The sequence below is a fragment of the Nicotiana tabacum genome, chromosome 15 (genome assembly GCF_000715075.1).
Source record: "Nicotiana tabacum cultivar K326 chromosome 15, ASM71507v2, whole genome shotgun sequence".
Classification (NCBI taxonomy): Eukaryota; Viridiplantae; Streptophyta; class Magnoliopsida; order Solanales; family Solanaceae; genus Nicotiana; species Nicotiana tabacum.
The window spans coordinates 47,857,954-48,002,132 of NC_134094.1; the positions used below are offsets into that span (position 1 = coordinate 47,857,954).

Consider the following 144,179-nt stretch of genomic DNA (forward strand, 5'->3'; position numbering starts at 1 on the left):
GACCACTTATGCGGCCGTAGAGTGGACTGCAGAATCGCCCAAAGAAATTCTTCATGCCAAATATGCGATGGAAAATGCGGGTCACGAAATGGATATGCGATCGCAGAATGCACTGCAAAGCGACCTTAAAAATTCAACCATTTTTTTCTACTCAGCTCTGCGACGGGCATGCGGCCCGCGGAGTGGTTCTGTGATTGTAAAATTGACCGCAGAATCGCCTTCTTCTGCCAAAATTTCCATTAATTCCTACTCGGTCTCCCAAGTAGCCTCCTCGACTGGCTGATTCTCTACTGAACCTTCATTGATGATATATTCTTCGATCTTAACTTTTAAACTTGTCGATCCAAAATGGCGACCGGCTCCACATCATAAGGTAAATCCCCATCCAACCGCACTGTGCTGAAGTCCAAAATACGTGATGAATCCCCAAAATACTTCCGGAGCATAGATACATGAAATACTGGTTGAACTCCTGATAGACTAGGTGACAAGGCAAGTTTGTAGGTCACCCCTCCCACTCTCTCAAGCACCTCAAAAGGACAAATATACCTAGGTATCAACTTGAGCTTCCTTCCAAACCCCATCACACTATTCATGGGCAAAACTCTGAGTAGAACCTTCTCACCCACCATATATGCAATATCACGAGCCTTCTTGTCAACATAACTCTTATGCCTAGACAGCGATGTACGAAGCCTTTTGTGGATTAACTTCACCTTCTTCAAAGCATCACAGACAAAATCAATATCCAACAACCTAGCCTTCCTAGGATCAAACCAACTAATCGGAGAATGACATCGCCCCCCCATATAAGGCCTCATAAGGAGTCATATGGATACTCTACTGGTAGTTATTGTTGTAGGCGAACTACGCTAGTGGTAGAAACAGATCCCATGATCTCCCGAAATCAATGACACATGCACGCAACATATCCTCCAAAATTTAAAGAGTGCGCTCGGACTGCCTGTCCATCCGAGGATAAAATGTTTTGCTCAACTTGACCTATGTGCCCAACTCACGCTGCACTGCTCTCCAAATATATATTGTAAATTGCGTGCCTCGATCCGAGATAATGGATGTTGACGATCAATTTTGACCCTCCCATTAAAATTAAATGATTTATGTTTAATAATTTGTAATAGATGTAGTATAATATTTTTCAATCATTAATACCTATTTTTATTAAATTATAATAGGAAATAGTAATTAACAATGTTGAATTAATAATTTTTCATTAAGAATTATAAATTATATAATTCCTACTATTTTGGAACAATTAAATTGGTCTTTATATTTTAATAAACAAGTTTTGAAATTAATTTAACAAATTAACCTTTGATATTTAATCATAAAACTTTATTACTTTTATTAATCCGAAATTAGTTTCATAATTTGATAAATGAAGTGTTTAAATAATTAGTCACAGTAATTTATAATATATTTGATGATTATATATTATCACATTTGATTAGAATTAATTAAGTCTAATTAACTTAATCTTTAAAGGGGTAAAAAACATAAAAAGGCAATTGCAATTAATTAACTAAACCCAATATGGGTATGAATTAAATTTTATTTCAACTAATTTAGCCCAAATTACTGTCCCAATATAGCCTGACCTGGTCCGAAACCAACCTCCTTTATCCAAGATGGGGATCCACGCAATTCTCTCTAAACCAATCAAAGCGCGCCATGCCACCTGTCTTCCTCTTTCACAGAGGAACACAAACAGATCCGGACCATTGATTCAACTCATCAACGGCCCATATTTAATCTCTATTTTCCTCTTTTCCTTAATTTTGCTGAGACCTCATCTCCGCCGTTGGATTATAGGGATCCAACGACCGTCTCTTTTTGTAATAAAAATATTTCATTAAATACTTATTCCTTGAATCAAACGATCCAACGATCGAGATTCCATCTCCCACTTTTAACCAAGAGACGATCCCTAAACCCTAATCACTTTCCACCAAACGGCCACCCTAATTTCCCTTTCTTGTCTCCTTTATCTCATTCCCATCACCCCTATCAGTCCTAAAAACTGGCACAAATTTGTGCAAGATCACAAATCCGACCTCAAATCATCATTTTTGTCCCTACTGAACCGTGAATCCCACCTGAACTTTCCCCTTTCGTTACCCTAATTTGAATCTCTAACCCAGAAGCCCTAGACCTAAAGGTGAAGCCTGGGAATTCATATATCCTTCCTTTGTTTCGTCGAATTAGAGCATGCCTGGTTATTATCTTCAGCTTCAGCTTCATTATTCATTGTCCAGAGGTCAAACGCAGCGACCTCTAGACATTAAGGCATGACTGATGGACCAAAAGCTTTAATTGTCGACCTCCTCGTGCTCAGGTAAAACTTATACTATTTTCCCCCCTTTACCCTCTGATTTCACTTGCTTAGTATCGTCATCCATCCTATCGTCACTCTTCACTATCCGTTCGAACTCAATTGAAACCCTAAGTTGCTTGGATGCCACTATAAATAGGGTATTCAAGACACCAATACACTTAACATCACCAGCAAACACATTGAAAGAATTAAAAAGTTTAAGTTTTTCTTCTAATTATTAAGTTCCAGTAGCTTCTCACTAATTTATCTTTTCATCTTTTCATTTTTGCTCGAGTTCCATTTCTGTACATAATTCGTATTTGGTTTGGACTCTAAATTGCTAAGAATCAACTCTTTCTTGGTTTGCTGCTCTGTAGAAGGTCAGTGTATAATGACATTGTCTCTATCTTTTAATTGTAAAATTTTATGATGTTTTCCTGTTAATCACCTTTTTTTTACGATATACATCAGTTGTACATGACTATACTTGTTATATTATTTTTGTTGTATGCCATTTTCATAGTCGAGTTGGTAATTTCCTGATAAATTATGATGTTCGGATACTGCTATCTAAACCATGTTGTTAATGATATTCTATCTCCCAAAACTTAGCCAAATAAAATGTTTTAATGATGTTGATACTCTTCTGAGCAAATCATGTTGAACCTTTTATGATTGGTTGAACTAAGCCTTATGTTAATCCTATGTATGCTCTACCTCTATCAGTTAAATGATAGCTATACTATCATGTTTCGCTAACCTAATTGAGCTATGCTCTTAACCCTCTCCTAATGTCCTGTTTGCTGCACTGAGCAATATTGATCCTTACATTTGTAATATTATGCCACCGGATTTTGATTCAATAAAAATGATTATCATCACAGTTCATGACATTCATTTAATTATTTTGCTTTGATGACCTTAATTGAATATTTTTCTTGTTGAAACTATGTTTGTTATGTGCACTTAAGAGTTCATGCAAGTCTATTATTATAGTTTGAACTCATATGATTAACATATCAATGCAGTCATCACATCATCTGCTCACTTGATCTGTGATTATTTTATGACCATGAAACTCTATAGAAACCATATTGTATGTTGGCTGACTGAATCTTATTTACCTACATGCACGTGCTTATGTTCATCATACTTCTGCTAGTCTAGTAATGCCCATGAACCTTTACCTGCTCTTTAGTTGAGAAAGTTTCATGCTGAATTTACTATGTCCTTTGCTGAAATCTTCTCTTGATAGTTTGAATCATGTCTGCCTTAATAATTTAGCAACTTGAGTGAACAATGTTGAACATAGGATCTAAAATGGGATGTTTACTAGTGTAACCTGGTCACTCACATGTTTAAGTAAATTCACCAAGACATGTTTGTCTTCTCTCACCCACTGAGAATGAATATCCCCATCCACTGTCTCATATTTGATTGATATCCTTGTCTATAAGAATTTACTCAAGAATCTGAAATTGTTTGGAAACATGACAAACTACGACTAGATATCATGCTAGTAGGTTTGAACTAGACTAAAAATGACCTTCCCACTTACATTATTATCTCTGCTGGTTGTTGTTATCTTTGGGAAGCCTGAACAAGGCTGTCAGTACAGGTGTTTGGTGAAGTAAGGTCTCGTCCATGTATATGCTTACCTTACACTGTTCTAGAGATTACTGAAATTTTAGTTGAAGTGCTATAAACCTAGTTAAGGATCCTAAAATGTTGAACCCTCAGTAGAACTAATAAAACTAATACATATGTCTTTCCCTATCAATTACCAATTCATTTACCACTAACTCTCTTTATTTTTATATATGAGTGATAACCTTCCTAAGTGTCTTGATGCATGCTATAATCAACCTTAAGGTCATTGATATTACTGGACCATATAAGTCTACTTGCAGTAACTTGCCTTTTTATTTAGGGTTCTGATAAAAGATCCTAAAGTCAATATTGTGATTAGTTCTGAACTTTGCAAATGCTTGCAATCTAGTGATGATATTCTCTATAGTTTTTGTTGATGTTCTGTGTTCCTGAATCTTTGTGTCCACTGATGCTTCCATGTTAACTACTAAGTTGACACCTCATTTATGTCTAAACATTTGAGAAAGAGTAAGCGTGGGCGGTTAAGGGTATTTGGGTGTGAAACCTGGTATGTGGTTAAGATACCCTTCCCTGACACAAGCACTACTCGGGGTCTATGAGACCGTTATGAACTCTAAAGTACCAAGGGTCCAAAGGGGGATTTTATCCATGAATAAGGTTTTAATCTAAGCCTTTGTTCATTGACTCTTTTTAATCCTCATAGGATTAACACAAATGAGATTGGATTTAATATATTCTGTAGCTTTATTATCACTCGTGATTTATTATTGTTATGCATTATATTGATTTCCAAAAATTATCTTCTTATTTCATTCGTGTGCATATTTGAACTAGGACTTCTGAGTTCTTTAAACTTAAGCCCAAGCTCCAGCCTTGGTTGCTTTTCCTGGAGTCTGCTACTCGTGTGAAAATCTTCAGGGCCTGACTATCCATTTGCACAATATTAAGAGTCCAGCCCTTTCCTCCCTCTCACATTTTTAAATGGTAAATATTATCTTTTTCAGTTATTCTTTGTATATATTTTGAAGCTAACATTGCTATTGAATATTGTTTGATGTTTTGATTGTTTAGGAGACGTAGGCCAACCAAGTCTTACAGGTAAAAAAGACGACATAGGATTATAGACTTGCCTTTTTTTTCATTACTCTAATACATTTGAGCTTTAATAATTTAAACTAATCTTTCAATGAATAAATCGTTTACTTATGTTTTTCCACTAACAATTTCAGTTATTGCAGGTTCAAAACGATAACCAATTATGTTTTGGAATATCATCATACGGGTCACGTAAAACACAACCATTGCTCTAAAAAATAATAAAAGCAACCACGCACAACCATTCTTACAAATAAGCTTGAAACATATGGCATTTCAACAAGATGAGGTATAATTGTTTTCAATTAAAGCATATTTTAGTAATCTCTTATTCATTAAGTCTCACGAACGAATGTCATTCTTTTCAAAAGAAATACATAACCTTTTTCAATACAATGCGTTTTCAAAGAAGACTTAGATGTTTTTATAAATCTTACTTTGTAACTTTAGCCATTAATTAACTAGAATAAAGGTATTTCTTTCCTCGAACCTAGCCAAAGTTTAAGGAGCGACCTCAGGTAGATTTAAAGGGATGCCTAACACCTTCCCTTTAGAATAACTAGAACCCGAACCCAAATCTCACCGGTTAGCAGACCATTAGGATAATAATCTTACAAAAATATAAGTATCCTAATATATCTTAAATATTAGGTGGGAACTCTCTTTTATCAATATCAGAAGAACCACTAGTTATACTTTGTTTAGACGTGTGCAAAATAAGGTGCAATAACATGACGACGCTGATGGGGATCTTTACACTTAGGTTATAACCTTAGCAGATTTAGGCTAGACCCGAAATTTGGGGATGTTTGTTTATATTATTCTTTTACTGTGCTTAATTTTGAAAAATATGTGTTTACTTGTCTTACTTGTTTGTATTTCTATGACCTGTCAAACATGTACTTACTTGCCTATTGTTGCTATCACCATTATTTGTTACTGCTTTATACACTATCATTATATTTTTCCTATTGAGTCTTGGCCATACACAATCACACACAAATGACACGCGAGGGTTGCCTTTTACACCCCTCCCAACTTTCTTTTAAAATTTTCTACTTTCAGAGAACGGATTTGTCAAGTCAACTGACATAATATCTCGCAGTTATTCAGTCCAACATTAAAATTAGGAAACACTCTACTCTAGCAAACGTAGGTCATGCTGCATAAACTTTAGATAAGTTGATCCTTAGTATTGACTCACGATTATGAAAGCTACAGTAATGTCAACGATTCATGTACCCAACGACATGTCTTTTGTAAAACGATGAACCAATTCAGATAAGACGCTAAAGATCCGAAGCAAACACTTACCAAAAGTTTTCACCTCTTTAGATAGAAATCAACCGCAATGTCCCGGAGATTAACATGGTCATGGGTGCACCACACAAGCTGAAGCAGTAGTAGAGAAACATTCGATGGGAGCACATGGACGAGATTAGAACACACCTGGGAAAACTAACCACCTTGATGAACATCCGAGCTGACAAAGTCCTTACTAGACTGCTAATACATTTTTCGGACCCATCTATGGTTGTTTTCAAGTTTGTCGATTAGGAGTTGGTACCAACACTGGAGGAGATCACTAGCTTCACGGAGTTATCATTTGCCGGACAAAAACCAATACTGCCAGTTGCCATGCCTGATCACAGGTTCCTCCATGCATTGGGTCTGACAAACAATAAGAATCTAAGAAACATCAAAGATCGATGGGTGAGTATGGACCAACTATTCGACAGGTTCGGACACCGAGAGAGCTATGAGTGGCATCTTAAAAAATTCCAATGTGATCAAGCAGCATGGGAGAGCCTCCACCCTCTAACCTTTTCTCTAGCAATATTGGGATTGCTAGTTTTCCCGCAAAGAAAAGGGCGAATCAACGTGAACTTGCTGCCCCTAGTCTTGGCAAACTTTCGAGGGAATCTGCAAGTAACCCTCATTCATATGATATTGGCAGAGACATTTCGAGCACTGTCAGCATGCTCTAGAGGATATTATTTTTTCAAAGGCTGTAACTTACTACTCCAGATGTGGGCCACAAAATATTTCTTTTAGATGGAGACAACCGTCGAATATTTTGTTGGCCCCAGTAACATGATCAAGAGCCATAACAAAAGGATGAGACACTGGTTACACCGCATGGGCAAGAGGAGTGGCAAGAGATACTGACCCGTCTGAGCGGATAGTTCGTGAATTGGAAATATTCATGGTTAAGTGGCAGGGCAATCTTGAGAAGCCAGAGAAAGTACTTCATCGAGTTAGTGGGACTTGAAGAAATTTAGCTGTACTTACCTCTGAGGATTCTAAGGCAATTTTTTCTAATTCAATACGTGCCCCGCTGGTTAAGGAAAACTTTTTATGAAGATGATTACAACCGACAAATTCCAATCCCGAGGGTGAGGAGGCTCCATTATGAATGGAACGACATGATCATGATTCCAATAGGGCAAAATCTCTGGTGCACACCTGAGTATTTCGTGTGTATCAAGAGAAGGATTAGTTGGCCAGACCTAGCAGAGAGGTATTGACCAGACTGGAGGATTAAGCAAGTAATTGAATACATATGGATTGAGTAAAAAAATAGAGCCAGAGGTGGATCCTGAGGAGGAACCAGAGTACAACAATGACGAGGAGGAAGAGGAAGTTGAAGAAGACCCTGAAGAGGAATCTGAAGAAGAAATCTTGGGAAGTGACTCCGGGGACAATTATTAAGTTGCTGGGTTATTTCCCTTTATCTTGTACCCTTTTTTTCATTTCCCTAAGGGCAAACCTATGAACCCATGTAATCTTTGTTAACTTTGAAAATAATGTTGTAACCACGACTCCCGTCTTACTGTAATCCAAAGCCTATCAATAAAAACTAAAGGTTGCTCCGGATCAAAATGTGTCAGAATCTGATTGTTCATCAAACATTCGCGACATTGGTTTACCTCTGGCAAAGAGAGGTTTGTCGTATCTTAGGAGACACGCTTATCTAAATACTTGAATTAATTGCTCTATGTGCTTATATTTGTGCAATCTCTGAAACTAACTTCTACTTTTCCTTATTTTCTCGCTTTATTATTTAATTTTATTCCTAAAATCAGAGGTTTGTTTGTGTTGATACGTAAAACTGGCTAAGCCACCGTACAATCTGAGATCCAAGGGAAAGATGTCTGCAATCGAAGACCCGACCAAAAATGCTCTAGTGGTAGCCGACAACCCAGGGCAATCGGGGAAAAGGATGATACTTGCAATGATGATACTCGCAATTATTTTATCCTCCCTTTATAATCATATCGCTTTATTACTCAAATTAATAAAAAAATTAGTGTCATAATTTGATAAATGAGGTGTTTAAATAATTACTCACAATAATTTATAATATATTTGATGATTATATTTTATTATATTCAATTAGAATTAATTAAGTCTAATTAACTTAATCTTTAAAGGGGTTAAAAACTAAAAAGGCTATAATTGTAATTAATTAACTAAATTCAATGTGGCTATGAATTACATTTTATTTCAGCTAATTTAGCCTAAAATACAAGACCAGTATCAGTCCGGAACCAACCCCCTCTATCCAAGATGAATATTCATGCCAATCTCTCTAAGCCAATCAAAGCATGCCACATCACCCGTCTTCCTCGCTCACAGAGAAAACACAAATAGATTCGGACCGTTGATTGAACTCATCAACGGTCCGTGGTTAATCTCTATTTTTCTCTTTTCCTTAATTTTGCTGAGACCTCATCTCGGTCGTTGATTATAGGGATCCAACGACCGTCTCTTTTTATAATAAAAATATTTCATTAAATTCTTATGCCTTGAATTATCAGGGTCATTGCTCAAACGACCCAACGACCCAGATTCCATCTCCCACTTTTAATTCAGAGACCACCCCTGAACCCTAATCATCCTTTCTGTCCCTGCTTAACCACAAATCCTACATAAACTTTCCCTTTCATTACCCTAATTTGAATCTCTAACCCAGAAGACTTAGACATAGAGGTGAAACCTGGAATTTCATCTGTCCTTCCTTTGTTTCTTCGAATCGGAGCATGCATTGTTATTATCCCCCTTCATCATCATTATTCGTTGTCTAGAGGTCAAACGCAATGACCTCTGGACATTAGGGCTTGAACAATAGACCAAAAGCTTCAACGATCAACCTCCTAGTACTCAGGTAAAACTTATACTGTTTTCCCCTCTTTTCCCTCTGATTTCACTTTCTTACTATCGTCATCCATTTTATTATCACTCTCCACTATCTGTTCAAACTCAATCGAAACCCTAAGTGGCTTGAATGCAACTATAAATAGGGCATACAATATTTCTACCTAACAAACAGTAAGAGCCATAAAGGTTTACCCATAACTCGAGGTTTTGTGTTGCCGAGGTAGGCTAATGTGTTTGAGGCTAATGTATGGACTTTTTGGGTGATGCAATGCATTGGGAAGTTGGAAGAAGAAGTTTTGCTGAACATGTCATTTATGCGGTCCATTATGCGATCGCAGAATCACTTCGCAGACCGCAGATCGGCCGCATAATGCAACAGAACCAGAGCCAAATTTTGAAGGATATTTTGCGGTCAGTTATGCGGCCGCAGAATCATTTCGCGGGTTGCACATTTATCACATATCTAGCATGAGAAATTTTGGAAGAAAAATTCTGCGATACATTATGCGACCACATAACTGTTTTATGGGCTGCAGAAAGCCCGCAGACTTGTGCAGGCCAGCCTAGTTTTTGGGACCCTTTCTCCGGTCCATTTTGTGGGCCGCAGACCTGATCTGCGGTGCATTCTATGACCGCAGAGTTGAGTTCGGAGGTCCATTTTTTATTTTTATAAACCGACCCATTTTGATTAAATGCTATTGGGGCTCGTTTAGATGGCAAAAATATGGCGTTTAGAGAGAGGGAAAGGGAGCTAGAGAGAGAAGGAAGGGCACTAACATCTCCATACATCAAATCCTTGCTCAAGCCTTGAAATTCAATAAGGAAAACTCACAACGTCTTCATCTAAGAGGTAAGATTCTACTCCCTAGCCCTCAATTTCGGGATTAGGACTGAAAGTAGGTAATGAGAAGTGTGATTCTTGGGTGTGGGAGTTGTCCCTTTTGCTTGCATATACCAGCAAAGGTTGTGGGGAGGTTGTTGAACTCAAATGGGTGAACATTGGATTGTGGGATGAAGGAAGTCCACCATAAAAGAACCTTGAAATCATATTGCACACCTAGTGTTTAATAAAATGTCTAAAAGGGTTGAACTCTTAAAACCACTTCCTGATTATGGTTCAGCTTTGTCATATATCTAATATATTGAAGTCTCTAGGATTTCTGGAACCTCGTAGTAAATTAAGGAAAGATCAAGCAAGGTATGTTGACTAAACTTCTCTCATAGAATCGAATTCCATGATGTTCTTGTAAGTTTCAAGCGTGACTTGTCCAAGTCCCTACTCCTCTTATTTCGAGTTATTCCTAAGACACTCAGTTATTCCAGATAAGCATTGTGTCGAGAAATATGTGCTCAAAATGTGTTTCAATTACTCCTATCGTATTATGCTCTCCTTCAGAAATGTATTCAAGTATGGTTTATGCATCGTAATGCTATGACTTCAATCCATGTTTCAAATGCAAGATTTATTATGCCTTATTCTTGGAAGGAAAACTCAGTGTGTTTAAGACTTCTATTGCTCATATACATGTTTAAAGTATTGATTACAAATGCCCTTATTATTGATAATCTATGAGATATAAAATATGGCCATCGTGCCAAAAATAGAAATTACACTTGTGGCTAATAGTGCAAATAAAATGAAAAGAATGTGGGAGAGATTATGAAATTAGCTGTAAGTTCTTTATATAATAAATGATTTGGGAGTATCATTAGTCGCCGAGGAAGGGTAGGTTGAAACAACCTAACCCTGAAACTACACGTGCCGGTGTAGGTGTGATTGAGAGGTAAATACCCATATTAATGTGATGAAATTATTTCCCTTGATTGGGATGAGATTGTTGCTAACCTTGGATTGGATGTCGACTCACACGACACATATGGGGAGACAACCTAGCCGATCGGGTCGAGATCGGATGCCATGCTGCGTACATTGTGGTATTGTAGTTGGATGTCTTGTGGTGAGACGGCTTAACCGATCGGGCTGAGATCGAACTCTGTGCTAAATAGCACAATGATATTGTGATTGGATGTCTTTGGGTGAGACGGCTTAGCCGATCGAGCCGTGATCGGACTACATGCAAAAAAAAATACTGTGCCATATCGGTGCTAAAGATCTCCCGACTTAAAAATAATGATATTTACTTGGAAAATTATATTTCTCTTAACTTGATGCTTTAATATTATTTGAGGCCCTCTTTGATTGAATGTTTCTTTCTCCTGGTATTGTTTCTTGATTCATTGAAAGGGTATTTAGTCTTACATAGTAGTACTCTTCCATATGTACTAACGTCCTTTTTTGCCGGGGGCGCTGCATCTTTAATGGATGTAGGTGGTTCCACAACATGCGGCATCCATCAGCGATAGCGGTACACCCTCTTCTCAGCTGACTTGGTGAGCCCGATTTCATATCGGGATCTTGAACCTTTTGCTCCTTATGTACAGGGTTTTGAGATATAGCCGGAGCTTTGTTAACGACACCATCATATTACTCTTTTGTATCCATTAGAGGCTCCGTAGACATAGTGTGGGTTTGTATCTTGGATTGCATAAATCAACTTGAAACACTTGTTCCACTTCTAAAGCTACGAATGTGTAAAATATTTTGGGAAATCATGAATGAAGTTCTAATGGTAATGAAATTGGTGTTGTTCATGTAATCTTCTCATTGTCTAATTAATGGAATACGTCTTCACTTTACTCGTGGGTAAGGCCGAGTAGAAAGTATCAAGTAGGCTTGCATGACCAGGATATCTCGATTGAGCGCCGGCATGCTCCCCGAAGTCAGGGCATGACACAGACACCAATATTCTTAGCATCACCAGGAATCACATTGAAAGAATTGAAAAGTTCAAGTTTTTCTTCTAGGTATTAAGCTCCAGTAGCTTCTCCCTAATTTCTCTTTTCCTCTATTCATTTCTGCTATAGTTTAATTTATGTATGTGGTTCTTTTTGGTTTGGACTCCTAAATAACTAACAATCGACTTTTGCATGGTTTGCTGTTATACAGAAGGTTAGTGTTTACTGACCCTCTCTCTATCTCTTAATTGTGAAATTTAGTGATGTTTTACTGTTAATCACCTTTTGTTTATGATATACATCAGTTTACATGACTATATTTGTTATATTTTGTTTGTTGTATTCAATTTCCACTGTCGAGTTGATAATTTTTTGATAAATTATGATTTTCGGATACTTCTATTTGTTCTATGTTGTTAATAATTTTTTATCTTTAATGATTTTTGGTCTCCCAAATGTTAGCCAATTAAAATGTTTTCATGATATTGATACTTTTCTGAACAAATCATGTTGAACCTTTTATGATTGGTTGAACTAAGCCTTATGTTAATACTATGTATGGTTTATCTCTGTTAGTTAAATGATAGCTATACTACCATGTTTAGCTAACCTAATTGAGCTATGCTCTTAAACTTCTCATAATATCCTGTTTGATGCACTGTGCTATATTGATCCTTACATTTGTGATATTATGCCGCCCAATTTTGATTCAATAAAAATGATCCTCATCACAATTCATGACATACATTTAATCTGTTTGCTTTGCTGACCTTAATTGAATATTTTTGTTATAGAAACTATGTATGTTATATATACTTAAGAGTTCATGCAAGTCTATCATTATAGTTTGAACTTATGTGATTAACCTATCAGCACAGTCATCACATTATCTGCTCGCTTGATCTGTCATTATTTTATGACCATGAAACTCAGTAGAAACCTAAATGTATATTGGTTGAGTGACATTTTTTCAACCTCCATGCATGTTCTCCTAGTCCAATAATGCCCATGAACCTTTACCTGTTATTTAGTTGAGAAAGTTTCATGCTGAAATTACTATGTCCTTTGCTAAAAACTTCTCTTGATAGTTTGAATCCTATCTGCATTAATAATTTAGCAACTTGAGTGAACAATGCTGAACATATGATCTAAAATGGGAAGTTTACTGGTATAACCTGGTCACTCACATGTTTAAGTAAATTCCCTAAGACCTGTTTGTCTTGTTCTCACCTAGTAAGAATGAACATCCCTACCCACAGTCTTATATCTGGTTGATATCCTTGGCTATAAAAATTTAATCAAAAATTTGTGTTTTTTGGAAACTTGACAAACTACAAGTAGATATCATGCTACTAGGTTTGAACTAGACTAAAGCTGACCTTCCTACTTACATTGATATCTCTGCCGGTTGTTATTCTCTTTGGGAAGCCTAAACAAGGCCATCACTACGTATGTTTAGTAAAGTAAGGTCTCAGCCATGTATATCCTTACCTTGGACTGTACTGGAGACTACTGAAATGTCTGTTGAAGTGCTACGAACCTAGTTAAGGATCCTAAAATTTTGAACCCTCAGTAAAACTAATGAAACTGGTGCATATGTCTTTCCCTGTCACTTACTAATGGTTAGACCACTTAACCAGGCACTTCTGAACCTAAATTGGTTTACTGATAGTATGCCACTAAGTCTCCTTGTTTTTATATCTGTGTGATAACCTTCTTAAGTGTCCTGTTGCATGCTATAATCAACCATAAGGTCATTGATATTACTGGAACCTATAAGTCTACTTCCAGTAACTTGCTTTTATATTTAGGGATCTGATAAAAGCTCCTAAAGTCAATGTTGTGATTAGTTCTGAACTCTTCATATCCTTTCACTCTGATGGTAATATTCTCTATAATTTTTGTTGAAATTCTGTCTATCTGATCCTTTGTGTCTACTGTTGCTTTTATGTTAACTACTAAGTTGACACTTCATTTGTGTTTAAAACATTGAGGAAGAGTAAGCGTGGATGGCTAAGGGTATTTAGGTGTGAAACCTTGTTAGTGGTCAAGATACCCTTCCCTGACACAAGCACTGCTCGGGATCCATGAAATCTTTGTAAAGTCTGAAGTGTCAGGGGTCCAAAGGGGGATTTGTTCTTGTTATACCTTATATTGATTTCAACTAATTATCTTCTCATTTCTTTCGTGTGCATGTTTGAACTGGACCTGATGAGTTCCTTAAACTCGGGCCCATGCTCTAGCCTAGGTTGCTTTTCCCACTCGTTGGAGTCTGTTGCTCGTGTGAAAATCTGCTGGGCCTGACTATCCATTGGTCCAATATCAAGAGTCCAGCCCTTTTATCACTCTCACATTTTAAATAATAAATATTATATGTTTCAGTAATTCTGTGTATATGTTTTGAAGCTAGCTTTGCTATTGATTATTGTTTGATGTTTTGATTGTTTAGGAGACGTTGGCAAACCAAGGATTATATGTTAAAAAGATCAAATAGGATTATAGACTCGCCTTTTTTCATTACTCTGATACATTGAGCTCTAATAATTTAAACTAATCTTTCACTGAATAAATCATTTACTTATGTTTTTCCACTAATTATTTCAATTATTGCAAGCTGTTTGGCAGATTCAAAACGAAAATCAATTCTCTTTTGGAAAATCATCAAACGGGTCATGTAAAACACTAACATTGCTTTCAAAAATAATAAAAGCAGCCACACATAGCTGTTCTTACAAATAAGCTTGAAACATATGGCGTTTCAACAAAATTAGGTATAATCGTTTTCAATTAAAGCATATTTTAGTAATCTCTTATTCTTTAAATCTCACAAACGAATGTCATTCTTTTCAAAAGAAATACACAACCCTTTTCAAGTTAATGAGTTTTCAAACAAGCCTTAGATATTTTTATAAATCTTACTTAGTAACTTTAGTCATTAATTAACTAGGATATAGACATTTCTTTCCCCAAACCTAGCCTAAGTTTAAGGAGCTAGCTTAGGTAGATTTTAAGGGATGCCTAACATCTTTCCCTTGGAATAACTAGAACCCATACCCAAATCTCACCGGTTAGTAGACCATTAGGATAATAATCTTAAAAACACATATATACCTTAAATATTAGGTGGTGACTCTCTTTTATCAACATTAGAAGAATCACTAGTTATATATTTTTTTATCTGTGCAAACAATGATGCAACAATGGACACGGGCATACCATTAAGGCGAACAATCTCCCGAAGATAAATCCGAGCAAGCTACACTGAAGAGTAGGTAGTCCTGGGTGGAGTAAAGTGTACAGACTTAGTCAGTCTGTCCATAATGACCCACACTGCATCGAATCTTCTCAAGGTCCGTGCAACACCGACTACTAAATCCATGGTGATACACCTCCTACTTCAGCTCCGGAATATCAAGCCTCTAAAGCAAATCACCAGGTCTCTGATGCTAATACTTCACCTGCTGACAGTTCAAACACCGAAAAACATACTCAACAATATCCTTCTTCATCATCCGCCACCAATAATGCTGCCTTAAATCATGGTACTTCTTCGCGTCCCTCGGATGAATGGAATATCGCGAACTATGGGCCTCTTCCAAAATCAACTCTCGCAACCCATCCACATTTGGAACACCAATCCAACCCTGTAGCCTTAACACTCCATCATCTCCAATGGTCACCTCCTTAGCATCACCGTGTTGCATTATGTCCGTTAGGACAAGCAAGTGGGGATCATCATACAAACGCGCCTTGATGCACTCAAACAAGGATGACCGTGACACAACGAGCGAGTACCCTCCTAGGCTCCGAAATATCCAACCTCACAAAAACCAAAGCCTAAACATCCAATGCGAACGGTCTCTCCCTAACTGGAAAATAAGCAAAACTCTTCATGCTCTCAGCCTTCTTACTCAAAAGCATCGGCCAACACATTGGGCTTCATTGGGAGAAAAGAATGGTGATATCATAGTCATTTAGTAGCTCAAACCACCTCCATTGCCTTATGTTCATATCCTTTTGCTTGGATAAGTGTTGGACACTCCTGTGATCCGTGAACAACTCACACGACACGCCATAAAGATAATGCCTCCAAATCTTGAGTGCGTGAACAATGGTTGCTAACTCCAAATCGTGCACTGGGTCGTTCTTCTCATGGGGATTCAACTGACGTGAATCATAAATAATAACTCTACCCTCCTGCATCAACACACATCTAATGCCAATCCATGAAGCATCATAACAGACTGTATAAGAACCCAATCCCGAAGGTAAAACTAGAACTGGAGGTGAAAGTTCTCCTCACACTCATCAAACCACCTCAATGGGGCACCCTTCCACGTCAATCTAGTCAAAGGGGCTGTTGCAGATGATAACCCCTCCACAAAACGGTAATAATACTCAACCAACCCAATGAAACTCTGGATGTCAGTAGTAGTAGATGGTCTGGGCCAACTCTGAACTACCTCAATCTTCTTCAGATCAACCATAATCCCTTCACTAGATACCACATGGCCTAAGAATGCCCCCAAGTCTAACAAAAATTCTCACTTGGAGAATTTAGCATATAACTTCTTTTCCCTCAATGTCTGGAGCACGATCCTCAGATGCTACTCATGATCATCTCAGCTATGAGAATACATCAATATATCATCAATGAAGACTGTGACGAAGGAATCAAGATAGGGCTGATATACGCTGTTTATCAAGTGCATAAAAGTTGTTGGGTTATCCCAATAGACATTACCTAAAACTCAAAGTGACCATAGCGGGTCCTAAAAATCATCTTCAGAATATCTGAAGCTCGGATCTTCAACTGATGGTACCCCAATCTCAAATCAATTTTTAAGAATACCCTACCACCCTGAAGTGGATCAAACAAATCATCAATACGAGACAGTGGGTACTTATTCTTGATAGTAACCTTGTTCAACTGCCTATAGTCAATGCACATCCTCATAGAACCATCCTTCTTCTTCACAATAGTACCGGTGCACCCAGGATGACACATATGCCATATGAAACCCTTATCAAGTAACTCCTCTAACTATTCCTTTAACTCCTTCAACTCGACCGGTGCCATGTGATATGGTGGAATAGAGATGGGCTGAGTGCCCGGCACCAAATCAATACATAAATCAATATCCTTGTCGAGTGGTATGCCCAGCAGGTCTGTAGGAAACATATATGGGAACTCCCTCACTATTGAGACTGACTCAACAGTAGGAGTATCAGCAGTAACATCCCTCACGAAGGCTAAATATGCAAAACACCCCTTCTTAACCATCTATTGAGCCTTCAAATTGGAAATTACTCTACTGGGAGTGTGACTAAGGGAACCTCTCCATTCCAACCTAGGCAACCCCAGCTTTGCCAATGTCATGGCTTTAGCATGATAATCAAGAATATCATGGTACGGAGATAGCCAATCCATATCCAAAATTACCTCAAAATAAACCATACTGAGCTATAAAAGATTGACTCTAGTCTCATAACCCCCAATGGTAACCACACACGACCTATATACACGATCCCCATAATTGAATCACCCACCGGTGTGGACACATGAACAAACATATCTAATGAATCATGAGGCATATCCAAATAACGAGAAAAATAGGGTGACACATAAGATTAAGTGGAACCAGGGTCAAATAACACTGAAGCATCCTTGTGCAGACTGAAATAATACCTCTGGTCACAGCGTCGGAAGAAACTAGTCTTAGCCTGGTGGGAAATGCATAGCGACAGGCTTGACCTCTGTCCGACTGACCTCCCCTTCTTGGGCAACCTTTGAATGACTGAGCCCTACCCCTAGCTAGTTGTGCGGGTGGTGTAGCAACTGGTGATGATATCATAGGCTGCAAGCTTTATTGTGGAACCCTACTGAGAAGTGTCTGCTCCCTAGAAACAACCCATATGATGAAGCTGGTGACCTTGATAACCCAAATAACTATATATGGAACCTTGAGTAGATGGATCATGATAAGAACTCTATGCCGGTAGGGCATTAAATGATGACTGACCTGGGCGAGCACTGTATGAACTATGGCTAACTGATGAACCACGAGGAATTTGACAAGCTTCCTGAGTGAGCCTAAAACGACGACCTCTATTGTGATAAGACTGACCTCCAAATGAGGAACCACTAAAACCACCGGAACCACAAGTACTCTTGGCCTCCCGCTCCTCACGCTCTAGCAATCTCAACTAGCTAGTCAAACCTAGCATCAATCTCGGCCTCTCGAGCCAAACTGTAACATAGACCATAGTTTAGGCCATCAATGGACCTCCTGATCTTCTCCATCTCAATGGGAACTAACCATATTGTATGACGTGCCAAATCTGCAAATCTCATCTCGTATTGGGTCACAATCATACCATCCTAGCATAGCTACTCAAAATCCCTATGCAACTCTTCTCTGCGAGTATGTGGAACGAACTTCTCTAAGAAGAGAATGGAGAACTGATGCCATGAAAGTGGTGTTGCGCTAGTTGGTCTGCCCAACGCATAGGTTTGCCACCATCTGTAGGCTGCCCCTATTAACTAATAAGTAGCAAAGTAAACTCCACTAGTTTCCACAATACCCGTTGTGCAAAGAACCCGATGACACCGATCCAGAAAACCCTGAGCATCCTCTAGCTCTCCTACACTGAACTCGAGAGGATCATGCCTCTTAAATCGCTCCAACCTCTTTTTCTCCTTATCGAACATAGATAGATCAACCTTGGCCCGAGCAGTAATAACTGGCTGAATTGGTAGCATCCCTGGTGTTTGATAACTCTGAGCTAGCTGCTCTTGTGTACGGGTAGTGGGAGTTTGGGCTCCTCCCCCAGCTTGTGAGGTAGGTGGTGCAACTGGTATCGTACTCGCTTGAGCCAAGCTTGTGCACACGCTCAAGATATGAGCCAAGGCTTCCTAAAGTCTAGGTATGATAATAGGTACCGCAGGTGTCTAAGCTAGTCCCACCTGCTCAACTGTATCCGGAACCTACTCCTCTACTGGAGCAACTGGTGGCTCCACACGTGCTGCTCGAGCTGTAGAGCGAGCCCTACCTCGGCCTCTTGCGGTGGTACTGGTGCCTGCCCACCCCATCCGGCTGAACGTGTCTTTACCATCTATGAGAGAATAGAAAAGTAAAGGTTCAAACTTCGGAAATAACAAATTTGCACGACAAGAATGCATGAAAGTGAAGTTTTTCCTAACAGTTCGGTAGCCTCTAGAAGATAAGTACAAAAGTCTTTTAACCGACCCACAAGACTCTACTAAACTTGTTTAGGACCCGTAGAACCTATGAACCTAGGGCTCTGATACCAATTTGTCACGGCTTAAAACCACCAACCGGTCGTGGAGGCGGCTAACAAACTTGCTAGGCAAGTCAAACATAACAATAACGAATCATAACAATAGAAATGGCAAAAATGATACAAGTGTAAAGCCATCAACATAACATAATAGCGTTGATACATAATAGATCCACAAAACTAGTAAATATATAGTCATGAGCTCTAAAAGGGAAATACAAGTCTAGAATACTGAATAACGATACTATCTGAATGAAAGACAACAATACATATGAAAAGAGACGTCAAGACTACGGTCGAGATGCAACTCTAGCTCGTCTCTTGGATGAAAAACTCAGCAACAAGCCTCAGCTACTTGTGGTTCGGTCCAACATCTGGATCTGCACAATTAAGTGTAGAGTATAGTATGAGTACCACCGACCCCATGTACTTACCAAGTATCATAACTAAACTCGGCAAGGTAAAAGAAGCAAGAATTATAGAGGATACTCACTAATCACCTATACAATTCATCAATCCAACAAGTACAGAACAATAATATGATTAAGTCATGAATCACAGAAAGAACCACCTTGTTAATCGAAATTACATAACATACTCTGCTCAGACAACAATCCAGTATATAAAGAACATATGCAAATAAATCAGGTAAACAACCAAGGAAATTGCAAGTAAAGATGAAATGCAATAGCCAAGTCAAACACTAGCCATCTTTTCCTAAGAATCTAACCAAACCAAACTACTGATCAATTTTCTTCAAACCGCGTGTACACCATCAAGAAGAAACATGAGAGGGTGATCCTATGGGGATGGATCCATATCTACACGATGCACTGTGTAATCACGTGCTAGTATTCATAATTTGTCAGGCATGGTCAAAGGATCAATATTACAATGCTGCACGGACAATTCACATGCCAATATCGCAATCTACCCGGCATGTCACAGACTCAGTATCACAATCCGTCCGGTATGGTCACATGCTCAATATCATAATCCGCCCGGCGTGTTCACAAACTCAATTCACAATCCGTCCGACATGGTCACATGCTCAATATCACAATCTGCCCGGCGTGGTCACATGCTACCAGTCCAATCCATATCATAAGAAAGCATATATACAAGAATATATGTACATGATCGATGAACATCAAATTTCGCACTCTTTGACTGGCATAAGTGACATGCTAAGGTGTAAGCATGTGTAAAGTGTGCTATCATAGCTCGAAGCATGCAAATACATCCGAAAGTAGCAATTATCAGGTTCAATCAGGTGATTAACCTCTATGTAACCTCAAACATGGCTCAAATAGCTCAAAACAGAGGTACAAATATAAGAAACATCACATCATTAAACATAACAATCAATTCAGGCATATCATAGCCTAAGCACTACCCCAAGCATAAACAATACCCCGGTGCACGCACATGGGATCAACCCCACACATATGCACCACCCATAGCACGCGGCTATCACAAATAACTTAGGCAACTAATGCCTCAACCATGTTTAGGTAAGATACTTATCTCAAGCAGGCCAAATCAGTACTTCAAGAAGCCCTTTTCTTGTGAATCAACTTCCGGACGGCTCGAATCTAGCCAAAATAACTTAATAATATGAATTGAAGCTATAGGAAACAAGCTCAAATAATAAAGCTACGATCTTGGTTCATTTATGCAAAGTCAACCCCAGGCCCGCACCACGAAATCCGACAAAACTTACAAATTCCGAACACCCATTCCGATACAAGTCCAAATATATGTGTTTCATCCAATTCCAACCTCAAATCGACTCTAACATCATCAAATCTCAAACTCCAAAATTGTAGACCAAAAACCCCCCCAAATCCCATCTTCAATTCAAATAAATTAAGTGTACTAATATATGGGTAATAAATATCTATCACCAAAAGCAAATAAGGATTAGTTAACCCTTAAATTTTGATGAAACACCCTCCAAAAATCGCCTCCAATCGAGCTCCACAACTCCAAAAATAAGCAAATGACCAAACCGTTCGAGTTAAATATTTTGCCCAGCTAAACCGCATCTATGGGCCAAAATGTCGCACCTATGATGGTGCTTCTACTGTGCATTCCTCACATCTGCGAAGTCCACTTAAAATTCGGCAAACCGCACGTACGGTCGCCTACCAGCATCTGCGGTCGCGCTTCTGCGCCTTCTACATCGCAGATGCGATTTCGCATCTGCGCCCATGCCTCTGCTTCTGCTGTCCTAGCCTCCTCAACCGAGCTTTGCTTATGTGGTCCCATGTCCGCATGCAGACTCGCACCTGTGGCACTTCCTTCGCAGATGCGAAAGCACCAAAAATCAGAAACCTCCAGCCATGCCAACTTAACAAAATGATCTGAAAACTCATCCGAAACACACTCGAGCCCCCTTGGAACCCATCCAATTACACCAATAATTCCCAAAACATAACACAGACCTACTCGAGGCCTCAAATCACACAAAACAATATCAAAACTATGAATCGCATCTAAATTCAAGCCTAAGGAAACTAATGTTATTTCCGACTTCCTAAACTCACGCCGAACCTCATCATATCAAATCAGAATGACCTCAAATTTTGTATTGTAATTGTCATGCCCCAACCTCGGGGAGCGTGACCGCACTCAACCGAGATAACCCGTCTACCCAACTCACCCATAAATATGGAGAAGATAAACTTCATTAATTAATACTAAGAGGGTTCATGAACAATACTAATTCCATCACCATTAGTTACTTCATTTATAATGTCTCAAAATACATACACTTTCATAGTTTGAAGTGTAACATGTAATACACATACGACATTACTATCTTGACTTTCGCAATACCAATACACAACCCACACCATATCTACGGAGTCTCTAATAGATACAAAAGAGTACAATGATAGTACCGACAATAAGGCTCCGGCGATACCTCAAAACATAATACACACAAAACAAAAGATGCACGACCCCGAAATGAAGTGGGGCTCACCAAGTCAACTGGGAAGAGAGTGTACCGCTATCACTGGTCAATACTTTCCGTTGTAGAACCACCTGCATCCATTAAAGATGTAGTGCCCAAGGAAAAAATTAACGTTAGTACATGTCGAATAGTACTAGTATGAAAACCAAATACCTATGCAAGGACTTGAAAATATAACATGAATATGATGAACCATGGTAACAATAAAAGGCTTAGATAGTCGTTAAAGCCAAAGCAAATTTATTAAGAGCTTTCAATAATATTGATAAATTTTTAAGTCAGGGATCCTCTAGAACTACCTTTACACAAAGCGGCCCTGCCGCCTCATCCCAATGTATGCGGGTGGAGGTGCAATCACAATACCAAAAACTCTACACAAAGTGGCCCCGCCGCATCACCCCAATGTATGCAGGTAGAGGTGTATTCATAATACCACAAACACTACACAAAGCGGCCCTGCCGCCTCACCCCCAATGTATGCGGGTGGGGGTGTATTCATAATACCACAACTCTACACAAAGTAGCCCCGCTGCCTCACCCCAATGTATGCGGGTGGAGGTGTATTCACAATACCACAAACTCTACACAAAGCGCCCCTGCCGCCTCACCCCAATATATGCAGTGGAGGTGTATTCACAATGCCACACTTAGGATTCCCAAAACGATAATAGTTTGCACAAAAGAGTTCCCTATCAATTCAATCATTTGGCACCTTTAGCCTTAGCAAGTGTAAGTTCATAATGTTTCATCATATCAGAAATAAGTGTTTAATCACATTGATTTCATACAAGATCTTCTTCCCAAAAGGGGTATAACATAATTAAGTCAAAAATAGAGAATCATTAACACACGAGGGTCCTAACATGTTATGCCAATCGGGAATCAATTTTACTATTTTGAATACCATATATCAGTAGCATTCCATGTTCGAACTTCACATAATGGAGTTTTGTAAAAACACGGGAATTCCAATACCAGAAAAAGAGTTTAGCCTTCATACCTCGAAAGAGCTTTTCAAGTGCCACAATAATGTCCCAACACTCCTAACGATGCCAATCTATAAAGGAGGAGAGAATTATAAGCACGATTAGAGGAATTCGCATGGCAAGGGCTGTTACAACTATGACCCGACCTTTCCCTCAACTAATTCAACAACAAAACCACCCAAGATTGTTCAACAGCTTCCCCACAATCCCTATTAGCTCATGCATGTGATAAATTCTACCATCATCACCCACCATCAACCCAAACCCTAAATAGAAGATTTGGGGGAATAAATTCTTACCTTTTGAAGCCCTAGAAATTTCCTTTTGATGAAATTCCCAAGGTTTGATCAGAGTAGAGTAGTGAAATCCTTAATCCTTCCTTTCCTCTCTCTAGAATAGCCCTCTGCTCTCTATAAAATATCAGGTAGTCCCTACAAAATTGAACCCTTATGCTAGATTAATTAAATGGGGGTCGGGTTATAAGATCGGAAAAATGGAGCCCCGACACAGATCTGGTCCGCAATATGGACCGCATAATGGCCCTCCAGAACTGAGCATTTCTGCTTCTCTCTATGATAGGTCTGCAGTCCACAAACCAATTTTGCAGTCGCATAATGCACCGCAGAACCTCATGTTGGATCTGTGATGGGATTTGTGGCCCGCAAAATGGTTCTGCAGCCGCATAATGGGCCGCATAATGGTCCTCAAAATTGGCAAATCTTTTTGCTTCAATTCGCGACCGATCTGCGGTCCGCAAACTGGTTATGCGCTCGCATAGTGGACCGCAGAACTGCCATGTTCTGCAAACCTTTTCCTTCAACTTCTCGACGCACTGAGCAACCCCAAAAGTCCATACCATAAAAACGTTTTCTATAATTACCTCGGCACCACAAAACCTCGGCTTTTAGGTAAACTATTACGGGGCCTTAAATTGTAGTGATTCGACCAGTGATTTTGAGAATTTTCATTTAGTTCGGTGGTTTTAGGTCATTAGTAGGTTCATATGGTGTATAATGTTGATTATTGACAAGTTGTTACATATGGGCACTTGTGGTGAGAGTTGTTATTGTGATGTGATATTGACCGTATGCGGTGGTATAAGGCTAGGGTCTATTATGCATGCGGCAGTATAAGGTGGGACTTATGTGCGTGTTGCTTGTAGGGAAACTACGTGAAGCCAGGCGGCATCACAAGGTGGACTAAAGTATGTGTAGCTATTTCGGGCAAAAATATTTTCAAAACTATTTAAATGTAAGGCTCACGTGGTGGTATAAGGAAACATTATGATTGTGATTGTGATTGTGAATTGTGAATACGAGGAGGTACCTCAGTTATGATTCTTATTGTACACGAGGCGGTACCTCGTTGGGATTCTTTTGTTTATCTCGTGTTGCAAAGAGTTTTGGTGGGAACACTTCTTCTTGTTTGTTCTTCCTTGCTCTATCAGTTTTTGTCCGTATATAATCATTGTGGTTCTCTTTAATTGATTTCTTTATGTTATTTCCATGCTTACAATTCCGGTATTAGCTCATGCTTTTCACTTGCTTGTACGAGTTATTTCTCCGCCTTCCATTATTTATCCTTATTATATTTTCATACTGTTTATTTATGTCCTAGTAGGTGTCTTGACCTGGTCTTGTCACTACTCTACCAAGGTTAGACTTGATACTTACTGGGTACCATTGTGGTGTACTCATACTACACTTTTGCACATCTTTTTGTGCAGATCTAGGTACGTCTGCTCATGTTAGATGTTTGTGATCAACTGTCAACTGCTTCCCAGAAGTTCAAGGTATACCTTCTCGGCATCCCTAGGCCTCGAAATCACCTTTCCTTATCTTTACTTCCTATTGTATGTTTATTCAGATAGTGATATAGTAGACATTCTAGTAATACTGTGTAGAGCTTGTGACTCAGTTCCACTGGTTTTGGGAATGTATTTGTTGAGATTCTGTTTCGGGAGATTTTATGAGTTTAATTGACTTGTTTTAGTATTTTGTTAATTATTTCTGTAAAGCTATTATTAAATATTAGGCTTACCTAGTCGTAGAGACTAGGTGCCATCATGATATTCTATGGAGGAAAATTGGGGTCGTGACAAGTTGGTATCAGGGTGCCGCTAAGATGTTTTAGGATTTGAGGCAGCACTATTGGTGGAGGAAAATGAAGAAAGACATAGTGGAATATGTAGCGCGGTGCCTAAATTGTCAGCAGGTGAAGTATGAGTATCAGAGTCCAGGCGGTTACTTCAAAGACTTTAGATTCCCGAGTGGAAATGGGAGCATGTCAGCGTGGATTTCGTTGTTGGGCTCCCACGGACTCAGAAGAAATTTGATGCAGTATGGGTGATTATGGACAGGTTGACCAAGTCGGCTCATTTATTCCTGTAGTGACTACCTAATCTTCAGAGCAGCTGGCTCAGATCTATATCTGCCAGATTTTTCGGCTTCATGGTGTGCCGGTATCCATAATATCTGACCAGAGTATGCTGTTCACATCGTGTTTCTAGAGAGCTATACAGCATGAGCTATGCACACGGGTTGTGTTGAGTACAACATTTCACCCCCAGACGGACGGACAGTCCGAGTGCACCATTCATATATTGGAGGATATGTTTCGTTCCTGTGTTATGGATTTCGGGGGTTCTTGGGATCATTTCTTGTCGCTTGCAGAGTTTTCCTACAACAACAAATACCAATCGAGTATTCAGATGTCTCCTTATGAGGCCTTATATGGGAAAAGGTGTTTTTCCACAGTTGGTTGGTTTGAGCGAGGAGAGGCTAAGCTATTGGGCACATATTTGGTTCGATATGCATTGGAGAAGGTAAAGTTGATCCAGGATCAGCTTCGTACAGCCCAATCTAGATAGAAGTGTTATGCGGATCGGAAAGTTTGTGAAGTTGCATTCATGGTTGGAGAGCGAGTCTTGCTCCGGGTTTCACCCATGAAGGGTGTGATGAGGTTCGGTAAGAAGGGCAAGTTGAGCCCTAGGTATATTGGGCCTTTTGAGATCCTTGAGAGAATTGGTGAGGTGGCCTACAAGCTTGCATTGCCACCTAGTTTATCTGCGGTTCATCTGGTGTTCCATGTTTCTATACCCCAGAAGTATTATGGTGAGTTGACACATGTTTTAGAATTCGGCACAGTCCAATTAGAAGAGGATTGTCCTTATATTGAGGAGATAATGCCTATCTTAGAAAGACAATTCTAGAAGTTGAGATCAAAGAACATTCCTTCAGGTATGTCCTCATCCGGTCGAGGAGATGACCTGGGAGAACGGGCACGACATGCGGTGTCATTATCCTCGTCTATTCACCATTTAAGGTATGTCCTTATGCACGTTCGAGGATGAACGTTTATTTTAACAGGGGGAAAATATAACGACCCGACAGGCTGTTTTGTGTAATTTTGCCTCTTACCCTTTTTTATGCTTCACACATGTGTGTTTATGATTTTATGACTTGCAGGGTTGGTTAGTTTCATTTCTCAAAGCTTTCGGGTAGATTCAAACCCTTTGATTCTTGACTTAGAAGCCTAAGTTAGAAATATTGACCCAACTTTGACTATTGTGAAAAAGACTCCGGAACAGTGTTTTGATGGCTCCAATAGCTTTATATTGTGATTTCAAACTTGCGCGTATGCCCGGAATTGATTTTGGAAGTCCGTAGGTTGATTTATATTGCTTTGCCAAAATTTGGCAATTTTAAGTTGAAAAGTTTGACCGTAGGTTGACTTTTATCTATCAAGTTCGGAATTTGATTTTGGAATTTGGAATAGGTCTAATGTGCTATTTAGAAGTTTCTGCAAAATTTTGTATCATTTGGAGTTGATTTAATAGAATTCAGACGTTTAGTTGTAATTCTAGAGATTCTTGAACTTTACTTTGAAACTCATGCTTTTTAGTGTCCAATTCGTAGTTTTAGATGTTATTTTTGCGTTTTGATCGTGCGAGAGAGTTCATATGATGTTATTAAACTTGTGTGGATGTTTGTTTTGGAGCCTCGAAGGCTCGGATGAGTTTCGAAATGGTTTTGAACTGAAATGAACTGTTGTTGCTACTGGTGCTTAGTTATCGCAATTGCGAGCACTAGCCTCGCAATTGCGAAGGTGATAGTGCAGGCTCAGATGTCGCAATTGCGACTACCCCTTCGTATTTGCGCTGGCTTTTGACTTAGTTCGCATTTGCGAACATTTGTTCGCTTTTGCGAGGTTCACAGCTTCACAATTGCGATAATGAAGGATGTTATCAGGGTTCGCAAATGTGATCCCTGGTCCGCAATTGCAGGGGTTCGCAGAAGCGAACCTTGTGTCGCAAATGTGACAACTGCAGCCGGTACAAAGAGTTGGGAGACGGGATTTACAACTCATTCTCTTATTTTAGAATCCTAGACTCGGCAGAAAGCGATTTGTAGAAGGGAATTTCATCTACAAATATTTGGTAAGTGATTCTAATATATTTCCTACTATATTCTATCAATATATTTTATATTTTAACATCAAAATCATGTCAATCAAAGTGAAAATTTTGTGAAACTTTGTCAAGTTTTTGAAAAAATAAGAATTTGAGCTTTGAGAGTTGATTTGGACTCAGATTTTGAAACTAATCACATATATGAACTCGTAGGGTCATGGGTAGTCGGAATCTACCATTGGACCTGGATTTTGACTAGGCGGGCCTCGGGTTGACTTTTGTTGACTTTTTGGGAAAGTGTAAAGTTCTTATCTTTATCTATTGTAATTGATTTCCCTTGCTTTGTTTGATGATACTAAGTCGATTTTGGTTAGATTTGAGCGGTGTGCAGACAAATTTTAGGGGAAAAGATATTTCCGAGAGTTGAATTGGCCTAGTTGAGGTAAGTATCTTGCCTAACTTTGTGGGGTGGGGGGGGGGGGGCTACCCCTTAGGATATGGGATTGATTGTAACATTTTTGCTATGTGAAAGCCGTGTACGCAAGGTGACGAGTGGGTTCACGGGTTTTATGTGGTAATTAGCCGGTTTAGGCTACTTAGACTCTTTCCATGCTTTAATTGAATTGTCATATCATGTTCTTAATTCTCACAGTCAATCTATTTTTAGTTGTACTAGTCTATCCTTACATGCCTTAAATGATTACGTTAACACTTGTTTTACATCCTACTTGATAAAATTGCTCTCATGATTTAGTTGAACTTGTTGCCTCTTTTATTGTTATAAGTTATCTCTTTCATTATTGATTATCATTATTTTGAGTCATTTGTTACATGTTATCTCTTTCATTGTTGATTATCCTTATTTGAAGTTGTGAAAGTCGTTATCACGTTGAGGCGAAGTATTAATTATTGAGACATCTTTCTTGTTTAGAATTTACATTCATTTCTCTTGTTGATATTCTTGTACACATTGTGATTGAGCCATGGGCTATTAAAATGCAAGGCTCACGTGGGGAATAAGGAAAGATTGTGATTGATATTGTGAATTGTGAATACGAGGCGGTACCACGGTTGTAATTATTGATATATACACGAGGCAGTACCTCGATTTTGATTCTTATTGTACACGAGGCGGTACCTCGTTGTGATTCTTGTTGTTTATCTCATGTTACAAAGAGGTAAGGTAGGAACACTTCTTGTTGTTCGTTCTTCCTTGTTCTATCAGTTATTGTCTGTATATAATCATTGTGGTTCACGTTAATTGATTTCTTTATGTTATTTCCATGGCAACAATTCCGGTATTAGCTTATGCTATTCACTTGTTCATATCAGTTATTTCTCCGCCTTCCATTATTTATCCTTGTTATGTTTTCATACTGTTTATTTATATCCTAATAGGTGTCTTGCCCTTGCCTTGTCACTACTCTACCAAGGTTAGGCTTGATACTTACTGGATACCATTGTGGTGTACTCATACTACGCTTCTGCATATCTTTTTGTGCAGATCCAGGTACGTCTGCTCGTGCCAGATGTTAGTGATCGACTGTCAGCGGCTTCCCGGAGAATTCAAGGTATACCTGCTTGGTGTCCGCAGGCCTCGGAGTCACCTTCCCTAATCTTTACTTCCTGTTGTATTTTCATTAGGACAGTGATTCAGTAGACATTCTAGTATTACTCTGTAGAGCTTGTGACTCAGTTCCACCGGTTTTGGAAAAGTATTTGTTGAGATTCTATTTCGGGAGATTTTATGAGTTTAATTGACTTATTTTAGTATTTTTGTTAATTATTTATGTTAAGCTATTATTGAATGTTAGGCTTACCTAGTCGTAGAGACTAGGTTCTATCACCACATCCTACGGAGCGAAATTAGGTTTGTGACAGTTATTTTATAAAAACTCAGTTTGTTCATTTATTGATTGTTTTGCTATCTTCAGTAGAGTTGGGTTGCTTGTTGCTTGGCTTACCTAGCGAGTTCGGTTAGGTGCCATTATGACTAGGTGGATTTTGGGTCGTGACAAGTAGGTATTTGAGATCTAGGTTCATAAGTTCAACGAGTCATGAGCATGTGTCTAGTAGATTATTGTGAATTGGTATGATGATGTCCGTACCTATCTTCGAGAGACTGCAGGGCATCTAGGAAAAACCTCCCATCTTTCTTTTCTTATTGTGCATCATTGATTTTGCTTGATGTGTATCTCTTTCATTTCCTTCCATCCACTCGTACGTATGTTGAGCACTCAGTATCAGTTGTGCATCGACCGCTTGTGATGTCCTGGATGAGGTGCGAGATGTGTTCTTTGTGTTGTTGAGATATTTTCGTCTAGAGGACTTGAGGCCAAGTTTAGATCGCAGCTCGGGCTCGGTGATTTTACTGGTGTGAATATGTGCTTATGGTCTTATATGTCCGGTAGTGTCCCTAGTAGTGGGATTGATGGCTCATAGAGTGATTGGATAGCTATATGATGCATACTATGTGACTGTGGAAGGTGCATATATGGTGTGAATATGACGAGAAGAGTTCTCTATGGATTTGAAAAGGGCGATGAGTGCTTGATTTCAGTCTTGATGTGTTGTACAGTCTCGAGTTATGAGTATGTTGAGAAATCTTTCAGTTGTTGATTTCTGGAATGAAATAGATTCTTATGTCTTGTTGACGAGTTCAGGATCAAGGGGATTTTGTGATTGCTTAGTAGTAGTGACCATGATAGGGTCATCGAGATATGCCAGTTTGAGGCTAAGAAAGTGGGATGTGTCATACGGGATGGTCTGAGGTTGTGTGACTTTCTTGATGTTTTTGTGAAGAGTTTCCTTTCTACCAGCAAGGTGTGTATGTGCTGCAATTTGAGTTCAGATCGCTTGAATGAGGTTGCACGACTGTCACGAGGATGGAAATGTGCTTAGTAGATGATTTAAGGTATATTTATGATTAGTGCTACATATTCTTATGAAGGAATTAGTTGAATTACAGAGCGAGATCATGGTAGTATGGAGTAAGAGTATTGTGGTTTATTAGATGTTATGGTCTATGTCTTCGAGCCAAGTGTGGGAGTCTGCTATTGACGATCAGGTTGTATGGTCATGTATTATGTTAGTTTTGGTCTGAGGCATACATGTCGATCAGTTATGACCTGAAGAGGTTGGTTGAGGATGACCTCAGCAAGGAAATTTTCCAGTTGTATGATATATAAACTTTTATGGATATATGGCTATCTTGGAGTGATTCAGGTTTGCTATTGCTGGTGGATGTAGTGTGCTAAGAGAAGGGATTCCCTCGGTTGCGTTAAGGTGGAGGTTACTCCTTTAGGTATTTATGTGCTAATGGAGCACAAGTCTTTTGGCTAGTATTGGCTGTGCATTGGAGATTCGAGCAAAGTGGATGACTCTCGAGAAGGCTCCAATAAGTTCATGATTCATATGTGGTATTTGAGGTTTTCTAAATTGGTAAATGGCTAAGATCGGAGATTTGCATTGGATGGTGTCGGTACTTTCGGTATTTTTGTATCATTATGGATTCTACATTACAGTAACATAGAGGTTAAGGAAACAACCTCAGATTCACAGAAGGTCTCTTTAGAGTGAGTATCTCGGTTGCGGTACTATCGGGTGTTTAAGAGGGAGTACAGTGGCTTATGGACCTTAAGACGACGTGGTTTCATACTATATCTCTGATGGATAGCTTAAGGGTAAGGATCGTAATGTATTGTTAAGGAGAAGTGTCAACTTGAAGCCAAGTCGAGGAGAATTCAAAGAAATGGGTCAGTTTGGTAGTGGTTTGTGTTAGCATAGTAATCAAGGTTGGTCGGTTCCTTGGTGTGGTGTGGCTTGACCGGTGTTTTGTGACAATCTTGGGTTTGGCAACCTGTGCGATTTGGGTGGGTTAGAGGGATTTAGTTCTGATAGTTTAGTTATGTGCTAATGGGTTTCAACGAGTTTTCGATGGTTTCGACTACGACTTTAGATGGATATTTTCTACAGGCATAGGAAGTTTGTTGTGTATTATGATTTCCTCCTAGAAGGGGAAAGTGGAAGGTTCCCGGTGGATGGGGTGTGTATCCTGCTGGTGATTGAGTGCTGATAATGGGATTCTTGTATTTTTATATGATGGCATGATAGATGTAGTGCATCGTATGGGATCGAGGTTTCTATGTACAAGGCTGCAGTTCAGCTTTGAAGGCAAGGTCATGAGTTCTAGGCAGCATGGACAGTTTCAAATGTTTAGAATAATGCTGACACTATCTGGTATTACCTGAGAAGGGTGCACATTTTAGATGGTGCACTGTGTTTTGACTTACGGATGCTTTACTGGTGTTAAATTAATCTCCTGGTTGGTCGACTAATGATCTTTAGATTTTGCTTTGGGGCACTGAAGAATTATGGAAGTAGTCCATGAGAGATGATTATGTATGAGGGATGTCTCAATAATGTGAGTGGTGGAGTTGGGATCGGACTTGGAGAATCTTGCATTCTAGGGGTTTTAAGACTATAACGGTTCTTAGATGCAGATTGTTCCTTGGTTGCGGACGGTGAAGGTATGTGGAGTGGTTGACAGCTGATTGTATGTGCTTTGGATAGGTTATTATGGACTTTTCAGAGGTTATCTACCTATTTTGGGATGATCAAAGTTGATTTGGAGGCCATTAGTAGGTCTAATTAGAATGTGTGTTCGACATCGGGCAGGATTTGTTTACTCAGCACGGCTATTGTTGAGGGGTGTGTCATTTGGTTAAAGGTGATCTTATTCGTGTCTGATATGTTCTATGTGTTACTGTTCTATTCTATGATGGGTTGTGAGACTATTAACTACTTATACACATGATGCGATTCGGTTTGGGCCTTGTGGCGGAATTAGAGCTTGATGGCTCTTGGGGTGTTGAATGGCCTATTGCTCCTTGGTTAGGGTCTTCCTATTGTTGGTATATTATGCTATTTGTTTCTCCCTTGTTAAGGTCATGCGCTTCGTGTGTTTGTTGTCGATATGGATATGGTTGTTGATAAGGAGCATCATAGCTCGAGGTGTTCCATGTGAACTAGTGTTTGGAGTGAGTCATGCATCACAGCGTATTTATGTCGGGATACGATCCTTTGTGCTTATTTCATGTGTTTCGTTACTCCTTTACATGATGAGTTCATAGTATTTCGCTTTGTGATGGAATCTATTGAGCTGTGGGATGGTTCTCTCATTTGATTCTCTTTTTAGTATTGGGTACATTCGAGTTGTTACCGGCTTAGTGCACGTATTGCATGGTATATGGCTCTAGGTAGTATTGGTGTGGCATGTCGGTTGAGCAACATATACTAGATGCGATTAGGTTATTGGACCGAGAATGAGTGTTATTAGATTGGATAAAGGTATGATTGGAAGAATAACGTCACTAGTCAACTTAGAATTCAGCTATAGTGCTTGGCGGGCAAGAGAACTCCACGAGATGTTAATCTGATTGGTGGTTATGAATTTCTATGAGTTTCTTTCATCATTGGCAGTGTGCAAAGGTTTAGAATGAGGTTTTATTCTATATGAGGTAGGTCGCCGGTACCAGGTTTGTTGTTGAGTAGCTGTTGGGGTCGAAATATATGGCTATGAGTATTTGAGTTTTGTGGTATATCATGTGATAGTATCTTGTGATATGGCTATGGCTTGATACATGTTGTTTGGACTTATACAATGTAAATCTGCAAGAACTGGGTATTATAATGAATAATAGATGTTGGAGATTGGGTTTCGAGGTTTGTGGACTAAGGTTGAAGTAAGGATCTTCAGTTAGGCTGTGTTGTCAGACTTATATGATTTGGGGTTGCATGGGATCACCCATGGGTAAGTGTATTGTGAATTTATACAATGTTATGATGGCTTCAGAATGACTCTTGGCACATTCGAGGACGAACGTATGTTTAAGTAGGGGAGAATTTAATGACCCGACCGGTCGTTTTGAGCATTTGCACTCACTTCGGTGGTTTGAGGTCGTAAGTAGCTTCATATGGTGTATTATGACTTGCGTGTATTGCCGGTTTAGATTTTCAAGTGGTTCGAGATTTGATTTGGAAGAATGATTCTCATTCTGAAAGCTTTAAGTTGGAAAAGTTGACCAAGTTTGACTTTGGTGCATTTGACCTCGTATCGAGATTTTAATGGCATATGCCCGAATTTGCATTTGGATATTTCTAGAAGGTTTTGGCTCTAATTGGCGAAGATTAGCAATAAAGGTTTGAAAAGTTCTAAGTTTGACCTACAGTTGATTTCGATGTTATCGGGTTTGGATTGTTATTCTGTGAGTTGGAATAGGTTCGTTATGTCATTATGAACATGTGTGCATAATTTGAGGTGATTCCGAGTTGTTTAGACGTGTTCGGCGTAAGTATGGAATTCGAAAATTAGAAATAGTTCATTAAGCATGAATTGAGGTTTGATTCGTGGTTTTGATGTTAGGTATGTGTTATATTTTGGGACTTGTTGGTGTGTTCTGACGTGGTTCCGAGGGGCTCGGGTGTGTTTCATATTGATTTTGGATAATTTATGAGTGTTTTGGCCTGTCTGGTTCTGGTGTTGTGCACCTATAATTGTGTTTGTGCAGCGGTGTTCACACAAGCGCTCGTGCTGTTGCAACTACGAAGGATGATGGAGGTTGATGATGTCCGGAGATACGGAACCTTGGGCGCATATGCAGGACCGCAGAAGCGGTCACTAAGGCGCAAAAGCGGGAAGGGAGGCTGGGAGAGTGTTTCGTAGAAGTAGAAGGTTCCTCCCACCTACGATATCGCAGTAGCGGAATGTTGTCCGCAGGTGCGAGATGTCGGGGCTTCGGTGGTATCCACATAAGTGGTTGTTGTACTGCAAATGTGGAAGTGTTGGGCAGAAGCTTTATATTTCTAGGGTTGAGTTATTTTATCACATTTAGAGTTTGGCTGCTCGGATTTGGGCTATTGTTTAGGGGATTTTCACCACAAGGATTGGGGTATGTATTTTTTTTGGGGGAGGGGGGGGGGGGGGGTTGTTTGTCAAAACATTCTAAAATGAATATTTGTGATTTGAACATCGATACGGAGTCAGATTTTAGTGAAATTAGTATGGTTAGACTCGTATCTGAATGGGTTGTTAGAACTTGTGATTTTTTTCAGGTTCTGAGGTACGGACCTAGGTTAACGTTTTGGTTGACTTTGAGTATTTGATTAAAGATTCAAACTTTATCGTTTGGGTTTGTTTCCTATGGCATTATTTGATATTTTTGAATTTCTTTTAGCTAGTTTCAAGCCATTCAGAGGTCGATTCGCACGGGATGGTATTTCTAGAGTATTATTCTGGGTTGCTCGGTATTGTGTTGGCTAGTTCGAGGTAAGTAACATATTTAAACTTGGATTTGAGGGGTAATTATCACTAAGAACTATGATATTTAAGATGTGTTGGGGGTGACGCACATGGTAGGTGACGGGTGTGTGTCCGTGCATCGAGGTATTATGATCCGAGTAGTTCTTAGGCTATTATATGCCTTGTTTTGCTATCATGCTTCTTTGATATCTTGAATTTTTCATTTGTGTGACTATGTGAGTTGCTATTCTTGCTAGAAATCATGTTTAGGCTATCTGTTTAATTGTTCGAGACATGATAGGCCTACTTTTGCCATGTTGAGCTATTTGCCTTACCCATAGTCATACTGCAAATTCATGGTAGTTATATCCACATGTCATATCTCTCTCTGTGTGTGCACTATTTATATTATGTCTCGCATGTTATTGGTGTCCTTGTACGTGACATGAGTTTGGGATGTATTTGTGGCATATTGTGATATTTCGTGTTGTATAATTCGATTATGTTTCTATGGGATGTTGGTGTATGAAGACTTGAGTAGATTGATGACTGATGTGGGCCATAGAGCCGTGTTGTGAATGATATCTGGATCGGGTTGCATACTGTAGCGGTTCGATATTTTGATTGGTATGCATGCCACAACAGTTTAATATTTGGATCGGATAGCACGCCGCAACAGATTGATATTTGGATCAAGTTGCACGCTGCAATGATTTGATATTCGGATCGGGTTACATGACGCAACGGTTATATTGATTATTGATTAGTGCTTGCGGCAGGTTCCGCCCCTACGGAGTCTGGTATTACAGTGAGCGCAGACACAGTGATATATACGTGCTTTGGTGTGGGGCATTTGTGCCAGGCACCCGTACAATGCTGAGTAATTTAGGACGTGGTAGAGAGGGGCATTTGTGTCAGCCACCACGAGCATGCTGAGTGTGAGTGTACTTGATGATTTTACTGTGACATTATTGACTTGACATACATATTTGACATGTAGGCATAGAGATGTGTTTTCCTCATGCTCGATGGTAATTAAATGTCTTACATGTTATTGAAAGTTTGGAAAGAAATCACAGTTTCCTTGTTAAACTCGTGAATTAGTGATTTGGGCTTTAACTGTTATATTTGTAAAGTATGTCCAATTTTCCGTATTTGTGAAGGAGCTAAACATGACATCTTTTGAGTTATTTATTTTTACTGGATTAGTATATCATGTGTTGTTATTGATCATTGGTGTTGTATGCGGACCTTCTTCTAAGCTCATCATTGCTTTCAACCTTAGGTTAGGTTTGTTACTTATTGAGTACATGGGGTCGGTTGTACTCATACTATACTTTTGTACCGTGCGTGCAAATCTTGGAGCTGATGCGGCTGTGAATGGCGGGAGTTGGCATTGAAGACACACATGCTTTTCGGGCGTAGGTACCACTTGTCCTTGGTAGTCTTAAATTTGTATTCTGATATGTATATACCAAACATATGTTGTATTTATTTTCACACCAGCTTTATAAATCTAATCTCAGTGGCTCATGACTTGTACTACCAATCCTTGGATTATTATATAGAAATTCAGTTATTTCATTTATTTATTTATTTACTATATTCAGTAGAGTTAGGTTGATTGTTGCTTGGCATACCTAGTGAGTTGGGTTAGGTGCCATCACGACTAGGTGAATTTTGGGTCGTGGCATGCGTGCAAGTCCCAAATGACACAATGGACCTATCCCAACTCCCGGAACAATAATCTGAACTCGATATCAAGAAAGTAAACTCCCAGTCAAACGTATCGACCTTTCAAACCTTCAACTTTCCAACATTCACCAATTCAAGCCAAAATGACCTAGGAACCTCCAAATCCAAATCCGAACATACGCCTAAGTCCAAAAATACAATACAAAGCTATTGGAATTATCAAAACACAATTCTAGAGTCGTCAACACAAATGTCAAACTCTAGTCAACTCTTACAACTTAAGCAGCCAACCTTGGGACTAAGTATCCCAATTCAACCAAAACTTCTCTGAAACCAAACCAACCACCACAGTAAGTGACATACTCACAAATACACATATGTAAGACATCAATTATGGGAAACAAGCCTAAAATACTCGAAACGACCGGTCGGGTCGTTACAAACATGGCCTAGACATGTCCAATACAATACAACCCTAACTCTAGGTGGCACAAGTACACGAGTAATTATAGAATAGAACAAGTCTGTATCATAACAAATCTATCTGAAATACGAATAGACAGGAAATAGTAAAGGAATATGGACTTGGGCACTACAAAATAAATCCATGGAGTGCAGCTCATTCTGAATCTCTGTGCTACTAACTAAGCTCAACGGGAGGCTCCACTAGAACCAACCTTAGGATCTAAACAAAAGATGTGCAAAGCATAGTATGAGTACACCATAATCGGTACCTAGTAAATATCAAGTTTAACCTCGATAAAGTAGCGGGAGGTTATATGTATCCAAATACTTACAGAATAGATATAATAACAAAGCTTTAAAATTCAATAGCAAGTAATCTCACAAATAAAAAGAACCAAAGATATCAAAAGTTGGAAGGTATAAAGCATGCTTTTCCAAGTCAGTAGATAATTACAACGCTGCTCAGATATAAACATTTAAAGAAGACATGCTTCATTCAACGGAGTCGAGGCCCCCAACTAGCATATATGGATGCCATGTAGCAATCAGCATTTAAATGAATTCTTCCAAATGAGTAAAATATATCTATGCATGCTCAAACCGATACAAGATCTATGTACCACGATACAAAATTCATGTATCACCATAACCCGTGTAAGGCCGCGTAAAATTATACCTAAAACCCGGGGTTTCGTGGTGCCGAAGTAGTCTTATGTGTTGACAATTGGGGAGTTGAAGAAAATTTTTGGGTTGAACAGTACATTAGGGAGTTGAAGAATTTTTTTTTTTTGAAGTGCAGGGTGTTTCTGCAGCCCAATCTGCGGTCGCAGAATTGATTTGCGGACAGCAGATCTGCCACAGACTGAGGCAGAAATTTGAGAAAATGTTTGGACCATTATGCGGTCCATTATGCGGCTGCATAATCATTTTGCGGGACGCATAACCCATCGCAGATCCAGCATAAAAACACTTCGGAGGGAAGTCCTGCAGCGCATTATGCGACCGCAAAAAAGGTCTGCGGACCGCAGACCGATCGCAGAGTGAGGCAGGAGTGCCCAATTCCGGAGGGCCATTATGTGGCCCATTTTGCGGGCAGCAAACGCATTATGCAGTCGCATATGCGACCGCAAATCTACATTGGGGCTTCATTTTTTCTAATTTTTGCACCCGACCCCATTCTTATAAAACTATCTTAGGGTTCATTTTAGAAGGTTAAAACTTATATTTCTAGAGAGAGTGAGTGTCATAGAGTGAGAAAGGAAGTTACTATGCTTATCATTCATCAATTCTTGCTCAAAGTTGATGAATTTACAAGAAGAATTCACTAGGTTTTCATTCTAGAGGTAAGATTCTACTCCCTAACCCTCAATTTCGTGATTTTAACTGAAAATAGGTAATAAGCCAAGCAATTATTAGGTGTGGGAGTTGTTTATTTTACATGCATGTACCATTAAGGATAGTGGGAAGATTGTTGAGCTCATTTGGGTAAGCTTTGGGTAGTGGGATGAAAGAATCCACCATAGGAGGACTTTGAAACCTTAATGCACACCTAGTGTTTGATAAAATGCTCAAGTGAGCTGGAACTATGAACTCCTCCCTAATTTGTGTTCAATTTTACTATATCTCTAAATAGATCGAAGTGGCTAAGATTTCCAGAACATTGTAGTAATTTAAAGAGCTCCATGCAAGGTATGTTGGCTAAACTTCTCTCTTAAAATTGAATTCCCACGATGTTCTTGTAAGTCCCGAGTTGTCCATTATGAATTGACTTTTCTGAATAGGTTTGGTGTCGAAAGATGTATATGTATGAATATGTTCAAAATGTGTTCCGGAATATTCTTATCATATTATGTTATTCTTCGAGATTGTATTCAAAATATGAGTATGTATTAAAATGTTGTGACTTCAAGTCAAGCTCAAATGAAAGTGATCATATCAAATTGTGTAAGAAAGCACATGTGCCTAGGACACTAAATTGCTCAAATGTGTGCTTAAAGTCTTGAATAGAAATGTTTGTTGTTGACAATCCGTGATAATGTTTGAAAGTAAAATAGTGAGTATGAATTATGAAGTACGGCCAACGTGCCAAGAATAATATTGCGTTATAGCCAATGATGCCAATAAAATGAATGACATGTAAAAGAATATGAATTGAGTGGTAAATCCTTTTAATAATAAATGCCTTGGGAGTATCGTTTAGCCACCGAGGAAGGGTAGGTCGGAACAACCTAACCTCGAAACTACACGTACCGGTGTAAGAGTGATTGAGGGTTAAATCCCCAGGTTAATATGATGAGATTGTTTCCCCTTATATGGGATAAGATTGGTGTGTTGAGATGTTTCCCCTTAAATGGGATAAGATTATTGCTAGCGAGATGTGATGTGATGTCGACCCACGTGGGATTATGGTGAGACGGCTTAGCCGATCAGGTTGAAATCGGATGCCATGCCGCGCACATGGTGGTATTGTGAGTGTATATCTCAGGGCGAGATGGATTAGCCGGTCAGGCTGAGATCGGACTCCGTGCTAAAATACAGTGGTGTATCGGTGCTAAATATCTCCCAACTTAAATTACTCACACTTACTTGAAATTTACCTTTCCCCTAACTTGACACCTTGATATTGTTTGAGTCTCTTATTGATTTCATGTTTTATTCTCTGTTTACTGTTACTCATTCTATTGAGAGGGTATTTAGTTTTACATACTAGTACTATTCCATATGTACTGACGTCCCTTTTTTCGGGGGTGCTGCATCTTTAATGGATGCATGTGGTTCCATAGCAGGTGGTATTAATCAGTGATAGCAGCACACCCTTTCCTCAGCTAACTTGGTGAGCCCCACTTCATTTTGGGATCATGTATCTCTTATCCTTTGTACATAGTATTTTGAGGTATAGCCGGGGCCTTGTTGTCGGCACTGTCATAACACTCTTTTGTTCCTTTTAGAGGCTCCGTAGATATAGTGTGGGTTGTATCTATTATTATGAAGGTTAAACTAAAAATGTTATAATTGTAACATCTGTTCCACTTTAACTATGATTGTACAATGTACTATTTTAGAGACTTGTTAATGACGTAACTAATGGAAATGAACTACTATCATTCACATGACCTCTTACTGTCTAATTAATGAAATGTATTCTTCTCCTTATTCATGGATGAGTTGGGTAGACGGCACTGTGCAGGCTTACTTGACCGGGGTAACTCTGTTGAGTGCCGGTCGCGCTCCTCGAGGCTGGGGCATCACAAACTGATACAAAATTCATGTATCGACCATGCTCACATGGCCCAAAGTAATATGGGAAATCACCTGACTCTGGAGGGACAGATCCAAATCCAAGCGTAAAGAGGAGCTTAATAGCTCACTCATAATCAAATATCCAATCATCACGTCCTGTGTACTATAACTATAATTTATCCGCACGCCTTACCTTTCGTGCCAAAATTCACAGTCCAACACAATTATCCATATACAAAATATATGATTATGTTCAAGAATAATAGATAAAATATGCACAAGGACTTATTAAAAATCATACAGATATGTGCTCACGGAATTTATATTTGACCACGGATAATTTAAGTAATTCAACATATCTGAACGAGTCAACTTTAGTCAAATACAACTAAATAACATCAAAAAAGTCATAGGATCAATTCAAAACAACAAGGTTCGAATCTTTAATCAAATTCCCAGAAGTTAACAAAAAGTCAATACGGACCCACGTAGTCAAAACATGAATCAAGAGGAAGATTCTTCACACCCATAACCCTACGAATTCGAATATGTGATTAGTTTTGAAAACCAACTCCAAATCGACATTCAAACCCCAAAATAAGCCCTCTTAAGTTGAAGACAAAAACCCCAAATTTTCCTTTAAAATCCATGTTTTTAGGTGTAGAAATTCATAGGGAATTAAGGTATAAAGTCAAATCCAAGTAAAATTTACTTACCTCCAATGACTTAGTGAAATTTCTCTTCAATATCCCACACTCTCAAAGCTCGAAATATGAAAAAGTGGGTAAAAGTCCCGATATCACAACTAAAATATCCTGCGCATTGATATGCATTGCGATCGCGACACACCCCTCTCCATTGCGAAGACCAAAAATCTTCCATGATGAAACTCTACTTTGCGAACGCGAAGTACCTCCCACGAATGTGATGACCACCCCAACAAGGCCTACACAAACTCGAACGCGAAGGCAGTCCACCTATCTGACACTAAGCCTCTGTGGCCCCCTGCGCACGAACGTGAAGCACCAGCCCTCAGCCCTCTGCGAATGCGACGAGACTCATGTGAATTATAATGAACTGGCCGATTATTTTGAGTATATTAGCCATTTTCCTCATTTGATGCTTTAGATATGTGTATTTGTTATTTCGTGCTTTTAGGGATTGGTTTATTTGGATTGGGGGAAGTTTTGTATTGATTTGGGACACTTAGTCCCTTGGTTGGAGGCTTAAGTGGTGAGAGTTGATCAGAGTTTGACTTTTATGTAGACGACTCTGGAATGGTGTTTTGATGGTTTCAGTAGCTTTTTATGGTGATTTTGAACTTAGGCATAAGTCTGGATTTGGATTTGGAGTTACCTAGGTTGTCTTGGCTTGAATTGGCGAAATTGTAAAGTTAAAGGTTTGAAAGGTTTGATATGTTTGACCGAGGTTTGACCTTGTTAATATCGGGTTTGTATTGCAGTTCCGGGAGTTGGTATATGTCCGCTTTGTCATTTGGGCCCATTGCGAGTTGATTTGATTTGGTTCGGCATGCATTTTGAAAGTTGAATGTTTATTAGTTTATTAGGCTTGAATTGAGGTGTGATTCGTAGTTTTGATATTGTTTGGTGTGATTTGAGACCCAGAATGAATTTGTGTTATGTTTTAGGACTCGTTGGAGTTGTTGGACGGGGTCCCGGGGGCCTAGGGTGGGCTTCGTATCATTATGGGTGATTTTGGCAGCTCAGTTCTAGTGATTTTTGCACCCCCGACAATTGGTCCGCAAGTGCTCGTCCGCAAAAGCATAAATGGGACTGAAGATACGTCTTCAGTGTAGCTCAGGGATTTTCGCAGATGCGGCAATGTATGCGCATAAGCGCGATCACATGTGCGGGTTTTGGTCCGCAAAAGCAGCTCCGCAGGTGCGACTAATGTCCGCAAAAGCGGAGTTCTAGGATGTAAGTAGTGTTCGTATCTGCGATAATTTTTCTGCAGATGTGGTGTCGTAGATGCGACTTAAGGGGCCGCATAAGCAAAAAGCCTGGGCAGAATATATCTTAAACGAGGGGTTTAATTTTATTTTTCACATTTTGAGTTATAGAGCTCAAATTTAGAAAATTTTGGAGGGGATTATCATGATTTGGATTGTGGTAAGTATTTTTTAGTCGAATTTGTTTATATTTCGTGATTCCAACCATGAATTTAGCGATTGTTGATGAATCAAATTGAACTAACTGGGGATTTTAGTAAAAATCTTTTCTAAAACATAAATTGTTGATTTGAAGATCAATTTGAGGCTGAAATTGGATGAAACACATATATCTGGACTCGTATCAGAATTTATGAGTTTTGTTGGGTTCCGAGGTGCGAGACTAGGGTTGACTTTGCATAATTGAACCAAGATCGTAGCTTTATTGGTTGGGCTTGTTTCTTATGGCTTTTATTGATATTATTAAGTTGTTTTGGCTAGATTCAAGTCGTTCAGAGAGTGGTAAGTGCGGGAAGGGCTTCTTAGAGTATTAACTTAGCTTATTTTAGGTAAGTATCTTGCCTAACTTTTTGTGGGGACATTTTCCCTTATGATTGGTCTAGCTTGCATTATTTGTGCTATGTGAAACAATGTGTACATAAGGTGACGAGTGTGTACATGGGCGTATGTGTTGGTTGTGATCGGATTATACCTTAGGATATTAATATGCCTTGATTTGGAGTTGTTTCTTAAATGAAACATGCTATTATTTTGTTGTTCACTCCCCGCACCCTTATACTATTGTAATTATTCTTGTACACATTGTTGTTGAGTCGTGGTCTATATCTTGTTGTGGCATTGTTATTGTTATTGTGGTGATATTGTGGCACATGTGTACGGGTGGTGAAGATGATTGTTATTGTTGTGTTGTGATTGAGATGCGCATGCAGCGACATGTGGGTTGTGTGTATATTGATGCACATGCGGCGAGATAAGGGGGATTATGCACGTGTTACATGTAAGGGAAAATATTTCATTTGTCATGCACACGCGGAGAGATAAGGGGGGCTTATGCGTGTGAAAATATTTAGGGAAAACTGTTTTAAATGTGAAGCTCACCCGGTGCCATAAGGGGGATTTGTGATTTTGATTTGTGCAACTTCTGGGTGATTCTTGATGTCACTATTGTGTTGGAGCGACTTGATGAATTGAGCATATCACTATTTTCCCTTAACTGATTTTACTTTGTATTTTACATGCTTTGGTTAATTCTGCCGTGTTTTCACTTGCCTTTTCTTTGGTGCTACTTAATTGGTTATGCTTCTCGTTATTCGTTTTATATTGATATTCTACACAGGTTATTTGTCTAGTGAGTGTCTTGATTGGAACCTCGTCACTAATCCACCGAAGTTAGTCTTGATACTTACTAGGTACCGATTGTGGTGTCCTCATACTATGCTTTTGCATATTTTGTGTAGATCCAGGTACCTCGGTTCGTGCGCACTAGTGAGTTGATCCAAATACTGTGGAGACTTCAAGGTATACTTGTCATTCTGCTCGGAGTCACCTTCTATTGTTTCATTACTATTGTTTATTGAAATTCCAAACAATATTGCATTTTGAGCTTTCTAGTGTACCCTCTGTAGACCTTATGACTCTATACTGCCGATTTTGGTTTGTATGACTGTTGATCATTTTTCGACAATGTTATGTCATTTATCAGTTCTTATTTGATAGTTAAGTGGTTTTAATCTGTTAATCTCATCATGTGTTAGGCTTACCTAGTCCTAGGAACTAGGTGCCATCACAATCCTCAAGGTGGGATTTTTGGTCATGGGAAGTTGGTATCAGAGCTCTTGGTTCATACGTTCTACGAGTCATAAGCAAGTTTAGTAGAGTCTTGTGGATCGGTACAGAGACGTCTGTACTTATGTTTGAGAGGTTACAGAACTAATATAAAAAATCCACTTCTTTCATTCCTTATCGTGCAGATTTATTGATTTCAAAATTTGAGCCTTTGTCTTTCTATTATCTTAGAGATTGTGTGGACACGAGCTTCAATTACTAATGTTGTTGACCCTTGTGCCAGTGTTGGTAGAGGCCGGGGCAGTGGCCGAGGTAGAGGTGGACCACGTGGTGCAATAAGGGTCATCCTAGGGCCAAGATTGAGGAACCACCAGTAGCTCCGATTGGGGAGCAGACAGAGGCGCATGTTGCTATAACTGGACTTTAGGAGACTTTGGCACATTTTCTGAGCATGTTAGCTACCTTAGCTCAAGCAAGGTTGATCCCTGTTGCACCAGCTACTTATCAGGCTGGGGGAGGAGCTCAGTCTCCTGCCGCCTGTACTCCAAAGAAGCGAGCTCATGTTTATCAGGCTCCGGGTGTTATGCCAGTGATATCTGTGATCGCGATTCAGCCTGAGGTCAGGCCAGTGGAATTAGTGGATCAGCAGAAGAGGCTGGAGAGGTTCAAGAAGTATTTTCCTCTTTATTTCAGTGCAGAAGCTTATGAGGATGCACAGGGTTTTCTATACCAGTGCCACTGTATTCTATGCACTATGGGCATAATGGAGGTGAGCGGGGTCGACCTTACTATGTTCCAGCTGACGGGTTCAGCATATAGATAGTAGCAGGATTACGAGGATAGTAGGCCAGCAGATGATGCGCCACTTACATGGGCTCAGTTCACATATCTATTTTTGATGGAGTTTGTTCTACATACCATCAGTGAGGCATTACGCGCATTGTTTGAGTTGCTGCGCCAAGGGACTATGAATGTGTTCCAGTATGCTGTGAGGTTCAGTGAGTTATCTCATCATGCACCTATCCCATCATGATATGACTCGACATAAACATCACTATGGGTAATCTAATGTCACCTCATTCTATGTTAGCCTGTCAATGCGATCCTAACTGAAGATTCTGCCTTTAATATTATCTTGCAATGCTTAGCACCATATTCCATCTTCTAGAGCTCCCTCCAAGATCCGATTCTTATATATATACAATATCAATCTCAACAAGCTGTAACAAATTATAAGTATACTCCCAAGATGTAACCATACAATGTACCTCATAACTCTTATGCCCATAGCAATATCTTCCAACAACAATAGTTGCTCGTTACTAAATCTGGTATCGGTAATATACCTCATGACATCGGAAACCTTGTTCCAACACTCGCAAAATTGAAAATGATGAATGGACCGTGTAGAAATTCATAACCACCTGTCAAATCAATAAGTCATGGATTTCTCTCGCTCGATAAGAACCGTTACCAAATTCAGAGCTGATTAGTGACATTTTTTCCAACATATATTATACAAAACCTATTGCACTAATTCTAGGTCTGATAACCTCGTGTCTCCCAGTACAAGTTGTTAGACTGGCATGCCACATCAAATACCATCCAAACCTCATACGATGCGATCCATGCATCAACAAGTAACAACTCAGATATGATTAGTAATGGAAAAAGAACCAAGTGGGAACTATCTAACAAGTTAACAGATACAGTATTAAGAGCATAATGCTATAAATCCATCCCACAAGGGAGTATCCAACACACACAAAACGGGTAAAAGGAATCATATCCAACATAACCCTGTTGCGATGTGCAACCCAATCCACACATAATACCGTTACAGCATGCAACCCGATGCACATATATCAATCCATATGGGAATATCCATGATAACGACAAGGTCAGGAATCCAAACTAGAGTAAGAATTTGAAAAGTAAATGCGGAAGCAATAATAATAAGGAATTGGGCAACTAGAACTAAATGGCAGAAAATAAAGGATATGGGAAAATTCAAGGAAAGAATTCCAAGAACTTCCAAGAACGCAAGTTCTATAGCCTTGACAAGATCAAAGCAACAACGTCTTGATTTATTGAAGAAATCAAACGCCTTTACTTAAAAGCAAATCAAAACAATAGATTCGGATCTTGACCGCTTTACGAGTAACTTGAGACAACAATTAATAACTAGTATTAATCGCCTTCTAAGAATACCACAAAGGAATCAAAGATATCACAATAGAGAAGTAATCTTACTACCTTGAACTATGAACTAGTAAAGGTTGAAAGATAAATCTCAAAGCACAAGTAACAAAAGTTCAAAAGAACTCTCAAAGTATGATATACTTAATCAATAATGAATTGTCCCAATGAATGAGAAGAACTCCTTATTTATAGGAGTACCAAGGCATAAAAAGTCATTACAATTAGGTAGGGGGCTGCTAAGGGGTAACAAAGTCATCAAAATTAGGTAGGGTGGTTGCTAAGAAATAAGAAAAGTCACAAAATTAGGTAGGGGCGGCCAAATCCCTTTGGGGCAAATTTGGGCCTTAAAACTACTAGTTTGGGTCATTGGTTTGGACTCCAATTGGGCTCCATTTCAAACACCCCCATTTGGACCTCTTTTAACCTCATTTTGGGCTCTTCTGGGTGCCCTTTCGCTAGATTTCAAGGGCCGAGTTCGGGACTCAATCTTCCTCCTCTTGGACTTCAATTTGGGCCACCAAATAATTGTAAAACTTGTATAATTTATCTCCTTTGGTCTTGAGCTCGTCCTCCACAATTAAAAGCTTCTTTAATTGCACTTGAAGTCTAATGGCCTTATTTTGCAACTTTTTAGCTTGACATATTGTTAAAGGCCATCTTTGAGATTCCAAAGTTTCATCCTTGTCCTTGAATAGAGTTGAGCTTCCTAGGATGCTATCAACCCACTAAGCCATAATGCTCATACTCACTAAACACATATGTAACCACAACAAGCACATATAGTGCATATACATTACCATGGGGATACATATAACATGATGCACAGAAAAGTCCAAGCATGACTAAGGTATAGTAAGTAGATCGACATCTAAAGAGTCATCTCGCTCAAAGATCGCAACAAGGCCTAAGAAAAACCACAACATGCATATGAATAATCAAGTCTTCTTTAACTCGTCATAGCATAAGGAAGTAACGCATAAAATAGATGAAGGCATGAATAACATCCATTATGCCCAATGACACACCCATAGAAAATGTTGCGCTGAATGAGTTAATCCAATCCACTGTAGAATACACATTCTTATTAGGCCTACCAATGGGCCTCCAACCCGCTTCAGGTAATTCTAAAATAGGTCAATGGCCTTCAAAAATTCCACAGTGACCCCACCAATGATACATATAATCCACTGTCAAATCGTGAATACACTTCCCCAGTCCGCAACCAGAGGGAGAATTCACCTCTCTAATATAAGACCTCTCAGCTGCGAGAGTACCAAAATCACCATACCTAATCTATAATCCTCTCACTCAAGTGAATGGCATGTCAGACATACACAATCATCCCATGGGAGATACTCCCATTACCTTCCGCACCAAGCAGCAATACCTGAACATCACTGGCTACTAACAATGCAATCTCTATAGTGCTAGTCAAGCATCCGTTGTTAATAAACAATGCACCTTCCACAAGAAATACCCTTCCCAGTCGATACCTAAAACAATGTTAGCATTCTCTTAACATTAGATATTTCCCATGCTATTTAGATGCCTTAATACTCCTTTCAAAATTGAACCCCGACCTTGTTCATGCAATCCCGATTCCACACAGCTCACCACATCAATCATGCTAATATGCGAAAATACGAGAATCCTACTATCAACTCTGAATCACGGATATGATACACACTATCTCAACCAGAAACCTTCCACTAAGCTCCATTCAAGATAAAATCACCTACTAGGCGCATATTCATCCTCGTGACAGTCGTGCAAATTTCCTCAAGCAATCTAAACTCAAACTGCAGCACATATAATTTCACTTGTAGAAAGAAAACTCTCCGTAGAAACATCATAAGGATCACACGTCCGTAGACCACCCCGCATGAGATAACCCACCTGCTTAGTCTCAAACTGGCATCTCTCTATGACCCTACTAGGGTCACAACCACTATGCAATCACTCAATCTTCTCGAGGCTAAACTAGTCAACAAGATATAATAATCTACTTCATTCCACAAATATACAACAACAAATATCCCTCAATGCACTCATAACTCGAGACTGCATAATGCATCAAGATAGAAATCAAGCACTCACAGTCCTTTTACGTCCTAAGCAAATTCTTCTCGTCACATCCAAACCATATAAGCACATTCTACACTCACATAATACTCATCATATATCTATCTCGCAACTCACTAGACCATTAATCCCAAAATACACTTAGTCATGATGGTACCTAACCCAATCCGCTAAGTAAGCCAAATAACAATTACACATTTCTAATGAAGGTCATATTTAATAAATAAATGAAATAGCAGAATTTCGATACAACAAGTCAAGGATTGGTAGTAAAAATCACGAGACACGAAGATTTAGATTTACAAATTTGGTATTTAAGTAAATACAATATTTGTTTGAAATATACAAAAATAAAGTATGAATTCAAACCTACCAAGGACAAATAGTAGCTATATCCGAAAGATACCTACATCTTCAATGCCAACTCCCGTCATTGTCACGACCCAAAATTCACCTAGTCGTGATGGTGCCTAGCCCCAATGCTATGTATGCAAAACATAGAATAAGGTAACTGAAGTGAAGGATCAATAACAACAAGAATGAAAATAACTGAAATCTGTACGACATCCCAAGGATTGGTTGTACAAGTCATGAGCCACTTTGATTTAGATTAATAAAACAGATGTAACGAATAAATACGATATTTGTTTGAGGTTTACATAAATGAAATTGAAATCCTAAACTACCATCAACAAGAGGTCACTTGAATTTGGAACGCTGGTACATCGTCAATGCAAGGCTTCATCTTCCACACCTACGCGGCTACAAGATCTGCACGCAAGGTGTAGAAGCGTAGTATGAGAAAAACCAGACACATGTACTCGGTAAGTATCTTGACTAACCTCGGTGAAGTAGTGACGAGGTTTTAAGTTAAAAGATACTCACTTATTATTTTGCTTATGCAGATGATAAGCACAAAGAGCAAATAGAGACACGAATAACCACGTAATAAATGAGACAAGAATAATAACGACAGAGGGCCCCCGGATTATCATCACTTCTCATTTTCACAACACAATACGGTAACAAAAATAAACTACAAAGAATAACCATAATATATCTTATCCGTTGTGGAGCGCAACCCGATACACACACACACACATAAATATATATATATATATATATATATATTGCCAACACCATTGCAATGTGCAACTCGATTCGATATATAATATCAATATTATTGTGGCGTCCAACTCAATCCCATATATAATATCAATATCCTTTCGGCCTACAACTCGATCATATATATACACCGTTGTAGCATGCAACTCGATCTCATATATAGTGTAAGGAACCGTAAAATTATACCAAGTATTTGAGGTTTTATGGTGCCAAGGTAGGCTAATGTCACGACCCGGAATTCTCATTGTCGGGACCGTGATGGCGCCTAACATTCCACTTGTTAGGCAAGCCGACGTTAGAGAATTATTAAGCCAATCCTTATTCAATTTAGTAAATAACTGCAAATAAGTTAAAATGAAACACAACGAGTGCGGAATGATATAAAAACTTCATAAATTACTACCACCCAGATCTGGAGTCACAACTCACGAGCTACTATGATTTACTACAAACAGAGTCTGAAAAGGAAAAAAATACACTGTTTTAGCGTAAGGAAACAGTAAATGATAAAACTAGGAAGAGACTCCACGGTCTGCGGATACCAGCAGATCTACCTTGGGTCTCCTGACAGCAAATCCAAGCTGCTAAGCCTCACGATCAGCTAGGACCGGTACCAAAATCTGTACAAGAAGTGCAGAGTGCAGTATCAGTACAACCGACCCCATGTACTAGTAAGTATCGAGCCTAACCTCGACGAAGTAGTGACGAGGCAATGACAAGACACCCACATAATAAACTTGTGCATATAACATTATATGTACAAGAAAACAACACTAACAGCTAAACATGTACTATTGGGAGGGGGGACATGCTAAAAGGGCACAGGATATAAGAGATACAGCAGAAATGATAACTAGAACAGTCAACATGCTTTTAACCAGTGAAAACAACTAAACACAGTGAAGAATATTACACGGCATCACCCTTCGTGCTTTTACTCTAAGCCTCACAATATAAATCAATAGATATGGCACGGCATCACCCTTCCTGCATTAACTCTCATAACGTGGCACGGCATCACCCTTCGTGCATTAGCACTCACAATATGGCACGGCATTACCCTTCGTGAATTAACACTCACAATATGACACGGCATTATCCTTCGTGCATTAACACTCTCCCTTACCATAATGCAATGAACAAATAACAACAGGGAGATAGAATAACAAGTACAAGCCTTACTTCAATATTTGGTTCCATAATATCAACCTCAACTTCGAAATCAATACTCAATTATCACCAAAAGATCCGTAAACATAATAAGAACGATCAATTTAACAATACTAGTCCAAACATGTATAACATAAACAAAGGAAGCTATAATTGCAAGAAACCAAGCCCCCGCCCGCATGCTTTAACCCGACTAACGCATAAGTACTCGTCACCTCACATATACATTGTTCCCCAACATCTAAACATGTAGCAAATAGACAAACAAGTCCTATTCCCTTAAGTCAAGGTTAGACACAACACTTACCTCGCTCCAAAGTCCACTCAATGCTCAATTACCGCTTTTCCTCTAGAATCCATCTCCAAACCACTCGTATCTATCCACAAACGACTCAATAATATCAACTATTGCTAAAGAAATCAATTACAATGCATAAATTTATATTTCCCAAACTTTCCCCCAAAAATTCAAAAATTGACCCCGGGCCCGCTTGGTCAAAACCCGAGGTTCGGACAAAAAATCTATTTACCCATTCAACCCCAAGCCCGATTATGTAATTTGTTTTGAAATCCGACCTCAATTCGAGGTCTAAATTTCAATTATACAAAAATCCCTAATTTTACCCAAACCCCCAATTTCCAGCATGAAAATCCTAGATTTTAGGTTGAAAACTCAGGAAATGTAATGGGTAATTGAAAGAAAGTAGGTTAGAATCACTTACCAGCAAATTGGGGGAGAAAATCTTTTAGGATAATCGCCTCTAGGTTTTTTAGTTTTGAAATTTTTGAAAGAATGGCAAAATCTCGTAATTGGGACTGTTTTATCACTGGCGTCAGTGTTCATCGCGTTCGCGAAGAGCAGAGCCTTAATGGCTTATGCGATCACGGGAGATTCAATGCGTTCGCGAAGGTATAGTCCGCCTCACCTTCGCGTTCGCCAGACAGGGCTCGCGTTCGCATAGAGTCACCCCTGATTTCCCTTCCACCCTGTCTATTGCTACGCGTTCGCGTGTGACCATTCGCGTTCACGTAGAGTAATCCCCCCAATGCTCCACGTTCGTGACAGTAGTCTCGCATTCGCGTAGGAGAAAAACCCCCCAACCCAGTTCAGACATCGCGTTCGCGAGATTGCCTTCGCGAACGCGAAGAAGGAAACCAGAAGGCAGCTGAAACTGCAGAAAAACCAGAATTTCTAAGTTTCTAAAACACCCGTAGCCTATCCGAAACTCAACCGAGCCCTCGGGGCTCCAAACCAAACATGCACACAAGTCCCAAAACATCATACGAACTCGCTCGCGCGACCAAAATACCAAAATAACACCTAGAACTATGAATCAGACACCAAATCAAATGGAATTTTCAGGAAAACTTTAAAACTTCATTTTCATAACCGAACGTCTGAATCACTTCAAATCAACTCCGTTTCTCACGAAATTCGACAGACAAGTCATAAATATTATAGTGGACCTGTACCGGGATCCGAAACCAAAATACGGACTCGGTAGCAACAAGACCAAACATCAGTAAATTCTTTAAATCATCAAACTTTCAAACTTTTAAATTTTTCATCAAAATTCCATATCTCGAGCTAGGGACCTCGAAATTCGATTTCGGGCATACGCCCAGGTCCCAAATTACGATACGGACCTACCGGGACCATCAAAACACGGGTCCGGGTCTGTTTACTCAAAACGTTGACCGAAGTTAACTTAAACTAATGTTTAAGGCAAATATTTCATATTTTACACCGTTTTGTAGCATAAAAGCTTTCCAGAAACATGTCCGGACTGCGCACGCAGCTCGAGGAGGGTAAAAATGAGATTTTTAAGGCTTCGGATCATAGAATTGGGTTTTAAAACACAAGATGACCTATCGGGTCATCACACTCTCCACCTCTAAAATAATTGTTCGTCCTCAAACGGACATAAAAAAGTACCTGGGCTGGTGAAAAGATGTGGATATCTACTCCGCTTATGTGACTCGGACTCCCAAGTAGCTGCCTCAACGGGCTGACCTCTCCACTGCACTCGAACTGAGGGATAACTCTTAGACCTCAGCTGTCAAATCTGTCGGGCTAGAATAGCCACCGGCTCCTCCTCGTAAGTCAAATCCTTGTCCAACTGGACAGAGCTGAAATCTAACACATGGGACGGATAGCCGTGATACTTCCAGAGCATGAACACCTGGAACACCGGATGAACAACTGCTAAACTAGGTGGCAATACGAGCCTGTAAGCCACCTCGCCCACTCTCTCCAGAATCTCAAAGGGCCCGATATACCTGGTTATCAACTTGCCCTTCTTTCTGAATCTCATTACACCCTTCATGGGTGATACCCGAAGCAACACCGTGGAGACGGACGATCTCGCGAATGTAAATCTCTACCAACTGCTCCGAAGAATAGGTAACTGCCACAGGGATGAAATGTGCTGACTTAGTCAGCCTGTCCACAATGACCCAAACGGCATCGAACTTCCTCTGAGTCTGTGGGGGTCCAACAACGAAGTCCATAATGATACGCTCTCAATTCCACTGAGGAATCTCTATCTGATGAAGCAAACCACCGGGTCTCTGATGCTCATACTTTACTTGCTGACAATTTAGACACTGATCTACATAAGCAACTATATCCTTCTTCATCCTCCTTCACCAATAATGTTGCCGCAAGTCCTGATACATCTTGGCAGCGCCTGGATGAATAGAATACCGGGAACTGTGAGCCTTCTCAAGAATCAACTCCCGAAGTCCATCTATATTAGGCACACAAACATGACCCTGCATCCTCAAAACTCCGTCATCTTCGATAGTAACCTGCTTGGCACCACCGTGTCGTACTGTGTCCCTAAGTACTAAAATGAGGGTCGTCATACTGCTGATCTCTAATACGCTCAAACAAAGAAGACCAAGCGACTGTACAAGCTAGAAAATGGCCGGGCTCTGAAATATCCAACCTCACAAACTGGTTGGCTAAAGTCCGAATACCTGAGGCAAGCGGCCTCTCACCGACTAGAATGAACGCAAGGCTGCCCATACTCGCTGCCTTTCTACTCAAGGCGTCGGCCACCACATTGGCCTTCCCGGGGTGGTACAAAATAGTGATATCATAGTCTTTCAATAGCTCCAACCACCTCCTCTGCCTCAAATTGAGATCATTTTGCTTGAACAAATACTAAAGGCTCCGATGATCCGTGAAAACCTCACACGACACGCCATAAAGATAGTGCCTCCAAATCTTCAGCGCATGTACAATGGCTACCAACTCTAAGTCATGGACAGGGTAATTCTTCTCATGCACCTTCAACTGTCGTGACGCATATACAATCAACCTGCCCTCCTACATCAATACTGCACCGAGCCCAACATGGGACGCATCACAATATACCGTATAAGATCATGAACCTGTGGGTAACACCAACACCGGTGCTGTAGTCAAAGCAGTCTTGAGCTTCTGAAAGCTCGCCTCACACTCGTCTGACCATCTGAATGGGGCACCCTTCTAGGTCAACCTGGTCAACGAGGCTTCTATAGATGAAAACCCCTCCATAAATCGACGATAATAGCCCGCCAAACCCAAGAAACTCCTGATCTCCGTAGTTGAAGTGGGTCTAGGCCAGTTCTGAACTGCCTCAATCTTTTTAGGATCTACCTGAATGCACTATGCTGATACAACGTGCCCCAAGAAAGTGACTGAATCCAACCAAAACTCTCACTTTGAAAATTTAGCATACAACTGGTTGGCTCTTAGAGTCTGAAGTACAATCCTAAGATGATGCTCATGCTCCTCTTGACTGCGGGAGTAGATCAAGATATCGTCAATAAACACGATCACAATTGAGTCCAAATAAGGCTTGAACACTCGGTTCATCAAATCCATGAATGCTGCTGGGGCATTTGTCAACCCAAAGGACATAACCAGAAACTCATAATGCCCGTACCGAGTCCGAAAAGTTGTCTTAGGGACATCGGATGCCCTAATCCTCAACTGATAATAGCCAGATCTCAAATCAATCTTCGAAAATACCTGGGCACCCTGAAGCTGATCAAATAAGTCATTAATTCTCGACAATGGATACTTGTTCTTGATGGTGACTTTGTTCAACTGCCGATAATCTATGCACATCCTCATAGATCCATCCATCTTCTTCACGAACAACACAGGTGCACCCCAGGGTGAGATACTAGGTCTAATGAAGCCCTTATCAAGCAAATCTTGCAATTGTTCCTTCAATTCTTTCAACTCTGGCGGGGCCATACGGTATGGCAGAATAGAGATGGGTTGAGTGCCCGGGAGCCAAATCAATACAGAAATCAATATCCCTGTTGGGTGGCATCCCCGGCGGGTCTGCAGGAAACACCTCTGGAAACTCGCAAACAACTGGCACCGAATCCATGGAAGGAACCTCCGCACTAGAATCGCGAAAATAAGCCAAATAAGCTAGACACCCCTTCTCGACCATATGCCGAGCCTTCACATAAGAGATAACCCTGCCGGTAGAATGGCCAGGAGTCTCCCTCCACTCTAATCGAGGCAACCCCGGCAAGGCTAAGGTCACCATCTTAGCGTGATAATCTAATATAGCATGATAAGGTGACAGCCAATCCATACCCAAGATAACATCAAAATCAACCATATCGAGAAGTAGAAGATCTACACTAGTCTCAAGACTCCCAATGGTGACCACACATGAACGATAAACACGATCTACAACAATAGCATCTCCCACTGGTATGGACACAAACACAGGAGCACTCAAAGAATCACGAGGCATAACCAAATATGAAGCAAAATAGGATGACACGTAGGAATAAGTAGAACCCGGACTGAAACAGTACTTGTGATAACAGTGTCAGATGAATCAGCCTCAGGCCTGGCTGGAAAAGCATAACACCGGGGCTGGGCCCTATCACCCTGAACTACATCCCTGGATGGCCCCTAGCTGGTTGGCCTCCACCTCTAATGACCTTACCTCCACCTCTAACAGTCTGGCCTCTACCTCTGGCTGTCTGACCCCTGCCTCTGGCTGGCTGAGCAGGTGGTGCAGCAACTGGTGCCGGAACCATGGCACGAGAACCCTGATGTTGTGAGCTGCCCGATGCCCGAGGGTAAAATCTAGCAATGTGCCTCGGATCACCACAAGTATAACAGGACCTCGGCTCCTGTGACTGCTGACACTGAAACTGACCATGTCGACCTGAGTAACCACCCTGAAAAATCTAGAGCGAAGGTGCACTAATAGGAGCTGGTGGTGCACTGTAGGCTAGCTGGTCGGAATAAGGAATATGAGGGCCATGACCACCTGAGGCACCGTGGGATGTCTGGAGTGCTGAATGAAACGGCATGGGAGGATGGCCTCTACCAAAAGTACCCCTGCCTCTAGATGAGGCACCGCTGAACCCCCCGGAATGACGTGGTCTCTTGTCAGACCCCTGACCTCCCTGAGCAAGAACCATCTCGACTCGCCTAGCGACATTGGCAGCCGCCTGAAAAGAAATCTCACACCCGTGTCCTTAGCCATCTGCAATTTGATAGGCTGAGCAAGTCCGTCAATAAACCTCCTCACCCTCTCTCTCTCTCTCTCTCTCTCTCTCTCTCGGTAAGAAGCAGAAGAAGGGCATAACGGGCCAAATCCACAAAACGGGTCTCATACTGAGTAACAGTCATACTGCCCTACTGGAGACGCTCGAACTGACGGCGGTGCTCCTCTCTCAATGTGATAAAGAGAAAATTCTCTAGAAAGAGCTGAGAGAACTGGTCCCAAGTAAGAACAGGAGACCCCACTGGTCTGGTCAACAAATAATCTCTCCACTATTTCTTGGCTTAACCAGTCATCTAAAATGCAGCAAAATCGATGGTCTCCACTATACCCATGTTCCGTAGCATCTCATGACAGCTGTCAAGATCCTCCTGCGGATCCTCTGAAGGAGCACCACTGAAGTGAATTGGGAAGAGCTTGGTAAACCTATCAAATCTCAATAAAGCCTCAGAAGACATAACTGACCCATCACCAGTCTGTGCCGCAACAAATGGCTGAACTAATCCGACTAGATGAGTGGCTGGAGTCTGATACTTGAAGCCATCTACTCCGGAGTGTGAGTAGCAGGAGTCTGGGCTCCTCTTCCAGCTTGAGAGACGGCTGCTGCCATGGGAAATGTGCCAGTCTGGACCACACTCTCTATAAGGCCCACCAAATGGACCAAAGTGTCCTGAAGCACTGGGGTAGAAATGAACCCCTCCGGGACCTGAGCTGGTCCGACAGGCACAGCTTGGGCTGGAACCTCCTCATCAAACTCTACCTGAGGCTCCACCACAAGTGCTACTGCTCGAGCTTTGGGCTGAGCTCTGCCCCTGCCTCGACCTCTGGCACGGCCTCGGCCTCGACCTCTGCCCCTCGTAGGAGCTGTCACTGGAGGCTCTGGCTGCTGCTCGGCTGAAGATGCGGTACGTGTCCTCGCCATCTGTGAGAGAATAAGAGTAGAAGAGTTCAATTAGCATTGTGAGAAAAAAATCGCACGACAGAGAAGAATAGAAGTGAAATTTGTTCCTAAACTTCATAGCCTCTAGGAGATAAGTACAGACGTCTCCGTACCGATCCCCCAGACTCTACTAAGCTCGCTCGTGAATTGTGATACCCAGGCAACTTAGTGCTCTGATACCAACATGTCACGATCCGGAATTCCCTCCGTAGGGACCGTGATAGCGCCTAACATTCCACTTGCTAGGCAAGCCAGCGTTAGAGAATTATTAAGCCAATCCTTATTCAATTCAGTAAATAACAGCAAATAAGTTAAAATGAAACACAGCAAGTGCGGAATGATATAAAAAATTTATTAATTACTACCACCCGGATTTGGAGTCACAACTCACGAACTACTATGATTTACTACAAACAGAGTCTGAAAAGGAAAACAATACATTGTTTTGGAGTAAGGAAACAGTAAATGATAAAACTAGGAAGAGACTCCACGGTCTGCGGATGTTAGTAGATCTAGCTTGGGCCTCCTAACAGCAAATCCAAGCTGCTAAGCCTTACAATCAGCTAGGACTGGTACCAAAATCTGCACAAGAAGTGCAGAGTGCAGTATCAATACAACCGACCCTATGTACTAGTAAGTGTCGAGCCTAACCTCGACAAAGTAGTGGCGAGGCTATGACAAGACACCCATATAATAAACCTATACAGATAACAGTATATGTACAAGAAAACAACAGTAACAACTAAACATGTACTATTGGGAGGGGGGACATGCTAATGGGGCACAGGATATAGGAGATACAGTGGAAATGATAACCAGAAGAGTCAACATGCTTTTAACCAGTGAAAACAACAAAACACAGTGAATATAATCGCATGGCATCACCCTTCATGCTTTTACTCTCAGCCTCATAATATAAATCAATAGATACGGCACGGTATCACCCTTCGTGCCTTAACTCTCATAACATAACACGACATCACCCTTCGTGCATTAACACTCACAATATGGCACGACATCACCCATCCGTGCATTAACACTCACAACATGGCACGGCATCACCATCCGTGCATTAACACTCACAATATGGTACGGCATCACCCTTCGTGCATTAACACTCACAACATAGCACGACATCACCTTTACTATAATGCAATAAACAAATAACAATATGGAGATAGAATAACAAGTACAAGCCTTACTTCAACATTTGGTTCCACAATATCAACCTCAACTTCGAAATCAATACTCAATTATCACCAGAAGATCCGTAAAATGATAAGAATGATCAATTTAACAATCCTAGTCTCAACATGGATAATATGAACAAAAGAAGCTATAACTGCAAGAAACCAAGCCCCCGCCCGCATGTTTTAACCCAACTACAATGCATAAGTACTCGTCACCTCACATATACGTTGTTCCCCAAAATCTAAACATGTAGCAAATAGATAAACAAGTCTTATTCCCTCAAGTCAAGTTAGACACAATACTTACCTCGCTCCAAAGGCCACTCAATGCTCAATTACCGCTTTTCCTTTAGAACCCACCTCCAAACCACTCGTATCTATCCACAAACGACTCAATAATATCAAATATTGCTAAAAAAATCAATTACAATGCATAAATTTAGATTCCCCAAACTTTTCCCCAAAAAGCCAAAAATCGACCCCGGGCCTGCTTGGTCAAAACCCGAGGTTCGGACAACAAATTGTTAATGGAAAATTGAAAGAAAGTAGGTTAGAATCACTTACCAACAAATTGGGGAAGAAAATACCTTTAGGAAAATCGCTTCTAGGTCTTCTAGTTTTGAAATTTTGGAAAGAATTGCAAAATCCCATAATTGGGATTGTTTTATCAATGGGCGTCACTGTTCATCGCGTTCGCGTGAACACTAACGCATTCGCGAAGAGCAGAGCCTTAATGGCTTATGCGATCGTGGGACACTCAACACGTTCGCGAAGGTATATCCCACCTCACCTTCGCGTTCATGAGACAGGGCTCGCGTTCGCATAGAGTCACCCCTGATTTCCCTTCCCAACATGCCTATTGCTACGCGTTCGCGTGTGACAATTCGCGTTCGCGTAGAGCAATCCCCCCAATGCTCCGAGTTCGCGATAGTAGTCTCGCGTTCACGTAGGAGAAAAACCCACCCAGCCCAGTTCACACATCGCGTTCGCGAGAGTGCCTTCGCAAACGCGAAGAAGGAAACCAGAAGGCACCTGAAACTGCAGAAAAACCAGAATTTCTAAGTTTCTAAAACACCCGCAGCCTATCCGAAACTCACCCGAGCCCTCGGGGCTCCAAACCAAACATGCACACAAGTCCCAAAACATCATACGAACTCGCTCACGTGATCAAAACACCAAAATAACACCTAAAACTACGAATCAGACACCAAATCAAATGAAATTTTCAAGAAAACTTTAAAACTTTTATTTTCACAACCGAACGTCCGAATCACGTCAAATCAACTCCGTTTCACACCAAATTTGACAGACAAGTAATAAATATTATAGTAGACCTATACCGGGCTCCAGAACTAAAATACTAACCCCGTATCAATAAGACCAAACATCAGTAAATTCTTTAAATCATCAAACTTCCAAACTTTTAAATTTTTCATCAAAATTCTATATCTCGAGCTAGGGACCTCGAAATTCGATTACGGGCATACGCCCAGGTCCCAAATTACAATACGGACCTACCGGGACTGTCAAAATATGGGTCCGGGTCCATTTACTCAAAACTTTGACCGAAGTCAACTCAAATTAATTTTTAAGGCAAAATATCATATTTTTCACAGTTTTTAACATAAAAGCTTTCCGAAAACACGCCCGGACTACGCACGCAACTCGAGGAGGGTAAAATTAAGATTTTTAAGGCTTTAGATCACAGAATTAGGTTTTAAAATACAACATGACCTATCGGGTCATCACAGCTAACATGCTTGAAGGTTGTACATAATCTTCGCTGCGAGATTGATCATCGCGGTACGAACTTTTTGGGTGGTGCAATGCGTTGGGGAGTTGGTGGAATAATTTTTGCAGAATATTGCATTTCTAAATTTTCTTATAACAACAGCTACCATGCCATCATCCAAATGGCACCGTTCAAAGCTTTATATGGCAAGAGATGTAGATCTCCCATTGGACGGTTGAAAATTGGGTTAGCATAGTTAATAGGGCCATACCTCGTACATCAGGCTATGGAGAAGGTTATGACCATTAAGGAACAATTGAAAACTGCTCAGAGTTGCCAGAAGTCCTATTCGGATGTACGTCACAGATATTTAGAGTTCAAAGAGGATGATTGGGTATTCTTGAAGGTTTACCTCTTGAAGGGTATAATGTGATTCGGGAAGAAGGGGAAATTGATTTCGAGGTATATTGGACCGTAAAGAATCATTAAGAGGATTGGTCAAGTGTCTTACAGGCACGAGCTACTTCCAGAGATGTCCTTAGTGCACCCGGTTTTTCACGTGTCTATGTTGAAGAAGGTTATTGGAGACATGTCGCTTATTGCCCCGCTTGAGACTATTGAAGTCAATGAAGAATTGACTTATGAGGAGATTCTGGTTTTCATTCATGATAGACAAATCCGAAAGTTGAGGAATAAAGAGATTTCCTCCGCGAAAGTGGTATGGCGAAACCAACAAGTTGAAGAGGCCACTTGGGAGGCCGAGGAAGAGATGAAGAAGAAATACACTTATTTGTTTGAATGACTAAGTAGTTGTGTTTTAAGAAAATATTAAGAGCTCTACACTTGTACAATTTATGTTAAAGATGCTCTTTTTGGTAGTATAATGCTTACGAGGTTATGGTTGGTATTTTTCTAATGTTATGTTAAGTCATTAGATTATGAATATGTCGTTAGGATTGGTTTATGGGTACTCTGACATGTGGATAGGCATAAATACAAGGGAGACTCTACCGAAATTTTTGAAAATTTAGGGAGTTAGTCAAAAATTAGAACTGCTTGTGTGTGAATTAAGAGTTGAGTCACATTAGGTGCCGATGGCAGACTTTGACCCTCATTCGAGGACAAATAATCCTAAGTGGGGGAAGATGTAAGGCACCGTAAAATTGTACCAAGGATTCGAGGTTTTGTGGTACCGAGGTAGGCTAACATGCTTGAAGAAAGTGGTACAGACGTTTTGGATAGTGCAATGCATTGGGGTGCTGGTGGACTAATTTTTGCAGAACATGGCATACTAAGCGACTGCAGAACTACTCTGCGGACCACAGATCTGCCGCAGAGTGAAGCAGAAGAAAACACAAATTTTGGAGGTCATTTTGCGGTCCATTATGCGACCGCATTATCATTTCGCGGGCCACACTTCTATCGTAGATCCAATGTGAGAAAATTCTGAAGGGAGATTCTGCGGTGCGTTGTGAGGCTGCATAACTGATCTGCGAACTACAGATCAACCGCAGACTAGATCAGACCAGCTTAGTTTTTGGGGACCATTTCGCGGTCAACTTTGCAGATCGCATAACTGTTTTGCGGTCCAGTCTCCGGCCGCATACCCGACACGGAAATTGAATTTGTGGGATTTTCTAACCAGACCCTATTTTCTAACCAGACCGCTTTTGAAGGGAAATTCGAATATTTTAAGAGGGAGGGAGGAACTAGAGAGAGAAGGAGGAGCTCCACCATCTTTCACTTCAATTTTTTGCTCAAGCCTTGGAGAATTCACAAGGAAGGCTTGCAAAATTGTCTACTAAAGAGGTAAGGTTCTAGCCCTAGCTCTCAATTTCAAAATTGGGCTGAAGATAGGTAATAGGGAATATGGTTCATGAGAATAGAAGTTGGTTAAATATGTGTGCATGTGCCAGTGAAGGTGGTTGGGAGGTTGTAGAACATATATGGGACCTTTTGATGTGGGGATTGATTGTGGGGTGAAGAAACATCACCATAGGACCCTATAGTCGAAATTACAACCCTAGTGCTCGATGAAATACCTTAGTAGATGAACCTATGAATCTCTTCCTAACTATGGTTCAATTTTGTCATATCTCTAATAGTTTGAAGTTGCTAGAAGTTTCGGAACGTTGTAGTAATCTAAGGAAAGCTCAAGCGAGGTATGTTGGCTAAACATCTCCTGTAGAATCGAATTCCATGATATTCTCATAGTTTCAAGCATAATTTCTAATCTTCTGAGCCATTCCCAATAAGTCGAGTTATTCCAAGTGAGCATTATGTCGAAAGTCATATACTCTAATGCGTCCCAATTTCTCCTATCATATAATGCTCTCCTTCGAGAAATTATTCAGAATGACTAGTATATCAAAATGATATGACTTAAATTCATGTTTCAATTGCAAATTTATTATGCCTTATTTTGGAAGGAAAACTCAATGTGTTTAAGACTCTTGTTGCTCATATGCATATTTAATGTCTTGATTCCAAAATGCTCTTATTGTTGTTAACCTATGATGATACTTGAAAGTGAAAGAAGAGAGTATGAAATATAAAATGCGGCCATCGTTCCAAGAATGAAAATCTCACTTGAGGCCAATAGTGCCAAGGAAATTAAAGGAAGTGTGAAGATTATGAAATGTGCTGTAATTCCTTTATATAATAAATTTTCTGGGAGTATCATTTGGCCACCGAGGAACGATATGTTGAAATAACCTAAACCCGAAACTACACATGCCGGTGTAGCAGTGATTGTGGGGTAAATCCCCGTGATTGATGTGTTGAATTAATTTCCCTTAATTGGGATGAAATTGATGTGTTGAGATTATTCCCCTTAACTGGGATGAGATGATTACTAGCAAAAGATGATGTTGACCCACACGACATTGTGATGAGACGGTTTAGCTGATCAAGTAGAGATCGGACGCCATGTCGCGCACATGGTGGTGTTGTGCTTTGATGTCGAGCCTCATACTTTGGGGTGAGACGGCTTAGTCAATTGGGCAGTGATTGGACTCTGTGCTATAAGCACAGTGGTGTATCGGTACTAAAGATCTCCCAACTTAAAGATATTCATATTTACTTGAACATTTATCTTTCTCTTAACTTGACGTTTTAATATTGTTTGAGGATCTCATTGATGTCATGTTTCTCTCCTTTTGAAATGTTACTTTATTGAGAGGGTGTTTAACCTTACATACTAGTACTATTCCATATGTACTAATATCCCTTTATTCCATGGACGTTGCATCTTTAATAGATATAGGTCGTTTTGTAGCAGGCGGCATCTACAAGTGATAGTGGTACACCCTCTTCTCAGTTGACTTAGTGAGCCACACTTCATATCGGGGTCTTGTGCCTTTTGCTTCTTGTGTATAGTGTTTAGAGGTATAGCTGGGGCCTTATCGCCGGCACTATCATATTACTCTTTTATATCAATTAGAGGTTCCGTACACATAGTGTGAGGTGTATTTTTGATTGGGCCAAACAAACTATAAATGTTGTATTTGTCAAATATATGTCCACATTCAAACTACGAACTTGTAATATTTTGGGAAATCGTAAATGAAATTACTAATGGTAATAAAATTGGTGGTGTATACGTCATTCTCTCATTGTCTAGCATATCATATTTATAGTCACATTACTCATGGGTAGGGTCGAGTAGAAAGCATGAAGTAGGCTTGCTTGACTGGGGCATCTCGGTTCAGCACCGATTGCGCTCCCGAAGGTCGGGGCCTGACATATAATAAGATCATATGAAACTACAACAACAATCAAGTACCGAAAAGTTCACAACATAACACCAAGAAAAACGAACATGCAGTATTCAACTTGGAAACTCAAACTCAAACGAAGTAAAATTGGAAGCCTAGTATCCGAGAGTTAGTCTCCCGTATAGAAAGACAAGGATTCCAAAAAGCATAAACACACAACCAATTTGAAAGTCAATCAATCCGGCTAAGCAAAGATGAGTAGTACAAGAAACGAGTAAAGCGGTTTGGCAAGTAAAAACAAGTATCAAATGGAGGCATTTAATAAGTAAAAACATGTAATAAGTAGAGGCATGTCGTAAGTAAAAGCATCTATTAAGTGAAGGCATGTAGTAAGTAAAGGAATATAACAGGTCAAGGCATCTAATAAATAAATCACTTAACGGATAGAGGCATGTAACATGTAAGGGCTAATAACAAGAAAAGGCATGAATTCAAAAGGACATGAATAGACGTAAATCAAGTAGAAGTGCAAGAGTAACAATAACATACAAGGTAGGAATATGGATATAGTAGAAACATGCCAAATAGAAAACATAGAGGTAACTGCATAAGGAACACAAGCGTGAAAGTAACATACAAAACAACAAACATTAATAGAAACCGAAGTAGAGTGCATGTAAGTGTTTAACGTTCGAGTAATCATAACAAAAATCCAGCTCCCGTTATTTTCACACTGAAACAACCAATCGGCCAATTGTATTTCAATTCACACGGCAATACTCATCGTGCTTACATCATATCAATCTGCACAGAAATACCCCTAGTTCCAAACATTACCCTAAGGCCCCAATCATCAACTCTTAGTACGGATAAGGAAGCTCAAGTAGCATGACAATAACATATATAGATGGGTGTTCATGATGCTATGGTCAAATTAAGTATCTAAACAATCTCAAAGACAACACATTAAATCCTTTTAAGATGCCATACATTCTAATATGATTCCTAACACAGATAATTAAGTTTATTAGTCATAGAATTAAATAAAGCAAAAATCAAGGAATCAAAGAGCTCTACAACACACAAAGAGGCAAATAGTTCCCCCTGCTGAGCATGAAAACCCTGGCACATGCATATACGTTCGTCACCTCGTATACGCTTCTCTCCCACATGTAGCAAACAATATCATTTACTAGGAAAACTTCTCTCAACAAATCTAGGCAAGGAACTTACCTCCAACAAGTTAAACCAATACTCTGAAAATGCCTTCTTGCCCGAGTCGACCTCCGCACGACTCAAATCTAGCCAAAAATAACTCTAGGATTTATCGTAATAGTAGTTGAGCACCCGCAAGTCAAAATTACAATGTGTCTCCTAATACGCACACCCTTTTCAAGCAATGCCATGAGTTACTACCCACATGGAGTACCTCCTCTATCATACTATCATATGAAAACTCGAGGATCCCATTCTCAGCTCAGAATCACAAGTAGGATAGACATACCATCAACCAAAAAGCTTCCACTAACTCAATCCCATAGAACAAAAATCACAACACGTAATGAACTCACCATGCCTGTAGAGTACATCAACTGCAAGTTGTGGCCCAACCATCGCAAACTCTTTGAAACCTACTTGCACATAATCAAATCATTAGAATTAAATTCCTCTAAATAAACCAAGTCAAATAGACGGCCCAAAGGCAGAAGTACCTCAACATGAAAATGCATGCACCGAAGAACCCTTTAATGAATCTGAAGTTGCTTCTTTCACCTTTATAATGCCGCAATGTAGAATCAATAATGATATATAAACAACACAAGTCTCGGCACCATCCAATGCAAGCCCCAAGTCTTATCCAAATGTAAGTCAGAAAATTCATAAATACCACATATGATTCCTGAGCCCGTCGGAACCTTCTCGAAATTCATTAACCCATGTCCTCGCACATGAATATCCAAAAGAAGCAACCAAATGATTCCTTTTTCCTTGCGCAATACATCCACAACGAGTATCAAACTTGAATCATCCCAAGACCTCTATATGCCCATAAGGCGTAGTACATCATATATCTAATCGATCCCGTGCTCGAAATCTTCCTCGATGAAATCTTTCTCAAATCATAGAAAATCCACAAGAACATCCTAGTCCAAGAACTAATATAACACGTGACCATGTAATCTGATCATCGATAATAGACTCCCCCACTTGGCTCGTAGCCATAGTAAACATCATCTAATAACCACATTACTCTTGCTTCATAACTTTTATGATCCCATTCTACTATTCAACTAAATTCTTCATAAACCCATGTAATCACTAGTTATCAAACACTCCAAAGACTCTGCCGAGTGTATACTCATCCTCGTGATAGTCGTGCAAATCTCTCAAATGATCCAAAATCCAGCCGTAGCGCATACATCCCATTGGATAGAAGGAAAACTCTTCACACGAACATCATAAGAATCACAAAATCCTAGAGCATCCCGCAAGAGATAATCCACCCGCTTAGCCTTAAATTGGCCTCTCTCTATGACTCTATCATGGTTACCACGGCTATGCAATTACTTAATATTCCCAAGTCCATACTCATCGACCAGATACAAGAATCTGCTACTTCCCATACATGAACAACTGAAAGATCTACCAATATATAGTCTTCCAAGACTAGACAAAATAACGCAATGATAATCAAGCATCCATAGCCCTTCATAGTCATCGGTGCATAGTACATACCGAGTGCGCAACATCACATACGAGTGAATGGAATCAAATCGAAGATACAGGCATAGTGCTGTGTAAATCCAAATCATAGTGGCTCATGACTTATACAAGTAGTCCTTGGGATGTCATATAGATGTCAGTTATTTTCATTCTTGTTGTTATAGATCCTTCATTAGAGTTACCTTATTCTATGTTTGGCTTACCTAGCATTGGGGTTAGTTTCCATCACGACTAGGTGGATTTTGGGTCGTGACAAGTTGGTGTCTGAGCTCTAGGTTCATAGGTTCTACGAGTCATGAGCAAGTGTCTAGTAGAGATATGTAGACCGGTATGATGACATCCATACCTATCTTTAAGAGGCTATAGGCCATCGAGGAAACTTCTCATCTTTCTCTCCTTATCGCGCGACCGATGTGAAAAATAAATACAATATTTGTTTGAAGTTTACATGAATAGAATTGAAATCCTAAAACTACGATGAATAAGAGGTAGCTTGAATTTGGAACGTTGGTACCTCATCAATGCAAGGCTTCGTCTTACACAGCTACACAACTCAAAGATCTGCATGCAAGGTGCAAAAGTGTAGTATGAGTACAACCGACCCCTTCTGGTCCTCAGCATCATCGGATCGTCGATAAGTTGGGTATGTTTTCTACCCCCTCCAACTTGAGGGGGGATGTTTGAACCAAAAATTGTATGGCTAATAAATTGAGCAGTTTACTCTCAGAAGAAAGAAAGAAGACGACTCTGTTCGATACAAACAAGAAAGAAAATCTTAAGAAGTCAAAGTCTCATTATATAATTCAAACCAATCACAATCGTCCATTGAAGACCCATGTGGATGCATCTGGAATGTCCATTTTATTTAATAAATAATGTGCTGGAAAATGTTTGAAGTCTCCAGCCTCTTCTAGAAGGAAGTAACAGATGATTAGTCATGTATGTCTAGTTTTGCATTTTGTATAGATTCCTTTAGTTTGTTATTTTAGACTCAATTAGGAATAGACACATGTATAAGTCTGTTAGACAATTTTGTATTTTTCTTTCTCAACAATTTGTATATATAGGATATTGTACACTAAATACAATCATCAATATACAAGAAAAACATTTCCTATATTCTCTAAATTTCATCAGCAAATGGCAATACTTGTGGGATCAGTTGTTGTTTTGGAATATAACCATCCCCTGCAGTTGCCTTTGAAGCTGGAAGTCCTATATATACCTTTTATTTGGCACTAACGATGTCCATTGATTCCATGAGTTCTTGAAATTGTCAGGACTTCCAGAATTAAACTCATATTGAGGGCTTTTGTAGAATTGAACCCAAACATAGTCAAAAAGGCCAGTATTAAGTGTTTTTCCTAGCCATTGGTCAGGTAATGGACTGAGGTCTGCAGTTAAGTAAAACTCCTTTTCCTTGTTGGCTATAACTTGACAATTTTCGAGCTAGTGCTGCATAGTATTGCTATTGTTCCTTTTCAATATCAGAATCTGTTCCACCGAGCATTGCATTGCCTAGTGATCGAGAATTTGATAGGCCTCCTAGAAAATTGTTCCATAATATAGTAATCAACTCCATAAGTAACAAACCTTAATCCCTTGGCTCCATTTTCAGCGAGGTTGCTCGTTCATCCGAATCCGGTTTCGTCGAGGCTGTTCGAATTTCATTCGACGTCTTGTTCTCCTTCGAGTTGTAGCCAGCACTTTCCTTCTGTAATTCAAACTTGGAGATTTTTTTATCAATATAGTGAAGAAAGTTTTTCACCTCAAAGGTCCATTTCTTTTCTATTTCAGTAATGTTTATAGCTGTGCTCCAGTCATATCTCTTTGAATTGTAGTTCTTAGTTGACTTTATTTGGCATGAATTTTTATCATAATATTCTGTGTTTAGTTGTTTTCCATGATTAGTTGATGTTGTTGCCTAACTTTTGACAGCCACCGGATGAAGGGTAGCAATGGCCTACTAAGTTGATTTGAGGAGTTTTGGCGAGTCCATTACTCATATGGTCACTCAACTTTCCAAAATTATCTACCAAAGTCATCTTTCTTTCGTTTGTAATAACAAAGTCACTTAACTATGCCTATAGCACTCAGAAGGTCACTCAACTAGATTTATCAAACATTTGATAGCCAAATACCTATTTTACCCTCTAAATTATCAACTTTTATCATTTGCTTTTTTTTTTACTTTTTAATATTATAAGTTTTCTCTTTTTAATCAACATTTAGACTTACCTATAGAACAAAATATTTTATTTAAAAATATATATATATTTTTCTAGCATGTATAATGTCGAAATAATAATATAATTGGGCATAATATTCAAGAATATGTAATGTATATTACAAAAATACCTTTATTTTAAATAATAATTTTCTATAGTACGTGCATGGAATATATATTTTAAAACTTTTATTTTCTTTCATTCTCTATTGTGTAAATAAATTTTTCGTTTTTTTTGTTAATATCAAAATTATTATTATGAATAAATTATTCTAATTACTTTCTACTATGCTCAATCTTTTATTATTCTAACATTATATATTCTTAAATACTATTTTAATATTTTTAATTTATAAACAAAATTTGATTATTCTAAGGTAAGTTCATAATATAAATTAAAAAGAGAAAAACATTATTATATTAAAAGGCTAAAAGAAGAAGAAGATAAAAGTTTTATGTTGACCTTTTGGAACCTCATCAAAAATTGAAGCTTTATGGATTTGGATCGCTTCCATAACCTTTCTCGATTCCCCTTAGATAATGTTTGGCTTGGATTTGTGTGATTGAAGGGCTGAAATGAGGTTTTGAAATGATTTGAGATTGAAAACTAGTCAGATGAGGTAAATGTCTTGCCTAGCTTTAGTTCGAGGGAATTTTCCTAATAAATGATATTGTTTTCTTTATGCAGGAGTGATGTATATACGAGATGACGAGCGTATATGTATGTGCTATTGTTATTCATAACTTTTGTTCCCACCAAGTATGCCCGAAATTTCTCAAAGGCCCACACAACGGCCAACAACTCCTTTTCTGTGGTGGTGTAATTCAGTTGTGCATCATCAAGAGTCTTACTCGCATAGGAGATGGAATAAAACATCTTGTCCTTCCTCTGGCCTAGCACTGCCCCAATAGCATGGTCACTTGCGTCACACATAAGTTCAAATGGTAAGGACCAATACGGTGCCACAATAATGGGGGTAGCTACCAACGTCTTTTTGAGCTCTTCAAATTCCTTCAGGCAGGCGTCATCAAAATCGAAAGTTACATCCTTTTCAAGCAACCTGCAGAAAGGAGTAGCAATTTTAGAAAATTTCTTAATAAAGCGCCGATAGAATCCCGCGTGTCCCAAGAAACTTTGGACACCCTTCACGGAAATGGGTGGAGGTAATTTTTCAACCGCCTCCACCTTCGCCTTATCAACTTCAATGCCGCTCCTAGACACTCTGTGACCCAACACGATGCCTCCCTGCACCATAAAATGGCACTTTTTCCAATTCAATACCAGATTTTTTTCTTCACAACGGGCCAACACCTTGCTTAAATTCTTCAAACAATCATCATAAGAAGACCCTAAGACGGAAAAATCATCCATAAAAACTTTCACAAATATTTCTACCATATCGGTAAAAATAGCCATCATACATCTCTGGAAAGTGGTTGGTGCATTACAAAGACCAAATGGCATTTGCTTGAAAGTGAAAGTGCCATAAGGACAAGTAAATATGGTCTTCTCCTGATCTTCTGGGCATATGGCAATCTGGTTGTACCCCGAATGGAAGTGGGAAGTGGTCCTTGCGGGTTGCCTTGTTGAGCCTTCTGTAATAAATGCAAACTCTCTATCCCGTCACAGTGCGAGTAGGAATTAGCTCATTTTTTTTCATTCTTAACCACAGTCATCCCTCCCTTTTTAGGCACACATTGCACTGGGCTTACCCAGTTGCTGTCAGAGATAGTAAAGATGATACCTGCATCGAGTCACTTAATTACTTCGTTCTTCACGACTTCTTTCATGATGGAATTTAATCTCCTTTGCTGCTCAACATTGGGGCGGTGTCCATCTTCCAGAAAGATTTTATGCATGAAAAATGATAGACTGATTCTCTTGATGTCAGTAATTGTCCACCTTATAGCCTTTTTATGCTCGCGCAGTACTCTGAGCAATTTTTCTTCTTGTACAATAGTCAAGCTGGATGAGATAATTACTGGCAACAATTCAGAGTTCCCTAAATAAGCATAGCGCAGATGCGCTAGAAGGGGCTTTAGTTCTAGCTTTTGAGGTTCTTCAATGGATAGCTTAGGAGGGGTCAGAGTGACAGACCTGCCCAACTCCTCAAATCTCCCAAACCCATGGACATAATTGCACGACATGTTAAGTACTTGCTCAATTTCGCCCACCGTCTCATCTTCACTGACTTCTTCATCCCCAATCAAGGCTCGTTCAAGAGGATCTATGGGGCTCATATAAGACACCAATGATGTAGTATTGCTTTCCACTACATAAATCATGGATAGCTCTTCATAGTGGGCTAGCAATCTGAGTGCTTTGTACATATTGAATACCTCCACTCGATCACATACTCTCATCGTCATCTTTCCTTCACATACATCAATAATATCTCGGTATGTGGCTAAGAATGGTCGCCCCAAAATAAATAAGACTTCCTAATCAGGCTCGTAGTCTAAGATAATAAAATTAGCAGGGAATATGAAAGAACCCACTTGAACTAACACATCTTCAATCACTCCTTCAGGATGAGCAAGGGAGCGATCAGCCAATTGTAAGATCACTGTTGTTGGGCGTGGCTCACCCAACCCTAACTGTCTGAACGCAGATAGCGGTATCAAATTGATGCTCGCTCCAAGATCACACAAAGATCGCCCGACTGCATGCCTTCCAATCGAGATTTGGATAGTGAAGCTACCCGGATCCTTCAATTTCTGGGGTAGCTTGCTTTGAATTCTTGAGCTATATTCCTCAGTGAGTGCCACAGTCTCGAATTCGGTCAACCTCTTTTTATTTGCCACTATGTCCTTGATATATTTTGCATATTTGGGAACTTCTTGCAGGATGCCTACCAGTGGAATATTGATTTGCACCTGCTTCAAAATATCAAGAAATATTTTATACGTGGCATTATCCTTCACTTTCTGCAATCTTTGAGGGAACGGAGGCGGTGGTCTCGCAACTAATTATGAGGGTTGCTCAGCCACCGCCTCTTCAACTAGCTTCTCTGACTCCTTTGATTTTTCTGATTTTCACTCTATAGTGACTGGCTTCACATTAAAGGTCACTTGTTTTCTCTTTTTTGACTGGACTTCTTCTAATTGTCTCCCATTCCTCAATGACACAGCATTAATAGATGCCTTAGGATTAGCCTCAGTGTCATTTGGAAGAGCTCCAACTGGTCAAGTATTTTGGGCACTGGCAAGTTGTCCCAGTTGGCGCTCCAAATTTCTCATTGCTGCGGCTTGGGCCTACTAGTCAGCCATCAATTTCTTCATCATTTCCTCAAGGTGACTTGTTAAGTTTGCATATCGTTCAGCCTAAGGTGGTCTATATTGTTGTTGAGGTGCTTGTTACCGATATCGATTATGAGCACCTTGATTTCCACCCCAAGAGAAGTTTGGGTGGTTCCTCCAGTTGGGATTGTAAGTGTTCCCATACTGGTTTGTCTGGCCCCTATTTGTATTACCCACAAAATAGACAGACTCAGGATTAACTGGGGATAAGTCACTCGTATGACCCTCTCCACATACTTTACAAAATAATTGAACATGTTGCACTGGCTGGGCTTGTTGCTTGTTAATAACTAGGGTCATCTTATTGACTTGGTTGGTCAACGTGGAAATCTGCATTGATAATGCCGAGACGGCATCTAACTCGAGAACCCCTGCAGATTTTTGAACTGTGTGTCTGCCCATCTCTCCTTGCCAATCAGGATTGCTTTTGGAGAATTTGTTCAATAACGCATATATCTCATCAAAGCTTTTCTCCAACACTTGACCTCTAGCTGCAGCATCTACCACAATTTTTGTCTCAAGATGTAGCCCTTCTATAAAAGTGTGAGCTAACACTTCATTTGTCTGATTGTGATGAGGACAGTCTCTGAGCAGCCCCTTGAACCTCTCCCAAGCTGAGTATAAAGACTCTCTCACTTTCTATTTGAAGGCGACTATCTCACTTCTGATCTTTGCAGTTTTGCCTGAAGGGAAAAACCTTGCCAAAAATTTCCTTGCCAGATCATTCCATGATGTAATAGAATTAGCTGGTTCTACCTCCAGCCATCGCTTTGCTTCGCCTAATAGAGAGAATGGAAAAAGTGTGAGCCTCACATAGTCTGGAGTGACTCCGTTAGTGATGTAAGTATCACTAATCTCTAAGAAATTCAGGATATGCTGTTATGAATCCTCGTGTGGAAGACCCATCGGGATATGATCCTTTATAATAGATTTGTGTGTCTTGGTTTTACTGTGTGTGATGAGTTCATAGCATTGCATTGTAGTGGTACCTGTTGAGCTTGCGGGATGGTTCTCTCATTTAAGTCATTTTCCCATGTTTGAGTACACATGAATTGTTGCTTATTGATACACAAATTGCACGGTTTATGGATTTAGGTTGTATTGGTTTGGCATGTCAATAGAATAGTTGTGTTTTATGAGATAGGGTCAGTGGACCTAGAATAGATGCTATCGGATTTGATTACGGCATATTTGGAAGAACAATATCGGAAGTCATTTTAGAAATTGGCTATGGTTCTTGTCAAACGAGGGAGAGCTCCATGACTTGTTGAGTTGATGAGTGGTTATAACTTTCTGCGTGTTTCATTGTCAATGGCAGTGTACGAAGGTTTGAACGAAGTTTTATTTGATATGAGGTTCATTACTGGTACCATGTCTATTTTTTATCAGCTATTATGATCGAAAATTATTGCTGTGTGTATGCGAGTTATGTGGTATATTATGTGATTTCATCTTGGATTATGGTTATGGCTTAATACAGTTTGTTTAGGCTTATACAGTATGTAGATGCGAGATTCGGGTCTTGTAAAGAATTCCAGATGTTAGAGATTGGGCTTCCAAGGTATATGGGAGGAAGAATCTTTGATTATTTTGAGTTTATGGACTTTTGTGGGTTGGGTTGACGTGGTATCACCCCCAGGTATGTTCATGGTAAGATTACATAGTCGGTTGATGGATTTGGAATGACTCTTGGTACATTCGAGGACGAACATATGTTTAAGTGGGGGAGAATGTAACAACCCGACCGATTGTTTTGAGAATTTGCACTTCGCTCGGTAGTTTGAGGGTATGAGTAGCTCTGTATGATGTATTATGACTTGTGTGTATCGTCAGTTTTGATTTTCGGGTGATTCAAAATTTGTTTGGAAGGGTGAATTTCAATGTTGAACCTTTAAGTTGGAAAAGTTGATCAAGTTTGACTTTTGTGTATTTAATCCCAAAACGGAGTTTTGATATTTCCGTTAGGCCCGGATGGTCATTTTGGACTTGGGCGTATGCCTGGAATAGCATTTGGTGTTTCTAGAAGGTTTCGGCACTAATTGGCGAAAGTTGGCAATTTAAAGGTTTGGAATATTCATAAGATTGACCGAGAGTTGACTTTGATGATATCGGGTTTGGATTGTGGTTCCGAGAATTGGAATAGCTTTGTTATGTCATTGGAGACTTGTGTGCAAAATTTGAGTTCATTCCGAGTTGATTTGATATGGTTCGACACGAGTTTTGGAAGTTGAAAGTTCAAAAGTTTATTAAGTTCGATTTGTGGTGCGTTTCGTTTGTTTTCCTTCATGTTTTCATTGCTGGTTTCTGCTGGTTTCTGATGCCCCAATTGTACTTCGCGATTGCGAAGATGGAGACGCGATCGCGTAGAGGACATATGGAGCTGGGCACTTCATCGCAGTCGCAATTGGAAGATCTTTTTTGTGTAGCTTTGTGTTGGTTACAGTACGCGTTCGCATATAAGTTAGCGCATTCGCATAGAGATGAGTTGAGAGGTGGTGATTTTTCTTCCACATTCGCGAGGGTCAGTCTGCGTTCACGGAGAGTTGGCATCTGTAGGAATCACGTTTTCATGAGGAGGCTCACGAACGCGTAGAGTTTTTTAGGGCAGTGTATTTTTCTTCTTAGCGATCGCAGAGATATTTCCGCTATCGCAGTTCATAAATTCGTCCAGTGATTATAAGTACTCTATTTTCGGAGGTTTCAGACATTTTTGCATATATTGAGCTATGGAGCTCAGATTGAGGTAATTTTTACCACATGGATTGGGATAAGTGTTTTATACTCTAAATTAATTTTATTTCGTGATTCCATCTTTGTTTTTGGAAGTTGATTGATGATTTCAAAAGAAAAATTTGGGGTTTTTGTCTAAACTTTCCTAGAGTTAATTATTGAGTGTTGAACATTGATTCAGAGTCTCATTTGAGTCAAATTAGTATGGTTGGACTCGTAATTAAATGGGTTGTCGAATTTCGTGAGTTTTGTCGGGTTCCGAGGTGCGGGCCCAGGTTTGACTTTTTAGTTGACTTTGGGCTTTTGATTAAAGATTCAACCTTTATCAATTGGATTTGTTTCCTTTGGCATTATTTGATGTTCTTGAGTTGATTTTGGCTAGTTTTGAGCCGTTCAGAGGTCGGTATGTACGGGGTGGCATTTCTAGAGTATTGTTTGGCTTGCTCGGTATTGGATTTGGCTTGTTCGAGGTAAGTAACATATCTAAACTTTGATTTGAGGGTATTTTACCATGGGAACTATGTTATAAGATATGTATTGAGGTGACGCACATGCTAAGTGACAAGCGTGTGGGCGTGCACCGGGGGAAATCATGATTCTAGTTGACTATTAGACTATGACCGGACTTGTTTTGCCGTTATATCTTGTTACATCCATGTTCTCCCTACTTGATTTATTATATGAGTTGTGAATCATGTTAGAAATCATGTTTAGGCTATATGCTTATTCGGTTGGGACCCACATATGTTATTTCTGTTGTTGAGCTATTTGCTTAAATTACAATTATGTACTCAGTCATATTCATTCATTTGCATGTCATATCTCAGTCTCTATTATCATTTACTGTTACATCATGTTATCATTATTTGGGCTGAGTAGTATGATATATGTAAGCCTGTGACACTAGAGATATTGAGGACTGAGTTGGGGCCTAAGAGTCATGTTGTGAGTGATATTGTGGATCGGGCTGCACGCCGCATCAGGCCACATTAGCTTTATATATATTATTATTATATAGATCGAGGTGCACGACGCAGCAGGCCTTATAGGCTTTATTATTATTTATGGGATCGGGCAGCATGCCGCAGCAGGCCTCATTGGCTTTATATTAGCACTTAGCATGAGCCGCCCCTCCGAAGTCTGACATACCAGCAGTGAGCGAAGGTACCCTACAGTGCTGAGTGACTAAGTGTGCTGAGTGATTGAGTGTGATGAGTGAGAATGTGAGACAGTGAGATTGAGTACTCTAAGAGTGTGAGTTCATGGGTTTATCAATATGATGCATTACATTTGACATGCATACTTGGCTTGTAGGCATAGAGATGCATTTTCTCATGCTATATGATATTGTGACATTCATGGCTTCACATGCACATTGACATGTAGGCATAGAGATGTACTTTTCTCATGCTATCTGATAATGAGATATCTTATCTGTTGTTGAAAGTTTTTGAGAAAAATTACACTTTTCTGATATACTCATATTTTGATGATTTCGGTGAAAGATTTGGGTTTTACTGTTATACCTGAAAAGCATGCCTATTTTCCGTAACTGTGAACGAGCTGAGCATCATATCTTTGAGTTATTACTTGTACTGATTTTTTTATATTGTTACGAGTTGTTCTTGGCTATTAGTATTGGACTCTAACCGTTGTCCAAGCTCATCACTGCTTTCAACCTAAGGTTAGGTTTTTTTACTTATTGAGTACATGGGGTCGGTTGTACTCTTACTACCCTTTTGCACATTACGTGCAGATTTTGGAGCTGATGTTGCTGTGTATGGCAGGAGCTGGCATTGAATATGTACCTGCATTCCAGTTATAGTTGCCTCTTATTTTTGGTAGGTTTAGATTTATAAATCTGTTTACGTACATTTCGAACATATGATGTATTTATTTCATACTAGCTTTGTAAAATCTAAATCTTAGAAGCTCATGATTTGTATTACCAGTCCTTGGAAAGTTGTATAGAAGTTCATTTATGTCATCACTATTTTCTCAGTTAATCTCATTTGAATTATTTTATTGTTAATTGGTTTATCTAGCGGATTGGGTTAGGTGTCATCTAGACTAGTTGAATTTTGGGTCATGACAGTTGGAGACAAGTGCTTCAATAAAAGTGAAAGTTGGAGAGAAATTCTCCAAACAACAACTACAAAAAGCCAGACGTATACAAATTTGAATTACGGGAGAATGTTGGGAAACTAATTCAAAGTTGTAGTAGAAAATTAAAATTATTTAGGATTTGGTATTTCCAAGTTTATTTAATGCTTGTCTAAATAGGATTTGTAGTCAGAATTATATAGGAATAGGTTTTCATATTTCTAGTTGAAATAGGTTTCGTACTATGTATTGGGAGCTTATATTATGTGTTGAGAAGTATATAATTTCAGTGGAGATTTATAATAAAATATTTTCCTTCATTCAAGTAAAATTAGTAATAAATTATTCTAATAGAGGCCAACTCCATAATTCTAAATATTTTAAAAATAATTAAATTTTCCAATATGAAATATATTTTAAGGGATAAGAAAATCGATCAATATTTTTTGTTTGAATACATGTATTTCCTCTTAAATTTAAAGAGACCATCCTTTGGAGAATCATAAGAAAAGTATAATACTTATTGTGACATAATACCATCTAAAATGACTGGATATTTGTTATATGCTTTTATCACGAATTTTTAAAAGGTCCCAAATTAACACAATTTTCTTTTGTAAATAGAATTGGATCTTTCTTTTAGAAATTTGGAATGAAGAGGTTGGTCATATAGTTCCTAGAAAAAAAAAGAATGATTAAGTGATAATGTAAAATTTGAAAATGATTAATATTTAGTGAATATTTATAATAGATAACTTCATATAATTTTTTTTTATAGAGAATCAATTGTAGGAATTGACAAAAAATAAAAGGAAATTAATGTCAGCTTATTATGAATACATTTTATCTTCTATTGAATGGTTTTCGTTTCTTCAAGTTTGCAATTTAAATAATTTAACTTTTAGGTGTCACGACTCAAAATTCCTCCTTGGGAGTCGTGATGGCACCTAGTCTCTAGGACTAGGTAAGCCTAACACTTACTGAGTTAATAACAGATTTTAACCAATCAACTATTAAACATGAACTAGAGATTTCTATACAAAGCCAACAATCCAAAGTAGATATACAACATCCCAAAACCGGTACTACAAGTCATAAGTCTTTCTAGGAATAATTAAGAATACCAAATACATCATTGTTTTAAATAGAAATAAACAGTACAAAGTAAACTTCAGAAGGTGACTCCGAGGCCTACGAACACGATGGCATGTATACCTTGAAGTCTCCACCGCAATACTCGATCAGCTATCTAATGACCAACATGCCCTGAGATACCTGGATCTACACAAAAATGTGTGGCAAGCAGAGCATGAGTACACCACAGCGATACCCATTAAGTATCAAGACTAACTTCGGTGGAGTAGTGACGAGGAATAGTCAAGGCATCTACTAGACATAATAACATGTACAAGTATGAATATAAAACTAACAGGAAACAATAACATTATAAACCTAAACATGGTAAGAATAACAATATAATACTTGCAAATGGAACAAGAAGCAACAATTAGCAACAAGGAGCAAATAGGTAATAATGCCTTAAAGTAAGCAGAATACGGTTAAAGTCTAGTGAAACTAAGTAAGGAAACACAAGTAACAACACAATAATCAACCGCTCTCACACAAGGTTTATACAAGAATTACCCCGAGGTATCACACCTCATAATCACAAATCATGGGTCCCAAATCACGAACCCTAATCACTTGGCATCTCGTGCACACATTACCAATCACAATCGCACGGACAACTCACGTGTTGCACGGATGACTCACGTGCCAATAGCATTAATACCTCGTATCTGCACGGACAACTCACGTACTGACGGTAATAATATCTCATATCCGCACGAACAACTCATGTGCTAACAGTATCAATATCTCATATCCTATGGATGTCACGACCCAAAATCCAACTAGTCGTAATGGTACCTAACCCAACCCGCTAGGTAAGCCAATTGACAATTAACCAATTCCAATGAAATTTAATGAGATAATAAATAGAAGAAAATATTTGTATTTTATACATTTCACAAGGACTGGTAGTACAAATCATGAGCATCTAAGATTTTAGATTTCTTTACAAAACGGAATTGAAAACAATTCAACATCTGTTTGAAATGTAAATGAACAGAATTCGAATCTAATGCTACTAAGAACTAGTGATAGCCATAACTGGAACGCAGGTACATCTTCCCATCCAACTCCCGCCGTACGCAGCAACATCAGTATCCAGCATCTACACGCAAGGTGCAGAAGTGTAGTATGAGTACAACCGACCCCATGTACTCAATAAGTAACAAACCTAACCTTAGGTTGAAAGCAGTGACGAGCTAGGACAAGGGTCAGAGTCCAACTCCAATAACCAGAAACTGTTCATAACAATATAATAAAGATGGTACAAGAAATAACTCAGCTCGTTCACAGTTACGAAAAAATAGGCATACTTTTCAAGTATAACAGTAGATCCCAAATCTTTCACCAAAAAACCCAAAAGATATATGAGTAAGTTTGAAAATTGTGGTTTTTCCCAAAAACCTTTCAACAATAAATAAGATATTTCATTTTCAGATAGCATGAGAAAAATACATCTATATGTCTACATGTCAATATACAGGTGAAATCATGAATGTCACCAAAAATCAGGTAGCAGAAGGAAATGCATCTCTATGCATGTATTTCAAGTATGCATGTTAAATGCTATACATCTTAGTGATGAACTCATGTACTCACGCTCTTAGAGTACTCGATCACTCAATACTGTACGGGATAGGTCCAGCCCAGGGAAGATCCATCCAGCAATATAAATAGCAACTGACAGTCATTCACTCAGTACTATATAGGGCCAATCCAACCCAGGGAACTCCATCCTAAATATAATAGTATAGGGCAACTCAATGCCCAAGGAACTCCATCCCAAATATGAATATATATAGGGAAGCTCCATGCTCAGGGAACTCCATCCCAAATATAATATCCACTGCGCTTACTGTGGGTGTGCAGACTCCGGAGGGGCTCCTTCAACCCAAGCGCTATAATAAGCCAGATCCTGGCATAAATAAATAAAAGCATGTTGCGGCGTGCAGCCACATCCTTTAATTATCACTCCCAATCTGGCCCTCGGCCTCACTCAATCATTAATCTCTCCAGTCTCACGGGCTCACAATGCTCATACTAAGCAGCCCTAATCAATGATTAGAGATGTGACAATGTACAATAACAGAGACTGATATATGATATGAAATGATGAATGTGACTGCGTACATAACTGCAATAAAACTAATAATTCAACATCAAGGAACGACCACTATGGGTCCTAATAGTACCGGCATATAGCCTAAACATGATTTCTAGTATCAATTACAACTCAGGTGCTCTAATACATAGAGTACAGTAAAAATGTTCATATAAGATAGCTACACAGTTTCATGGAATTGACTAAATCACAATTCACATGGTGCACGCTCACACGCCCATCACCTAGCATGCGCGTCACCTCAACATCCATCACATAACACGTAAATTCGGAGTTTCATACCCTCGGCACTAAGTTTAGAAGTGTAAATTACCTCGAACAAGCCAAATCCAATACCGAGCAAGCCAGACTATGCTCCAAAATGCCGTCACGTACGTACCGATCTTCAAATAGATCGGAACTAGCCAAAAGCAACTCAAATACATCAAATAGTCCCAAAGGAAACAAATCTAATCGATAAAGGTTGAATCTTTAATCGAAAACCCAAAATCATCCCAAAAGTCAAACCCGGGCCCGCACCTCGGAACCCGACAAAACTCAAAAAATTGATAACCCATTAAATTACGAGTCCAACCATACTAGTTCCACTAAAATCTGACTCCGAATCGATGTTCAAAATTCAAAAATTCACTCTATGAAACTTTAGACAAAACACCCAAATTTTCTCTCTAAAATTCATAATACAAATGCCAAAATCGAAGATAGATTCATGAAATATAACCAAAATCGAGTATAGAACACTTACCCCAATCCTTATGGTGAAATTTGCCTCCAAAATCGCTCCATTCCAAAGTCTATAGCTCAATATGAGATAAATATGGCCAACCCCTGAACTTAAAGCATTCTGCCTAGTGTTTCCACATTTGCGGACAGTAGGTCACACCTGCGACCTTCGCTTCTGCGGCCTTCGCTATTGCGAAGAAGGTCGCGCATCTGCGAGACAGCCCTGGCCAACAGTTGCCTCTTCTGCGAAGCTCAGGTTCGCTCCTGCGATAGCGCTTCTACGCACGATGAACTGCTTTTACGGGCCTTTCAAGCCAGCCTTTCCCCCAGGTCGCTTCTGCGACCAGCTCCACGCTTCCGCGAGCACGCACCTGCGGTCCCTTATGCGCAGGTGCGAAGACACCAGTAGCCAAAAATTCCAGCAACATCAACATGGCTCCAAACGATCTGAATCCCACCCGAAACTCATCCGAGCCACTCGGGACCCCGTCTAAATATACCAACAAGTCTCATAATATAATACAGACCTACTTGAGGCCTCAAATCACACATAACAATGTCGAAACGACGAATCGTACCTCAATTCGAACTTGAATGAACTTGAAATTTCAGTATCCAAAACTCGCAACGGAACATATCAAACTAACCCGGAATGAACTCAATTTTAGCACACAAGTCAGAAATGACGTAACAAAGCTATTCAAATTCCAAATCTGATATCCACAGAGTTAACTCTCGGTCAAACTTATGAGCTTTCCAATCCTTCAAATTTTATTTTTTGCCAATTAGTGTCGAATCCTTCTAGAAATATCCGAATGCAAATCCGTGCATACGCCCGAGTCCAAAATCACCATTCGGGCCTAACGGAACCATCAAAACTTCCTTCCGGGGTCAAATTCACAAAAGTCAAACTTGGTCAACTCTTCCAACTTAAAGCTCCAATCATGAAATTCATTCTTCCAAATCGATTCCGATTAACCTGAAAATCAAAACCGACGATTCACAAAAGTCATAATACATCATACGGAGCTACTCATGCCCTCAAACTACCGAGCGAAGTACAAATACTCTAAACGACTGGTCGGGTCATTACAATGGACAACTTATGTACCAACAGTCGAGTCATCACACGGAAGGCAGGTATACATGACTACACGTACATGATCAATTAACATCAAGATTTATACTCCTAGACTTATTTAGGTGACATGCTACAGTGTATGCTTGTGCAAGTATACTATCACAGCTCAAACCAACAGGTAAGATTAGAGACACCGAGTAGCACATTGGAAACAACACAACGAAACTTGTTATATGCATGATACACACAAGAAGGTGACACCACCACATAATTATCATCAATAACAATGCCCCCATGCCATCACAAATCATCCCCGACATAGCCCCCTTGTCTTGCCACGTGCGCAATAATAAAGTAAATGCATGTCTTGTCTCGCCACGCGCATAACAAGTATCCCACCTTGTCTCACCACATGCGCAAAACCAACATATATACCCCGCCTTGTCACGCCGTATGTGCAAATATCAATAGTAACAATAGCACGGACAACTCACCTGCAAACACTCCGATAAGTTTCTCAACAATTCCACATGTGCCAAAAACATAGCAACACAATATAACAACCTGCACCACATGTGCCCATATACCACAATATTTCCATAACAACATTTCCAATACCACAACCACACATATCCCACGGCTCAATAATACCGAGTGCAACAAGAACAACAATAACATGAGGTACGACAAATAAATCTACACAAGAATGACAGCAATATAATGAAACGGAAGAATAAGCTCAACAATAAAAGATATAACAAGTAATAATGACTTTAAGTAAGAATAGTTCAACAATAAGAGATATAACGTGTAACATCGACTTCAATTAAGGATAATCAACTACGGAATAGATAACATGTAATAATAACTTCAATTAAGGATAATCAACTACGGAAGAGACAACATGTAACAATAACTTCAAATAAGGGTAATCATCTACGGAAGAGATAACATGTAACAATAACTTTAATTAAGAATAATTCAACTATGAAAGAGGTAACACGACAATAAAGAGGCAATAATTACAATTAAAGAATGTATGAGTATATTTGGCAATAAAAGATAGAACATGAACCAACAACTTCAAATAAGGCATATAAGAGTGAATTTAACAATGAAGGACATAACATGAGAGAGCAACTTCAATTTGGTGTGCGTAAGAACCCTAAGAGTCTAAACCAGTCAAATTTCCACATATAAAGCCGTACACACACTCGTCACCTCGAGTACACGTCTTTCACGTAGTTCAAATAATGCAAACAAACCAATCCCTACGGGGTATTTTCCTCACACAAAGTTAGGTAAGATACTTACCTCAAAAGCCCTCAATCAATACTCTAAAATAGCTTTTCCTTTAAAATTCACCTCCGCTCGGCACAAATCTAACTAAAATCGACTTAATAATATCAAATAATGCAAGAGAAATCAATTCCAATAAATAAAGCTATAATCTTTGCATAATTCCTCAAAAGTCAACAAAAGTCAACCCCGAGCTCACGCGGTCAAAACCTGAATCCAAGGGTAGATTCCGACTACCTATAACCCCACGAGTCTATGCATGTGTTTTGTTTCAAAATCTGAGTCCAAATGGACTCTCAAAACTAAAATTTTTATTTTTCAAAACATAGACAAAGTTTCTCAAAATTTCACTTTGATTCTCAAACTTTTGAGGTTAAATCTCACATATAATCATGTAAAATAGTTGAAAATTGATCAAATCACTTACCCAATAATTGTAGATGAAAATCCCTCTTCAAAATCGCCTCCTACCGAGTCTAGGGTTCCAAAATATGAAAAAGAGACCAAAATCCCGTCCTTCAGCTTTTATGATCAGTTACAAATGCAAATGCGAACCCTGCAAATGCGAAGAATGATCCGCAAAAGCGAAACCCTCACAGTCCTGCTATCGTCGCAAATGCAATGAGTTGTTTGTAAATGCAAACTCTGGACATATCACAAAAGCGACTGTAAGATCGCAAATGTGATCCCTAACAATTTTGCAAAAACGACCACTTGGGTCGCAAAAGAGACCCCCCAGCCCAGGCCATTTTTGCAAATGCGATAGGGTGTTCGTCAATGCGAACTCTTCAGGCCACAGTGTACTTTGCAAAAGCGAAGAAAAAACCGCAAATGCAAGAGTCGCAAATGCGACATATTTCTCGCAAATGAGAGATTAGAAACACCAGCAAAATCTGAACCTTCTATGAACTATCCAAAACGCGTCTGAAACTCACCCGAGCCCTCGGGGCTCCAAACCAAACATCAACTTAAGTATAAGAACATAATACTAACTCTCTCGCGTGATCAAAATACCAAAATAACTTCTAAAACCATAAATCGGACATCAAAATACAAGGAATTTACATGAAACTCAAGAATTTCTAAAAACACAACCATGCGCCTAATTCTTATTAAATCAACTCGGAATGACGTAAAACTTTGCAGACAAGTTACAAATAACAAAACGAACCTATTTAAAGTCCCAAAACTAATATCCGAACCTGATAGCCATAAAGTCAATCTACGGTCAAACTTATCAAAATTCTAAGCCTTTAAATTGCCAACTTTCGGTAAAACAACACAAATCAACCTACGGATCTCGGAATTCGATTCCGGGCATACACCCAAGTCCAAAATCATGATACAAACCTACCATAGCCATCAAAACACCGTTCTGGGATCATTTTCATAAAAGTCAAACCTCGGTCAATATTTTTAACTTAAGCTTCTGAAGTGAGAATCACTCATCCAAAAACATCCCGCAACATTCAAAAATAAAATCCGATCATGCACACAAGTCATAATACATAATATGAAGCCACTTAAGGCCTCGAACCACTGAATGGAATCTTAAGGCTCAAAATAATCGGTCGGGTCGTTACATTCTCCCCCTCTTAAACAAATGTTCGTCCTCAAACGTGCCATGAGTCCCTCCCAAGCCATCAAATCGCTGCATAAACTCACCATACACATACCCACTGGTGAACCTACGTCACCCCAATCCACATAGCCCGATAACACCATATCATCCGAAGATTATTCCTTCTACTCATGTCGGTATGCCTTGAAACTAAATTTATTTACACCTATCAAGGACCCGATTCACACATAAACACACTATATAACCCTCAAATAGCGATAACAGTGACAAGCGCAAAACACACACTTAAATATGCTCGCTAGTCGAATATAGTATAGAAAAATATCATATCCACAGGGATTGGATTTAAACAGTATTTTCATAGCTTATGACTTGGTTGCTATCCAAGATGATCAACAGTTGAGATTTATGTGATTAAAAACTACAATTAACTAAAAGTCTAAACTATTGGATAATGACAACCGCGACAAGAGTTAGCAAAGAAGATATCAATGGGAGAAAATAGGGGTTGATTGGATAGGTGCAAGATACTTGTCTGGGATTTAACTCTAGCTAATTCACTCCTAAGGTTCAAGTGAGTCTCTCGAATTCACTCAATTATTAGTTCAGACGTTCAATAGAAACTCCTCTCTCGATGATGTCTCAACCTCACAATATGAACCAATTTATGCTCGGTGAAGATATGCAAGAATTCGTAGTGGATTGGTCTTTAGGAGAACCTCTTTCGATTATCCTCCTAACTAGGTCTAAACAATAATTCAACTAGCCTCTTTTAGTTACTAAGAAGAATTAATGAATTCAACCAACAAGATAATGCAAAAATATCACAAGTTATGCCTCTTCCGATTACATGAACATATGAAAATAGATGCAATAATTACAACACCCAAAACGATCCAATACATAAAAACTAGAGTTAATATCCACAAATAATTCTCAATACACCAAATCCATCAATCCCTAAAGAGAACTACTCCATAAATATGGAGTAATTCATCACAAATAAATTTAAGTTAAAGGAAAACATACAACCATCCAAACTCTTGTCTTGAGTGAGGATTGAATGATGAAATCCTTGTGCTCTTACTCCTCCCACTTCTCCTTAGCTTCCTTAGGTCTAAAGTATGTCAAAAGTCCAAAAAATAATATTTTTTACCACTTCTACTTAGCTTCTTTAGGTCTTAGATGTACCAAAAGTCCAGAAAATATCATTTTCCCATGTATATATACCAAGTAGGGTCGGGACCAAACGAACACACCTTCTCCTACGCGAAATAGGACTCTTTCCGAAATAGGACATGCACGGATGCACACCTGGGAGTGTGCTCGCGCATATGGCCGCGCACATTGGCCAGAACACTGCCTCACATGTGCACCCAGTGCGCGCTCGCACACCTGGATGTCGTCCTGCTCGATTCTTCATTTCTCTTATTGAATGCACAATTGTCCGTTGATCCCCGAACTCGATCCCAACTTAATCCTTGAGCTTTTACTCCTATTTCTAAGCTCTAGAATAGCTTGAATTCTTTCCATAATATCTATATAGCTCGGAATCGCTCCTACAAGGCATAAAACACACAATTAGTACAAAACACTAGAAATTAAAGCTCAAACTCAATTAAAGTACAGTAAATTAGAGTGCGATAAGCGACTAAAACCCGCAATTATAGCCTACCATCAATATCCCACACTTAAACCATTGCTCGTCCTCGAGCAATCAAACTACACTTTATAATGACACGACCTCATTACACAATTCTCATAACTCATCACACCAAGAATATTTAAAATCGATTAAGCACAATAGTGTAACATCCTAGCCTCATGATTTGACTCAAAAGCACCATGCATTATTTATAACCCGCTCACTTACTCCAACATAGAGGTCAAGCATTACCTTTCCTTCATGAATCAAGTGCCCTCACAACAAAAGAGAGTAGTTCCACAAACATTAAACATTAAGAATAACTAGGAACTCAAGATAGACAGAATTCACTCACTCTCAGAAATAACATTCATATGCCACAAACAATGAACCATAGGCTTGCCTGTAGTGTACTACTCAACTAATTGAGCTCATTCAGTCAAGGATCAAGTAGGACTTTAATTAGTTGTAATGTAAGATGTGGGACGGGTAGGATACATTTAGATATAAGAGTGACTACACCTTCCTAAGCACTTTAATACATACATCTCATTGTTAAAACCCCACACTTATGACAAACCAATACTCCACCTTTATATCAATTTACATTAACTCCCACTTCTTTAAGCACAAATACATCAAGAGTTACCACTTATCAATGAATAATTTTCACAACAATACACTATGTATATTTTTTTTTTCTTTTTCAAATTAAGTGGCTCTTACTTTTTCAAAACAGTGCATCTTTCTCCTTATTTCATTAGCTCCAATCAAAAACCAACCAAATCACCCCACACTTCAAGTTTTACAAAGTTCATATAATTTCAAGTGCTTACGAGAGGTAAATGGTTCAAATAGATGGTTAATTCAAATAAATGCGTAAGGCTTGTAATGTGGTTACCTAAGAAACAGGATTACAGGCTCAACGGGGTTAACTACGATACATAACAATTAAGTGGGTACAACATATGACTAGCTCAACAAGGAAACACCTATATCACTTCCAAGACTGAATAAAACTACTATTTCACTTTGCAAACACACGGGGCAAGTTCTAGACATCAAATGCAATGCACAGAATACACAAAACCTCACACATACATGGCATATAACTCATCAAGATTGGATTATCACGACACTCTAGTCAAAGCAGTCAAGAAAAGTCAAGAACATACAATTTAAGGTACTTCTACGAGAGTCAAAAACTAAGCCTAAGCATTACAACTAGAGCACTCACTATTCTCAAGGCATAACAGAGTCAAAAAATATTGCTTTCATTTCAAATCATAGCACAAGGTTTCCTACTCCTCACAAAATTAAAAACTAACTACACCCAGTTCAAACAAAACCCTTGGAAAAGAACCGCGGCACAAAGAAAAACCAAGGGGGAATTAATACACTACCTAACAAGAGAAAATATTTTTATCTTTTCCTTTCAATTTTAATCCCTCAAGAAACCCGTCGAATGATATCCATCGTCGGAAAAAATCAAAAAATTTAAATTTTTTATGGTTTTCCAAATTTGTTTCTATCAAACTACTACAACTAACCTAAAGAAACAAACCAAATTAATATACATACAACATACATAAAAATATATCCCCCACCCCCCCACCACCCCCACTTTAATTTGTGGCATGTCCCCATGACACACAATTAAAAAGCATAAGGTAGAGAAAACTTCCTTGAATCTCTAGTTGTGGTCTGAGTTAATGTCGGGCTCCATTCTTCTTACCCGAACTAGTGCACACATCCATGCGGACAGCTTCTTCTCAGCCTTCTTGGGGTACACCCCACACTTTTCGTTCTCAATCACTGGGACCTTCTCTTTCGAGCTTTTCACTCTCCACTCTACACTTTCAGTTGGCTTCTCCTTTCTCACCCCCATCTCCACATTCATCTCGAAAGTCACCATCTCATCACCCACTCTAAGCATGAGCTTTCTATCATGTATGTCTAATATTGCTCTGCCTGTCGCTAAGAATGGTCTTCCTAAAATAAGGGGGACCTCTTTATTCTCCTCCATCTTCACCACTATGAAATCTACAAGAAATACAAACTTATCTACCCGAACTAAGATATCTTCCACTATCCCCTCGGGTATTATAGTTGTTTGGTCTGCGAGTTGCAAAGATATTGGTGCAAACCTTATCTCTCCAAGCTCATTCTCCGGTTTCCTGTAAATAGACAAAGGCATTAAATTAATTGAGGCACCAGAATCACATAAAGATTTATCAAAATTAAGAGTGCCTAACGAGCAAGGTATAGTAAAACTCCCTAGATCTCCACACTTTTGTGGGAGTTTGTTTTGCAAAATTGCGCTGCAATGCTCTGTGAGCTTGACCACTGAGGTCTCTTATATCTTCCTCTTCTTTGTAAGGATCTCCTTCAAGAATTTGGCATAAGCTGGAATTTGTGAGAGAACTTCTGTGAATAGAAAATTTACATTAACCTGTCTCAGCATCCCTAAATATTTCTCAAACTGCTTGTCCAGCTTTTTCTATATAACTTTTGGTGAAAGGGTAGAGCAGGCATATGCTCGTTCTCATTAGATTCCTCTCTTCTTGAAGTTTTCTCTCTTTTTTTCTCAGCTCCTTTCTTACCTTTCTTCTTCTTATCGACTTCATTCCCCTTGGGAATCCATCCAATCATACCAACAAGTAAAAACACATCATCCAAACTTATTCAAAGCCTCAAAATACCCACGGAAATATCACAACAAAGAATCGAGGCTCAAACCGAATAGAATTTCTCTTAAGTTGTTAAATCTTCATTCTTTCAAAAGAGTGTCCGAATCACACTTAAACACTTCAGATTACTTTCAAACTCTGCACACAATTTCAATTCAACTATATAGACCTATCCAAAGTCTCAGAACACCAATTAGAGTCCAATAACATCAAAGTCAACTCTTGGTCAAACTTATGAACTCTTAAGTTCTTCTAATTGCCAACATTCAACAAATAGTGTCGAATTCTTCTAGGAACTCTAAACAAAATCTGAATATACGTACAAGTTCAAAATCATCATGAGAACATATCGGAACAAACAAAATCCTATTCCGAGTCCGTTAACCCAAAAGTAAAATCTTGATCAACTCTTCCAACTTAAGGCTCCTAAAACGAGAATCATTCTTCCAAACAATCCTGGACCTCTCAAAAACCGAAACCAACCATACATGCAAGTCATAATACATAATATGAAGCTACTCAAAGTCTCAAACCCCGAATGGAATGCTAAATCTCAAAATGACCGGTCGGGTCGCTACAATTTCGTTTGCAAAACACAAAGTCACTTGCATACTTTATTTATGCATAATTGATTATATATTTAATTATTCATTTGGGTACATGTTAATCACTCTCTTATTTGAATTATTTATCATAGTAATGAGTATTTACTTTATCCTTACCTTATTTGATCAAATCCACCAGAACCACATTTTGTGGATCTTTAGGGATGCCTAACAGCTTCCCCTTGAGATAATTTGAACCCTTACCTAGAATCTCAATAGTTTCGCAGACCATAATCAAAGTGTACAATACATAGTGTAGTATTGGTGTCCTAGTGTACCTTAAATACTAGATAGAGACTCTAAACTCTAATTAACCTTGTAGAGTAGCATCAGTTTTATTTTGTTTTAACTCGTGTAAAATAGGGTGCAACACTACACATTTGAGGTAAGCAATTTTGGATGCTAAAACGAAGATTTTCTTATTGCTGGTTTTTTTCTGCTGTGAGTAATTACGAAAATGCCATTTATGTCCCTGTAAATTTCATATTTCTTTTAAAACTTCAAAATATCATATCTCCCTCATTTTAAGACCAATTTAGGTGATTTAAGAGGCTATATTGGGTGTAATCTCACAAGGATCTTGTTAGTCTTATCAAACATGAGTTTCCAGATTATCTAGGACCTGATTCAAGCTGGGACAACTACTGCATTATTTTTCTTATTGCAGAATTTAGTTACTTTTTCTCACAAGGTTTTGGAGCTCAGTTTTTGTCGATTTTGGAGGGAATTTTCACTACTTGGAATGGAGTAAGTATTTTTGACTCGTATTCATTATTATTTCATGATACCAACCTCGATTTTAGTGTTTGATTAATTATTTGGATTGGAGAAATTGAAGATTTTAGTAAAAACTTTCTAAAACATAAATTGATGGTTTGAAGGCCGATTTGAGGCCGAAATTGAATGATTTTGGTATGGTTGGACTCGTATGGGAATGGGTGTTCGAAATTTGTGACTTTGTCGGGTTCTGAGGTGCAGGCCTGGGGTTGACTTTTTGATTTTTGTTAAAGATCGAATCTTTTTTATCCGAAATTATTTTCTATGGTTTTTATTTATGATATTAAGTTATTTTGGCTAGATTCGAGCAGTCCGAAAGTGGATTTGTGCTGGAAGGGGTTATTAGTAGATAGATTTAGCTTGTTTAAGGTAAGTATCTTACTTAACTTTGTGTGGGGGAACTACCCCTTAGGATTTGGATTTAATTATACTATTTGAATTATGTGAAAGACGTGTATATGAGGTGACGAGTGTTTACACGGGCTTATATGTGAACAATTGACCGGTTTAGACTCTTAGGTCACTTATAGGTATTTAAAATAAGTTTGTATTATTTGTCCTATCTTTCGTTGTCAAGTTTATTCTTACACGCCTTAACTAAAGTTGCTATTACATGTTCTACTTTTTATTTGCCGAGGTTACTCTTATATGCATTTAGTGATAGTTGTAATTACATGCTATTTCACCCATTGTTGAGTTATTCTCATGAATTTATTTATAGTTGCTAGTTCTTGCTATCTCTTTCCTTATCGAGCCTAAGTTATGCATTTGATTTGAAGTTACTATTTCATGGAAATACCTTCAGTGTTGAGTTATTGAAGTTGTAGTTGTTGAAATCTATTAATACGGTTGTGGTTGAAATTGTTGGTTATTGGAATATCTTACCTTGTTGAATTGTTTCTCATTTATTTTATCATTATTGAGATTCTTGTACATATTGTGGTTGAGTCGTGGGCTATCTGTTGTGGTAACGTTGTTATTGTTGATTTGGTAATGTTGTGTCATATGGGCACGTGTGGTGCGAGTTGATTATTGTGTTGTGATATTGATGCACATGCGGCGGTATAAGGATAGGGGTTGATGTGCATGCGGCGAGATAAGGTAGGATTATATGCATGTTGCTAGTAAGGGAATTTCTTGAAGCCACACGGTGAGATAAGGGCGCTAAAGCGCATGAAGCTATTTCGGGAAAAATGTTTTCAAAAAAATATATGCAAGGCTCACGCGGCAATATAAGAAAGATTGTAATTGTGACTTGTGAAATGTGATTATATGGTGCGGTACCCCAGTTGTAATTCTTATTGTACATTCTATGTTGGAATGGCTCGTTGATTGAACGGTTATTGTATTTCCTTAAATCATTTCACTTATATTTTGATTGTAATTGGTTATTGTTGTTATTCTTGTGTTGGAACAATTGTGACTTCTTATGTGAGTCATGCATTCTATGTGATTTGCTGTGTTTCTTTAATGTGCCAATTTATGCTTCCGTTGTTACTTGGTAAATTGATTGACAAGATGAATTTACTTGCGTGGAGTCATTATCTCATATTATGTTGAGTTGTTGGCATCATAACGGTTTTAAATAAAAGAATTATTAACATGATTTATTTTATGTGTCTCTTCTGATAGAACTCGTTATCTCGCTGGGTGCTTTACTATTTTAAATGGTTATAACATTTTACTTTGATTGGGTTCTCAAATTAAACTCATCACCCTATTTGATATTTTACTGTTACACCCCATGTTTTCGTACGTGAGAGTACATCATAAGTCAATTGATGTAAGCTCAGAAATGAGAGCATTTTTGAAAGTACATATGGTAAGTTAATCATGTTACCTTGGAGGTTACATATATTTAAGATCATAGATAACAAGTACCAGGAGGGTTGAAAGACTTAGAAGCTAAGCAAACTGAAGAAAATAAGTTTTGTCGAATGTCGACAAGTTGGGAATGTTATAACATGTACTTTTGGGGTGATACTAGGTTTCTTACTATGATAAGGAGATTATGTTAAGAGTTATTTTAGTCATATGATAGTCGTGTATTACATTTTAAAGTCAAGCGAGTTGTGGAACAAAAGTTGGCAAAGTTCATGACAAGTTACATTCATAAATGTGCTAAAACTCAGGTCAAATGTAGCGGAGCGTTTCTCCTAATATAATTGGAATTAAGGGATGATCCACATATTAAATTGAAGGTCTACGAGTCTAATTTCTAACTCATTAAACCGTTTGTCAATACGATATCAGAGTAGAGAGATGTTTGCAGTTTTGCCAGACTGCGCAGACTGCATAGGTGACAAGTAGGTATGTCACTAAAGCTTTTTGAGCAATATATTTCGTGCGTTATATGAGGTCTTTTTGGGACATATTATATACAAAATTGAAGGTTGTGGAATGTAGTTTCCAATACTCTTAACTGTTCATTCATACGACATCCGGATAAAATGATATAAGCGTCGGAAGATGGGCCAATGAGAGGGTGCCAAGCTAGCACCTCTTTGACTTTTCCAAACTTGATATATATAGGTCTTAGGCCGTGTTTATATTCATTTTTCCATAGCACACGACCATAGAACACCCATAAACATATCCATAAGCTCTCTTATAGAGTTTCAAAGGATATTAACATCCCGGGCACGAAATCAAGAAGCGGTAACATTAAAACAATCCATACGACGTAAGTATCGCTATATCGCCTCTCTTTTTCTTTGTAGTTTGAGTTTTGGAATATATTTAATATTTAATAAAATGCCTAATTTCTATATTTAAGCTATTATATATCAAGTAAGGTTGATAAATTCATTTCCTAATATATAGAACTCACGAGACGGTGATCAGAAGCCGTGAGTTTGATTTATTTCACTTTTAGTGGGCTGTTTTGTAGTCCACTCATGTTGGCCTATTGTTCTGCTGATTTATGGAGTTTGGAAGGATGAAGGGCTTGTAGAAATGCCACATGTGGTATGGTAGTAGGCTGGTCGCTCGTCGTTGCAATTTCAGGTTAATTGATAACTTATTGATTGGGTGTGTTATGGTATATTTGGGGGTTGTGTTGTATTGAAGGTCCCGAATTGTAGTTGGGTTGTTTTTGAGTTGCTAATTGTATTGTGTTTGTATCTCGCCTATAGTAGGCTTGATGGAGCAGTAAAATCAGGGAAAATGTTGTCCGTTTTATTTAAGAATCGAGTTATCGTTTGAGATACGTGATATACTAGCGCCATCTAAGTTGTACATGTATTTCTTTGTTATACGGTTGGTGCGCTAGTTGTCGTAAGCTTGTTTTTGAGTTGCATTAACGACTTGAGGTATGTTAAGGCTATCCCTTCTTTCCTTTTGGCATGATCCATATGATACAACGAAATGAGCAAACACGCAACTTTCTCAAATGACTCTATTCTTAGAAGTACTAGGGGTGACTATGTTCTTGATTCCCCATGTGTCTTGTTATTATTTCGTTTGTTCATGGGTTTCAGAAAATATGCAGGTTGATAAAGTTTATTTCATGATATTAACCCAAGGCATATTGATCTTATGTCATTCCAAGAGATCTTATTGACTTACTTCATTTTGCATTGCATTCATTTATACATGTATAATGACCCATGACCAGATGGCGTTATATACGCGTATAGTATATGTATATGGGGTATGGGGAAAGGTTATGGCGTTATATACGCACCACCACCTGATCAGCTGGTATACGTTGATGATTTCTCCCACAGGGGCCGAGATGATATGATGATGCCCTTAGAGGCTTGATAATATTATGTACGCATATGCCTATGCATAGTATGACATTTATACACATATGCATGACATTATAAATGTTTCATAATTCACAGAGCTATTCAGACTTACAGGTTAAGTTCTTTACTCCATGTTCCTTTCATGTCTTTTCTATACTCCTTTCATGCCTTACATACTCGATACTTTATTTGTACTGACATCCCTTTTGCCTGGGGACGTTGCGTTTCATGCCCACAGATCCCGATAGACAGGTTGAGAGTCATCCTACTAGTAGGCTATTAGCTCAGTAGAAGGCACTCCACTTGCTCCGGAGATGCATATTTTGTCAGTATGATTTGGACATGTATTGATTGGTATGGCGGGGCCCTGTCCCGACCTTTATGACGTTTATGTACTCTTAGAGGCTTGTAGACAGATGTCATGTATATGGATACTTGTATGGCCTTGTCGGCCTATGTTTTGAGTATACAAATGATCATGTCGGCCTTAGAGGCCCGTATGTCATATGTATAAGTTTCTATATCATGTCGGGTCGTCCGATGTCTAGTATTCCCGTTATCTCATGACGGCCCTTCTGGCCCACTTACCCATGATGACATGATAAGAAAGATATGTTATATTGGTACTCGGTTGTGTAAGGCACCGGGTGCCCGTCGCGGCCCTGCGGCTTGGGTCGTGACATTTACTTTACTTAAAATTGCTATCACGTGTTACTATAACAAATTCTATATTTAATTCGTTAACATAAGTGATGTTTTACTTTGTTGTAACCCGTTATTTTACTTTACCTTATTGATTTCTAAACTAAATTCATTTGATACTCCATTTTGTATAAATTTTACTTTATTTTACTTTATTTAATTTCTAAAACAAACTTATTATCTCATTTAACGCCTTACTTTATTCAAGATAGTTATTATGCCTTATTATGTTTGAATAAATCTCTCAAACATTTTAGTTGATATTTGAAACGGATACAACGTACATGGTAGCACGTGCACTTTTTCATGCGAAGGTGATCGATAATGTGGGCACGAGGTGCCATGCGTGTACGATTCGGAATTGTGGCTTATGATTTGTGTATACGAGGTGTGGCGCCTCAAGGTAGTTCTTGTTGTAAGTCATGCATTGAGAATGATTTGATTACTTGAATTGTCATTTGTTTCCTTAATTGAGTTCATTCATATTTCATCCGTGTTTTGATCATGTTGCTACTTTGTTACCCGTTTACTTCTTGTTGCCAGTTGTTTTTCTATTATTCCATTATTTGTTTTATATTAACAATTTTTACACTGTATCCTTGCATTGATGTTCTTCCCATTTCTAGCTGTATGTTTATACCTTGCATAGGTTTTATGTCTAGTGAGTGTCTCGACTTACCTCGTCACTATTCCACTGAGGTTAGTCTTGATACTTACTGGGTACCGCTGTGGTGTACTCATGCTATGCTTCTGCATATCTATGTACTTCTAATGGTGTTGTTTTTGAGAGTTTTATCTGAGCGACTGGAGACTTCACGATATACATGCTTGACGTTCGCAGGCCTCAGAGTCACCCTTGAATATTATCTTTACTATTGTTTATCTTCATTTAAAAACATTATTATACTTAGAGATTCTAGTGTATTTTAGAAGAGCTTATGACTCCGTATTACCGATTTTGGGAAATGTACAAATGTTGGTCGTTTTCAGCTATGTATGTCATTTACTAGTTTATGTTTAATGATTAAATAGTTTAAATATGTTATTAACTTAGCATATGTTAGGCTTACCTAATCTTAGGGAGTAGGTACCATCACAACTTCCTAAGATAGGAGTCATAGGTCGTGACAGAAATGAATAAGGTATATTAACTCATATAGACTATATATAAAGTGTAACAAATGAGTCATATTTCGAAAGAATATGCTAAGTGTGAAAATGAGTTCAGGCAATGTATAATTAAATGTGTAACAAAAATATGCAACAAAATACAACAACAACAATAGCCCAGTGAAATCCCACAAGTGGGGTCTTGGGAGGGTAGTATGTACGCAGACCTTACCCCTACTCCGGAGGAGTAAAGAGGCTATTTTCGATAGAACCTCGACATAATAAGATGAAAACGTGACAGTGTAGCTGTAAAAGCAAAGGAATCCAGAAATATAACACCAACAACGTAATAACCGAAAATTGAGAGAAAAGTAATAACACTAAGCAGTAACAATAGCACAGTACTACAAATACGATGGAATAATATGGACACAACAAGAGCCACTAACATCCTAAGACAAAGCACTTCAAGACTAGCTACCTACAACCTAACCTACAACCCTAATAAAGTACTAATGGCACAACTAGAGCCACTAGCAGCCTAAAACAAAACAATATCAGACTAGCCTCATATCTCCTAACCTACAACCCTAATGCTCGAGCTCCAAAACTTCATATCAAGGGCCATGTCCTCAGAAATCTTCTGCCTGATCACCTCTCCCCAATATTTCTTAGGTCGTCATCTACCTCTCCTTATACCCGTCAAGGCCAGCCGTTCACACCTCCTAACCAGGGCATCCAGGCTTCTCATCTGCACGTGCCCTGATGGTAGGCTATAGTTACATGTTTTAGTCGCTTATTGCACTCTAATTCACTGCACTTTACTTGTGTTGAGCTTTAATTGATAGTGTTTTGCACTTATTGTGTGTTTTATGCCTTGTAGGAGTAATTTCGAGCTATGTAGATATTATGGAATGAATTTGAGTAATTTTGAGCTTTGAAGTCTAAGTAAAAGCCCAAGGGATTAAGCCGGGATCGTGTTCAGGGGTCGAGGACCAAGTCTGGACGTCAAAAATCGAAGCAAAATCCATACTTTGAGAAATGCCCACTGCCGCGGCGCATGGGTTGTCGTGCTTGTGCAATTCCTTATTGCCTGTCAGAATTAGCTCTCTGGATTTCCCCACTAATTCCACGCATGGTGCGTTGCCCCATGTGGCATGTCTGTGTATGTTTTACATAGTAATTTTCCTATTTCGGCTAGGAGAAGGTGATTTCATCTGGGCCTGACCCTACTTAGTATAAATACATGGAAAAATATTATTTTCTGGACTTTTGACACATATTCGACCTGAGGAGGCTACGGCGGAGTTGGAAGAACACGAGCACAAGTATTTCATCAATCCTTCATCACTCAAGATATGAGTTTGGATTGAATTTATGTTTTCTTATACTTTAACTTTATTTGTGATGAATTGCTCCATATCTATGCAGTAGTTCTCTTTAGGGTTTGATGGATTTGGTGTTTTGATGATTGTTTATAGATTATAACTCTAGTTTTATATATTGAAGTATTTTTGGATGATTTAATTATTGCATTTATATTCACTTATTCATGTAATCGAGAGAGGCGTAACTTGTGATATCTTTGCATTACATTGTTGGTTGAGTTCATTAATTTTTCTTAGTAATCGAAAGAGGCTAGTTGAATCATTGATTAATCCTAGTTAGGAGAATAATCGAAAGAGGTTTTCCTCAAGACCAATCCACTACGCATTCTTGCATATCTTCACGTGCTTAAATTGGTTCATCTTGCGAGGTTAAGACTTAATCGAGAGAGGAGTTTTGCTGAACGTTTGAACTAATAATTGAGTAAATTCGACAAACTCACTTAAACATTAGAAGTGAATTGTCTAGAGTTAGATCCCAATAATTAACTTGCACCTATCCTATCAACCCCTATTTTCTCTCATTGATAACTTCCTTGCTCACCCTTTGTTGCGATTGTCATTAGTCAATAGTTAATTGTAGTTAGAAATCATAGAAATCTCAATTGTTGATCATCTTGGATAGCAATCATGCTAGAAACTATAAGAACACTATTTAAATCCAATCCCTGTGGATATGATATTATACTACACTATATTTGATTATCGAGCATAATTTAATTACGTGTTTTGAGCTCCTCAAATTTTGGCGCCGTTGCCGGGGATTGGCAATCAACAGTGTCTGAAATAGTTTGTAGTGCTAATTCAGGAATTTTTATTTTATTTTATTTTATTTTCCCTTTTTACATTTGGTGTTTTTTGACTGTGCGCATGTTACAAGTTAAGATTAGTACATGACTCGAACTTCTGCGAAGGAAGTGCTACCATACGAGCTAAAAATTAAAAAACAACCACGACAACTGAAGAAGGAAAGAAATCTCACCGAGATGTTAGAAAAGGTTGGGCAATCCTCAACCAAAGAAACTATGGCTGGAAACGGTGATGATAATGTAGATTTGGCTGCAAGGTATGTAGTACAACAATGAGAAAAAATTGCACGGTATGCTGAGGAAGCAGCTATTAAAGATGCACAGATTATCTAGGAAGAGGAGAGGGGTCGGAGAATTGCTCAAAATCAACCCTTGGGTGAAAATCAATTCAAAAATATAGCTCTCATTCGTGGGAGACCTCTGGGCGATTATGCTAGATCGATCTACAATCAAGGCTTATCAAGTGTTAGACCACCTCTAATTGTAGCAAACAATTTCGAGTTGAAGCAAGGGTTGCTTCAAACCCTTCAGAATTGTTGTATCTTCAGAGGAAAGCCAAACGAAGATCCAAATACATAATGGACTTCGAGGAGATTATGAACACCTTTCAATACAATGGTGTATCACGAGATGCATTGTACTTAAGGGCATTCCCCTTCACACTCAAGGATGATGCAAAGCAGTGGCTTTGAAGCTTACCCACGGGTTCGATTAGAACATGGGAGGAGATGACCAGAAAATTCCTTGATAAATATTTCTCCTCAGCTAAAACGGAAAAGTTTAGAATAAAAATTTATAACTTCTGCCAGAAAGATACTGAAATTATTTTTGAAGCATGGGAGAGGTTTAAGAGATAGTTCGAAAGTGTCAACATAGCAGAATTGAACTCTGGATGCAACTCCAGGACTTTTGGGAATGGATTGACACCAGCCTCACGTAGAACATTGAGCAATGCAGCTAGAGGCCCCTTGATGAAGAAGACTCCAGAGGAGATAGTTACAATTCTTGATGAGTTATCTGAAGATGCAAATCAATGGCCCTCTGAGAGTGCTGAAAGAAGAAGATCGACTGGTGTTCACCAAGTTAATGCTAATACATCTGTGCAGGTACAACTTGATGCTATGGCTAAAGAAATACGAAAGCTGACCTTAGCCTAGATACAAAATGAGCCTCACACAACTTGTGATATATGTGGAAGAAGACACCCTACTCATGAGTGTCAAGCCTTAACTGAGGAAGTAAATGTTGTGGGGAACTATAATTTTAATGCAATGGGTCAGAGGCACCCCGATTTTTCATGGAGTTCACCTAGAGGTACTGCGAATGCTGGGCAACAAAATAACTCTAGACCGCAGGGACAAGGAGCTCCAGTATACAAAAATTAGCAGAGGCAGTAATTTCAGCCTCAACAGCCCATTCAGCCTGGTCTAGAAGATCTAATGAAGGTCTTCATTATCAAGACAGATGAGAGGTTGGATGCTCATGGAGCAGCTATCAAAGATTTGGGCACATCTTTTCGGAACCTGGAGAGACAGATTAGGCAGATTGCAACAATATTATCTGAGATAGCTCCAAGAACTCTCCCCGCTGATATTGAGAGAAATCCCAAAGAAATAGTAAATGTTGTAACTCTGAGAAATGGGCAAGTATTGAAAGATCTCACCCTAATCCAAAAGGATGTGATACTTGAAAAAGAAAGTGGGGAGCCGCTGAAGAATGATGTTGATTAAAAGAAGAAGGGCCAGAAAAAAGCTGAGAAAAAGAAGAAGGGAGAAACTTCGAGAAGGGAGGAACATGATGAGAGCGAGCGCATGCCTGCTTTACCTTTCCCTCAAAAGCTATATAGAGAAAAGTTGGACAAGCAGTTTGGGAAATTTCTGGATATGCTGAAACAGGTTCATGTAAATTTGTCATTCACAGAAGTGCTCTCACAAATGTCTGCTTATGCCAAATTCTTGAAGGAGATCCTTACAATGAAGAGGAAAATCGAGGAGACCTTAGTGGTCAAGCTCACAGGGCATTGCAATGCGATATTGCAAAACAAACTCCCACAAAAGTGTGCAGATCCAGGGAGTTTTACTACCCTTGCTCTTTAGGAACTATTAATTTTGATAAGTCATTATGTGATTCTGGTGCCTTAATTAATTTAATGCCTCTATCTATTTACAGAAAACTGGAGAAGGAGATTGGAGAGATAAGGTCGGTGCCAATATCTTTGCAGCTGGCAGACCAAACGACTATAATACCCGAGGGGATAGTGGAAAATATGATAGTTCGGGTGTATAAGTTTGTATTTCCTGTAGACTTTATAGTGATGAATATGGAGGGAAAAAAAGACGTCCCCCTTATCCTAGGAAGACCATTCTTAGCAACGGGTAGAGCAATATTGGATATACATGAGAGGAAACTCGTGCTCAGAGTGGGGGAGGAGACTATGAGTTTTGAGATAAATATAAAAAGGGGGCACAAAAAGAAAGACCAGCTGCAGGTGTTGAATGGAAAGTGAAGGGCTCGAAAGAAAGGGATGCAGTGAGTGAGAAAGATAAGTGTGGGGTGTACCCCAAGAAGGCTGAGAAGAAGTTGTCTGCATGAATGTGCACATTAGTTCGGGCGCGAGAAATGGAGCCCGACTTCGACTCAGACCCCGACTAGATGTTTAGGGAAGTTTCCTTTACCTTATATTTTTTAATTGTGTGTCATGGGGACATGCCACAACTTAAAGTGTGGGGTGGGGGATATTTGTATGTATGTTTGTTTGTATGTATATTAGTTTTCTTTTTGTGTTAATTGTAGTAGTTAGAGATAGAAAATAAAAAACACATAAACATTTTAAAATTTTTGATTTTTTCCGACGATGGATATCATTCGACAGGTTTCTTGAGGGATTAAAGTAGAAAGAAAAAGACAAAAAAAAAAAATTTTTGTTAGGTAGTGTAATAATACCCCCTTGATTTTTCTTTGTGTCGCTGTTCTTTTTCAAGGGTTTTGTTTGAACTGGGTGTAGTTAGTTTTTATTTTGTTAGAAGTAGGAAAAAACCTTGTGCTGTGATTTGAACTGAAATCAATATCTCTTGGCTTTATTATGCCTTGAGAATAGTAAATGCTTTAGTTGTGACGCTTAGGCTCAGTTTTTTATTTTTGTAAAAGTACCTTAAATTGTATGTTCTTAACTTTGCTTAACTGCTTTGACTAGAGTTTATTGATAGTCCGATCCTGAGTGAGTTACGTTCCATGTGTGTGTGAGGTTTTACGTTCCATGTGTTAGTGTGAATTGAATAGTATGAAAAGAATTGTATTTAAAGAATGCATATCAACTCAAAATGTTTAAACAAAGGTTTGGATATTCACGAGAATAAGCTTAAAAGAATTGACCTATAATTGAAGATAAAAGTTTTAAATGGGTGACTAAAGTATGAGAGACTTGTACTAAAGGATGGAGTAAAAAGAAAAGAATAATTATTTGCACATGAATAATTTGATAAAAGAAATAAAGTGTGAAAATATTAACATGAATAAGTATAAAGAATTATATCACAAAAATGTATATGTAACAAAATATTCTAAAATTTGAAAGAATTAATACAAACAATTAGTCTATGAAGAATTATAATATTAATTGGTAAATAATTACCCACAAATTAATTAGTGTAAACAAAATAATGTGAGAATGTGATGAAGAATGATAATAAAAAAGATCCTAATATTTTCATTGTTTATGTTAAAGCCAATTATATCTATTTACAAGTGGGAAAATACTTAAACTATTTATTACCTTACAAATATTTGGACAATTAAGTTGATGATTAGCTTAACATGATATTCTAAATATAGCTAATTTAGCACACACAAGCGAACACAAATTAAGCACGTAGGTTAAAAAATAAATATGGCATCTAACTAGTATTTACTATACTTGTATTTTGAGTACAATCAAGAACAGAAAGTACGAGGGGGGAGGGGTGGGTTTCAAAGTGGTTTGTTTTTTATTTTTCTCCGAGGGATATCTGTGAAAAGTAACTTCCAGGTAAGGTACCTCGCAAAAATAAAAAAGACAAATATGTTAGTAAAATAATTTAAAATGAAAATAAACTAATAAAGTGTGAAATTATTTTTGAAAATGTTTTTGGAAACGGTTTTTGAAAATAGTTTGAAAATGTTTTTGGAATAGGTTTTTGAAAATAGTTTAAAAATATTTTTGGGGAATGTTTTTGAAAATAGTTTGAAAATCTTTTTGGAAGGCTCGTATTGTATATTTGATTTCCGAGCCCTCAAAGGAGCCAAGAATAAGCATAAGTAGTAGCCAACAATCGCAACCAAGAACGTATCTTATCCGATAGTTTTCTCAAGCGATTAGCACCCAAATGGGGAAGAAACGATCAAGCCAGTATTAAAATAAAAGGATTAGGCGATAGTTTTCAACACCAACTGTAACAGTGACAAACTCACACCATAATTGAACCAAACGAGCCATGAAAAGAGCAAGCACTAGTCTATTAGGAACAGTTTATCGACAAAAACAAATGTAGCATCAAGAACGACTAAATCGATCAAAATAATATGACGACGATCTGGCAACTGAGAAAAACTCATTGCTGGAGGTCATTGTCGGATCTGCCATTTTCTGGTTGATTTTTGGTCAAGCACAATACATCAAGGCACCAAGAAAACAAGGTTCGGCCAGAGAAATACACAAAGATCACCAAAGGAACAAGATTCAGTCAGATCTAAACCAAGGGAGCTCCAGATCTCCACTCTGTTTCATTTCTTTTTAACTCCAGCTCGTTTTACAGTTGGGCTCATTGAAGGCAAGAGAGAAGGGAGAGAGGCGGCCATGGAGTAGGTCACCAGTATTTGGCCAGCAGTGATAGTTGTCCGATGATTGGACAGGTAAAGAGACGAGGGATAGTGAGGGATCGAGAACCCCTTTAGAAAAGGGAGCAGACGACTGTTTTTAAAGGATGAAATGAGAGATTGAAAAAGTCGTTTAAGGTTTCAAAAAACCCTTCTCAAAACTATGATATAGTCCCCTCAATGTGTAGTGTGGGTGTGTGCAAAATATATGTGGCCCTCATTTAAGCAAAAATAAAAGGTAAATACAAAAGGAATATATTTGGTCAAGATATAAAACCACTACCCACTACTTTAAAAGCCATGGGCAAAAACTATGTACTCCTAATACTATGTGCTATAATACAGTGGTGTCACGACCCAAAATCTTAATTTGTTGTGATGGCGTCTAAACACTTGCTAGGCAAGCCGACAATCACATAAGAACTAAACATTTGATAAAACATGTTTTAAATAAAACTCAACTGTAGAAATCTCATAAATATCTGACACGAATAACTAAAATGCTTCCACAACCACCCCAAAATCTTGTGTCAACGAGTACCTAAGCACTAATAAGTATCAACATAACTAAAACTATAGTATAATATCTTAGTAATAAAATAATACTGAAGAAAATAAAAATAAAGAGAGTCAAGGTCTGCGGACGTCATAGTAGCTACCTCAAAGTCACCCAGTACTGGCACAGATCTAGCAATTGCCTCGCCCAGATATATCTGGATCTACACATGAAGTGCAGAGTGTAGTATGAGTACAACCGACCTCATGTACGAAAGCAGTGACGATCTCAGAAGGATACAGTCAGAACCAAATATGATGAAAACACATATATGATAATGATAATGACAATAAATAACTCAGGAAAATTTCCATAATCAACTCGCTCATGGTACAGAAATTTAGACATGCTTTAAGTTCACAATTAATGACCAACGCTGATAAGAACATGTCAAGTATAGCTAGCATGAGGAATGGTATGTATCTATGCCTACATATAAAATATGCATGTCAAATGTACGATTTCACAGTGATATTCCTAGGTAGTCACACTCTCAGAGTACAGAATCTGTCTAATCTCAAATTCCCACTCATCACACACACAATCATTCAACACTGTACGGGTGCTTGGCATCAATGCCCCTCTCCAAAGCACGTGTATATATTACTGTGCCTACTCTCACTACTGGTATGTCAGACTCCGAAGGGACGGATCCTACCCAAGCGATCAAAAATCCTATAAGGCCTGCTACAGCGTGCAACCCAATCCATAATAATAGATAAGCTAATAAGGCCTATGTAATGACCTGGCCGGTTATTTTAAATATTTTAGTCCCGTTCCACTATTTATTGCTTCCTCTATGTTATATTGTAGTTTTGTGACTTGCCGAGGTAGTTGGTTTGGTTTCGGGTAAGTTTCGGAGTGAATTGGGACACTTAGTCCCAAAGTTAGAAGCGAAAGTTGAAAGAGTTGTCCGGAGTTTGATTTTTGTGTAACGACTCAGGAATAGAGTTTTGATGATTCCGATAGCTTCGTATGGTGATTTTGGACTTAGGTGTACGTCCGGATATTGATTTGGAGGTTCGTAGGTCGTTTTGGCTTGAATTGGTGAAAGTTGGAAAGTTGAAGGTTTGAAAGATTGAGAAGTTTGAGTGAGAGTTGACTTTATTGATATCGGGTCCGAATTTTGGTTTCGGAAGTTGGAAGAGGTCTGTTGTGTCATTTGTGACTTATGTGCAAAATTTGAGGTCATTTGGAATTGGTTTGGTATGTTTCGGCATTAGTTTTAGAAGTTAGAAGTTCATAAGTTTATTAGGCTTGAATCGATGTTCGATTTGTAGTTTTGGCATTATTTGATATGATTTGAGGCTTAGAGCGAGTTCGTATCATATTTTAGGACTTGTTGGTATGTTCGGACCGGGTCCCGGGGGCCCCGAGTGTGTATCGGATTGAGTTTGGACCATTTGTTCTTGTATTAAGATTTCTACTTTCCTGTGTTTCTGGTTTCCTTCACTGCGTTCGTGAAGGTTCACCTGCGATCGTGTAGGGTCCTTGTTGGCATATGGAATTTGCTCTTCGCGATCGCATAAAGCAGGACGTGTTCGCGGAAGGTTAGAATATTGTGCACTGCGGACGCAGTTAGGGAATCGGGATCGTGTAGAAGGAAGGAGAGGTTGTGGGAAGGCATGCATTGCTCATCACCGGTCATCGCATTCGCGGCTGTATTCTCGCGATCACGTATGAGGATTTTGTGAGCTGGAGTAATTTGTTCTCCGCGATCGCATTTGTTTATTCGCTACCGCGTAATAACTGGGCAACATATATTTAATTTCCAAATCGAGGGTTTTTTTCCATTTTTCATCTTTAGCGTTAGAGACCTCGGTTTTGGGAGATTTTGGAAAAGATTTTCAGTTGATCGGGGTAAGTGATTTTGACTCGGATTTGATTATTATACATGAATCCATCATTGTTTTTACCATTTAAATAGTGTTTTGAGTAGGAAAAATTGTGGAAATTTGTGAAAACTTCATAAGCTATATTTTGAGGATTTGAAGGTTGAATTGAGGTCAGAACTGAATAATTTTAGTATGGTTGGACTCATTATTGAATGGGTGTTTGAATTTTTTTAAGTTTGGTCGGATTCCGAGATGCGGTCCTGGGTTTGACTTTTTGGAGTTGACCTTTTGATTTTCTTTAAAGATTGCAACTTTATTATCCGAAATAGTTTTATGATTTGTAATTATGGTATAAAGTTATTTTGGCTAGATTCGAGCCGTTCAGGGTTGGGTATTCGCGGAAAAGGCTTACTAGTGGATTGAGTTAGCGTGTTTGAGGTAAGTATCTTGCCTAACTTTGTGTGAGAGAATTGTCCCTTAGGATTTTGGTTGATTGTGCTATTTGTGATACGTGAAAGCCGTGTACGCAATGTGATGAGTGGGTACACCGGTTATATGTGATATTTGACCGTTTTAGGCTATTGGACTCTTTTCATGACTTTAATTGAATTGTCATAGCATGTTATAATTTCATTGTTAGTCTACCCTTACATGTATTAATCTACCATCACATGTCTTATTTTACAATGTTAACACTTGTTCCACTTCTTACTTGCTAATTGCTCTTATATGCTTTAGTTGATATTATTATTTTCTTTATAGTCCGTTACTTCCTTAATTGTTGAATTGGTTACTTGAAGTTGTTATTTTTCACGGAATAGCGTATTGTTGAAATATTGGTGTTGAAGTTGTAAAAGCCGTGATCACATTGAAGCAAAGTTGTTAATTGTTGAAATACCATTCTTGTTGAGCTATTCTATTTCAGTTTGCTATTGTTGAGACTCTTATATATATTGTGGTTGAGCCATGGGTTGTTTGTTGTGGAAACATTTGTATTGTTGATTCTTTTGGCAAGTTGTGGAATTTGGGGACTTGAGGTGCGAGTTGTGATATGTTGTGATATTGATACACATGTCGTGGTATAAAGCTATGGGGTTGATACGCATGTAGTGAGATAAGGTGGGCTTGAACGCGTGTTGCTAGTAGGGAAACTACTTGCAGCCATACGGTGTGATAAGGTGGACTAAAATGTGGGTAGCTATTTCGGAAAAAATAATTTTTAAAAACTAAATATAAGGCTCCCGCGGTGATATAAGGAAAGATTGTGATTGTGATTGTGAAATGACATTACGAGGTGGTACCTCAATTGTGATTCTTGTTGTTATCTCTTATTAACCTCACATGTATTTTCCGTATTATTTTCTTGATGTTCTTATTATGTCTTCATTCCTCATTGCATTTATTGCTTTAAATTCAGTTGTAGTCTATCTTGTTGTATTTCTTTATTGCCTCATTTTCCTCATTTACATTCTTAGACTGTATTATACTTGTTCAATTTCTTTTTCTTATCCTAATAAGTGTCTTGACCTGACCTCGTCACTACTCTACCGAGGTTAGGCTTTATACTTATTGGGTACTGTTGTGGTGTACTCATACTACGATTCTATACACCTTTTTGTGCAGACCCAGGCACCTCATACGAAGCAGCTAGGCACCAGTGAGTAGAGCTTCCAGATCGAACACTTCAAGGTATACTTGCCGGCGTTCGCAGGCCTCGGAGTCACCCTCTCTCATTGTTTTTCTATTGCATACTCTTTATTTAGATAGTGATGTACTAGGGATGTTTCAGCATACTCGTGTAGAGCTTATGGCTCAGTCTCACTAGATTTTGGGAGTTATTGTCAGTTGTATTGTGAAGTTCTTTTATGATGGATGGTTGGTTTTAAATTTGAAGTTCTATTATTATTTTCGTTATTTCTTTATGCATATTAGGCTTACATAGTCTTAGAGACTAGGTGCCATCACGACATCCTATGGTGGAAGATTGGGGTCGTGACAAATTGGTATCAGAGCCATTGGTTCATAGGTGTTACGAGTCATAAGCGGGTTTAGTAAAGTCTTGCGGATCGGTACGGAGACGTTTGTACTTATCTTCAAGAGGCTATGGAACTGTTAGGAAAGTTCACTTCTTTGATTCCTTATTGTGAGAATTTGTTGACTTCAAAATTCTGAATCTTTGTCTTTCTATTCTTTCATAGATGGTGAGGACACGCACCACTAAATCTGACAATCAGACACTCGCGCCCCCTGGTAGAGCCGCGAGAGGCCAGGGCCGAGGCAAAGGCCGAGGAGGGGCACGTGGTACAGCCAGAGCACCTGCTCGAGCTGCGACAGAGGAGCCACCAGTAGCTCCAGTTGGGGGACAGGCACTTGAGGCGCATGTTGCCACCCCCGGACTTCAGGAGACCCTCGCACAGTTCTTGAGCATGTTTGGTACTCTAGCTGAGGCGGGGTTGATTCCACTTGTACCAACCACATCTTAGGCTGGGGGAGGAGCTCAGACTCCCACGGCCCATAACCCAGAGCAGCGGGTCCATGTTGATCAGGTCCAGAGGTTATACCAGTGCAACCTGCTATTCCGGTTCAGCCCGAGGTTAGGGCGGCAGCATCTGAGGAGGAGCAACTTAGACTTGAGAGATACAGGAAGTAACATCCTCTTACTTTTAGTGGCCTAGCTATAGAGGATGCATAAGGTTTCTAGAGAAATGTCATCATATTCTCCGCACCATTGGTATTGTGGAGATGAGCGGGGTTGCTTTTACTATATTCTAACTGTCGGGACCAGCATATCAACGATGGCGGGCTTACGAGGAGGGTAGCCTAGCTGATGCAGCTTTACTCACATGGGCTTAGTTTTTAGAGATTTGAGAGAGTTTATTCCAAGAAGACTTCGAGATGCATGACGCGCGGAGTTTAAGCAGCTGCGCCAGGGTACTATAACATTGTCAGAGTATGTTGTTAGATTTAGTGAGTTGTCCAGACATGCACCTGCCTTGGTTTCCACAGTCAAAGAGAGAGTCCGTCGATTTATCGAGGGGCTCAACTATGATATTAGATTCATTATAGCTCAAGAGTTGGAGACAGATACCCATATCAGTAGGTGGTAGAGATCGCATGGAGATTAGAGGGTATGCAGGGCCGTGAGAGAGAGGACAGGGATGCTAAGAGGCCTCGAGATTTTGGCGGATATAGTGGTGCCCGTGCCATAGTTTCAGCCCGTCATGTTAGAGGCTACATGAGGCGTCCAGTTCATTCAACACTCTCAGCTTCTAGTGGTACTCCGGCTACTTCCAGCTCTTAGGTTTCCCATTATGCACTACCACTGTCTAGTGCACCTCCTGCACGGGGTGCTTTTTGCGGTCAGTCCAACCGACCAGGCCCGAGCCAGTTTTAGTAGCCATGCCCACCGAGAGCTTGTTTCGAGTGTGGTGATACCCACCATTTGGCGAGGGACTGCCCCAGACTCATGAGGGGTGCACCTCCACCGACTACTCAGGCTCCACGTATTCCACAAGGTCCCCAGACTTTTCAAACCGTGGTAACTGCTCTAGTTGCCGCTCTACCTGCATAGCCAGCATGGGGTGGAGGTCAGGCGGGTAGGGTCGCCCTAGAGGGGGATCATGGCCAGATGTTATGCTTTTCCGGGTAGGACAGAGGTAGTTGCATCAGACGCAGTTATCACAAGTATTGTTCTAGTTTGTCATAGAGATGCAACAGTTTTATTTGATCCAGGCTCCACTTACTCATACGTTCCTCTTACTTTGCTCCGTATTTGGGTATATCTCGTGATTCTTTGAGTTTTCCTATTTATGTGTTCACGCTTGTGGGAGATTCTATTATTGTTGACCGTGTGTATCGGTCGTGTTTAGCTATTATTAGTGGTTTTAAGACAAGATTTGACCTATTTTTGCTCAGTATGGTAGAATTTAATGTTATCTTGAGCATGGAACGGTTGTCGGCCTATCATGTTACTTGTTGTCATACCAAGATTGTGAATTTGGCTGTGCTAGGTTTATTGTGGTTGGAGTGGAAAGGTTCTTTGGATTACGTTCCTAGCAGGGTTGTGTCCTTCCTTAACGCACAACGGATGGTTGAGAAGGGTTGTGATGCATATCTAGCCTTTGTGAGAGATGTCAGTGTTGATACTCCTACCGTTGAGTCAGTTTCGGTAGTGAGAGACAATCCAAATGTATTTCTAGCAGATCTTCCGGGCATGCCACCCGATAGAGATATCGATTTTGGTATTGAATTGTTACCGGGCACTCAGCTCATTTCTATTCCACCATATCGTATGGCCCCGGCGGAGTTGAAGGAGCAGCTACAAGAGTTACTTGATAAGGGTTTCATTCAGCCTAGTGTGTCACCTTGGGGTGCTCCGATTCTGTTCGTGAAGAAAAAATATGGTTCTATGCGCATATGTATTGATTATCGACAGTTGAACAAGGTTACCATGAAGAACAGGTACCCATTGCTGTGCATTGATGACTTATTTGATTAGCTGCAGGGTACTAGAGTGTTCTCAAAGATTGAAGAAGTGCAGAGTTGGCCAAGACCGTCTTTAGCTACTGAGATCCGAAGTTTTCTTGGTTTGGCCGGGTATTACCGCCGTTTCGTAGAGAGTTTCGCATCCATCGCTGCACCTATGACCAGATTGACCTAGAGGGGCGCTCCTTTCAGATGGTCCGAGGAGTGTGAGGAGAGCTTTCAACGGCTCAAGACTATTTTGACTACAGCCCCAGTGTTATTATTGCATATGTGTTCAGGGTCTTACACTGCGTACTGTGACTCGTCACGTGTTGGCCTTGGCGCGGTGTTGATGAAAGACAGTAGGGTGATTACCTATGCGTCTCGGCAGTTGAAGGTTCATGAGAAGAATTATCCGGTCTACAACTTAGAATATCCAGCTATTGTTCATGCCTTGAAGATTTGGCAGCACTATTTGTACAGTGTCCCTTGTGAGGACTATTCTGACCACCGGAGTCTCAGCATCTATTCAAACAGAAGGATATTAAGTTTCGGTAGAGGAGGTGGTTAGAGTTGCTTAAAGACTATGATATCACTATTTTATATCATACCGGGAAGGCCAATGTGGTGGCCGATGCCTTGAGTCGAAAGGCGAAGAGCCTGGGCTGTTTAGAATATCTATCGGTAGTAGAGAGGCCACTAACCCTAGATATTCAAGACTTCACCAACCAGTTTGTTAGATTGGGTGTTTCACTCAGTCGAGTTCTTTCTTGGGAGGTTTCTCGGTCTTCTTTATATAATCGCATCAAAGAGAGTCAGTATGACGACTCCCATTTGCTTGTCCTAAAGGACATGGTTCATCACGGGGATGCCAAGGAGGTTTCTATCGGAGACGACTGTGTGTTGAGTATGCAGGGCCGGTTATATGTGCCCAATGTGAATGGGTTACGTGATTTGATTCTTCAGGAGGTCCACAGTACGCGGTACTCCATTCGTTCGGGTGCCGCTAAGATATATCAGGATTTGAGGCAGCACTATTGGTGGAGGAGAATGAAGAAAGACTTAGTGGAGTATGTAGCTCGGTGCCTAAATTGTCAGCAGGTGAAGTATGAGCACTAGAGGTCAGGAGGTTTGCTTCAGAGACTTGTGATTCCCGAGTGGAAATGGGAGCGTGTTACCATGAACTTCGTTGTTGGGCTCCCACTGACTCAGAAGATATTTGATGTTGTATGAGTGATTATGGATAGGTTGACCAAGTTGGCTCATTTTATTCCAATGGTGACTACCTATTCTTCAAAGCAGTTGGCTCGGATCTATATCCGCGAGATTGTCCGAATTCATGGTGTGCTGATATCCACCATCATTGACCGGGGCACACAGTTTACATCCACTTATGGAGAGCCGTACAGTGTTAGTTAGGCACACAGATTGAGTTGAGTACATCATTCCACCTAGACGGACGGACAGTCTGATTGCACCATTCAAATATTGGATGATATGCTTAGTGCATGTGTTATGGATTTTCGGGGTTGACTACACAAAAGTCAAACTTCGGTCAACTCTTTCAACTTAAGTTTCCAACCATGGGTCTAAGTGTCCCAATTCACTCCAACACTTTCCCAGAACCCATCCAACCACCCCGGGAAGTCATATAACCACAAATGAACATAGGGGAAGCAATAAATAGGGAAATGAGGCTACAATACACAAAATGACCGGCTGGGTCATTACATTCTCCCCCTCTTAAACAAACTTTCATCCTCTAACGGGTCTAGAATCATACCCGGAGTCTCAAATAGGTGTGGATAGCTGCTCCGCATCTCCCGCTCAGTCTCCTAAGTAGCCTTCTCTATTGGTTGGCCTCTCCACTAAACTTTCACTGAAGCTATATTCTTTGATCTTAACTTTCAAACCTGTCGATCCAAAATGGCCACCGGCTCAACATCATAAGTCATATCCCCATCTAACTGAACCGTGCTGAAGTCAAGAACATGTGGCGGGTCACCATTATACTTCTGGAGAATAAAAACATGAAACACTGGGTGAATACCTGATAGACTAGGTGGTAATGCGAGCTTGTAGGCCACCTCCCTAATCCTCTTAAGCACATCAAAAGGGACAATATACCGAGTGTTCAACTTGCCCTTCATCCCGAACTTCATCATACCCTTAATGGGCGAAACTCTGAGAAATACCATCTCCCCACCATATATGCAACATCATTAACCTTCCGATCCACGTAACTCTTCTGTCTAGACTGTGTTGTACGAAGCCGAATCAACTTGACTTTCTCCAAGGTATCCCAAACCAGATGAGTGCCTAACAACCTAGCCTCTCCCGGCTCAAATCAACCAACTGGAGATCAACACTGCCTCCCATATAAGGCCTCATTAGGAGCCATCTGAATACTAGATTGGTAGCTATTATTGTAGGCAAACTCTGCAAGCGGTAGAAACTGATCCCAAGAACCCCCGAAGTCCATAGCACAAATGCGTAGCATATCCTCCAAGATTTGAATGGTGCATTCGGACTGTTCGTTCGTGGGGGTGGAATGCTATACTCAACTCAACCCGTGTGCCCAACTCTCACTGCACCGCTCTCCAAAACTACGATGTGAATTGCGTGCCCCGATCAGAAATAATGGACACCGGCATGCCATGAAGACGAACAATCTCGTGGATATAGATCTGAAGAATAGACGGTCACAATCGGAATGAAATGTGCAGATTTAGTTAATCGGTCCATAATCACCCAAACTGCATTAAATTTCTTCAATGTACGTAGAGCCCAATAGCCAAGGCTGCACATACTCACAGCCTTTCTACTCAAGTATCGGCCACCACATTGGCCTTCCCATGATGATACAAAATGGTGATATCATAGTCTTTTAACAACTCTAACCACTTTCGCTGCCTCAAAGTTAGATCCTTCTACTTAAAAAAGTAATGTAGACTTCGATGATCTGTAAATACATCACAAGACACACCGTAGAGATAATGCCTCCAAATCTTCAATGCGTGAACAATAGCTGCCAACTCAAGATCATAAATGGGGTAGTTCTTATCATGGGGCTTGAACTAGAACTAGAGCTATGGTCAAGGAAGTATTGAGCTTCTGAAAGCTCTCCTCACACTCATCAGACCACCTGAATGGGGCACCCTTCTAGGTAAATCTAGTCAAAGGTGGAGCAACAGACGAGAAACCCTTCACGAAATGGCGATAATATCCAACCAAGCCAAAAAAATTCAAAATCTAAGTAGCTGAAGACGGTCTGGGCCAACTCTGAATCACCTCAATCTTCTTCTGATCTACCTTGATCCCCTCACTGGACACCATGTGCCCCAAGAACGCTAGAGAATCAAGCCACAGCTCACACTTGGAGAATTTAGCATACAACTTCTTCTCTCTCAACGTCTGGAGTACAGTCCTCTGATGCTGCTCATGGTCCTCCTGATTGCGTGAGTACACAAGTACATGATCAATGAATACTATGACCAAAGAATCAATATATGGATGAAATACATTGTTCATCAGATGCATAAATACTACCGGGGCATTGGTCAGCCCAAAAGACATCACAAGAAACTCGTAGTGTCCAACAGAAATAACCTCACCAGGTCTCAACCAAATAAGCACATACCCTTAAGATGATTTCTAACATTAATCACTGTTCAATTACTCTAACAAGTAAGGATTTAATGGATAGAGCAAGATTCGGTAACAACAGAGTAACAAAGAATCAACCAGATCATGATTACCACGGTGCACGCCCACACGCCCACACGCCCGTCACCTAGCATGTGCATCACCCCAACACATCACAATTGATGTTTTTTAGGAATAAATACCCTCAATTCCAAGCTTAGAAGTTTTACTTACCTCAAAGTGCGCAACTCAATGCTCCAACAAACCTTTGAAATGCGAATCAGCCTCTAAGCGACTCGAATCTAGTCAAAGCAACTTAATTTTATCAATAATAGCTATAGGAAATAGTTCCAAAAGATAAAGCTAAGGTATTTAATCAAAATTGGAAAGTCAACCCCGGGCGCACACCTTGAAACCCGATAAAATTCAAAAATTCCGAACACCCATTTGATAACGAGTCCAACCATACCAAAATCATCCAATTCCAAACACAAATCGACCCTCAAATCCCCAAATCTCACTCTCCAATACATAGTCCAAACAAATCCCCAAATTTCACCTAAAGCACACATAATCTAGGTGTAAAAACTAATGGGTAAACAATAATTATCAATAAAAGTGATAAATCTTCACTTAAATCTTCAATGGTAGCCAAATCCTCTCAAAAATCGCCCCTAGCCGAGCTCCACAAGTCCAAAATATTAGAGAAAACACGAAACCCTTAGATTATGTGACAATGCCAGGCATTTCGCACCTGGGCTCCCATTTCCTCTTCAGCGGTCAAAATTGCGCATCTGCTCTTCCCACATAAACTCCGCTCCACCGCATCTGTGGTCAAAACCCCGCACCTACAGGACCGCACCTGCGGACGCACTTCTGCGCACCTATGTCCGCTTCTGCCGACTCCCAATCCCAGCTCTTCCTCCATTTCTACGAAAATTAGGAATCCCTGGGCACGCACCAGCTGCCCAGCTGAACACGCACCTGCAATCCCTGGGCTGTTTCTGCAGTGTCGCACTTGCTGAATATCCCTCGCAGGTGCGATTGCACAAGAATTGAAGCTTAAGTATTCTTTTTTCTTAAGTCCATTTCTCAATCGGATTTCAACGTGAATCACACTTGAAGACCCCGTGACCCCATCCAAGCATACCAACATGTTCTAAAACACGATACGAACTTAGTCGAAGCCTCAAATCACATCAAACAATATCAAAATCACGAATCGCACCCCAATTCAAGCCTAATGAAGCTAATGAACTTCAACTTCTAAAACCAATGTTGAATCATATCAAACCAAATCCGATTGACCTTAAATTTTGCATACAAGTCATCAATGACACAACGGACATATTCCTACTCACGGAACCAAAATACGAAACCGATATCAACAAAGTCAACTCTCGGTCAAACCTCTCAACCTTCGAAACTTTCAACTTTCGCCAATTCAATCCAAACTACTAACAGACCTCCAAATCAATATCCGAACATACTCCTAAGTTAAAAATCACCATACAAAGCTATCGAAACCTTCAAAACTCCATTCTAGAGTTGTCCACACAAAAGTCAAACTCCGGTCAACTCTTTTAACTTAAGCTTCCAACCTTGGGACTAAGTGTCCCAATTTACTCCAACACTTCTCCGGAACCAATACAACCACCCCGGCAGGTCACATAAACATAAATGAACATAGAGGAAGCAATAAATGGGGAACGGGGCTAAAATACACAAAACGACCGGCCGGGTCGTTAAATTCTCCCTCTCTTAAACAAATGTTCATTCAAGAACAGGTCTAGAATCATACCTAGAGTCTCAAATAGGTGTGGATAGCTTCTCCGCATCTACCGCTCGGTCTCCCATGTAGCCTCCTCGACTGGCTAGCCTCTCCATTGAACTTTCATTTAAGCTATATTCTTTGATCTCAAATTTCAAACATGTCAATCCAGAATGGCCACCGGCTCCACATCATAAGTCAAATCCCCATCTAACTGAACCTTGTTGAAGTCCAAAACATGTGATGGGTCACCATAATACTTCCGGAGCATAGAAACATGAAACACTAGGTGAACACCCGATAGACTAGGTGGTAATGCGAGCTTGTAGGCCACCTCACCAATCCTCTCAAGCACCTCAAAAGGGCCAATATACCGAGGGCTCAACTTTCCATTCTTCCTAAACCTCATCATACCCTTCATGGGCGAAACTCTGAGAAATACCTTGTTTCCTGCCATATATGCAACATCACGAACCTTCCGATTCGCGTAACTCTTCTGTCTAGACTGTGCTATGCGAAGCCGATCCTAAATCAACTTGACTTTCTCCAAGGCATCCCAAACCAGATTAGTGCCCAACAACCTAGTCTCTCCCGGCTCAAACCAACCAACTGGAGATCAACACTGCCTCCTATATAAGGCCACATAAGGAGCCATCTAAATACTAGATTGGTAGCTGTTGTTGTAGGCAAACTCTGGAAGCGGTAGAAACTTATCCCAAGAACCCCCGAAGTCCAAAACACAGGCACATAGCATATCCTCCAAGATCTGAATGGTGCGCTCGGACTGTCCGTCCGTCTAGGGGTGGAATTTTGTACTCAACTCAACCTGTGTGCCTAGCTCTCACGGCATTACTCTCCAAAACTGTGATTTGAACTGCGTGCCTCGATCAAGATGATGGACATAGGCACACCATGAAGACGAACAATCTCATGGATATAGATCTGATTCAGCCGCTCTGAAGAATAGGTAATGATAACCAAAATGAAATGTGCGGACTTAGTCAACCGGTCCACAATCACACAAACTGCATAATATTTCGTCAATGTCAAGTGCATGGTAACACGCTCCCATTTCCACTCGGGGATCTCAAGTGTCTAAAGCAAACCGCACGGCCTCTGATGCTCGTACATCACCTGCTGACAGGTCAAGCACCGAGCCAAATAATCTACTATATCTTTCTTCATTCGTCTCCACTAATAGTGTGGCCTCAAGTCCTTATCCATCTTGGCGGCACCCAGGTGAATGGAATACCACGAACTATGGGTATCCTCAAGAATAAACTCACGCAACCCATCCACATTGGGCACACATATCCGACCCTACATCCGCAATATCCTATCAACTCAAATAGAAACCTCCTTAGCATTATCGTGTTGCAGCGTGTGTGAGAAACCACGCAAACAAGAACCCCGCTAGGCGCCGAAACATCTAACCTCACGATCTGATTGGCCAAAGCTGAAACATCTAATGCTAGCGGTCTCTAACCAACTGGAATATATGCAAGGCTATGCATACTCACAACCTTTTTACTCAAGGCATCTGCCACCACATTGGCCTTCCTGGGATGATACAAAATGTTGATATCAGTCTTTTAATAGCTCTAACTACCTTCGCTGCCTCAAATTTAGATCCTTGTGCTTAAAAAAGTGCGGTAGACTCCGATGATCTATAAATACCTCATAAGACACGCCATAGAGATAATGCCTCCAAATCATCAATGCGTGAACAATAGCCGCTAACTCAAGATCATGAACATGGTAGTTCTTCTCATGGGACTTCAACTGGCGTGAAGCATAAGCAATCACCCTACCCTCCTGCATCAAGACACACCCAATGCCAATATGAGAAGCATCATAATAAATCGTATAAAAAACCTGTCACGCCCCAAACTCAGGGAGCGCGACCGACGCTCAACCGAGAGAACCCGGCCGAGCAAGCCTATTAGACTTACTTCTACCCAAACTCATCCATGAATAAAGAGGAGATGTACTCCATTAATCAATCACTGAAAAGATTTTATTAACAACTTTATTTTCATTCCCATTAGTAGCTTCATTCATAATTTCCAAAACATTACGAGTTTATAGAATTAATGAAAAACATAATTTTCAAGTACCAACATTTCTAGTTCAATTCCCAACATCAACCATAACCCACAACCTGTCTACAGAGCCTCTAAATACAATAGAAGAGTAATATGAAAATGCCGGCAACAAGGCCCTGGCCATACCTCAAAACACTGTACATGAGAAACAAAAGATACATGACCCCGAAATGAAGTGGGGCTCACCAAATCAGTTGAAAAGAGTGTACTGCTATCACTGATCAATGCCGCCTGCTGAAGAACCATCTGCATCCATTAAAGATGCAGCGCCCCCGGCAAAAGGGACGTTAGTACTGTCGAGTAGAACTAGTATGTATAGCTAAAAATCCTCTTTCAAAATAGAATGCCCATATAAGAAAAGGCAACACATAGAAACAGCAAGTCACAATCAACAATATCCAAACGTCCAGTTAAAACATAATAATTTTCAAAATACAAACTTCATATATAATTTTGGTTGGGAGATCATTAGCACCGATATACCACCGTCTTTGTTAGCACGGAGTCCGATCACGCCCGATCGGCTAGGCCATCTCCCCACGAACAATGTGGCTTGACATGTGATGCGAAAGAAAGTTGTTACCAAGAGTAGTACCACCATATGCACAATATGGCGTCTGATCTCCACCAGATCAGCTAGGCCGCCTTCCCACATATGCCATGCGAGTTGACTTTTCCAATCCACAAAGGTTTCAGTTTCATCCTAATTAAGGGGAATAATATCACAATCCACCCCTACACCGGCACGTGTAGTTTCAGGTGTGGGCCTTATGACCCACCCTTCCTTGGTATTGCTAATGATGCTCCCAAAAATAGTTTTGATTTGATTTGCAAACAGAAATATCATAAATACAATTGTACTCACCTCAACATCTTTCACATTGTATGAATTCTCATTAGTATTTCCAGTCATTCACAACGACAATATTTCCTTGGCTCATTAGGCCATTCACAAGATTCTTTATTCCTGGCACGATGGCCGTATTTCATATTCCACACTTTTACCTCTTTCAATTTCAAAGATCATCATCAAGTATCAACATATAGGATAATTTAGAAATCATATACTTCAAATCCATTTGAAATGGAAACTTCAAACACAAATGGTTTCTTCCCAAAGAATGAAGCATACCAACTAACAATAGAAACACACATGAAAAATTATAAATAATCAATACACCATTTACTCTTGCAATACTCTCCCCCAGAAATGACAATGTACAATTTCAACACATGAGTATATAGAACTCGAATCACACTGAATATATTTATAAATCAAAGCTTTAGTTAAAGCAGCCACTAATGGGCATGAATTTAGTACAAAAGCTTTTAGACAATTCTATATTTCATTGAAACACGACTCAAAGCCATAACTTTTTAATACGTAACCCACACTTTGAAACTTAATGAAACATTATGGAATTCAATTCCAAGAGAGAAAGTTTAGCCAACATACCTCAATCACGCTTCTTTAGACTCTACAATTATTCGGAACCCTTAGCAACCTCAATCTATTTTAGCAATATACAAATTGAACCCAAAATTAGGAAAACGTTTATAGTTCTAGTTCACTTTTTATTTTTTCCCACACTCTTTATCACATGCATGCAAGATGAACCACCCTCATACCCATGAAGTATCACACTAATACCCCATTATAGCTATGTTTGAAATTAAGAGCTGGGGTGATGGAGCCTTACCTTTTAGGGTGAAGAATATTGATGATCTACTTGAATATTTCCAAGGCTTTGACTGATGGTTGAAGATCAATTGATGAAAATTAGGCCTCCCTCTAGAACCCTCTCTCTCTCTCTCTCACTAGAAATATCAGAAATGAGCTTCAAAATAGACTAAATGGGTGTTTTAACGGAATGAGGGTCAGGTTTTAAATTAAGAAAATGGGTGCCCCGACACAGGTCTGCGGTCGCATTTGCGACCACATAATGGTTATGTGGTCCGCAAAGTGACCGCAGAAATGGCCCTCAGGGGCCTGAACTTTCGGCCCAAGTATGCTGCCAGTATGCGGTCCGCATACTCATTCTGCGGTCGCATAATGCACTGTAGAACTCCCTCCGCAAAAACCTAAGAGGGATTATGCGACCGATATGCGGTCCGCATATCGATTATGTGGTCGCATAATCGACCGCAAAACGGACCTCCAGTTGGCCAAACTTACTGCTTCACTATGCGGCTATTATGCAGTCCGTAGAGTGATTATGCGGCTGCATAAACGTGCTTTTCCGCCAAAAATTTTCTTTTACTTTCCGGTGCATTGTTCAACCCAAAAAGTTCGAACCGCGGCGAGCAAGCTCACCGCGAAGATCTTATACCATCCTCAAACACGTAAGCCTACTCCGGTACCACGAAACCTTAAATTCACTTGCAAAAATTATGGGGCTTTACACTGAAATACTTCAAAAATTTCTGGGGTGTTACAAAACTGATGCTGAAGGCAAGACTAAAACTAGAGTTGTGGTCAAGGCAGTCTTGAGCTTCTGAAAACTCTTCTCATACTCATCAGACTACATGAATGGGGCACCCTTCTAGATCAATCTAGTCAAAGGTGCAGCAATGGACGAGAAGCCCTTCATGAAACGAAGGTAATATCTGGTCAAGCCAAGAAAATTCCGAATCTCAGTAGTTGAAGACAGTCTGGGACAACTCTGAACCGCCTCAATCTTCTTTGAATATACCTTGATCCCCTCACTGGACACCACGAGCACCAACAGCGCCATAGAATCAAGACAAACTCACACTTGGAGAATTTAGCATATAGCTTCTTCTCTCTCAATGTCTGGAGTACAATCCTCAAATGCTGCTCATGGTCCTCCTAGCTGCGTGAGTACAACAGTATATTATCAATGAATACTATGACAAAAAAATCAAGATATGGCTGAAGTACACTGTTCATCAGATGCATAAATGTTGCTGGGGCATTGGTCAGCCCAAAAGACATCACAAGAAACTCGTAGTGACCATAGCGGGTCCTGAATTGTGTCTTAAGAATATCAGAATCCCAAATCTTCAGCTGATAATACCCAGACCTCAAATCAATCTTCGAAAACACTCTAGCTCCTTGAAGCTGGTCAAATTAGACATTAATGCGCGGTAGTGGGTATTTGTTCTTAATGATAACTTTGTTCAACTTCCTGTAATTAATGCACATCCGCATAATACCATCCTTCTTATTCACAAACAAAACTAATGTACCCCAAGGCGACACACTAGGCCTAATGAATCCCTGATCAAGTAGCTCTTGAAGCTGTTCTTTCAGTTCCTTCAACTCTGCTGGTGCCATACAATACGAAGGAATAGAGATGGGCTGAGTGCCCGGCACCAAGTCAACACCAAAATTAATGTCCCTGTCGAGTGGCATGCATGGCAGGCCTGCAGAAACACATCCAGAAAGTCTCGTACTAATGGAACGCAATCAATGGTAGGAGTATCAACACCAACATCCCTCACAAAGGCCTAATATGCCAAACATCCCTTATCAACCATCCGTTGAGCCTTCATGTATGAAATCACTCTACTAGGAACATAATCCAGGGAACCTCTCCACTCAACCCTAGGCAATCCCGGCATTGCCAATGTCACGGTCTTAGCGTGACAATCCAGAATAGCGTGACATAGTGACAACCAATCTATGCCTAGAATCGCATCAAAATCAACATACTAAGAAGTAAAAGATCAACCCTCATCTCCAATCCCCCAATAGTCACCACACACGACCGATACACACGGTCCACAATAATAGAATCACCCATCGGCATAGACACATGAACAAGCATAACTAATGAATCACGGGGCATATCCAAATAATGAGTAAAGTACGATAATACATATGAATAAGTGGAACCAGAGTTAAATAATACTGAAGCATCCCTGTGGCACACTTAAACAATACTGGTGATCAATGCGTCCGAAGAAACTGCCTCTGGCCTGGCAAGAAAAGCATAGCATCGAGCCTGACCACCACCTGATCGACCTCCCCCTCTAGGGCAACCTCAAACTGCCTGTGTCCCACCCGAGCTGGCTAAGCGGGTGGTGAAGTAACTGGTGCAGAAGTCATAGCCTAACCTATCTACTGAGCTGGACCTCCCATAAGACGGGGGAAATACCTCCTCACATGCCCCAACTCTCCACACTCAAAGCTACCTCGATCCAAATATGGCGGAGGGGACTGAACAGGACCCTGAGAACCAGAATAGACACTAGAAGAACCCGGTACAGATGAACCCTAAACTGATGGAGCACGGGGTGAACTCTGAGCTGGGAGGGCACTGAAAGATGACTGACCCGGACGAGCACTTATGAACCATGACTAGCTGATGCACCATGATGAACCAGATGAGCCATCTGAGCGGGCCTTTAAGGATGACCCTTGCTGTGATGTGACTAACCTCCAAATGAGGTACAACTGAAACTACCTGAAACACATGGCCTCTTACCCTATCGCTCCTCGCACGCAAGCAAGCCTGCGAACCGACTCCAAGCGCCTAGCAATCTCGACCACCTAGTCAAACCTAATATCTGTCTCGGCCTCTCGAGCCAAACTGAAGCGTAAGCCATAGTTGAGGCCATTAATGAACCTCCTGATCCTCTCTCTCTCTCTCTGTGTAGGAACCAACCATATTGCATGACAAGCTAGATCTGCAAACCTCATCTCATATTGAGTCACTGTCATAATCTCATGGCGTAGCCGCTCAAACTGCCTACGCAATTCCTCTCTGTGAGTCTGTGGAACAAACGTCTCTAAGAAGAGAACTAAGAACTCATGCCACGAAAGTAATATAACGCCGGCTGGCCTGCTCAACTCATAGGCGTCCCACCATCTGTAGGATGCCCGTGTAAGCTGAAATGTAGTGAATACAACCCCAATGTTCTCACAGATTCCCACTGTGCGAAGGATACGCTGACACCTATCTATAATGTCTCGAGCATCCTCTTACTTTGCCCTACTGAACTATAGAGGCTTAAGCCTCCAAAATTACTCTAGTCTCTTCTGCTCCCCATCACTCATGGGTGGGCCAATCTCGGCCCGAGCAGCAGCAAGCGGCTGGGTTGATAGTACCCCTATAGTCTGGAGTCCCTGAGCTACCTGCTCTGGAATACGGGCTGCGGGAGTCCGGGCACCTCTCCTGGCCTGTGAGGTGGCTGGTGCAGCAGGAACTGAGACTGCCTGAGCTAGGCTCGTGCATATAGTCAAAATCTAGGTTAAGGCCTCCTGAAGGTCTGGGATCACAATGGGCACAATTGGTGTCTGAGATGGTCCCACCGGCTCAACAACATCTGGTATCTGCTCCTCAGCCGGAGTAACTGGTGGCTCTACAGGTGCTTCTCTAGCTCTAGTACGATTCATACCTCGGCCTCTACCGCGGCCCCGGCATTTCACGACCCTAGGTGGTGGTAACTGGTGGGCGTCTGCCTGATCTGGTCGTACGTGTCCTCACCATCTATGAGAGAATAGAAGAGTAGAAGTTTAGATTTCGGAATTACAAATTCGCACGACAAGAATGCAAGAAAGTGAAGTTTTCTAACGGTTCGGTAGCCTCTCGAAGATAAGTACAGACGTCTCCGTACCAATCCACAAGACTCTACTAGACATGCTCATGACTCGTGAGACCTAAGTAACCTAGTGCTCTAATAATAACTTGTCACGACCCAAAATCCCAACTTGTCGTGATGGCGCCTAACATACTTACTAGGCAAGCTGACAATCACATAACAACTAAATATTTGGATAAAACATGTTTTAAATAAAACTCAACTGCAGAAATCTCTTAAAAATCTTATACAAATAACTAAAATGCTACCACAACCACCCCATAATCTAATGTCAATAAGTAGATGAGCAATACTAAGTATCAACATAACAAAAACTCTAGTACAATTGTTTGAGTAATAGAACAATACTGAAAAAATAAAAGGAAAGAGCGTCAAAGTCTAGTGGACGTCATAGCAACTACCTCAAAGTCTATGAGCATGTACTAGCATAGATCTAGCAATCGCCTTGCCAGATGTACCGGATCTACACACAGAGTGCAGAGTGTACTATGAGTACAATCGACCCCATGTGCTCAATAAGTAACAGAACTAAGCTTGGGCTGAAAGCAGTGACGAGTTCGGAGGGATACTGTCAGAAAAAAATATAATGAAAACACATATATGATCGTGACAATGACAATAAATAACTCAGAGAAATTTCCATAATCAGCTCGCTCATGGTACTGGAATTTAGACATGCTTTAAGTTCACAATTAAGGACCAAAGCTGATAAGAACATGTCAAGTATAGCTAACATGAGGAATGGTACATCTCTATGCCTACATATCAAATATGCATGTCAAATGTATGATTTCACAGTGTTATTCCCAAGTACTCACACTCTTAGAGTACACAATCTGTCTATCTCAAATGCCCACTCATCACACACACAATCACTCAGCACTGTACGGGTGCCTGACATCAATGCCCCTCACCAAAACACGTGTATATATATTACTGTGACTGTGCTCATTGCTGGTATGTCAGAATACAGAGGGGCAGATCCTACCCAAGCGCTAATCAAAAGCCTATAAGGCCTGTTACGGCGTGCAACCCGATCCATAATAATAAATAAGCCAATAAGGCTTGCTGCGGCGTGCAGTCCGATCCACAATAACATTCACAACCCGGGTCTCAGGCCCACCTCAGTCATCAATCTCTCAAGTCTCAAGGGCTCACAAATCTCATACCACTCAACCCACACAATGATAACATTGGATGTGCAAGGCCCCATAAAACTTTCCCAAGGAATTTGAGTTTAGTGAGGCCGAGGTGGGCTAAGGTAAAGTAGGTGTATTACACATTGGGTCTTACGGAATCTTGAGGAAAATAGGCCAAGCTACGCGTATGATGTCCCACATCGTTGTTCTCTATGCACCCGGTGTTTTATGTGTCTATGTCCGAGAAGGTAGTTGGGAATTGTTTGTCTATCATTTAGCTGGAAACTATGGAAGGTGAAGTTAATGGATAATTGGCTTATGAGAGGCACCTAATTGTCATCCTTCTTAGATGAGTCTGGATGTTGGGATTGCATCGGTCAACATAAAGAAAATATTCTCAATTGTTTGTATATCCAAATGGCTATGATTAGAAAGATACTTTCTATGTATTACTCCCTCCGTTCCAGTTTATGTGAACCTATTTCTTTTTTGGTCCGTTCCAAAAAGAATGACTCCTTTCTAAATTTGGAAACAATTTTGCTTGAACTTACAATTCTACCCTTAATGAGAAACATTTATAACCACACAAATACTCTGGGCCCCTTTTTGACTTGTTTAGGACCATAAATTCCAAAAGTCTTCATTTTTTCTTAAACTACGGGCGCAGTCAAACAGGTTCACATAAATTAGAACGGAGGGAGTATGACTTAAATATGTACTGTTCATGTTAAGGTACCACTTTTGTTAATGTAGTGCGTGCAGCGTCGAGGTTGGTATTGTTGGTATATATATATATTTTGATGCTTTGTTGAGTTATGGAGGTGTTGTTAGGGTGGTTTTGGTGTTAATTTGGCTGGTGGATAGGCCCAATTACAAGGGAGAGTCTGCCGAAATTTCTAAAAATTTTGAGATTTAGTCAAAATTTGGAGGCTTGAGATGTGTGAAAGAAGGGATGAATTATGTTGGATGTTTTGGGCGGACTCTACTCCTCATTTGAGGATGAATGATCCTAAGTGGGGGAGAATGTAAGGCCCCATAAAATTTCGCCAAGTAATTCGAGTTTTGTGGTGCCGAGGATGGCTAATGTGTTTGAAGAATGCATTGAGGAGTTGGTGAAAATTTTGGTAGAAGAAGGCAATCATGCGGTCAGTTTCGCGATCACAGATCTATTCCGCGGGCTGCATATCCATCGCGGAGTGGAGCAGAAAATTTATTGAATTTTGAAGGTCATTTTGCGGTCCATTATGCGATCACATATCCATTTTGCAGTCCGCACATCCATCGCAGAGTTAGCATGAAGAATTTCGAAGGGTAATTCTGCGGTCCATTTTGCGGTCGCATAACTGGTCTGCGAACCGCAGACCTATCCAGACTATCCCAGTTTTTGGCATCACTTTCGCGGTCCATTTTGCGGGCCGCATATCTATTCTGTGGTCCATTCTGCAATCGCAGACTTGAGTTCAGAGTATCCATTTTCCTAATTTTATAACCTGACCCCATTTCGATTAATGGCCCTTGGGACTCATTTTGGAGCATATATAAGATGTTTTAGAGAGAAGTGAGAGTATCTTAGAGAGAGAATGAGAAGGCCTAGCATTCTAATCATCCATTATTGCGCCAATCTTCAAGAATCATTGAAGCCACTCACTATTCCATCATCTATCCCAGTAGGTTTTTGTCCTACTTCACCCATGCAAGTTTATTTAGGGTCTAAGTATGTTGTGGGGTTGGATATAGGCCATGCATGTGCCAATAGGAGGTAGTATGTAGGATTGTTAAACTATATCGGGTAGTTTCTTGTTGAAATTGGTTGAGGAAGGAAGGGATTACCATTGTAGAGCTTTGTAGTCAATTTTGCACTATAGGTGTTTGACAAAATTCCTAAGAGAGTGACCTCATGAGAATCCTTCTAATTATTATCAAATTTTAACTATCTTCCTATAGATTGTTATTGCTAGAAGTGTTAGGACGTTGTAGTAACTTAAGGAAAGCTCAAACAAGGTATGTTGGCTAAACTTCTCTCTTGGAATCGCATTCAATTATGTTTCCGTAAGTTTCAAGAATGGATTTTCCAAGTTCCTAATTCCCATGTTCCGAGTTATTCCTTATATATATATTTGACTATTCCGAATAAGCTTGTGTTGAAAGATATATACTAAAAATGTGCACCAAATTCTCCTATCATCTTGTGTTTTCCATTGGGAATGTATCCTAGTGTTACCAATATGTCGAGATAGTATGATTTCAAATCATGTTTAAATTGCAAATTGTATGCCCAATTGTGAAAGAAAACTCAATGTGCCTAATACCCCTAATGTTCATATTTATGCTTAAGGCCTTGATTCCAAATGCTCTTATTGATGATGATCTATAAATATGCTTGAAAGTGAAAGACATGAGGGTGAGATATAAAACGTGACCATGGTTGTTATAACTAGCGCATTTGATTTGAAGTCTTGTTTAAATCGTAAATCACCATGCTCTCCTTTATAAATATTTCCAATATGATTTGAGTTCTTACATACTCATGAGTTGAAATTGTGTATTGCCTTTTCGGAAGAAGTATTTCAAAAAGATACGGTGTATTACTTATTTATGATTTTTAACTTGTGTTGTGATTACAAGTCATTGTGCTCGATATGTTGGAAAGCGATCTATTGTGTTTAAGATGAACTTAAAGTTATGATTTTCCGAAATATTCTATATGTTGATGTTTGTGATGATGATCATGAAAATTAAAGAAATAAAAAGTGTGGAATATGAAATACGGCCAACATGCCATGAACGAAGAATCTTATGTATGGCCAATAGAGCCAATGAAATAATGATGTTCTGAGTGGCTTAAAGTACTAATGAGGCTAAATATAGTGTGGAAGGTTACAAGGTGAACATATTTGTATTTCTGTTTCCTTTGTGTGCAAAGCAAAAATATTTTTTGGAGTATCATTAGTCATCGAGAAAGGGTAGGTTGAAATAACCTAACCCCGAAACTACACGTGCCGGTGTAGGAGTGTGTTGTGATTATTCCCCTTGTTTGGGATGAGATTGATGTGATGAAGACATTCCCCTTAATTGGGATGAGATGATTTCTAGCAAAGGGTTTGTCAATCCACACGGCATTGTGGTGAGACGACCTAGCCGATCGGGTCGAGATCGGACGCCATGCCGCACGCATGGTGGTAATTGTGATTGTGATTACACCTCCACCCGCATACATTGGGGTGAGGCGGCAGGGCCGCTTTGTGTTACACCTCCACCCGCACACATTGGGGTGAGGCAGCAGGGCCGCTTTGTATAGAGATTGTGATTGTGATTACACCTCCACCCACATACATTTGGGTGAGGCGGCAAGGCCCCTTTATGAAGAGATTGTGATTGTGATTGTGACTATGATTGAATGTCTTTGGGTGAGACGGCCTAGCCGATCGGGCCATGATCAGACTCCGTGCTAAAATCACGGTGATATATCGGTATTAATGATCTCCCAACCAAAAATAATATTATTTTTGTACTTTGAAAATTTTTCTTTTATAACTTGATGTTTGGATATCATTGATTCTTACTTGTTGCTTCGACAGTTTTCCCCTTCTTATATTGACATTCTATTTCTAAAGAGGACATTTAGCTTCTCGTACTAGTACTATTCCACATGTACTAACATCCCTTTTTCTGGGGGCGCTGCATCTTCAATGGATGCAGGTGGTTCGTCAGCAGGCAGCCTTGACCCTTGTTAGCAGTTACTCTATATTCAGCAGATTTTGGTATTCCCTACTCTATTCCGGGCCTTATGTCATTTGGCATTGTACTTGGTGTTTCGAGGTATAGCCGGGGCCTTGTCGCCGGCACTTCCATATTACTCTTCTGTTGTACTTAGAGGCTCCATAGACATAGTGTGGGTTGTATAGCGGTGTTGGAAAAGTCTAATTAGAATGTTGTATCTGTATCACATGTTCCACTTCAAACTATGAAAGTGTATGTATTTTGAGAACTTATAAATGATGTAACTAATGGTAATGGAATTGGTGTGATTCATGAAATCCTCTCAATGGTTAATTAATGAAATATATCTTCTCTTTATTCATGGGTGAGTTTGGGTAGGAGGCATTGTACATGCTTGCTTGACTGAGATATATCGGTTGAGCGTCGATCGTGTTCCCCGAGGTCGGGGCGTAACAAGCTTGGTATCAGAGCCTAAGGTTTTAAAGTTTCCTAGGATGTCTTAGAGCCGTGTCTAGTAGAGTCCTTCTTATCGGTGTGTTGTTGACTACATCTATAATGAGGAGGCTACTTGGACATTTAGAAATGTCACCCTTCTTTGGTAGTCCAGATCATGAGAGAGAGCTCAATATAGGAAGCTAATTTCCTCATCATGTCTCCTTTTCTAGATAAGTAATCCACGAGTTCGAAGCATCAAGAGGGGATTGGAAGGAATAGTTTCTACGGGAGGTGTCCTTGTTCCTATCAATGTCACTGCACCACCGGATCATGTGGTGAGGGCACCTAAGAAGCGAACGAGGGTTGTTTGTACGAATAAACGGAATGTTTGATTTGTAAGAAGCGCCACTTGGGGACATGTTAAATGACTCTTAAACTATGTTTTGGTTGTGGAAAGAGGGGGCACAAGAAGAAAAAATGCCCCAGGTTGGGTACACCTAGCCCGGCTTGCCCGATAGGTGGGCGGGAACATTTGGTGTCGTGTTGTGAGTATGCTCAAGAGCGTGTTAGATATGGTAGGCTAGGGAAATTCCAAAGGCCCATTCAGCAATCAGGTGCAAAGATTGTTACTCCCGCCTTGAAGGCTTGGAGGAAGGATAAGGGGGATGCTTATAATGTATGCAAAACGGGTAAATATCAGGTCAGTGGGGCGAGTCAGTTTATCAGACCTCATCCCCGTTGTGTGAAGTGTAAGAGACATCATTCGGGGGTATGTCACTATGGTACCAATGTATGTTATAGATGTGGAGTTACGGGGCATCAGTTAAGGCACTTCCCCGTCAATCTAAAGTTACCAAGTAAGCCACTCCTTAGTGCATCATTCTGAACATTACATACTTTTCCTTGTTATATATGTACGTCTATATTGAGAGCCTGCATAAACATGGTCTTAACAAGAATCTGAATCACAAAACATTGCATGTATCTACTCTTTGAACGAGATGCATTATTCGTGAAGCCTCTTTATCACAATTCTCCTACTTACAACCTTTTGAGGAATTGAGTTCTATAATGATTTCCTTGAAATGAGTTATAACCCTAGGTTAATACTTCCCACTTACTTCTCCAAATTCTCAACAAAGGGCTATACCTGATGAGTTCCTTATAGAACCTTTTGATCCAAATGGATAACATTTGCTCACTTGTGCCTGTGCACACATCATCATAATATTTACCTACATGGCATCGAATCTAATGCAAAGCAGCCTAGTGTTGAGATCATTCTTGAGCCGCTCTCTCCCTCCTGTGTAAGTGGCTCATATGGTTTGAACAGTCACTTTACTCCCTTTGTGAGCATTATCATAAACCTTTTTCACTGTCTAGTAACATAAGGGCATGTCTTAGAACTATCATATGTGTACATGTCAATTGAAATGGTCACTTGTCTGCATAAAGTCTTTCTGAAATTTGAAGATCCTCACACATCCGTCATAGGAGGATCTTATGTTTGCCCATCATAGTATAACTTTCATGTCAACTTAGGACATTCCACAGTAAGTATCTCACTTTGTTCCTAGTGTTGTAGTTGCCCATGATGTGGCCTGGTATTGCTGTTTGAGAGTTATTATAGCAGAAACATGTCCAACTCATAACAAATGTTCATTTTCTATTTACACCTCTACAACATGTACGGACTGTGTTCCTTAGTTAGTAAACTCATTGTGCTAGTTTCCTGACATTTGTTGGATAACCATGAGAGATCGCGCCCTTCTATATATCGTTGTAATACTTCCTTTCTCATAAGGATCCTTAATAGGCTCTCCGTCAAGACCGAATGCACCTTTGGGGTTATCATAGTATCATGCCTGATCCCTATGTTTTTTCCCATCCTTCGGTAGAATATGGGTACTTTTCAAGTCATAAAAATCCATGACGAACTCATTTCGAACATTCACAAAACCTTCCATGATTATTTCATAGTGTCTCCCTGGGTTCCGTTATCTTTGACACTCGGCTTCTAGAATCATTTACTATGCTATTGTCATGTGCGGAGAGTTTACTATCCTTAATATTCCACATCCCTGGGTAGATAGGAGTTTTATTTGCCTTTCTGCACGAAGCATCATATTAACCATTAGAACCTCTCTAACCAATGCATGCTTTAATCCCAATATTAAGATGTCCTAGATACATGGTTTCACTCGTGAAAGGTTGCAATTAGGTGTTTTAGATTATTAGGCACCTATCATGAACATATTAGTTTCAGGGTCAAACCTATCATATATCTAGCCCTATGGTATATGATCAACTATCGGGAGAGTGGTAAGCTGCCAAAATAGTAATCTCACAAGTGATCAACGTCTTTTTCAACCTCGTGGGCTTATGGCATAGATTCCTTGTGTCAGTTACTGTTAAGAGCGTAATGCAACTTCATGTATTTTTGAAACCTCTATCACCTTAATGGTGCAAGAATCTTCTCATTTAGAGTTACAACAATTCTCCCCACACTCAAGAAGGAAACTGGTGTCATGTACTTGGAAATTTCTCCTTAAGGCATATTATTGCTGGGCGAGGCACTTATGGAATGAAACAATTGCTACTGTCCCTTTCATAACTCATCATCTTCCAAGAATAACTGATGCTAACGTCTTTGTCCTCCTGATCATGCCTCCCATATAACACATGTCTAAAACAACTCACTTCTTTTACATCTTAGGATCATGTACATGGTTCCCACATAATCCATGTGTATTAGTTAACTTTATGCCTCAGTTGTCGAATCAAGGATGCCATCACAATGATTAACCATGTCAGCTCTATGGGTAGTAACCTTCATGTCTCTTAGGATATAACCTCTTAAAATGCCCTTCTCAGCACGTTGAGGGATTCTTGAATAATTCCAGCTTAACTCGGACCTCATTGTTCCTATTTGTAGTAGATCTCTAGAGAGTTGTAGTTTCGCACATGTCAAAGAAGAAGCATCATTCCATAATCAAACATATTCGGGTAGGAAATCCCATGGTCATATTCATTCAGTCACATCATAGTATAAGGAGGGGGAGGGGTTGAAGGTCTCCAAGGATCCAATTCGGGTGTTCAACAAAGAGATTTAGAGTTGAAAAAAGTGAACGGGTTATTCTTCAGATTTTCTCCATGAAGATATTATGTGAATTGTTAATAAAGGTAAAGTAAGTGTAGTACACATTGGGCCTTATGGAATCTAGAGGGAAATAGGCCGAGCTACGCTTATGATGTCCCCCATCATTGTTCTCCATGCACTCAGTGTTTCATGTGTCTATGTTCGCGAAGGTAGTTGGGAATCGTTTGTCTATCGTTCCGGTGGAAGCTATGGAAGGTGAAGTTAATGGATAATTGGCTTATGAGAGGCACCTAATTGTCATCCTTGTTAGATGAGTCCGGAAGTTGAGATTGCCTACGTCAAAGTAAAGAAAATATTTTCAATTGTTTGTATAGCCAAATGGTTGTGATTCGAAAGGTACTTTCTATGTATTATGACTTAAATATGTACAGTTCATGTCAAGGTACCACTTTTGTTAATGTAGTGCCTGTAACGTCGAGGTTGGTATTGTTGGTATATATATATTTTGATGCTTTGTTGAGTTATGGAGGTGTTGTTAGGGTGGTTTTGGTGTTAATTTGGCTGGTGGATAGGCCCAATTACAGGGGAGAGTCTGCCGAAATTTCTGAAAATTTTGGGAGTTAGTCAAAATTTGGAGGCTTGAGATATGTGTGGTCTGCGGACTGCAGACCTATCCAGACCATCCCAGTTTTTGGCATCACTTTCGCGGTCCATTTTGCAGGCTACATATCTATTCTGTGGTCCATTCTGCGACCGCAAACTTGAGTTCAGAGGATCCATTTTCCTATTTTTATAACCCCCATTTTGATTAATAGCCTTTGGGGCTCATATTGGAGCATATATCTGTTGTTTTAGAGAGAAGTGAGAGTATCTTAGAGAGAGAAGTGAGAGTATCTTAGAGAGAGAAGGAGAAGGCCTAGCATTCTAATCATCCATTCTTGCCCCAATCTTCAAGAATCATTGAAGCCACTCACTATTCCATCATCTATCCGGGTAAGTTCTTGTCCTACATCACCCATGCAAGTTTATTTAGGGTCTAAGTATGTTGTAGGTGGCCATTCATATGCCAATAGGAGGTAGTTTGTGGGGTTGTTAAACTATATCAGGTAGTTTCTTGAAATTGGTCGAGGAAGGAAGGGATTACCATTGTAGAGCTTTGTAGTCAATTTTGCACTATAGGTGTTTGACAAAATTCCTAAGAGTGTTACACCATGAGAATCCTTCTAATAATTATCCGATTTTCGCTATCTTCCTATAGATTGTTATTGCTGGTAGTGTTGGGACGTTGTAGAAACTTAAGGAAACCTCAAACAAGGTATGTTGGCTAAACTTCTCTCTTGGAATCGACTTTCATAATGTTCCCGTAAGTTTCAAGTATGGTTATCCCAAGTTTCTATTTCCTATGTTCCGAGTTATTCCTTATATATATATTTGACTATTCCGAATAAGCTTGTGTTGAAAGATATATACTAAAAAATGTGCACCAAATTCTCCTATCATCATGTGTTCTCCATCGGGAATGTATCCTAGTGTGACCAATATGTCGAGATAGTATGATTTCAAATCATGTTTAAATTGCAAGTTGTTATGCCCAATTATGAAAGAAAACTCAATGCGCCTATGACCCCTATTGTTCATATTTATGCTTAAGGACTTGATTCCAAATGATCTTATTGATGATGATCTATAAATATTCTTGAAAGTGAAAGAAATGAGGGTGAGATATAAAAAGTGGCCATTGTTGTTGTAACTAGCGCATTTGATCTGAAGTCGTGTTTAAATCGTAAATCACCATGCTCTCCTTTATAAATATTTTCAATGTGATTTGAGTTCTTATATACTCATGAGTTAAAATTGTGTATTGCCTTTTGGAAAGAAGTATTTCAAAAAGATATGGTGTATTACTCGTTTAAGATTTTAAACTTGTGTTGCGATTACAAGTTATTGTGCTCCATACTTTGGAAAGGGATCTATTGTGTTTAAAGCCTTCACTACTGATGAACTTAAAGTTATGATTTTCCTAAGTATTCTATATGTTGATATTTGTGATGATGATCCTGGAAAGTCAAGAAATGAACAGTGTGGAATATGAAATACGACCAATGTGCCATGAATGAAGAATCATATGTATGGTGAAGAGAGCCAATGAAATAATGATGTTCTGAGTAGCTTAAAGTACTAATGAGGCTATATATAGTGTGGAAGGTTACGAGGTGAACATATTTGTATTTCTATTTCCTTTGTGTGCAAAGAAAAAATGTTTTTGGGAGTATCGTTAGTCACCGAGGAAGGGTAGGTTGAAATAACCTAACCCCAAAACTACACGTGTAGGCGTACGTTGTGATTATTCCCCTTATTTGGGATGAGATTGATGGGATAAAGATATTCCCCTTAATTGGGATGGGATGATTTCTAGCAAAGGGGGATGTCAATCCACACGGCATTGTGGTGAGACGACCTAGCCTATCGGGTCGAGATCGGACGCCATGCCACACACATGGTGGTGATTGTGATTGTGATTACACCTCCACCTTCATACATTGGGGTGAGGAGGCAGGGCCATTTTGTGTAGAGATTGTGATTGTGATTACACCTCCACCCGCACACATTGGGGTGAGGCAGCAAGGCCAATTTTTGTAGAGATTAGGATTGTGATTACACCTCCACCCGCATACCTTGGGGTAAGGCGGCATGGCCTCTTTGTGTACAGATTGGGATTGTGATTGTGATTTTGATTTAATGTCTTTGGGTGAGACGGCCTAGACGATCAGGCCTTGATTGGACTCCATGCTAAAATCACGGTGGTATATCGGTACTAATTATCTCCCAATCAAAAATATTAATATTTTCGTACTTTGAAAATTTTTCTGTTATAACTTGACGTTTGGATATCATTGATTGTTACTTATTGCTTCCACAATTTTCTCCTTCTTATATTGGCATTCTATTTCTAAAGAGGACATTTAGCTTCACATACTAGTACTATTCCACATGTAATAACGTCCCTTTTTCCGGGGGCGTTGCATCTTCAATGGATGCAGGCAGTTAGTCAGCGGGCAACCTTGATCCTCTTTAGTAGTTACTCTCGATTCAGCAGATTTTTGTGAGCCCTACTCTATTCCGGGCCTTATGTCACTTGGCATTGTACTTGGTGTTTCGAGTTATAGCCAGGGCCTTGTCGCCATCAATTTCATATTACTCTTATGTTGTACTTAGAGGCTCCGTAGACATAGTGTGGGTTGTATAGTAGTGTTGGAAAAGTCAAATTCGAATGTTTTATCTGTATCGCATGTTCCACTTCAAACTATGAAAGTTTATGTATTTTGAGAACTTATAAATGATGTAACTAATGGTAATGGAATTGGTACTGTTCATGAAATTCTCTCAATGGTTAACTAATGGAATATATCTTCTCTTTATTCATGAGTGAGTTTGGGTAGGAGGCATTGTACAGGCTTGCTTGACCGGGGTATCTCGGTTGAGTGCCGGTCGCACTCCCCGAGGTCGGGGAGTGACAGGATGTAACAGTGCATGATTCCAGAGACTGAGATATGATATGCAAATTAAGAATCATGACTGAGTATATAATTATAGTTATAGCAGATAACTCAAAATAACAGAAATAAACTCATTAGATCTCAACCGAATAAGTACATAGCCTAAACATGATTTCTAATATGAATCAAAGGTTCAACTACTCTAACAAGTAAGGATTTCACGAATAGAACAAGACTTGGTAACAACATAGTAACAACGAATCAACCGGATCATGATTACCACGGTGCACGCCCACTCGCTCATCACCTAGCATGTACGTCACCCCAACACATCACAATTAATATGTTTTCTTGGGATAAATACCCTCAATTCCAAGCTTAGAAATGTTAGTTACCTCAAAGTGCGCATCTCAATGTTCCAAAAAACCCTTGCCACATGAATCATCCTTCGAGCGACTCGAATCTAGCCAAAGTAACTTAATTCCATCAATAATAGCTACAGGAAACAATTCCAAAAGATAAAGCTCAGGTCTTTAATCAAAATCGGACGAGCCCATACCTCAGAACCCGACAAAATTTAAAAATTCTGAACACACATTTGATAACGAGTCCAACCATACAAAAATCATCCAATTCCAACCACAAATCGACCCTCAAATCCCCAAATCTCACTTTCCAATAGATAGGCCAAAAATATCCCCACATTTCACCTGAAACACACACAATCTAGGTGTAAAAAACAATGGGTAAACAATAATTATCAATAAAAGTGATGAATCTTAACTTACCTCTTCAATTGTAGCCAAAACCCACTAAAAATCTCCCCTCGCCGAGCTCCACAAGTCCAAAAATGAGAGAAAACACGCAACCCTTCGATTGTATGACACTGCCAGGCATTTCGCACATGCGCTCTGTGGTCAAAATTGCATATCTGCACTTCCCACATTAACTCCACCCCACTGCATCTGCGGTCAAAAGCCCACACCTGCAGAACTTATCCGCTTTTATGACTCATGCTCCCAGTCGCCTTCCGCTTCTGCAGAATTTCCCTCGCACCTATGTCTGCTTCTGCGGACACCCAATCCCAGCTTATCCTCCGCTTTTGTGGGCTCGCAGATGCGGCATATTCCTCGCACCTGTAACCCATCAACAGCTCAGCCAAAAATGTACTTGCGAACCCTAGGTCGCTTCTGTGGCATCGCACATGCGGAATATCCCTCGCAGGTGCGATTGCACCAGAACCGAAGCTTTCGCATTTTTTTCCTAAATCTAATTCTCAATCCGATTTCAATCCGAATCACAACCTAGGACCCTGGGATCCTACCCAAACACACCAACACGTTCTAATACATGATACGAACTTTGTCGAAGCCTCAATTCGCATCAAACAATATCAAAATCACGAAGCGCACCCCAATTCAAGTGTAATGTAACTAATAAACTTCAAACTTCTAAAACCAATACCGAATCATATCAAACCAACTCCGATTGACCTCAAAATTTGCACACAAGTCATAAATAACACAACGGACCAATTCCAATTCCTGGAGCCAAAATCTGAACCCAATATCAACAAAGTCAATGATCAGTAAAACCTCTCAACCTTCCAAACCTTCATCTTTCCATCTTTCAAGCCAAAACGACATACGGACCTCCAAATCAATATCCAGACATACTCCTAAGTTCAAAATCACGATACGAAGCTATCAAAACCTTCAAAACTCCATTCAGGAGTTGTCTACACAAACGTCAAACTCCAATCAACTCTTTCAACTTAAGCTTCCAACCTCGGGATTAAGTGTCCAATTCACCCCAACACTTCTCCGGAACCAATCCAACCACCCCGACAAGTTACATAACCATAAATGAACATAGAGAAAGCGATAAATAGGGGAACGGGGCTACAATACATAAAATGACCGGCCGGGTCATTACAAGTGGATGTTGACGGGACATTGGATTTGACTAGATTTAATATGTATTTTAAAATAAATTCTACCGGCTTCCATGTAATTAATATACTATACTATAAACTAGAAGATTATTATTTAAAATAAAAATATGGCTTGTAGTATTTATTAAAATGCCAACTACTACAATAGTGTTGTAATAGTTATTATTTTTATTTTTCAATGATGAGAAGTTGATAGATTATCCTACTATTTGAAAAATAGGACAATTATCAATGAATTATTTTGAAATTTAGAAAAATGCACAAAAATGATAGTATTTGACTGGAATAAGTCAATACTTAACTGAATATAAAGTCCCGATAAGGGAGAATATGATAACTTTTGAGACTAGGATAATGTACATGAATTTAGGAATATGAATTTCTCTTTATGTCTCGTTATCAAACACATGTAGTTACAGGATCATGCCAAAATAAAGGAAAGATTTAGCCTTAATATATCTTAACCTCGTTGAGTCCTTAATACATTCCAAGCAACTCTTCCAACAACTGAACTCAATCTACCATAGCATAAGGAGATTTAAAATCAGTGCTGAGTAAAGGCTAAGTCCGTTACTTAAGCTACTAGCTCATTGACGTAAATTCGGCAGCATCTCCCTTGTAAAAAGGGCCTCCTCCAATACCATATACCAACAACAACAATCAGAGAAATACAGCAACATATAAATATCAATAACAATACACCATATAACAACAAGAAGTCACAATTACTTCACGGCGAGAGGCAAGCTCCGATTGGAATCCGTATAACTCATATCACCCCTTATAGACTTCTTACATTAACTTAACAGTATCATTGACATGATAATGAAGTCACTCATCAATGATTCCAGCATTATACCATATATTTATAACAAAAAAAATAATCCATTACTCCAACTATCCTCAATTATTAACTTTATTCACTAGTTCATGTTTAGTCCATCCATTTAACTTAATCAACATCAAGATAACCTTAAGCACATGAAAGAACACAATACACATACCTCCTAAAGTATCTTCAAGTGAAAATCCATATTATACTTAGCTTACAACAGCCCTCAATGACAATACAACACCATAGAAGTCACTTAAGCTAATCTTCACTTCCAATCTAAAGTTTCATATGTTTCTTTCACTAATTCACTTGATAAACATATTGACATACATAACAATAGAAACCATATCATAATCAAGTTATTTTCTCCAAACAGAAAACATATCATAATCAAGCTATTTACCCCAATTTTAATCCATAACAACATATATATAGCCTTAAAACAACCCAACAAAAGATAACAATATCTCTTCCCATTTCAAGTGCTATCTTGTAATCTTTCACTCCAACACCACAATTAATATGTAATTAACCATAAACACCATCGAAATGATGTTAAACATACCTTAGGAAGTAGATAAAATTTGAACCCTAAGCTTAACTTAGTTCACAATCATCCTTATTCACATCACAACATCATAGAGCGGTTATTCTTCACCTTTGGCTAACTTTTAGGTTGGAGTATTTTTTTAAAATTTATTTGGAGTCGTAGGGGAACTGTTTGGGAGAGTGTGAGGATGGAAGGAGGTTGAAAAATGAGCAAATCTCATCCCAAAAACGAGATAAAAACAAGTGAAGGTCGGCCACCGACCAAGTGGGTCACATAGAGGCTTCCCGCGCAGTCTCACAAAAATATGAATATCTTTCTACTCCGATGTCATATTGACAAACGGTTTAATGAGTTAGAAACTAGACCCATAGATCTTCAATTTGGTAGGTGGATCATCCAGGAAATCCAAGTATAATGGGAGAAAAGCTCAGCTACATTTGACCTAATTTTCAGCACATTTATGAATGTACTTGTGATAACCTTTGCCAACTTTTGTTCCATAACTCACTTGACAAACATAATACACGACTATAATACGACTAACATAACTCATAAAATAACTTCCTTATCATGTTAAGCACCCTAGTTGTAACGACTCGACCGGTCGTTTTGAGCACTGGCATTCTGTTCAACTATATGGAGTCTCAATTAGCTTTGTATGATGTATTATGACTTGTGTGTATCATCGATTATGGTTTTTAGGTGATTCAGAGTTTGATTTGGAAGAATGAATCTCATGTTTGAAGATTTAAGATGGAAGAGTTGACCAATTTTAACTTTTTAGTATTTGACCATGAATTAGAGTTTTGATGGTTCCGATAGGTCCGGATTTGTATTTGGATATTCCTAGAAGGTTCGGCGTTAATTGGCAAAAGTTGGAAATTTGAAAGTTTGGAAAGTTCATAAATTTGACCGAGAGTTGACTTTGAGGATATCAGATTCGGATTGTGGTTCCGGAATTGGAATAGCTTTGTTATGTCATTTGGGACTTGTGTGCAAAATTTGAGTTTATTCCGAGTTGATTTGATATGCTTCGGCGCGAGTTTTGGAAGTTGAAAGTTCAAAGTTTATTAAGTTTGATTTGAGGTGCGATTCATCATTTCGATGTTGTTATGCGTAATTTGAGGCCTTGAGTAGGCCCGTGTTATGTTATGGGACTTGTTGGAATGTTCAGACATGGTCCCAAGAGACTCGGGCGTGTTTCGGATCGAATTCAGATCATTTTCCTTCATTTTGGCATTGCTGGTTCTGCTGAGCATCTGGTTTCCCTGTTCGCGATCGCGTAGAGTTAATAGCGATTGCGTAGAGTTGTTTGATGGCTAGGGAAAAGTTGTTCATCGTGTTCGCGAGTCCTCAGACGCGTTAGCGAAGGTTGAGGCAAATGTTCAGCGCATTCGCGAGTCTAGCAATGCGTTCGTCTAGAAGGAAGGAAGGCTTGAAGATATCAGGGGTTTGTTCTTCACGGTCGCGAAGTGTTGAACGTGATCGCATAGCTCTAGGGGAATGATCATCGCGTTCGCGACTGTGATGGTGCGATCGCGAAAGAGGAAGTTTCAGTTGGTGGAATTTGTTCTATGCGAACGCGTGGGATTGTCCGCGTTCGCAAAGTGTAATAACTGGGCACACTCTATTAATTTCCATTTTGAGGGTTAGGGTTATTTTATCATATTTGAAGCTATGGAGCTCAGATTGAAGTAATTTTCATCACATGGATTGGGGTAAGTATTGTCTACTCGGTTTCAATTTTATTTCATGAATCTATCTTTGTTTTTGGTATTTAATTAAGGATTTCAAAAGAGAAATTGGGGGATTTTGTTTAAAGTTTCATAGAGTGAATTTCTGAGTTTTGAACACCGATTCGGAGTCGGATTTGAGTGAAACTAGTATGATTGGACTCGTAATCGAATGGGTTATTGGATTTTGTAAGTTTTGTCGGGTTCCGAGGTGCGGGCTCAGGTTTGACTTTTTGGTTGACTTTGGGCTTTTGATTAAAGATTCAACCTTTATCATTTGAAATTGTTTCCTTAGGCATTATTTGATGTATTTGAGTTTCTTTTGGCTAGTTTCGAGCCGTTCGGAGGTCGGTATGCACGGGATGGAATTTTTGGAGTATCATTTGGCTTGCTCAGTATTGGATTTGGCTTGTTCGAGGTATGTAACACTTCTAAACTTGGTGCTGAGCATATGAACCCCTAAATATACGTGATATGTGTTTGGTATTGAGGTGATGCACATGCTAGGTGACGGGCGTGTGGGCGTGCACCATGTGAATTGTGACTCGATCATTTTTGTGGTATTGTGTAGTTACCTAATCTTATTTGTATCTATGAAATATCTACGTGCTAGAGTAATTGAGCTGTGATCCATGTTAGAAACCATGTTTAGGCTATATGCTTATCCTATTGGGACCCACTGAGGTCATTTCTGCTGTTGAGTTATTTGCTTACATTGCAATTACATACTCAGTCATACGCATTCATTTGCATATCATATCTCAGCCTCTATTACCATTTATTGATACATCACACCATTATTTTGGGCTGATCTTCATGACACTGTGAGCCCGAGAGACTGGAAAGATTGATGACTAAGTGAGGCCGAGGGCCTGATGGTAAGGATATTGATGGGATAGGGTTGTACGCCGCAGCATGTATTATTGATTTATGATAGGATTGAGTTGCACGCCGCAACAGGTATTATTGATTCATGCTATGATTGGCATATTATAGAGCTTGGGATGGATCTTCCCCTCCGGAGTCTGCGCACCCATAGTGAGCGCAGGTACTTACTGAGTGTGAGTGCCGAGAGCGAGTGCCGAGTGATTATGAGGACTGAGTGACTGTGATTACTGAGTGATTGGGAGGACTGAGTGACTGTGAGGACTGAGTGAATTGATACTCTAAGAGTATGCATATGGTTTTATCACTGAGTTGCATTGCATTCGACATGCACACTTCACATACATGCATAAAGATGCATTTTCCTCATGATGTACGATATTGCGTCATTCATGACTTCACATACACATTGACATGTAGGCATAGAGATGTATTTTCCTCATGCCATTTAAAAATGAAATATTTACCTGTTAAAAGTTTTGGGGAAAAAACACAGTTTTACAAACTTACTCATATTTTGGTGATTTCGGTAAAAGATTTGGGTTTTCACTGATATACTTCAAAAAAGAATGCCTATTTTCCGGAATTGTGAACGAGCTGAGCAATACATCTCTGAGTTCCTTCTTTTATCACTTTTTATTATGTTGTTATGAACTGTTGTGGAATATTGGTGTTGGACCCGATCTTTTTGTTAGCTCGTCACTACTTTCAACCTAAGGTTAGGTTTGTTACTTATTGAGTACATGGGGTCTGTTGTACTCATACTACACTTCTGCACCTTGCGTGCAGATGTTGGATGCTGATGTTGCCGTGCACGGTGGGAGCTGGATTTGAAGATGTACATGCGTTCTGGTCATAGCTGCCTCTTGATCTTGGTAGCTTTAGAATTTTAATCTGTTCATGTATATTTCAAATAGATGATGTAATTTATTTCATATCAGCTTTGTAAATTCTAAATCTTAAAAGCTCATGATTTGTACTACCAGTCCTTGGGAAATGTATAAAGGTTCAGTTATTTTATCATTCATTTGTCTCAATAAATCTCATTAAATTGGATAGTTGTTAATTGGCTTACCTAGCGGGTTGGGTTAGGTGCCATCACGACTAGTTGGATTTTGGGTCGTGACAAGTAGGTATCAGATTTCTAGGTTTATAGGTTTTACGAGTCATGAGCAAGTATCTAGTAGAGTCTTGCGGATCAATATGATGACATCCATACCTATCTTCAAGAGGCTACAGGGCATTTAGGATAAACTTCCCATCTTTCTTTCCTTATCATACGACATTGATTCATCTTGAAGCATAACTCTTTGAATTCCTTCCACACACTCGTATGCGCATATGAGAGCTCAGTATCAGTTGTGCATCGACGGCTTGTGATTCTATGGATGAGGTGCGAGATGTGATTTTTGTGTGCTGATGATGGGACAGCTTGTGAGTGGTTGGATGGCTATATGATGAAATAGTATGTGACTACGGGATGTGTTCAGATGGTTTAAATGTGACGAGAAGAGTTTGCTTGAGATGTAAAAAGGACTATTGGGTACTTAATTCCTATCTTGATATGACGTATAGTCTCGAGTTATGAGTATGTTGACGGATCTTTCATGTTGTTTAATTAAGGAACGAAGTAGATTTTCACATCTTGTTGATGAGTTTAGACTCAGGAAGATTAAGTGATTGCGTAGTAGCTATGGCTCTGAAAGGGGATAGAGAGATGTCAGTTTGAGGCTAAGCAGGTGGGTTATCACTTGCGGGCTAATCTACGGATGTGTGATCCTTATGATATTGTGTGGAGGTTTTCTTTTCTACCAGTGGGTATAGGTGTTACGATTTGAGTTCGGATTGGTTGAGAAAGTTGACATGGCCATCACGAGGATGAATGTGAGAATTGTAGATGATTTGAGATATTAGATGGTTTGTGTTACACGAGCTTATGAAGGGTTTAGTTGAATCTCATTGCGGTATTATGGCAGTAATAGGGTATGGTTATTGTAAGTTATCAGATGTTTTATTCCATGTCTTTGAGCCAAGAGGGGGAGTCTACTATCGACAAGTTGATTGCATGGTCACGTGTTGTATTGGTTTCGGTCTGAGACATACTTGTGGATCGATTATGACTTACAGAGGCTGGTTTAGAGGATGACTTAAGCAAGAAAATTTCTGGGTACATGGTGTATTATACTTTATGGGTATATGGAAATCATGGAATGATTTGAATGGTTATTCGTGAGGGATGTAGTGCGCATGGAGTAGGAATTTACTCGGTTGCTTAGAGGTATAGATTACTTATTTGGGTGTTATTGTGCTAATTGGGCATAGGTCGTTCGGCCCGTTTGGGTAGTGCAATTGAGATTTGAGCAAAGTAGGTAACTCTCAAGAAGGTTCTAATGGATTCAAGATTTATATGTAACAATTGAGAATTTATTCAGATTTGTATATGGCAAGATCTGGGATCTGCATTGGATAGTGTCGAGACTCGCGGTATTTCTGTATCACTATGGATTCTACATTCAGTATCAGGAAGGTAAAGGAAATAGTTTTAGGTTCACATGAGTTCTCTTCAGAGTGAGTGTCTCGATTGTGGTACTTTGGGGGTGCTAAGAGGGAATACATCGGCTTATGGTCCTTAAGGCGGTGTGGTTTTATGCTAGGGTCTTGTGTGGTGAGTTTTGGTTAAAGATCGTGGTGTTCTGGAAAGGGAAAGTGTCAACTTAAGGGTAATTCGGAAGGAACTCAAAGGAATAGGACAACTTGGTAGTAGCTTGGATCAGCACCGTAATGGATATGATCGGTTCTTTTGGGTACTTATGATGTAGTTCTAGAGGTGTTTTGCGGCAATACTCTTGGGTTTGGCGACCTACGTGGCTTGGTTGAATTAGAGAGATTCAGTTCTGATGGTTTGATTTTGTGCAAATGGGTTTCGGAGAGTTCTCAATGGTTTCTACCACGGTTTTAGACGGATATTTCCTACCGGCATGAGGAGCATATTGCGTATTGTGATTTTCTCATGGATGGGATCAAGTGGCAGGTTTCTGACTGATCGGGTATGTATTCTGCTAGTGACTCAGAGTTGATTATGAGATTCTTGTATTTTTCATATGATGGCATGATAGATGCGGTGTGTTGTGTGGGATTGAGATTTGCATGTGCAAGGTCACGGTTCAGTTTTGAAGGGAAGGTCGTGAATTCTTAAGGCAACATGGACGGTTTCAGA

At 39.6% G+C, this 144,179-nt stretch overlaps 1 protein-coding gene and 1 non-coding gene across 2 annotated transcripts; both read right to left on the reverse strand.

The window, feature by feature from the left end:
- Positions 1–9,216: 9,216 nt before the first annotated feature.
- LOC142169614 (uncharacterized) lies at positions 9,217–71,143 on the reverse strand. Its single transcript, XM_075231503.1, has 3 exons — positions 70,541–71,143; positions 69,477–70,019; positions 9,217–9,363 (listed from the first exon to the last, which is right to left on the reverse strand). Exons 1-3 carry the CDS (start codon positions 71,141–71,143, stop codon positions 9,217–9,219), a joined length of 1,293 nt encoding a protein of 430 aa, XP_075087604.1.
- A 27,952-nt stretch (positions 71,144–99,095) lies between these two features.
- Positions 99,096–99,198, reverse strand: LOC142169969 (small nucleolar RNA R71). The gene has a single exon (XR_012699588.1). It is a non-coding gene; the product is annotated as a small nucleolar RNA R71 (small nucleolar RNA).
- Positions 99,199–144,179: the final 44,981 nt, after the last annotated feature.

What these genes read in the sequence shown, in the direction of transcription:
- LOC142169614 (XM_075231503.1), bottom strand. Translation starts at nt 71,143, where the DNA reads ATGACGATGAGAGTATGTGATCGAGTGGAGGTATTCAATATGTACAAA. An exon ending in AAGAAGTCGTGAAGAACGAA is followed by an intron (nt 70,020 to 70,540) that starts GTAATTAAGTGA and finishes TTTATGGTGCAG; the next exon opens with GGAGGCATCGTGTTGGGTCA. An exon ending in ACATATACGCTCGTCATCTC is followed by an intron (nt 9,364 to 69,476) that starts GTATATACATCA and finishes ACTGTTTGTTAG; the next exon opens with GTAGAAATATTGTATGCCCT.